The following is a 144,179-nucleotide window of genomic DNA, read 5'->3' on the forward strand; positions in this document are numbered from 1 at the left end:
GTCAGGACAGCTCCCCAGAGCGTGGGAGGGATGAGGACATCTTGCGGGAGACGCCGACGACTGTCGCGGGCGCGCAAGGACAGCGGGAGGGCACGCGGCCGGCGGGTCTGGGCGACAAGGAACTCCCAGCTCCGTTGTCTGCATCTCGGCGAGCCTGAGGCTCCCCAGTCGCCGTCCGCTCCATAGTCCGGAGCTGCAGGAGTCCGCCGAGCAGCCTGGGGTTGGGGTGCGGGACTCCCCTGGCCCTGCGCACAGATAAAGGAGACGCAGTGCGTCCCGGCGCGTCCCGGCGCCTCCCGTGTCCGATTCTCGATTCTTGCAGCTCAGAGCCCGGCCGAGAAGGCGGCGCGCTCCGTGCGGTCTCTGGCCGGTGGTCCCGAGTGGCTGCGGAAGCCCGAACTTGTGTCCGGCGCGAGCGAGGACGCCGAGCTGGACCCGCGTGCCACGCTGCCCGCGCGGCCGCAGAGGCCGAGCCGCAGGCGGGCGCGGAACGAGCGGTCAAGCAGCAGGTAGATGAGCGGGTTGGCGCAGGAGTTGACGAAGGCCAGGCAGGTGGCGATGTCCAGGCCCCAGCGCAGCGCCAGCAGCAGGCCGCAGGGCAGTGGCAGCGCGCCCAGGCGCGCCAGGTGGGAGAGGGCGCGCAGCGCGCCGAAGGGTAGCCAGGAGCCCACGAAGACGCCCTCGATGGCGCAGATGATGCGGAGCGAGCTCCTCCGGGCGCGGCCCAGGTGCGGGAGGCGGCGCAGGCGGCGCGCCACCAGGCAGTAGCAGACGACCGTGATGCTCAGAGGCAGCGCGAAGGTCAGCAGCAGTAGCAGCAGGCCGAGGCCCTGGAAGGTGTCCGACGGCGCGTCCACGCACTGGCTGCCCCAGCCCCCTGGCGCGGGCTGCAGCCCCCGGGAGGCCAACGCGGGCAGGCCAGCCAGCAGCGCCGCAGCCCAGGCGCCGGCGCACGCGGCCTGCGCGCAGCGGGGCGTGCGGGGCGGCCTCGCGTCCAGCCGCTGCCCGACGGCCAGGTAGCGGTCCACGCTCATGCCAGCCAGTAGCAGCGCGCCCGCGCAGCGCGTGGCGGCCAGCGCGAAGCTGCTGAGCTTGCACAGCCCGGCGCCAAAGGGCCAGCGGCCACCGCGCGCGGCCGTCGCCGCCCACAGGGGCAGCGTCAGCCCGAAGCCTAGGTCGGCGGCCGCCAGGTGCAGAACGAAGGTGTCCACCAGACGCCGCGGCCCGCGCTGGCTCGCCAGCAGCCACACCACCGCGGCGTTGCCCAGCAGGCCCACCGCGAAGGCGGCCAGGTAGAGCGCGGGGATGTAGGCTGCACCGTAGGGCAGCGCCGGCGCGGGGCACAACTCCAGCTCGTCCGGGACGCCAGACCCCGAGTAGTACTCGAACGGGTCGGCGCTGGCGCTGGCGCTCCAGGACTCTGTGGGGGCCATGGCGGGGCGGCTGTCCTGCGGGCCGGGGCAACGTCTCTGGGTGGGAGCCGGGCGCTCAGCACAGTCGCTGGGGCTGTGCCCTGCACCTCCCTTCCTGCCACCCCAGAGAGAGACCAATGGGTGTGCAGGAAGGCGAGGAAGGGCGCGGTGGGGGAGAGGGTGCGGCTGGGTGCGGGGAGATTCCTGCAGTGAGTTTGGGAGCCATGCAAGGGGAGCGCAGACCAAACAAAGGGGTCTACCCAGCTGGGCTTGAAGACTGACATGCCCATCCCTTTAGACATTTTCTTACGAAATGGGATCAGGGGCTGAGGCCGGGGCAGCAGAGGGGGCGCTTGCCTTGCATTTGGCCGACTTGGGTTCTATCCCCACCACCCTGTAAGCCCCCAAGCCGGGCCAAGACTCAGCACTGCCGAATGTGCCAAAACAAACCAAAAAATCCTAAATGGGATCATAAGTACATTCATTAACCATCAGCTGGATGCAGGTTTGCAAGAGGTGCCCCCTACACCCACTCCTACGCCCCATCAACCGCGAGTCAGAACTGTCATTGTTTTCTTTTGTGTGTGAGTGTGAGTATGAGAGTGTGTGTGTGTGTGTGTGTGTGTGTGTGTGTGTGTGTGTGTGCAAGGCTAGCGCAGTGCCCTGCCGGCTGCTGTTCTATCACTCTGGCCCAGAACTCTGTGATATGTGGGGGTCCCTCCTGCAGGGCAGGTTTTCAGAGAAACCCATGGGCATGCGGTGGTGCTGAGTGTCTTTGTGACTTTCTGGCCCAGTCAGTCCCTTCTGCAGAATGTGGGGTGCAGCAGTAGCAACTCTGGGTGGTCTAGGCTGGGTGTGAAGTCTGATCAGACCTTCCTTTCCCCTGACTTGAGGGGTTGGTAGTGACCTTTGGCCTTGAGTCCTGACTCAGATCCACCCCTCCTTCCCTCACCACGGGAAAGGAGTGATAGAGTGTGGTGTGTGGGGGGGTGGGGTGGGGGGGACTTCAGGAAATCAGTGTTGAAATTTGGGACAGATTGTCAATTTTTTTAGGGGTTTCCAAATGATGCTCAGGGGGCCGAGGGACGCTTGTGATTCTCAGCTGGCGAGGCTGGCATTTCAGTGCCAGGTTTGGGGATGCGGCGCTGTTCTGGGCCTGATGGTGCTGAGGGTCCACAGCTACACCCCACAGTGCTAGGGACCTCCAGGGTGCACCTGGCACTGCTCACAGGACCATGCAGTGTCAGGGCTTGAACCCGGTTGGCTGCATGTACATGAAGGCCTCCTCCCTGTACTATCAGCTCCGCCCTGCACTGTCAGCTTCATCCTATTCCTCTTGGTTAACCCTGAGCTCCTCATAGTTACTTAGAACATTTCCAGAGCTGCCATCTTGGCCTCCAAGGTTACTGCTCTGTGGGCCTTGCACAAAGCCTGCAGCACACCACACTGGAACCACACCATGCTGTAGGACACGCCCCAGTAGCTTGTGGGGGCTCAGAGGGATGGGTCATTGCTTCCTTTGGGGTCAGTTCCAGGAAGCAGCTGGATGAGCTCAGATGGGAGGTGGTGGGCAAGACCCTCAGGGGCTGGAGCAAGACCCTAAGGGACCCTAAGAGGCTGGACTTCATTATGCGGGGGGCGAGGGGCACACCGACATTTTAGTCGGCCAGCACCAGGCTGGTTTGAAAAGATGCTGGTGGGTGGAGAGGACTCAGGGAGCCCCAGGCCAGGCTGTTGCTCTCATTCGTGTTGGGGACCAGGGCAGGGGACAAGAGGGAACTAAGTGAAGCCTGACTCCCATGGCCTTGGGAAGTCAGAACTAGCCAGGGGGACTATGTTGGGGACTTTGGGGCACTGGGGGTCAGGCACTGGCCTTGGCTTCCCCAGGGCACAGAAGCCATGCGTGCTCCTGACACATGCGTGCGGACAGCAGGGAACCTGCAGGCCAGAAGTCTGAGGGTGGCCAGAGAGCCCCTACTCCCACCCCCAGGCCTTGCATGTGGCAGTCCCTTTCCATTCCCCTTATTGCATGGTCCCTCAAGCACTGCTGGGTGTGTCCCCAAAAACAAAGCAAAGAGAATGAGAGGGGACTAGACAAGTGGCTGGCAGTGAGGGGAAGTAGAAGTAGGTTGTGTATTGTAAATGCAGGCCTCTCAGGTCTCTTGCTTCCTGAGCTGTCTTACTGGACAGGGGCACGGGAACGTTCTCTGCAAGGAACTGGCTTTAGCCATTGTCTGGAATCCAGGAGGCTGCAAAGGCCAGAGTGGAACACGGCTCTGAGCCTCATCTCTGCACCTGTCCCTGTCAGTTCTGGTTTCAGTGCGGCCAGTCGCATGGTGCTGTGCTCGTTCACCCCAGCTTTCTAGCCTCAGGGAGCCCCATGGGCTAGAGAATAACCCACCACAGCTTTCCGGTGATGGTTGGAAGCTGATCATTCCTATTTGGAATGACTTGATAGGTTATTTCCAGGTCTGGGAATGCTCAAAGGATCTTCCATATGGGGTCGGAGCTACAGTACAGTGGGTAGGGCACTTGCTTTTTGGCCCCAAAACAAAATGATTTTCTAGGGCCAGAGTGATAGTATAGTGGGTAGGGCACTTGCCTTGCAACACATCCAACCTAGGTTTGATCCCTGATGGCACCCCATCCTTGAGCACCACCAGGAGTAATCCCTGAGCATAGACAGGTATGGGACTCAGTACAATCCGATAGGTTATTTGGGGAGTCTGAGACACTGTTATCATTCATTCATTTGGGGGGGGCTCCCAAGCTTAGGGAGGCCAGTCACAGCAATAATCAAACAAAAAAACACAGCCCCCAAACAAAAAACAAAGCAAAAATTTTCCATGTGAATAAACTGTGGGGCCAGATCACATGCCTGGATACCTCAGGTCTGATTCTTGGGCCCCTGAGAGTCACCAGAATGGCCCTGATGACTCCTAGTATTGCTGGGAACAGTATTGCTGTGACTGGCCTCCCTAAGCTTGGGAGCCCCCCCCAAATGAATGAATGATAACAGTGTCTCAGACTCCCCAAATAACCTATCAGATTGTACTGAGTCCCACATGTGGAACCCAGAGTGGACACACCAGTCATGGCCAACTGAAAATTTCTGAGGGGGAAACCAAACCTTGTAGACAGTCCTCGTTTCTCTTTCATGCCCCAGGTTGGTGTCTTTTTTTTAATATTATTATTTTTTAAAATTTATTTATTTATTTATTAGTGAAAAACCATGAGGTACAGTTATAGGCTTACAAATTTTGTGCTTGGGTTTCAGTTATACAATGATCAAGTATAATATTTTTTAATTTTATAAAGTAGTTCACGATATTTGATTACATTTAATATTCAAACACTGGCTGGAGCGATAGCACAGCGGGTAGGGCGTTCGCCTTACAAGCGGCCAACATGGCCGACCCGAGTTCGATTCCTCCGCCCCTCTCGGAGAGCCCGGCAAGCTACCGAGAGTATTCGATATGCCAGACACAGTAACAACAAAGTCTCCAATGGAGACGTTACTGGGCCCGCTCGAGCAAATATTCAAACACTAGTCCCACCATTGCACCTTCCAACCACCATATTTCAGTTGTTTTCATCTTGAACCCCAACCCCTGCCCCAAAGCAGAACCAAAAGAATATATTTTGTATTGTTTATGAAAAACCACTGAAAATGCTCCAAAAACATTTCCTTAGAGAAAAAAGTGTGAAGGTTGTTGTATTTCACCCAGGGGTCATTAAGTCCTTCTATAAGAGATCACTGACATGTTGTTAAGGGTTGAGCCTTGTGTGTGAATATATATATATATATATATATATATATATATATATATATAATGTGAATATATATATATTTGAAAAAAATTCCCTCTAAGATTGTTTGCCTCCTACTTTAAACCCCATCAAATGTAGTGCAGTACTCTTAGAGTGTGGGTGATGTGAGGTATGAGTTGTCATTCACAGGTGCCTGCTCCAGAAATCGGGTCATTCGTGGGTGAGGCTCGGCCCGAGCATGTGGAGAGTGGCTGTGAGCATGGCAGTGGTTGAGTTCTGGGGTTTTTCAGCTGCTAGAGCTGGGTCCCCTGGGGTGGGGAGGGGTCTTCACCCGTCCCCCTCTGGGGCGTTCTGAATGAAATAGCCTGGTGTGGGTCCGGCGGCATGGTTATCGCGTGTGTCGTGTTATGCTCCCTTCCGGGAGAGAAGGACATGCAATCTGGTTGGTGGCTGATGACAAGATTATCTGGCGCCAGCCAGAGGTGGTTTATGGGCATGACTGCTGAGTTGCCGGAAGCACGGGGAGACCGGTGGAGGATCCCTCTTCCCAGTTCTTTTGAACCCAGAGGGGCAGTGTCTTTTCTTTTCTGCACCCCTCCCTCCTCTCCCCTAAACTCTTCCTGTCTTTCGTGGGTCAGCCTGACCACGTCCACCCTGTTCTCAGGCCCCAGGTGAGGGAGGTTTCCTCCTGCACAGTGTGATGGAAGATCTGTGGCTGCATAGAGGGAGGATGTCCAAGGAGCACAAGTTTGCTCTGTGGGTGAGGGGGCGTTTTAGTTCTTTCCAGTAGGTACGATATTAGGACTTCAGGGGAAAGTTGAAAATTCTATCTGCCCTTTTCATCATAAAAGCCCAGAATACAGAACAAAAGAGGCAGCATGCGTGCTTGTATGTGTGCATGTGTGCATGTGCACAAGAATGTGTGTGTGTACTTGTCTGTGTGCATGCCTATGTGTGTGTGCCTCTGTGTGTGTGTGGGGGGGGGGGGGATTGGGAGCAAGAATCTGGCTTGAAAAAACACTGAAAATGCTCCAAAAAAGTTTCCTTAGAGGAAAAAGTGTGAAGATTGTTGTATTTCACCCAGGGGTCATTAAGTCCTTCTATAAGAGATCACTGACATGTTGTTAAGGGTTGAGCCTTGTGTGCTTAACTGTTATAATTAGCTGTTATTTTTTTGGGGGGGTTCGATTTCTGGGTCATACCCAGCAGTGCTCAGGGCTTACTCCTGGCTCAACACTCAAGAAATCACTCCTAGTGAAGCTCTGGGGACTATATGGGGTGCCAGGGATCGAACCCAAATTGGAAGCATGCAAGTCAAGTGCCCTCCCCACTTTACTGTCTCTCCAGCCTGGCATCAGCTTTTTGAAAAGCATTTTTCTATTCTTTTCTTTTTTTTGGTTTCTCTACTGTAATGCAGGCTCTCCAGCCCTTTCAGCTGGCTCTGGCCCAGTGGCGGTTTCCCTTTTTCTTTTTCTGTCAGTGCTCAGGGCTTACTCCTGGCTCTGAGCTCAGGGATCACTCCTGGCACTGCTTGGGGACCATCTGGGATACTGGGGATTGAACTCCAGTTGGCCGCATATAAGGCAATTGCCCTACCCACTATACTACCTCTCTAGCCCTAAGTTAGTTTCTACCTTGATGGTTGTGTGACTGGAGATTCTGGTTTCCTGCTGCTGGGGTTTGATCTGCGCTCTCCACCCTCCCTCCCCCGGGCTCTGCGCCCACAGTCCCATGTGCCCCCTCCTACCTCCACAGCTGCTCTTCCCTCCTTTTCTGCAAGCCCAGCTCCTTCTCAGTCCTAATGGTGGTGAGTCAAAGGCTGGAGAGTTGCACTGGACATCTCCAAAGAGCTGGTCCACATCTGAGGTCATCCAGACTCATCGCTCCAGATTACCGGGCCTGGTGTCAGCCGCAGCGTGCGGGAAGCGAGGTCCCTCTGAGTGACAGAGGCAGCTGGGGTTTTGCTGGAGTATCTGATTCGGTGAGGGCAGATTGCCCGGTGACTTCTGGGCTGCCTGTGACCCCATCCTGGTCCCTTGGACAGAGGAAGCCCATCCAAAACCTCTCTCAACCCAGGGCACACCCGTAAGGACCCATAAAATGATGCTGGCCTCTTTGATCAGTCAGTTGATTTGGTGAGGGCAGCCGGGCAGAGCCCAGACCCTGAGGTCTCCACAGAGTTGGGATCTTATATCTACTGTTACCCACTGACCACCAGGATGGGATCTCAGAGATCCTTGAGCCCTAGAAGGGGGGTGCCCTTGTATGTGTGGGGGGCGTGGGGGGGGGGCTCTCAAGCAGCCACTCACTTGATCACTGGCTGGTATACAGGGAGGCCCCACCCCGGAGTGAAGAAGCCAGGAAGCACCTTGCGGACATTTAGAAACTTTCAGGTACTAAATACGGGTCACTCAGAAGGATCAGATGACTCTGGGTGAGTCACTGTGAAAGCCCAGTAGCCTGCAGCTGTGTCCCTGCCTCATGGTTCTGGGAGAAAGGGGGAGGGGTGACTGTCAAGGAAAGTGGACGCCCCGTCTGTCTTTCCTCTGTGGCGGAATTCCCAGTACAAAGGTTCTCTTCAGGGGAAAAGCTAGCCCAGCCCATCAGGATCAGCAAAGACAGGGAAGCCCGTGGCACCCCGAGCCTGGACTCTTCTGGAAAAGGCAGCAATTCGTCTTCACAGTGATGCCCCCACCCACTTGTCTCTTCAGTGATTTCACAGAAGCTGCTCCCGGCCCAGACCTGGCATTGCTCTTTCTGTGTGAGCTGACTCAGACCTGAGCAGGTAACTCAGTTCCTGTGGACTCCAGAGACTCAGACTCGCCGCTCAGTCCCTCTCCAGCAGCAGACAGGGAAGGCCCAGGCCCAGGCTGTCCCGATAGACCTCGTGTCCTGGAACATAAGGTGTGCCAGGGTGCAGGTCACTGTGAGGAGACCAGCTTGGCTGCAGGACTGGGCTGTGTGGAGACAACATTGAGAACAGAACGGAACAAAAAGACTGCAGGCACAGAGAGACAGTACAATGGGTAAGACACATTCCCGACCTGGGCTCCATTCCAGCATGGCCAGGAGTGAGCCCTGAGCACAGAGCCAGGAGTGAGCCCTGAGCACTGTTGGGTGTGGCCTTTTGTGAGAGAAGCTGGTACTCATCAGGCCTGGCGCTCTGCAATCAAACAAAAACTGAGGTAGCCAGTCATTCATTATCGTTTCCTCTAATTGCTACTTTGATGAGTTTTCTTCAAATATGGGACCCGAGTTTGTAGCGTAGGAAGCCTGGGAGGTATTTCCCTGGTTGGTTCTGGCGTGCGCAAGGCCCAGGCCTAGAGTGATCTGGACCCTTGAGAACCGCTCCCCAGCGCTGGCCAAGGGGAGAACGCACGCTGCCTGTGCTTGGGGGAGTTGGTGGCCATGTGCTGGGCAGTCACAGTGGGAGTGAGGGGCTGGAAGGTGGCCCCTGTGGAGCTCAGGCGGGACTGTGCAGTGCCTGTATGCGAGCCCGGCGGCTGTGGACAAAGGGAATGCAGAGAGCTGGTCCCCATATGGGCTCTGCCTGTGCTGGACACAGGGAGGATGACGAGACCTTGAAGGTGTCAAGGAGCAAGGAGCTGGGTTTTGGAGGAAGCTGCTGTTTGGTTTGGGGTTCCAGAGGGGCCAGAGCTGGGCTGGAGGAATGGGTCCGGGTGGGCGGTTCTGTGCCAAGAGTGGGGAGCTGTGGGTGGCTTGCTGGGCAGGTAAGAACAGGAGGGGCAGGGCCAGGACTGCCTGTGCCATGCCCAGGTGTGGGGAGGTTGAGGAACTGGAAGCATCTTGGCATCTCTGCCATGTGACTGGCAGTTTGGATGACCTATTGCCCATGTGCAAGTTGTGTTTGTTGGGGGTCCCAACCAGCAGTGCTTCAGGGCTATCCCAGCATGAAGTTCGGGGGCTCTCCCACATTGCTGGGGGACTAGGTGGTGCTGAGTATCTTACCCTTGAGGCCCTGCAGGTGAAATCCATGCTCCAGCTCTTTGAGGCACCCCTGCGCCCTAGGATAGGTAGTTGTGAACCCAAGGGAGCTGGGCCAGGTAGGTCAGCGAACAATTATTTATATTAATTATTTATTTTGTCATTGTCACTGTCCTCTCATTGTTCATCGATTTGCTTGAGTGGGCACAGTAATGTCTCCATTGTGACAATTGTTACTGTATTTGGCATATCGAATACGTCACGGGGAGCTTGCCAGGCTTTGCCCTGTGGGCGAGATACTCTCGGTAGCTTGCCGGGCTCTCCGAGAGGGGCGGAGGAATCGAACTCAGGTCGGCCATGTTGGCCTCTTGCAAGGCAAATGCCCTACCTGCTGTGCTATCACTCCAGCCCATTATTTATATTAAAATTAAAAGGTAAAGGTAGAGGCCCTCCCGTTGATCGTCGATTTGCTCGAGCGGGCCCAGTAACGTCTCCATTGGAGACTTTGTTGTTACTGTGTCTGGCATATCGAATACTCTCGGTAGCTTGCCAGGCTCTCCGAGAGGGGCAGAGGAATCGAACTCGGGTCGGCCATGTTGGCTGCGTGTAAGGCGAACGCCCTACCACTGTGCTATCGCTCCAGCCCTTATATTTCTGTGGGGCAGCCATTGATTAGCTTTTTGCCCTTGGCAGGTACCATTCAGGGCCTCAAGGCCAGGGATGTGGTTCAGGGGTAGACTACTTGCCTTGTACATGTGAGACCCTGGTTACAGTTCCCAGAACCACCCTAAACCCCCAACGAACAATAATTAAGCCTCATCTTATTATTTGCAAAATGATGGTAAAACTCAACACTTCAGGCTGCAGAGACACTGGCTTTGCATCCAGGAGACCTGGGGTCCATCCCCACCACCCCAAGGGTCCCAAGCACCACCAGAAGCACCTCCGGCATCATTTGGGTATGGCCCCAAGACATCAGCCCTCTTTCCCGAAAGCATATCACAGAACCTTGTAATGACAGAGCAGTGTTAAAGGGGACAGCTCCTGCTTGCTGGGCTGTGGAGTGCTTTAGACGTCCTTTCTCATCTGAACAGGCAGGGCCAGAAGAGCAAGCACGAGGTCTGGTTCAGGGATCACAGCAGCCGCCTGAGCTGTGATGGCGCCTGAGCTGTGTACTTTACTCCAGATGTTCTTTGAAAAAAAAAAATAAAATTTAATGAAAGTTTACAAAGTTATTGATAGTTAAGTCTTTTTTTAAAAAATGTTTTGGTCACACTTAGCAATGTTTAGTGGTTACTCCTGGCTCTGCACTCAGGAATTACTTTTGGTGGTGCTTGGGGAACCATATGGGATGATAGAGATCGAACCCGGATCAGCCGCATGCAAGGCAAGCGCCCTGCCTGCTGTACTATCTCTCTGACCCTGATAGATGAGTCTTCCAACACCGCTAGTGTCCCCATGCTCCCCGTCTGCCCACCTGCCACTCTGACAGGCGCATTTCGAAGTTCAGTGGTTGTAGTTTGGATCTCATGCTTTGTGGTTTGAGCCTGTGCTTTGGATAAAGAGCTACCCCTCTCACACCAGCAGGGCACCCAAGGCTCCTGTTCCACTACCATTTCCCTTTCTCATTTTCTTTCATCTCCCTTGACTAACTTCCCTTCTCCCTGTACTCTAGGGTCCAGGGTGATCTATGGGTTTGGGGCCACTCCTGGAAGTACTCAGAGCTTACTCCTGGCTCTGTGCTCAGGATCACACCTAGTAGAGCTCTGGGGACCATATGGGATGCTGGGGATCGAACCTGGGTCAGCCATGTGCAAGACAAACACCCTACCACTGTAGTATCGCTCCAGCCCTCACCTTGAGGTGGTTCTAACCCCAGCCACTGTGTCTAAAGGCAGGACAGATGCCATCATGAGAGACAGTGGATTAAGGAGTGCTGAATCATCAGGCCTCACAGACCTCAGTGGTTTTGCTCACGAAATCAAGTTAGTGAGTCTGCAAAAACATTTGCTTTTATCCTTTACACTGGGGATACGACGATTTTTTTTTTCCTTTTTGGGTCGCACCCAGTGATGCACAGGGGTTATTCATGGCTTACTCCTGGAGGTGCTCAGGGCACCATATGGGATGCTGGGAATTGAACCCGGGTTGGTTGCATGCAAGGCAAATGCCTTATCTGCTGTACTATCGCTCCACTCCCTTACAAGGTTTTTTTTTTTTTTTTGATAAAACGATTTTTAAGAAAAGTCACTTCCCCCTGATTTTTCAGAATAGCCACAGTTGGCAGAGATGAGTAAAACTAGATTCTAGACCAGGGCCTCTTTTATTTTTTGCTTTTTGGGTCACATCTGGCGATGCACAGGGGGTTACTCCTGGTTCATGTACTCAGGAATTACTCCTGGTGGTGCTTGGGGGACCATATGGAATGCTAGGAATTGAACCCGGTCAGCCATATGCAAGGCAAACACCCTCTCCACTGTGCTATTGCTCCAGCCCCTAGACCAAGGCCTCTTAAACTTCCTTCACTTGCCATGAGTTTTCTCCAGGTACATGAACCAGGGCACACAAACCAAACATTTACTGATAATAAACCATATCTCTATTTAAAAAAGTCTTTGCAACACGCTCCTGGAGGGAGGGGTTTGACCCCCAGTTTGTCAGGGTCTAGGCCTCCTTATGTGAAAAGCAACTGACGTATACCAACCCAGGCCCGTGTCTCCCCTGCCACACATGGTAAAAATGATAAACTTCTCACTTTGAAAACATCTCTATACTTGATGGCAGAACTTCACTTTTATTTTATAGATGGCTTACCAATGGCGGATTCCTAGGGCACAGCACCACTGCTGTTTCCTTACTGGATATAATGTTTTTCATAATATGAAAGATTCTAAAGATTTCTGTTTCTACTCACTGCTGAATGTTTCCCTCTGCTCCAGTTACAAACTGTCAGTTAGCCAGCATGGGCGCCAAGAGGCCATGATTTGGATATACTTTTCGAATAATGCCCTCATCCTAAGGCTACATATTTTTATTTTTGTTTGGGGGCTGTCCTTGGCGCTGGGGCGACCCCTAGTGGTGCTCAGGGGGCTAGACCTTATGTGGTGCCCAGAACTTGAACCAGGATCAAGTGCCTTATTTCCCATATTGTCTCTTTAGTGCTAATATTTTATCTTTGAAAATTCAAGTACTGTCTGTCATGGAGGAAGGGGGAAGGTGGGAAAGGGGGGGTATACCAGGGAGATTGGTGGTGGGATGGGTGTTTGATCATTGTGTGATTGTAACCCAAACATGAAAGCTTGTAACTATCTCATGGCGAGTCAATAAAAAAGAAAAAAAAAAAAAAGAAAAAGAAAATTCAAGTATTAGAAAATGTGGTGTAAATGCAGCACTGTCTCAAGTTTGAGTATCTTATAAATGAATTTAAGGACAGAAAACTACCTAAGCTTAGCAACCACAGGTACTTTTTATTTTATTTCCTAAGGTCCCCAGAGCCCACCAAATCCTAGAGCCAGACCCAAACACTGCTGGGTGTGGCCCCCCAAAAAAAACGGGGGAAAAAAAAAGCAAATGAAAAACCATCCCAAAACTGTGTGTGTGGGGGGTGGGTAGGTGGCTGGCGGAACGAGGTCACACCTGGCTGTGCTCAGGGTTTACTCCTGGCTGTTTATTTCAGGGAACTATATGCAGTGCTATAAATCAAACTGGGGCCAGCCAAGTGCAAGGCAAGAATACTTCCCACTATACTCTCTTTCTCTCTAATCTCAGCTATTTCCCTAGGAACATGTCTATCAAGCTATATCTTGTGGTATATATATATATATACATACATATATATACATATATATATATACATACACATACACACACACACACATATATATATATATAATGTTTGTTCTGGGTCATAAGCGGGGGTGCTCAAGGCTTACTTCTTGCTGTGTGCTCAGGGATCACTCCTGGTGGGTTTGGGGGACCATACGGGGTGCCAGCGATCAAACCTGGGGTGGCTGCGTGAAAAACAAGCACCCTACCCACTATACTATTGTTCCAATCCCGAGCTTTCTCTAGTCAATTAGATTTAGCAAAGTGAAGATCGCAGAGTAACAGCCAACAACTGACTTCTGTAGATAAATGAATGTTACTCATTCAAATCTGAAAGTATAGAGTTAATTCTGGCACAATATCCAAAATAACATGGACAAAATTTATGTAAGATGTCACTATATAGAATGAACTAAGCACAGAAAGTTACTTTAACATGCTCTCCAGTTAAACAATGTCAAATATTAAAAATTATCTCATGGATATTCCATAAATTCAATTTCAGTGTAAATCAGGAGATAGAAAAATCAGATAAGTATTCATTTAAGTTCAAGTAACGTCACAGAGCTGGAGCAACAGTACAGCAGGTAGGCATTTGCCTTACATGCGGCTGACCTGGGTTTGATCCCAGGGATCCCATGTGGTCCCCCAAACACTGCAGGAGTAATTCTTGAGTGTAGAGACAGGAGTAACCCCTCGGCATCTTTGAGTATGACCTCCAAAAAAGAAACCAAAAACAAATAAAAAAAATTGTACAAGTAATATCACAGAACCCCACATTTGATGAAAAAGTAGAAGACACTTGGTACTGAAAGTAGACCAAGGACCATCATGATGGCCTCTCAGTATCTGTATTGCAAACCATAATGCCCCAAAGTAGAGAGAGTAAGAAGGAAGGTGCCTGCCACAGAGGAAGGGAGTGGGGTGGGGTGGAGGTGGTGGGGGGGATACTGGGGACACTGGTGGTGGAGAATGTGCCCTGGTGGAGGCATGGGTGTTTGATCATTGTATGACTGAAACTCGTGAAAGCTTTGTAACTGTATCTCATGGTGATTCAATAAAAAACATTTAAAAAAGAAAAAGAAAACGGAGACACTTGGTGCCATGCTTTTATTCGAACAAAAGGGAGCAAGTACACGGTACCAGGGAATAGCCCATGTGACAATAGGTTACAGCACAGCATTTAGAAAAAGCCTCTGAGCGCGCGCCAGGAAACACCCTACACTGCCCTGCCCGGCAGTGTCCGCCACCCACTGGAACAGCCAACAGAACCTCTCATAGTCATTTAAAAACAAAACCGGAAATCAAGAGGAAGTAAAAGCTTTCCAAAGGTATGTCAAACAGCAGAATTAGACAGGTCGCACCAGTTTACATAAGAAGTGTTTGGCAAATTTTATCGAATAATTACATTTTAACCCGGAAGCACCAAGGCGTTTCCATAAGGTTGGTGAAACTCTCCAGTCTTTATGAAAGAACATAATTTTCATTTGTGTAACTTTAAAAACGTAATTTAAAAAGCTGCACCATAATTTAAAAAAAAACTGCAGACTTACAGAGAAATATATCCATATTCCTTCTGCACTAATAAAGTAAAATATTATACTGAAAGCAATGAACATTTTGTGGCAATATTCACATTCTCCCTTCAGACATATGGACATTCATTCATTGCACATGAATTTAAGAGTGGTCTGGTTTAATTTTGATTCCCATTGTGTTACAACTAATTTTTTGGCAAATTTAATAGTTAAGTATTGTCACAAAGACCGCTTTGATAAGGGATAGTTAATTGTTATTTGTCGTATTCTGATTAGATTCATTTGCTACTTTTAAAAACTAGCTTAATCTAAGCATGTATGTGTTTGATAACCATTTCCTCCTGATAGTAACTGCTGTCTGAAGAATAAAATGTACAATTCCTCATTTCAATATTATATACACAATATGTATGCACTTAAAATAAGAGTTACATATCCTGGTCTTTTACATGCAAACAGCAGATCACAAATAGTTTTGAGCTACACATATATTTTGCACAGATATTGGAAAAAATCTGTAAAACATTTTTTTACAGTTTTAACAAATATACATAAATATAAGAACATAAATTACAGTAAAATATTGACAGCATTTGAGAAAATGTTGATAACCCAGATGCATTGATGCCTAAAGGCCTTATAATAATAGAAAAGTACAGTTCAGGGACATCTCATTCCTACTCTTTTTTAAAAAATGAGTAAATACATCATATGAGATACTAGCTATTTCTCCAAACAGCAGTTGGAGAAACGTGTTTATTTTAAATCTCTACTTCCCATGAAAAAAAAACAAACTATGCATCTCACCTATGATACAATACTGTCTTCCCCCCCTAAGCTTACACAGTTGTCACAACACTGAAACATAACAGGGTCACATAATCATTCAAGTCTTTTCCTGAGAATAAAGTTTTTCCCCAACTAACCCTCTGGCATATACTGTTAATGGAACAAATATCATGTAGAGGAGATCTGAGAGTGTACTTAATCTAAGCTGTTCCACTCAAATGGGATGAAAAAGAAAAACTCAAGAAGTAAAATAATGTGATGCTATTAAAAAAATTAAAATCAAAATGTAGCCCTTTGTACATGTTTATAAATTCTAGATATAATTCTTTTTTCAGTTATAAATATAACATAAAGACCTCTTCCATAGTGGCAGGAAGTCCTAAATTTTCAGACTGAAAGACTACTCTCAAAGTGTCTTTCACTCCTGCCAGCTTGTAAAGTGACTTGCTTTAAAAGGGATACTTTAAAAGGGATACTTGCTAAGACAACAATCTAAGTGGTTCCGAGTTGGTCAGAAGAGTAAAAAACAAAACTGATTTAATCAGCAACTTAAACATTTTCTTGGTTAAGCTCACGTGATTTAAAGCGAATCTACTAGCAGCTCTTTACAACACCTCCTCCTTTTATTTAATGAAGAAATGTTAATACTTGAGTGAACAATAAATACAGAACTGTAAATACTAAGTAGAATAATTCTTGCATATGTCCTAACACCATTATAACATAAGGGTTACTGGAAAACCAAACACTAGTGTTTCTCTGAGCATCATAAGAAAGGTGCAAGTTACCAATGAAGGCACAGTTCCTATTCTTATGATCTCCATGTGTAACAAAAGTCAAAGATATCTTAGAATAAATCCACCCCCTCCCCCGAGAGATAATTAGCAAAATAAACCATCTGAAGATGAGCAAATACATTAAAAATGTTTTTTAAAAAGCAACAAATGGAACACATAATTTGTGATCTAAGCCATATTTAAACTCTAAGTCCAACCAGCGTCCATGAGAATTCAGTGCTTCATTATATCCAATTGGTGAACCCAGTGAAACAAACCTCCATTTGTGAACCGATTCCTTCATCGCTTCAATTTGCCACCTAAGTGAGACTTCTCTACACTCCAAATACTGTGGGCCACATTCCAGTTGTTCCTGGCAACGGAGCTCAATGTCCAGTTTCAATGAGCAAAAGTCTTGTTGGCAATTAGAAACATTCTTAATAGGCAGGAAAGATGAAGTGCAAATTCACTACGAGAGTTCTCAACAAATATCTCCTGACTCCTATGCCTTAGTGGGCAAGAGTTTTTTTGGTGTCACAGGTCTCTTGGTTTGCCACAAATGGCTGTGGATGGTAATGGCATCAACACTGGCAGATAAGGTTTTTGCAGGTATGTGACTAAACTGTTTCCTGTCAGAATTATATTTGTAAAGTCCTTCAATCATTTTTTTAGTGATAGATTTTGGGCCTATGCCAGTCAATTTATTAATTTCTTCAGTTTCTGGGCAGTAAGTATATAAAGATCTGAACTGGCAGCCTGAATCCCGGAACAAGATTAGGAAGTTGTTGGCATCCGATTTCTCCATTTCCTTTAGAAGAAAATAACAACAAAGGATTAAAAAACCTTTATTCATCAAGTTGATACATAATTTCTTAAATGCATGTTCAAATTATATGAAATTAAAAATGTAAATTCTTTAACAGTAAAACATAAGATACACATTATAAAAGAAAATCATATCTTTTTTTTTTTTTTTTTGCTTTTTGGGTCACACCCGGCGATGCTCAGGGGTTAATCCTGGCTCATGCACTCAGGAACTGCTCCTGGCGGTGCTCAGGGGACCGACCATATGGGGTGCTGGGAATCAAACCTGTGTTGGCCATGTTGGCTGCATGCAAGGCAAACGCCCTACCCGCTGTGCTATCGCTCCAGCCCCAAATCATATCTTTTTTTTAAAAAAGGATTCCTATAAAACTTGAATGAGTGACTCTAAGAAAATAATTTATAATTTATATAATCTAAATCAATTGTAGTCTACAATAAGCATAGTCTTCCAGAACTGACCATGAACAACTAAATCTAATAATTAAAACATGGTCATAGATTTTTTATATATACCACTCAAATGTTAGGAGCCAACAGAGAGTATTTTTGTTTTGTTTGGTGCCATACTTGGTGATGTTCAGGGGTACTCCTGTGCTCTGTGCTCAGGAATCATTTCTGGTGGCCTTGGGGGAAAATATAGGGTGCTAGGGATTGAACCTGGGTTGGCTGCATACAAGGCAAATGCCCTCCACACTTTATTATCTTTGGTGCCCAGAGTCTTTCTTTGTGAATAAACAGAAGACTCCTTCAATTTGAGAATGTCCCCAGACTGAACTGTATGCAAACATGCTTACCTCCAGTATTTTTTTCTTCTGACCTTCATTTACTTTTCCAGCCAAACAGCAATGAGCTAAAGCATTTTGTATTATGTGCTTATTAGATTTTGCACTGGGTTCTTTGTAGAGCTTTGGTCCTAAGGTATGAATGGATTAAGATCCAAGTCAGAAACACTGTGCTTATATGATAATGCTTTTATGTTTTCATTACACTAAGAGAAAACTGAAGTCTGGTGCTGTAGACAGACCCTGGTGCTGTGCTCCCGTTAGCTGCTTTACCCACACAGGGTCTATCTTGAGGATATTTCCTAGGCTATCTGGGGTGCCTGGGAGAGCAGAGCTGGAAAGCAGGTGTTACCATCAGCATCAAATGCTCCCCCCCCCCCCCTTTTTGCCACACCCAGTGATGTTCAGGGGCTACTCCTGATTCTATACTCAGGGATCACTCCTGATGCTGGGGGATGACCTGGGATATCGGGGAAAGAACCTGGATCGGCCACATACAAGGCAAATTGCCCTCCTGGCTGTACCATCACTTGGGTTCCTGCTTCCCCGCCCCCCCTCCCCCGCCCCCCTCTTTCTTTCTCGAGTCTGGTAGGGTTGCTGGAAAGTGACCCTGTAGTATAGAATGAATCCTATATTACAGGGACATGAGTTAATGAAGGTTTGTAGGAAAAAAACTATTTCCCTCCTTGGGAGAGAAGTTCTAGGAAGGCCATGAGGCACCTGTCTGGGATGAACCCAGAGCCTGTGCACGTCTGACATGTTCTCTGGCCCTCTGAGCCATCGACCTGGCCCCCACACCCAGCGATGCTCAGGGTTTACTCCTTGCTCTGCACTCAGGAATCACTCCTGGTGAGCTCAGGGAAAACATGGGACGCTGGGGATTGAACTCTGGTCAGCCACCATGCAAAGCAAATTTGTGCTCTACTCTCTGTATTATTACTCCAGCCCCCGTAATTTTTATTTTTAAAAAATAAGAAATAACTTCATCTTTTTCCTTCTTCTATACCTCCAGTGAATTTCTGTCAATAAAACACAAGCAGGGGCCGGAGTGATAGTATAACGGGTAGGTCATCTGCCTTGCATGCAGCCGACTTGGGTTCAATCCCTGGTGTCCCGTATGGTCCCCGAAGCATTGCCAGGTGTGACCCAAAAAGAAAAACAAACAAACAAACACACACAAAAACCCACAAGCAGTGTTTGCCATTTGCTCTGAAACACTGCAACCCATGAAGGGTGGCTTACAGTATAATCTGCCTCTTCTTCCCATGTGCTCAATTCTGTCTTGGAAGGTAAGAACTGTGCCTTACTCTGAGTAATGCACTAAAAAATCACTTTCTGTTTTAGTTTTTGGTCACACCTGTCCAGGCTCAGGACCTACTCCTGTCCTGGAGGTCAGGAATCACTTCCGGCAGGACTTCGGGGGCCATATGGGATGTCAGGGCTTGGATACGGATCAGTCGGGTGTAAGGTAAACACCCTACCCTACCCACTGTACTATTATTCCAGCCCCTGGTTTTATGTTTGCTTCTGGGCCACACTCAGTTGTGCTCAGGACTTACTCCTGGCTCAATGCTCAGGGGTCACTCCTGGTGGTACCAGGGGACAATACAGGAAGCCAGGTATTGCGCCTGGATCAGTCATGTGCATGGCAAGCATCTTACTCGATGTATCTCTGACCCCTGAAAAACCACTCTGGGGGCAAGAAACAGAAAAAAACAGCCCTGGTTTGCACTTATTTCTGTGATAACAATTCTTACCACAGCTGATTTCAAGCTACCAAAGTCTCTGTAGCTTCTATAATTCCTGAAAATCTAATCACCAGCTCGAGTCAGCAGGAAGTGGCCCAGCAGAGCAGTGAGAAGGGTGGTCTAGGACAGTGAGCAGCTGGCCCACGAAATGCCAGACTAATGAACACAGAGAAGCATAGTCGGAAAGAAGCAAATATAGTTCACTTCCAGGCCTTAAGTCTGTTTGGTGGCTTGAGGACACTGTACTAAGAGCCACAACAAGAAGCCAGGGTGGAAAGGAGTTAAGTGTTAATCCCCTTTGGGCCTTCACGGGGCAGCTGCCACTACTCACTGCAGATGCAGCAACCGCCAGAGCTCTTGTTCTCCTGAACCACATGCTCAGAGCTCTCATCTCCTCTTCTGCAGGGGGTTGGATGGGGAGGTGGGGGCCCAACTGGTGGTGCTCAGCTGGTGCTAGGGACCGAAGTTGGGGCTCTTCATGCCAGTCCTGTAACTCAAGTCCTCTGGGCTACCTCACTGGCCTCCTTCACGTCTCTGAAATGTTCTACTGACTTTCTGACTTTCAATTTGCTTTAATCTCACCAATGCCTACCCAAAGACCAGAAGAGAAACTGATAGTGATATCTGAGGCTGGATCCCCTTCGATCCAGTGCATTAATTCTCCTCACCTTTCAGAGTCTTTCACTATTTTAAAAGATGTACACAAATCCCAATAAGAGAGACTTTGCCTATGAAGGGCATTTGTCCATGGACACAGGTATTACTGGAAGCACTTTTCTAAACCTTCAGACTCAAATTGGAATGCAGAAAGGGCTAGTACTTTGAAGAAAGAAGTCAAGGAATGAGAATACTGCTAATTTCAGTTCATCTAAGAAAAGTCATGCCCTACGTAGGTGGGAATGTACCCCTGCAACTGACCCTCCTGTCTGCATTCTGGCTAGCTCCATGTTTAGATCAAGAGGTTTGCCAGTGAAAATGCCGCTAGCTCAGCTTGTATCTGTCCTAATCAGTGTGTTAGACTGAGATGCAAAGACACTAACCCGTATATTCTGTCCCAGAAGCCACTGAAGAGGTTGTTGATGCATTCTCCCAGTCTTTCTCTCCATTTCTACTGCCACAGCGACTTGGAGATAAGAAGCCTTCTACAGACTCTGATCTAAGAAACAAATAGAATATTGTTATCTCCAATAGAGTAAGAACATTTGAAGATCGGAAGGGTAGGTATGTGAGAGCACTAACGTATATCAACCAAGAAACTTGAAAATGAAAGGATAGGGCTGGAGTGATAGTACAGTGGCAGGGTGCTTGCCTTGCACATGGGCTGATAAATAAAAGGATAGTAAACTTCTGTCTTAATCATTTTTACTAAAGTACTGGGATTTACAATACTGTTAATTATGCTTTTCACGCATACATCATCCCAATGTGAACTTTTGTCTTAATTATATTTATCTAAGTGCCTCGTGTGTAGAAGGAATTCTTTTTTTTTTTTTTCGCTTTTTGGGTCACACCCGGCGATGCTCAGGGGTTACTCCTGGCTCATGCACTCAGGAATTGCTCCTGGCGGTGCTCAGGGGACCATATGGGGTGCTGGGAATCAAACCTGTGTCAGTCATGTTGGCTGCATGCAAGGCAAACACCCTACCCGCTGTGCTATCACTTCAGCCCCAGGAATTCTTAAATATTTGAATGAAAGACCGGTTTTCCAGTAAAAACTGGCATATAACACAGTAGAATGGTAAAGAACAACTATCAGAGCTGATAACTATCACTAGAAATATTTTTTTTGGCGGGGGGCAGGTTGGGCCACACCCAGTCCCAGTGATGCTCAGGGCTTACTCCTGGCTCTGCACTCAGCAATTACTCCTGGTTGGGGGACTCTAAGGGGTGCTGGAGGTCAAACCCAGGATGGCTGTGCCCCCTGTCCACTGTAACTATTGCTCTGGTCCCTAGAATATTTTTAATTTTTTTAAGCCAGGGGTATTAAAGAAGTTTAAGGTAATAAAATACTGATTTTCAGTCCTTGAGATGTATTCTAGAGATAAAGAGAGGATACAAAGAGATCTTTCTGGGCTAGGAAGATAGCTCAAAGGGCTGGAGGGCATGCTTTGTGATCCTTGGCACTACCTGGTACCCTGAGCTTTACTGGATGCAACCCTAAGCAATGTGCCAAGAGCAGCCTCAGAGGACACTTGGTATGGCCCCAAAACAAAAACAATCTTTTGTAAGTAATAAGCAAACACTATAATTATTCTAAGGGAGGAAACTCTACTTGGTGGGAAATAAGCTAGAAAAGCTGATACATTTCCTGAGTCAGAAAGAGAGGGACAGACATAGAAGGACTGCACTCATTTGTGGAGTATAAAACAACATAACATGAGGCTGACGCCTAAGGACAGTAGATACACGGGACAGGTAGACTGCTTCATAGCTGAAGCCTGCCTCATGAGCAAAGGGGAGAAGGCAGCTGGAATAGAGAAGGGATCACTAAGAAAAACATGGCTGGAGAAATCGGTCGGGATGGGAGATGTGTGCAGAAAGTAGATAAAGGAGCAAACATGATAACTTCTCAGGGTCTGTATTGCAAACCATAATGCCCAAAAGCAGAGAGAGATTATGGAGAATCATATCTGCCATGGAGGCAGAGGGAGGGTGGGAAAGGGGGATATACTGGGGAGATTGGTGGTGGGGAATGTGCACTGGTGGGGGGATGGGTGTTTGATTGTAACCGAAACATGAAAGCTTATAACTATCTCATGTGATTCAATAAAATTCAATAAAATTCAAAAAAAAAGCTGATACATTTCTTATTTCTATAAGCCTGATTTTATCACATCATTTTAGCAACTGACGTATAGTTACCGCTACTGTATTTATAAGAAGTATTTTATCAATGTCAGTAAATCAAAAATTAGCATTTTAAAGTGAACAGACTTCTTTGTATTTCAATTTCACTTAAGAGATACCCAAACCAAGTCAGCAAAACATGCCAAACATGCATGGTTATGATTCATTCTTTATAAAAATATTTGCAGGGAATGTATTTTCTATGAAAGATATTCCTAGCATGGAATTACCTTGGTGTTCTCTTGCCTGAATGCACACTCTCGTTGTCGCCTGTGTTCAGGGATGCCAAGGAAAGGCTAGAGACTGAAAAAACACGATAAATTCGTGATCCTGAAGAAAAACAAAATTACAAATTGAAAAGGAACAACTAGAAGAGAGTCTGTTCATTAGGTAACACCAGCACATGAAAATAAAATTTCTGTTGTTGTTTCGTTATTATTAACCTAAACAGAATATGTTTGCATGCATATATGCACAATTTGTTTAAAATTAGTAAGAAATAATAAAATCTATTGTTGTTAGGATTTATTCCACAAGGAAAGTGGCAATACCAGATGTATTGGTCACTTAAGAAAACTAAAAATATTGACAAAAAATTTAAATTAAAAAATAAAAAGAATGAAGAATATTTATGATATCTGATTTCTAAATGGAAAATTATTTATCTTGAGCCAATATATATTAATTTCAATGTCCAGAAGATGAAGTTCTTTTCAGGAAGTAAATGTCATTTTTCTTCAATTTTAAGAAAATAGAAGTTCTCTGGAATTCCATGATTTTTGCTGGTCTTCATTTTGAGCCATACCCAATAATGCTCAGGGATTATTCCTGGCTCTGTGCTCAGGGAACTATATGGGGTGCTGGGAACTGAACCTGGGTTGGCGCAAGCAAGATGAGCGCCCTACCCACGGTACTATCACTCCAGCCCATTGACATTTAGTTTTAATGAAAGATGGAATTCTTGCACACAGTATTTGTCTGTTAAACTTACAAGTTTAGAAATGGTAGGCAATAATTCAGGAGTTATTGTGAAGCCACAGTTCCTTTACAGATTAGTATTTAAAGTGGTTTTATTTTGGCATTCATATTTATGCTACTGAATATATGCATGCACATATTTAACTTGCTCATTTTGGTTCTCCAAATAAGGAGCATGCACAGTCCTAAATGATGTATCCAATTCAGCATACCAAAATACAATCAAGTTAGTACAACAAACTAGGCGGCTGGTGTTTATGAACAGACTCTTTGTAAGAAGTTGTGTTACCTGGAGGACCTTTAATAGGTGTTTTGGGGGATTCAATATGATCTCTGTGAATAGATTTGGGGCGCTGTTTCTTGGGCTTTGCTATTTGCGGGCGGGGTTTAATTACGGTATCCATGTCTTCCATTAGTTTTAGTTGTTTGCGCCTCATATACTCTTGCCTAATAAATTCTCTGCGTGCTCTCTCATCTTCTTTCTTCTGACGTTCTTCCTCAGTTTTACGCCTAAGAAACCAAATGTTAAATTTCTTTTTTTTTTAAACTTTTATTAGTGAAACACCATGAGGTACAGTTGTAGACTTACAAATTTTTGTGCTTGGGTTTCAGTTATACAATGATCGAGTACCCATGCCTCCACCAGTGCCCATTTCCCACCAACACGGATCCCAGTAGCCCTCCTCCCCCCATCACCTCCCCACCCCGCCTTTGTGGCAGGGCATTTCCTTTTGCTCTCTCTCTCCTTTTGGGTGCTGTGGTTTGCAAAAGAGGCACTGAGTGGCAATCATGTTCAGTCTATAGTCTACTTTCAGCATGCATCTCCCATCCTGGGAGGATCCTCCCAACACCCTTTACTTGGTGCTCCCTTCTCTATCTATGCTGCCCTTTCCCTTAGCATGTATGGCTGGCCTCCAAGCCATGGAGTGAACCTCCTGGTACTTATCTTGGCTATTCTTGGGTGTTAGTCTCCTATTTTGTTACTTTATATATTTCCCAGATGAATGCAATCTTTCTTTGTCTGTCTCTCTCTTCCTGACTCATTTCACTTAGCATGATACTTTCCATGTAGTATCACTTGTATGTAAATTTCATGACTTCATCTTTTCTAACACTGCATAGTACTCCATTGTGTAGATGTACCAAAGTTTCTTTAACAAGTCATCTGTTCTCCAAATGTTAAATTTCTTATTCTGCATTCCAAAAAAAACAGACATTGGAGAGTATATATATATATATATATATATATTTTTTGCTTTTTGGGTCACACCCAGCGATGCACAGGGGTTATTCCAGGCTCTGCACTAGGAATTACTCCTGACAGTGCTCAGGGGACCATATGGAATGCTGGGAATCGAACCCGGGTCGGTTGCAAGGCAAACCCCTACCCGTTGTGCTCTCTCTCCAGCCCCTTGGAGAGTATAACTGATGCGACTTAGAATCACTGTCTTTCAGCACTTTATGTGGTCCACCTTAAATAAGATCATGTAAGTCAATAATACACAGACACATATCAATTATAAGATACATGTGCGTGTGTGCAAATATTCAAGAAATTATGTTTTTGTAGTGTCAGGAAGCAAGTCCAGGACTCAGACATGCAAGGCAAATGTTCTACACTGACCCACATTCCTGGCTCTCAGTGAACTCGAACTACTCTCACTGAGAAATGACATACAATTTCCTTTACCTTGTCTCTTCTTTCTTATGTTCCATTTCTGCTTCCAGCTGCTGTTTCCGAAGCTGAGTCTCTTTTTCCCTTCTTAATCGTTTCTCCAGCAAAGCAGCCCGTTTCATTGCCATATCATTTTCTGCCTTTTGGTCATCCTAAGAATGAATTTCATTGGAAAAGATGAGTATTCTGGGTGCCATTTTCTCAGCTTGTGTGGCTCTACTTAGTGCTTATTCTTACAACTGAAAATCTGATCTGTTCACTTTAACTCCAGCATTTGCAAGCACATTACAGAAATTAGGAAGCGAAGAGATGCCTAAAATGGCAACTGTTCTTATGACCCTCACGTTATAAATACTCATATAAAAACCAAAACCAAAGGCACAGTCCATGGGTCCGAGGGTTGGAGGTGGAAGGGTCAGGAAGGGCAGGAGCAGGCCTACCCTACTGTCAGAAGGTAAGGTCCCCAGGTTGATTTGGGTCTGGGGACAGGAACTGCATTAGTTTCCTCAGGAAGTGAGGGGCCCTTGAATGCCAAAAAACAATCTTGAGGTCTGGCCAAAGGAGTGGGGTCCATCCCAGGCTAAGGAGATGCTTGTGGCAGATGTGGCGGTGGCCTGGGAGCCTTGGCCTCAAATGGAACCAAGGCATAGTGATTTAGTGGAGTCATTGGAGGCCACTGAGCAACTGCAGATGTATCCACATGGAAAATGGCAATAGTTCGATGATTAACACATCGCGGCATTTACCTTACTCAGATTTTCAAAACTTAGGAAGAATTAGTTAAGAACTATCATAGAAAGGGCAAAAAAAAACATCAAGGTTGGGGGAGCCCTAAAATTTGAGTCCCTCCATTTAAAAAACTGCATGTGAATTGTATTTCTACACAATGTAAACACATATAAAATTACCCTCATACCTGCAACCCCTGGTTACCTCACAAATGAAACTACTGTTATATGGTTCTTTTGTGGGTGGGAAGGGGAGTGTTGGAGCTCAAACCCAAGGCCTCACTGAGATGTGCAAGGCAAATGCTTTACCTCTGAGCTACCCTGGACAGTTTTTAAGTTGAGGCTCTGGCAGTTGCTTGATGGGTTCAGAATTGTCCTAAAAGTTTTCCTTTGAAGTGAAAATAGGCACATTGTACATATCTCTTCTAAAAGGCATTAACCCCTGGCTATCTCCCCAGGTCAAATCTGAAGTATTTTCATAGAGAACAACTTCACTGAAGCTAAGCTCTAACAACAATGATCTCAATCAGCAGAACGAAGACCAGAAGGACATTATTAGAATAGGCAGAAAGCCAGCTAAGAAGCTGTGACTTCAGGGCTGGGGTTATGAAACAGGGGGTAATGAACTTGCCCTGCAAATGGCTAATCCCGGTTAAATCTGTTTTCCTTTCCTTTTTTGTTTTCCTTTCTTTGTCAGGAATAGAGAGGTAGTAAGGAACTTGAATATTAAGACAGTGACCACTGAGCACCACCAAGTGTGGCCTTTGTGATCCCTGGCACCACTGGTCTAATTGGTTGTGTCACTAGAGCGACGCCCACCCCACGCCGCCCCCACCTCCCAATTAAATAGTGATCTGTATCTTTGATTCAAAAAATGCTACCATGGTTAAGACAGAACATGCCACACAAATTTTTATGTTACAAAGGGCCTTAGAGCAATCACTCTGGGCCCTGAGCACCACCAGGAACAAGCCATGGGCACCTCTGGCTGTGTCGCCTTCCCCATGCCCCCTCTCCCAAAAAAGGACAAAACGACCATATAAAAGAAGATGTTCACAACTCAAAATATGTAAGTTGTGAACATCTTAGATGTTCAGATGCTAAAATATACTTATGTGCAATGCCAAAGTCAAGTTGTAAACTCTTTACAAATTAGCAACTGAGTATAAATTTTGAATAATCTTTTTTGGGCGGAGGAATCGAACTCGGGTTGGCCATGTTGGCTGCATGCAAGGAAAACGCCCTACCGCTGTGCTATCGCTCCAGCTATTCCTCCGCCCCTCCGGAAAGTATCTCGCCCGCACGGCAGAGCCTGGCAAGCTCCCCGTGACGTATTCGATATGCCAGGCACAGTAACAACAAAGTCTCCAATGGAGACGTTACTGGGCCCGCTCGAGCAAATTGACGAACAACGGGAGGGCCTTTACCTTAATCTTTTCTGGGGGGTGATGGGGTTCAAGTCTTACATACATGAGCTACATGATATCCCCAACCCCACAGGGTAGGCTTCATTTTCCTTCATAAAAGTGAGAGAGGTAAAGTAGCGTGAACAGCATTTCTGAACGTGCACTATGACTTGATGAAGAGATGACTGTGATGAAGAGATGGCTGATCTAGAAATCAGTGTGTTTGAATGTGACTCTCGAGGCAAATACCAAAAACATCTAGTTTAAGATTTACAGCTGACCAGACTTTTGATGAAAGGAACTGTTAATAATAATTTAAAAAGCTGTCAAGCTACTAAAAACCCAAACCCATATAAGATGCTTAAAACCAAGTAGACAGTTACCTTAAAAAAGAATCCACAGCAGACTTTCTGCTCTTCATCACACTGTTCTTTATCACTTTCGCCATCGTACTTTTCAACAGCCACATCAGCCTTCTCTGGGGGTTTCAAATCAGAGAGGGAAACTTCTATTAGATTAACATTCTTAGGAGCAGTAGGTGGGAAAATAGGTTTTGGAGGTTCTGTGGGTTGATTCAACTGGTCCTCATTCGGTGTCAGGCAGACAGTCTCTGTAACAGGCTGTGACAGGACTTCTGAAACTGTTGACTCCAGAGGTTTGGGTTCCGTCTCCTCTGGGTTTTGTAGGTGCTGTTCCTCAGTCTCTTTGGAGTCCAGCTCCTCTTTTTTCACTTCCTCCTTTGGTTTGGATTCCTTTAGCTGAGGTTCTCCATCATCCCCAAAACACACAAAGGACCTCGTCTGAATAGGAACCTGGCTTGGCGAAAACCTCCTTAACCGAGGAAGACTATCCACAGACCGAGGGGGGGTCAACGTTCGATTCAAAGGTGTGATTTTTAACTCATTTGGCCTTGGAGTCCTTTGATTTTTCACAGAAAAAGATCCGCTTTTCCTGTGAGAAGACTGTGGCGATGGGTGAGTGGGCCGAGGGGAGTCTGAGGAGAAGGAAGCAATGGTTGAGGACGCTCCTGCCTGCCGGGGTGGCTTCGATTCCCGGCTCTGTTTCTGCGGAGAGGGCTGGGGAGGTGAAATCACCCACGACTGTTGCTCTCGCTCTCTCATCTGCATTAACATCTCCTGCTGAAGTGACAAGCGCTGCATTTCTTGCTGCAGAAAATGCAGTGATGAATTTAACTTCTCAATGGACTTGGTATATTCTAAGATCTCTCCTTCATTTAAGGTTTCTTCTGTGGGACTTGCCAAGTTCCACTGCTTCTCAGGATCAACAGGTGTTGTTGGAGACTTGAGCCACTTGGCTTGAGGTACTTCCATGCTTTCCTTTATGTCGGCCAGAGACTTGCTCCTCTGTCCATTCCCTTTCTGTGGTTCCTTTTCTTTTGCCGGATCAGTATACACCTTCTCATCTTCTGCACCAGCTGCTTCCTCTCGAAGAGGGGAAATTCCATCTCCTTTCTTTTTCACCACAGTCAGAAATGCTGTCCTTCCCATTTTCTGCCTCTGTTTGGTAAAAGCAGCTTCCATCTTCTTTTTCTGGGCTTCTATAGCACGCCTCTTTTCTTCGAGTTTCATCCTAAGATGTACCATTTCAGATGCCAACAGCTGGGTAGTGTCGCGTCCTTGAGGAAGACCCGTTTCTTCTGGAATTTGTGCCCAAGCCACCACGTGAGGAATATTAAGTTCAGAGCCCTCTGGTGTTGTTTTTTGAGAACTGCTCCCACTACTTTTCCCATCAGTGTGATTCAGTTTCCGGAATTTCTGTTCAGCAAAGCTGGTCATTTTAACTCCAGAACTAGAGGAAGCACTGCTGCCTGGTTGTGACTTGGTACTAACAGTGCTTGGACAAGGACTCAGTGATCCCCTCGGGTTGCTGGTGCGCATGTCATAATCCTGAAGAAATTTCGATGCATCATCCATGTCCGAATCTAAACTTACAGTATAATCTCTCAAAGAAGAATCTTCATCCATGGTTTCGGGGATATCTTCTGAAGGAACATGGATTCCAGTGTCTACCTCAGTGTTGTCAGTGACGGGACTCAAGGCACCTTTTGTTTCAGTGATGTTATCAAGAGTAGACTGATTTAGCTTGATATTGGAATTTAGGATACTCATTTCCTGACTATGAAGAAAGAAGCCATTAGCAATTTGATCTGGCTGAGGTGTATGAGGAGATTTATCAGTATCATGAATTATCTGTAATGCCTCTTCAATGCTTGGTGTTTCAACCTGATTGCCAAACTCATCGAGAAGTACTCTGTTTTGTAAAGCTCCATTTGGAACCTTGTAACGAATATTCTCATTAGAATTTAGATTATTTCTATTATGGGGCACATAAGACTTGAGGTCACTGTGACAGTCTATATTAAGTTCTTCTTGAATACTTTCTGCTTCCTCTTCTCCATTTACTGGCTTGAAGGACAGATTTTTCCTAATGTGTTTAGATACACGATTATTGTTCACAGTAATTCCTTCATTACTAATAGAACGAGTGATTCCCCGGTTTGGAATGGATCTCTGCACACTACTTTCCTTGTCAAAAGAAATATCAAATGAAACTCCATGCACTGATGACCTAAAAAAAAAAAAATTCTTAAATAACCTCAGAAAGAAAATTATTTTTAATCACTGATAATTAATAATTAGTTGAGAAACCAGAGAGATAGCACAGGGGTCAAGACACTTTGCTTTGCATGTGGCTGATTCCAGTTGTCTCTAGCAATGCACAGTACTCCTGAACGTGCCAAGCACTGCTGGGAGCAACTCTGAGCACTGCCAGCTGTAACTCAAAACTAGATTTCCACCCCCGGATTATCTGAAATTATACATCAATCAAGCTTCAAGTTCGTTTTAAATTTAGCCCCTTTGATCTTTATTGTTTGCCTATGCGCCACCCTTTTATTTATTTATTTTTTCTTTTTGGGTCACACCCGGGGATGCACAGGGGTTACTCCTGGTGGCGCTCAGGAGACCATATGGGATGCTGGGAATTGAACCCAAGTCGGCTGTGTGCAATGCAAACGCCCTACCTGCTCTACTAACACTCCAGCCCCTATGAACAACCCTTTTAAAACTTAAGTACTAATCAACAATCTATTGCAATTTGGCTAACCACAACAACAAAAGAGTAAAAAAGAATATTTCAGTAAATATACTGAAAATAATTTTACTGTTTACCTTTTCTCTTTGGGCCAGGTCCCTATGAAGCCATCAACATATGACATAGATGATGACCTTCTAATTCCTCCTTCAAATAAAAAAAAAAGTCATTGAAATCACATAAATTTTAATTTATAGAATTAAAAAATATATTTGTGGGTTCATTAATGACACTAAAAAAGCATGGAGAATTAGAAATCAATGAAGAAAAACAAGCATAAAGAAATAAGATTAAACTTTTAATATACACATAATACTTTCCAGAAAAAAACACTTGATACCTCTGTTTATTTATATTTATTCTCAACTATTTCCCAGTTCACCTGATAGATGAAATTTCTTTAAAGATATTTTCAAGGGGGGGGAGGGATATTATCCTGGTGGTGGAAAATGGGCACTGGTGGAGGGATGGGTATTTGATCGTGGTATGACCGAGATCCAAGCACAAAAATTTGTAAATCTACAACTGTACCTCATGGTGTTTCACTAATAAAAAAAAAAAAAAACCTATTGACAGGAGATTCACAAATGAATCTCGGAACAAGAGCAGCTCACGGCAGAGATGGCTCCGGACCCCATTTATTTAAAATATCATAATTCCAGGAGTGTGCAGCCACTTTTGTGGCTGTGGAACATCACATACTATATATTTGTTTTGTTTTGTTTTGTTGTCGAATCACTGTGAAAAAGACCCTTACAGACATCTCATACTATTCATAACAATACAAAATAATAATGGTGATGGAAAGGTGTAATGGTGGTTGAGATTGGTGCTGAAATATTGAAGGTAATCAATTACTGTGAAAAACTTTATGAAAATAAAATTTAAATTAAAAAAGTCAACTGACAAATAATCATACTTAAATTTTCAACAATAAAATAATCAATACTTTCCTGAATCTATCTTTTATTCTTCAGAAGAAATTCCGAAAAGCCTTCTTTCTGATTTTAAAATATTATCACGGTGTTGTAGGAAAACTAATGTGTGTTAACTGCATTCTACACTAAGTTGACATGAACTTCTTTCATGATGTTCTCCCTGACCCGTGCATGAATCTTGCTAAATAGTATTTTTAAAGATCTAAAAATGACCATCTCTAACATATAATTAAATGATTTAAAATTGTTTGGTATTGGGAGGATCCTCCCAGGATGGGAGAAGCATGCTGAAAGTAGACTATAGACCAAACATGATTGCCACTCAATGCCTCTCTTGCAAACCACAACACCCAAAAGGAGAGAATAAAAGGGAATGCCCTGCCACAGAGGCAGGGTGGGATGGGGGGGATGAGGGGTGGGAGGGATACTGGGATCCGTGGTGGTGGGAAATGGGCACTGGTGGAGGGATGGGTATTTGATCATTATATAATTGAAACCCAAGCACAAAATTTGTAAGTCTACAACTGTACCTCATGGTGTCTCACTAATAAAAATTAAAAAAAAAAAAAAAGATATTTTCAAATTTATTACCTGAGGCTGAAGAATGTGGTTGGGCACGTGAATGTCGAGAATACAAATGGTGATGAGAGGGCGCATATGTAGCTCCTTCCACACTGAAATGTAAAATATATTTAAAATGTTATATTACAGTTTAGTTCATTATGTAATAATAATAAAAATCCTCTTCCCCCAATAATAATAACAATAATTTTAGGGACCATATCTGGCATTGTTCAGGGCTTATTCCTGGTTCTGTGCTCAGAGGGATCATATGGGGTGTTGGGGATAGAATCTAGGTCGCTGCATGCAAGGCAAGCATCCTATCAGTTGTGGTATCTCTCCAGCCCTCTAGAAGATTCTTAACTCCAGCCCCCTAAAGAACATTTTTATTTTTATTTTTTTTTTTAAAGAACACTTTTAAAATGAACTAATAATATCTATCTCATAGATGGTCAGGAGCCAGAATCATCCTTATATTAAATGGTAGGAATGTTTTTACTTTGCTTTTGATTCAGTTCTTGATATTAACAAGTTAAGTGGGGGTGCTGGAGAGAGTTCAGTAGGTAAGGTATTTGCTTTGCATGCAGCCAACCCGACTTTGATCCCAAACATCCCATTTGGTCCCTCACGTTTCCACTATGAGTGATCCTTGAGCCTAGCGCCAGGTGTAAGCCCTGAGAATCCCTGAATGTGGCCTAAAAACAGATCAGTAACTCAAGTGGGGCTGTGGGCTAGAGAGGTAGAGAGGGCTTTGGAGCTTTCCTTGCATGGTTTGATTCTGGCACTGCATGGTCCCCAGCAAGTACCACCACGAGTGACTCCTAGTACAGAGGTGGGGGCAGCCCAAAAATCAGCAAGAAAAACCTAGAGCACTAGAATTAAAGCACTAGAAGAAAATTCAATATGAAGATAAATATTGCTGTGATCTCTCAACAGAAGTCATCAAACAAAGCAGTAGGGAAATTCCCTCACAGATGACAAGATCTGGTCTGTACAGCAGGGAAATAGTTCAAAATTGCTGAACACATGCTCTGCAAGGCTCCTGAGCATAACCAAGTGTGGCTCCAAACCCCCCCCCCCAAAAAAAATCTGGACCAAGGAAATGAAACAAAGGGCCTTGGCATGCAGAGCCCCATTCCCAGCACCAAATGTCTCCCAGCACCATTCCTGCTTAAAAACTTTTTAAAGTTGTAAAAATTAAAGGCACACAACTAAATTTCATTTTGATTCTATTAGTAAGTAGAATGGAAATAGTCATTCTGGAATCAACCTTGGAGAGAAGTCAGAGCTACATGAACTATCCAACACACTTCTTTGGGCAGCATTCAAGACAGGAAGCGAAGGCGTAATATCTTTCACAGGTTCAGCTATAATGAAAGAGAAAAACCTTAAATTATATGTTTACTATCATATATTTTTGCTTCTTTATAAACAGTTGATAAAGTCAATCAATTAAAGAGACAGAATTTCTCTGGTCAATAATTAGAACTGGTAGAGCTTACTAATGGTTTCATTTACCTTTTTATAAACTCTAGAGGAAGAGTCAATTTACTTTTAACCTTTGACCTAATGTAATCTAACAGATGTTGGAAAGTTTCAGATGCAATCACAGAACACTTTCTGTTCACTGTAAAAAGTTGAATACTGATTATGATGATTACTAATTAAGTCTAAATTTGCTCAATGGTCTTAGAGAAAGATCTCAGCTTCTTTATAGGTATTCCTTATTACATAATGGCACCATATTCAGAATCTACTTTTAACAGCTTGGAGACAAAATGAGACTATTTTCATTTTTTGCATACACTGCGGATGTTAGCTTGAGATGCAATCACCATTCTACTCACTAAAGTGAATTTCCCTCCCCCCCCAACCAATTACATATAATTTCCTTCTTCAGGTTTGCTAATTCTTTCATTTTTAGGGAAATATAATGGTAATAATGGAGAGAAATAAGGGTAGTAATCTTAGAAGTAACAAACTTTGGAGCCACAATGACAGGAAAACGGTGTTGGTGTTTGCCTTGCAATGTGACTGATATGGGTTTGGTTCCTGGCACCCCACATGACCCGAACCTAGGTGGGAATGATCTCTGATACTGGTATGATGGGGCTAAGATTAGGGAAAACTGTACACATAAACATTATTCATGGCTGATTGTGAAGTTGAGTGCTATGAATAACTATGAATAAATTATAGTAGCACTGTCCTCCCATTGAGTGCTATGAATAACTATGAATAAATTATAGGAGCACTGTAGCACTGTCCTCCCGTTGTTAACCAAGTTGCTAGAGTGGGCACCAGTAACGTCTCCATTATAGTACCTCAATAAAAAAATTAAAAAAAAAAAAAAGGTACCAAACTTTGAGTGAAGAAAAGTAGCTAAGAGGTTGGGGTGTGCAGTGGACCATGTTTGGCATCAGGGCAGGACAGCTATGGTCAGCAGAAAAAACTGGTTTCACATGTAATGCTGAAAGGAAACTTCTTTAGATTGAACTTAAATATTTAGGTTTATTTTTTACATATAGAAATAAATGCCTGGTTTTATCACGGAAATCAATGGATCACTGTTTTAGAGATAATGCTGTTCTTAATTTTTAGGATTTTAATAGTAATCCCTACATTTATTGGTTTTATTTGTTTTCAGGCTACACTCAGTGATGCTCAGCGGTTATTCCTGGCTCTGCACTCAAGGGATCATATGGGATGTTGGGGATTGAACCCAGGTAGACTACATGCAAGGCAAGCACCCTGTCTACTATACTACTGTTTCAGCCTACTTTCATTCTTATGTGCAAGTAATAATAAAATTTTTTAAAAAATCTACCAGGTTTACACATACACATCCCTATAATTTTGGGGAGGGAATGGGGGCTGGGACCACACCTGGTAGTATTGCTCGGGGCCTACTCCCAGCTCTGTGCTACACTGCTCCCAGTGGTGCTCTGTGGAGCATGTTGTACCAGTGGTCAAATCAGGGCTGGTCACACACAAGGTAAGTACCTTAACCTTGTGAGTGTCTCTCTGTCCTGACACCCCATAGTTTAGTGTAGCATTGTAGCACTGCACTGTCCTGTTGTTCATCGATTTGCTCAAGTGGGCCCAATAATGTCTCCATTGTGAGACTTTGTTTTTACTGTGTTTGGCATATTGAATACATCACTGGTAGCTTGCCAGGCTTTGCCGAGCGGGCGAGAGACTCTCGGTAGCTTGCCAGGTTCTCCGAGAGGGGCAGAGGAATCGAACTCGGGTCGGCTGGGTGGCAGCATGCAAGGCAAACACCCTACTGCTGTGCTATTGCTCCAGCCCCAATAGTTTAGTGACAAAAAAATTACATGAGGGTTAAAAAAAAAAAAAGGCCAAGACAAAGTGGGCAAAAATTAAAGCTATAAGTTTCATAATAGAAAGCTTGAAATCAGAACCATTTTCTGCATTTACTTTTTCTTTCCCATATCACTTCTCTCAAAAAATTTTGTGAGAAGTGATATGGGAAAATACTCAGAATTTATCAAGGTTAACTGCTAAAACAAGATGTTAGTAGGAAACGTTCTCATTGTGTCTGTTACAGGAACACTGAAAGATCAGAAGACTGATTACCTCCCTGTGGATGAACAACGCGAGGCTGCACAAATGAAGGCTTCACCACCTCAAACCACCAGAAGAGTTCTGCCATGAACACAAGATAATTACTCTGGCAAGAGAATTAAGGAAATTAAAAGAAAAATTAGGCATATAGCTAAATTATATAAGCATTATAATAGATGCTTAAAAATGCTCAAGCCAATAGTAATCCAGGAACTAAATAGCAAGAAGGTTGATGGGCTGTCTTAGTAATTTAGAAATAAAACATTTATATAATTTACCTAATTTGAAAAGTCATTAGTAAGGATAAATCAACAAAGTCACTATCCTTTTACCATTTATTTTTGAAAGCAATAATTTCTTTCTTCTTTCTTCTGTTTTTTTTTGTTTTGTTTTGTTTTTTTGGGTCACACTGGGCAATGCACAGAGGTTACTCCTGGCTCATGCACTCAGGTATTACTCCTGGTGGTGCTCAGGGGTTCATATGGGATGCTGGTTTTCAAACCCGGGTCGGCCGCATGTAAGGCAAACACCCTACCCCCTGTGCTCTAGTCCTGAAAGCAGTAATTTCTTAAATGTTCTACAAAGAAGATTAAGAGGTTCTTTGGGAGCATATTTCCACCACAAGTTTGTATTTTTAAATGCCTACATAAAAGCTATAAACATAAATAATTATTTTATTTATAGAATTTGGTAAATTAAAAAACAAAACAAATCCTCTTATAATAATTTGAAGTAACATCATGCCTTTTAAATTCTGGGTAACTGGCATCTAAGAAAATTTTTATTATCAAACTGATTAATATTTAACAGATGAGTTGCTTCAGAGTGAAATTTGAGCACAGTCAGGAGTAAGGCCTGATCACCACTGGGTTTCGTCCAGAAACAAACAAAAATCTGGGGCCATACAGAGTGCTCTAGGGACTGAAGCCAGGCTGGCCACTTGCAAGGCAAGTGCTCTACCTGCAGTCCTATGGCTCCAGAACCATGATTAACATTGCCTGAGAGAACAGCAGTAGCAGAGACAGAAAGGGCTCAGCAGACCAGAGAGCAGACTGTGCTTGCTGCAGGCCCCATGTTCCAACCCTGCACCACATGGGTTTCCAGATGACCACCAGGAGTGAACCTGGGGCACCAACCTGGAAAAAGACCCTGAGCATTACTGGTGTGCATCCCCCAAAACAAAATAATTAACAGAACAACAGTAACAATGACTTCAAGTAAGGAAGTATGAAATATTCGAAAGCAAGAAACAAATGGCTAAAACATTGGGTTCTTTTTAAAAAGTCTCATTTCCAGATTATTTCAGAGTTTTCTTCTCTTTCTTGGTTTTTGTCTCAAGTTCTAGGACCTGAATGATTTCACACTCCCAGATTATTCTATCCTCCCACTGAAAGCGTTAACTAGTTTTCCCATTGGGTTCATATTGTACTATATGATGTCAGCATTTATCTATGACCCACAAACAGCTTATTACCCTCACTTTGCTAACAGTACAAAGACATCAGTATAAATAATCTAATAGTATTGGGGCCAGAGAGATAGCTCTCCCTAAGCATGCCAGGTGTGGCCCCCCAAATACCCACCCCCAAATCTTAAGAAAAGATCTCAAAAAGAACATTTACAGAATGTTGAATTTAAACATCAAACTTTGGTTTCAAAAACTTTTTTGGCTAAGAAAAATAACAAATGAAATAACAGCTATAGTTAATTTTAAATGCATAGGTCATTTACGTATCTAATCGATTTTCAGCAAACTTAATGCAAAGGAAAAAGAATAATTTACCTTTATGGATGAAGCAGCATACAGCATATCTTCCAGGGTAAAATGGCAACACTGATTCAAATACTCTTGGCAAAATTCTTGAATCAACTGTAGATTATACAGGCTATCAGCCAAGGACATTGTTTCCTTCAAGCAAATATCTTGAAATAGGAAAAAAGCAGGGTAATGAATTTGTGTTAATTTGATAATATCATTTCTTATCTCCCTCCCTCTCCCTCTTTTTTTCTACTCCCCTTCTTTTCTCTCTCTCCCTCTCCTTTTCTCTTTCTACATGTGGCTGTCCTCAGAGCTTATCCATAGTGGGCTCTGGGGACCATAATGGGTGCTGGGGATAGAACCCAGGTCAGCTGTGTACAAGGTGGGCATCCTACCTGCTGTCCAATTCTCCAGCCCTCATAGTCATTTCATAATTAGTGACTTGGTAAAAATACATAATTATATGCCATCTATTTAACATACACACACACACATACACAGAGCAGCCTCTACTTTTCTCAACTCTCTTCCTATAATTTTCTGTAAATATTCTTTTGAAAAGGCTTCATTATGTTAAATGTTATCTTCAAGATTTACCACTTACTTATAGTTCAGAAATATTTAATTGGGGCACTTACCCTCTAATCTGATAACACCAGGACAATAGAAATGAATAAGGGCAGCTAAAGCACAGCCATCTGTACCATCTTTCAACAAATTTTCTACCAATGGAATGCAAGGTAATTGTTTAAGCAGTGTTTGCTCTTTCCGGTAACGAGCCTGCAATATAAAAATGAAAAAACACAACTATTAAACAACATATAAGAAAAAAAGTGTTGTAGATTCTAACGTATCCATTATAAAAGTCAATAAAAATAAGCACCAACATCCTTTTTTTTTTTTAACCTTTTGGGTCACATCTGGCAATGCTCAAGGGTTATTCCTGGCTCTGCACACAGGTATCACTCCTGACGGTGTTCAGGGGACCATATAAGGACATGGGGATTGAACGTGGGTCAGTTGCATGCAAGGTAAATGCTCAATCCACTGTACTACCTCTCTGGCTACCAATATCTTTCTTTAGAAATAATATCTATGATCTATTTCTTTACTAAAATTAAATACATAGCACAGCACTACAGTTTAGACATTAAATACTGTAACATACTGTTAACTTACATAAACCTATTTTATTGAGTTTTTATTAACTATGGATTTGCAGAGGTTCACAGATGTTCAGTATCCCCCATCCCCATGACCTGAGTTCCAATCATACCACTATCAAAAAGACCCATCTCTTCCTCACCCCTTCCTGGTAGTTCCAGAGTAGGAATTAGTTTTGTTGGGTTTTGCCAATTCATTCACTTTAGTTATTCAGTACCTGTCTTCTACTTTCTTATTTCACTAAGTATAATCACCTTAAGCTCCATCCATTTTGTACAAAAACAGTCCAAATATTAAAAAACTTACACAGAGCCAGCAGTAATGAAAGGTTAGCTATTTAGAGGATCTACTAGATCCTCTAAAACCAAGAAAAATACTGAAGAGTTCATAAAAGGGCATACTCAAATACTACATTAAATTTAATTATATTGGTTACTGATAGTTAAGTAGTCTTAAAAAAAATCTTTTAAACTAACCTTTATTGGATAATTAAAATATAATAAAATAAAAAACTTGTGAGAATAAAATAGAAAAATAATTTACTCAAAAAGAATATTCAATATTTGGAGGTAAGGCTAGATTTCATTTGGATTTATATTGGGGCCTACCTGGGAATGCTCAGGGGCCACTCCTGGGTCACTGTCTAGGGACCATGAGATACCAAGTGAAAGAGACATTTACTCTCATATCTCTCTGGCTACTCAAGAATAAAACGAGGGGTCAAGGAGAAAACATAGGAATTAGGGCTACATGTCTTGCATGTGCCCAACTCGGGTTTGATCCCTAATGCCACATGGCCTATCTAAGCAGAGCTGGGTGCGCCCCGAGGTTCCCCGAGTAACACATATATACATATTTACTTATTTATTTTTGAGTAATGCCCGTGAAGGCTCCCCACAAAACAACAAAGTTTGGGTAAAAAAAAACCAGTCCCTCCTCTTGAAGAATTTTGGAAGAATTTGGAAGAATTTGCTCATGAACCAGTGTGATTATATCTCTTTACTAATTTTTTTCTAAGCCCATATTTTTTTAAAAATTAGACATCTATATTTAATGGTATATTCCAAACTATGCCTGTATTTAGAAAAAAATTACTTACATGCACTATATAAAGTCTTTAATTGATTACTGAGTTTTACAGAATCCTTAGAAAGATTCCTCACTTTGCTGTTAGGAGACTGTTTAAAAATCAACCATAAAACAAAACTAAACAAAAAAGAGGAGAGAAGAGGGATGAGGGGAGAGGAGAGCAAAGGTGAGAGAAGGGAGAGATTAAAAAAAAAAAAAACCAAAAAATCAACCAAACAAAAAACCTGAAATCAACCAGTAGCATCTTCTAGCTTTCCCACATTTCATAAGCATAGTTCCAGATCCTTACACCTTTTACAAATTTTGGTTTGGGGGCCACAACTAGTGGTGCTCAGGGGTTACTCCTGGCTCTGTACTTAGGGATTACTCCTGCTGATGCCTAGGGACAATATGGGATGCTGGGGATTGAATTCTGGTTGGCCACATGAAAACCAAGTGCCTTAGCCCACTGTACTACTGTTAGTAGTACTGTTACTACTGTTAGTGTACTGTTAGTACACTGTACTACTGTTCTGGCCCCTTCTTACAGCTTTTAATCCGGCCAATTAAAATAATACTGTCTCTTAGAAATGCTATCAAATCACTGCGTTCAGTCTCAAAGTTACCAGATCTCCAAGACAAGGTTGATTTTTGGCCTACAGTCTAATCTGAACTGAGCTGAGTGCCTAGGGTCTTGAAACAAATGAATTGTGTAACTTTTTCTGATGCAAAAAAAAAAAAAATCCTCAAAAAAAAAAAACAAAACTTCTAAAGATCGCTCCCAAGAAGCACCTCTATACAATGCATGCACATGCACACATGCGCATGCGTGCGCACACACACACACACACACACTCACACAGTTTTACTTGGCTTTAGTTATGAATGTACACAGTTTAGAAAAGATATTTATGATTGGCATGCCAAAATCTTTTCCTGAATATTACAATCTAAAATATGTATCAGATAAACCAACTTTTTGCTTTTTGTCACGTCAATTCTTGGAAAGCTATTATTCAGTTCATTCAAGTTTTGACTTTTCGGGGTTTTTTTTGGCTTACACCTGGCAATGCTCAGGGGTCATTCCTGATTCTGCACTCAAGAATCATTCCTGGTGGAATGCCGGGAACCCAGATCGGCTACATGCAAGGCAAGAGCCATGTTTCCATCTTGATATTGGAACATGTTCTATGTTTTACAAACTAACTGCTCTGAAACATTCCCTATTCTTCCCACAAACCTGGCACTTCCAAAGTGTCTCAGATTTGTATTTTTTGACATTATGATGCATTTCTGATTTATGCTTTCATGGGCATAAAATATTCTAAAGCAAGTCGTCCCTCCACCCAACAGCCCTTGCCACAAGACTTAAACCTAAATTACTAATAACCCTTAAAGTCAAACCAGTATGAATTATCATTTAGGTCTAATACTAGTAAGGACATTGAAAACCTACAGATTTTTTTTTAACCACACAAAAAGCATACTCTATAATTCAAACTAAAAAGGATCTTTTCAAAATTAAGTTATAAAATACAAATAACTTATCCATGTAACTCTTATTTACTTTTACTAAATTTATTAGGACTCCCCTCCATAATTCGCACTTGGTTTTTAATCTGTCTATTTCACGGTACCAGGCATAGAACTCATGGTCTCACACACATGAGGACCAGCTCTACTGCTGAGCTACATTCCTGGTTATCTATATTCACACTTTAATTTTCCCCCTGTTTTCTAGTCTTGTGCAGCAGATTAAGCTCCAGGCTTAATCCTGGCTATGTGTTTGGGGAAACACAGGGGGTGCTGAAAATCAAACCTGGATCAGTTGCATGCAAGGCAAGTGCCCTCACTATCGTACTCTCTCTCCAGCCCCTAGTCTGGGAATATTGACAAGATAAGCAAAAGGTTGTATACCCTTTAAATTATTTTTTGAACTTCTATTCCACACTTTAGTTAGATTTTAATTTTTCCATTTTCCATTTATAATCAAATACCTTAAAATTCAATCTCTATGCATTGTATCAAATGATACAGCAGCAAAGGCATTAACCCCTACAATTACAATTCTGGAAAGCAAATTGAAGTAGCTGGATAAACTTACTGGAACCAGTTTCCAAAACCATTTGGAAGGAGACTTCAGAGAAAGCAGGGAGAAAAAAAAAGGAAAGCAAAATGTAAAAGTAAAGTTATCAGAATTATTTTCAATAAACATGTTACGAAAGCTTCTAATATGGAGCCCCAAACTTATAGTCCACACATCTTTTAGATGTTAATGCTTTAGTGAAAAATATATTTTCTAATGATAAAGACCACCACTTTATCATCCCCCTTTTTTCCCAGTATAAATTTTCATTTTCAGAATACCAAGATATATTGTGTGTTTTCTTTTTCTTTTTTTTTGGGGGGGGGGGGGTGTCACACCCGGCGATGCACAGGGATTACTCCTGGCTCTGCACTCAGGAATTATCACTGGCAGTGCTCAAGGGATCATATGGGATGCTGAGAATTGAAGCCAGGTTGGCCGCCTGCAAGGCAAACATCCTACCTACTGTGCTATTGCTCTAGCCCCCTATACTGTGTGTTTTAGCAGTAAACTTTTTTTATTCAAGTTCTAAAGTCAGGTAAGGAAATTTGTATCACAAAAGAAAATCACAAAAGGGAAGTAGAATGAGTCCAGGGCTGAACTTGCAATTACAATATGCAGCAGTAGGTCAAGTATGGCAAGGCAATATTCTTCTCAAAGTGTAAGTGTAAATTGGCACGCTTACTTATTTCAGTAAGTGTGCTGAAAAAGCAAATACAAACACAGCAGTGAACAAGGTAGTTTTTCAACAAAATACCTTCAATTAATTAGAGAGCAGGGGAGAAACACTAGTTGGTGACACTTTTCATTTAACATTTTTATAGTCTATAGCAAGAAAGCAAGTACTTACATTAAAAGGGTATAAGTGTTATTTTACTCTTTAGTGTGTGTTTCAAAGAATATAATTCTGCTTCTTTTAAAGACATAGGGGATTGGGATGTGGCCTGACAGTAGAGCCAAGTCTCACACGTGAGTCCTGGGTTTGTTTGAACTCTAACATCACACACACACACACACACACACACACGAATACAATTTCTTTTTTATTTCTACTAAGTATTTGTTGCATAGCATTCTGAGATACAGCTATTACTGGAAAGAATTTTAATGAATACAACTATTAAAACTGCCCCAGACTGTGAATATGTGAACAGAGTCTCATAAAGGCAATTTCTTCCTCTCTGTAATATATACCTTTTGACCTACTGGAGCTTCGACTGTGTGATGTTCTTTCAATTTCTGTTCTTGCTCCATTATGTCTTTCAAGTGTTCGTTTACCTTCAAAATTAAAAAAAAAAAATTAAAATCGTGGTAGGTTTCAGTATAAAATAATATGCATCTTCAAGAGCCTTTGTCAGATTCTGTTATCAAGGATCGGTATCACTCAAATGGAAACTTCATTTCACCAACCAGGAAAATTAGTGTACAACAGATAACTTATTTTCTCTCTTAAAAACTTGCTCTCCTGACCTGAAGAGCATTTTTTGTTTTGTTTTGTGGGCCACGATTTGCTCGAGTGGGCCCAGTAACGTCTCCATTGGAGACTTTGTTGTTACTGTGTCTGGCAATCGAATACATCACGGGGAGCTTGCCAGGCTCTGCCGTGAGGGCAAGATACTCTCGGTAGCTTGCCGGGCTCTCCGAGAGGGGCGGAGGAATCGAACGATAACACAGCGATGGGGCGTTTGCCTTGCACGCAGCCAACATGGCCGACCCCAGTTCGATTCCTCCGCCCCTCTCGGAAAGCCCGGCAAGCTACCGAGAGGATCTCGTCCGCACGGCAGAGCCTGGCAGGCCACCCGTGATGTATTCGATATGCCAAACACAGTAACAACAAAATCTCCAATGGAGACGTTACTGGGCCCGCTCGAGCAAATCGATGATCAACGGGAGGGCCTTATTATTATTATTATTATTGTGGGCCACACATGGCTATGCTCAGGGAGAAGGCTCAAGCAATTGGAGCACATGCGTTTGCATGCAGGAGCTCTAGATTTGATCCCCTGCACTACCAGTAGTGGCTCCTGAGAATCACTAGTGCAGTGCCCAGAAATAATATGTAAGTAGAATATGAGAGCTGGGAGATCTATTTTGGAAAGAATGGTTCTATCAGAGAAGGTCTCTAGGGGCTGGAGTGATAGCACAGAGCGTAGGCATTTGCCTTGCACGCGGACGACCTGGGTTCGACAGGAGTAATTCCTGAGTGCAGTCAGGAGTAACCCCTGTGCATCGCCGGGTGTGACCCCCCCCCCAAAAAAGAGAAGGTCTCTAAAGAAGTAATGAGAAGCTGAGACCTAAAGATGAGACACTAACTGAAAAGAGGAAAGAGCATTATTCTCGGAGAATAACAAATACAAATAAAGGCCCTAGAAAAAAACTTGGTGGTTGGAAAAATAAAATAGGGACCTAGGAGCTGGCCTTGCATGTAGCTGACCCTGGTTTGATACTTGGGCATCCAAGATCAATCAAATTCAACAGAATGTTTTGGTACTGGTAAGGACCTGGCTTGATTTTTGCTGAAACCTCCCATGTGGTGGGAGTAAAGGTACTCTCTCAAGACATCTTTTATATAGGTCTGGCTATTCCACACCGAAGAGGTCCCCATCATCATCTGTCACATCACATGACCCTACTTTGGTGTGGAATAGCCAGACCTATATAAACTACTATCACAGAGTAGTTCAACATTTCCACAAATGAAATCTAGGCGAACAAAACACTCGGTCTATAGCATGGCAATGTCTAAACAAGGATTTCACCTTCTCTGGTTTTAAGACACTCGCTTTTAATTCAGTATGTATATATTCCTACCTTATTGATCCAGTACATGACAGCATCTTCAATATCATAGGGTAGATCTGTGGCTTGAAAAAAAGCCGAATACTGTTGCGCACACGCAATTACTTTCTCGACACTGACCATTTCTACTGTGTAAGCCATCATTAGGGTATCTATCATAGCCAAATGAGCACTCTGGAAAAAAAAAAGACACAAAATTATGCTTAGAAATTGCTGTTCTGAATATTCTTGCATTGTTTAAAATTTTTTTTTTTGCTTTTTTTTGGGGGGGGGGCGTCACACCTGGCGATGCACAGGGGTTACTCCTGGCTCTGCACTCAGGAGTTACTCCTGGCAGTGCTCAGGGAACCATATGGGATGCTGGGAATTGAACCTGGGTCGGAGGCGTGCAAGGCAAACGCCCTACCCGCTGTGCTATCTCTCCAGCCCCTAAAATTTACTTTTTAAAACTGAATCACAGTGAGATAGTTACAAAGTTGTTCATGATCGGGTTTCACTCATATAATGTTCCAACACCCATTTCTACACAAGTACGTATTTCCTACTACCAATATCTCCAGTTCCCGCTTGTGCACCGCTGGACCCCCAACCCCCCATGGAAGGCACTTTTCCTCTTCTCTTCCTCTCCCTATCTTCTTCCCTCCCTCCCTCCCTTCTCCCCCTATCTTCCACCCTCCGTCCCTCTTTCCATCCTCTCCCCCCGACCCCCGTCAACCCTTTCCTTTTGGGCATTATGATTTGCAATATACTACTGAGGGGTTCCTCTAGGAGAGCCCGGCAAGCTACCAAGAGTATCTCGCCCACACAGCAAAGCCTGGCAAGCTACCTGTGACATATTCGATATGCCAAACACAGTAACAAAAAAATCTCACAATGGAGACATTACTGGGCCTGCTCGAGCAAATCGATGAACAACGGGAGGACAGTGCTACAGTGCTACTGAGGGGTTATCACGTATATCCCTTTACCTACTTTCAACACTCAGTTTCTATTATTGTCATACTGGTCCCTTCTCTATCCTAACCTTTGACTCCCACACACTTGTGGCAGGCTTCCAACCACTGACCAGTCCTCTTGACCCCTGTTTTCTCTGTCCTTGGATATTAGTCTCATACTATTTTATTTTTTTTTGCTCTTGCATTTTAAAATATTAAATGTATTTTCAAAAAAAAGGTAAAGGTAAAGGCCCTCCCATTGTTCATTGATTTGCTCGAGTGGGTCCAGTAACGTCTCCATTGGAGACTTTGTTGTTACTGTGTCTGGCATATAGAATACTCTCGGTAGCTTGCCGGGCTCTCCGAGAGGGGCGGAGGAATCGAACTCGCGTCGGTCATATTGGCTGCGTGCAAGGCAAACGCCCTACCGCTGTGCTATCGCTCAAAAAGTAAAATACCAAAAGACTCTGGAAGGAGCACCTTAATAAGAATGCATCTGTGTTATACTTTAAAGATGAGCTAGCCTGAGCCAAAGAGATAGTACAGGGGATAAGGTGCTTGCCTTGCACACGACTGATCCCAGTTTGATCCCCAACACTGTAAACGGTCCCCCAAGCACCAAAGTGACCCATGAGCAGCACAGAGCCAGGAGTAAGTCCCAAGCAAATAGTGCTGGATGTGGACTACCCTCACAATAAGGAAAACAAATTAACTTAAAAAAAAAAAGCTACGTTAACCTAATTTATCAAATACTGAATTAGTATGTTTAAGGTATTATATTTTACTCAAAGGAAACTTCTTTTCCCTGTTTTTTTTTTTTATAATGGATTATTCAGCACAATTTACAAAACACAAAATCCTTTTTGATTATGCTCCTTCCTCCTCCTTCAAACACAGAGTGGGAAATTTACTCACTGCATGTACTTCCAAAATGCTCTCATATCTAACCTTAATTTAGTTTTGTTTTGATTCCAAATCACACAATCAATACCTGTCATAACTGAAGATAAAAAATTCATTTTCCTGGCCCCAACTTCTTGATTCCACTGATCCAGGACAGGACTTCATATGGACTTTTATTTCATATGTCCATTATATTTTGTTAATGTAAATTTTAATTTTATTTTGGGTGGGGGTTAGGTTGGGATCCACATCTGGCAGTGCTGGCTCCATGCAAAGCAAGCAACACCCTTTTATATCTCTCTGGACCCTATTTTGGTTTTGTTTTGGGGCTATACCTGGTGGTACTCAGGCCTCATTCTTGACTCTATGCTCAGGGGTCACTCCTATCAGCGCTCAGGAGACCATATGTGGTGCCAGAGAACCTGCATTGGCTGTCTGTCAGGCAAGCACCTTATTTCTGTCCTATCTCTGACTCTGGCCACTGCTGTTTTTTCAGATTTTTTAAAAAGTTATATGGTAGTTACATTTGGAGTATATAAAAGAGTATCCCCTGTGGTAGTATCTACACATCTAGTGTATATTCTTTCCTTTTAGTGGGGGAAGGCACACCCAGAACGCAAGGGCACCACTCTTGGCAGTGCTCCAGGGACCCTGTGGTGCGAGGGATGGAACATAGGCCTCCACAATCAATTCCTCTAAGACATAGCCCCTGGAAGGAATTTTTTGCAAAAGAAGAAAAAAAAATTCAGTACACATCAAATAAGAGATTTTTTTTGATTTACTGTTTTTTTTTTTCTTTTTTTTAAGGCATTACAAACAATTTTTCCAGGTATAATTTCTCCTGTGGAGTTAAAGGGCCCCAAAGCAGCTACATTTTAACATTTGAGCTGGGGATGGAGTTCAGTGGTATTCCCTGGCCCCCTACAACTGAATCCTGCCACCATTCCCCAGCCTTGTTCAATCCCCAGCACATACAATTTCCAGGGCTGGAGAGAGAGGTAGTACAATGGGTAGGGCATCTGCCTTGTGTGCAGCTGACCCAGGTTTGATCCCCGGCACCACCCTGAGCCCTGTCAGAAGTGATCTCTAAGTGCAGAACCAGGAGTAAGTACTGAATACCATTGGGAATGGGCCCCCCAAACCAAAAAAACCCTAACAACTTTATAAATTATGATTAATATGTTCTCCAGATATACTGTAACAAGTTTCCTCCCCTATCAGGAATGTTACCAGTGTCCCAGGTCAACATTAGGTATCACTGTCGGTATTAGTTTCAAAGTCAAAAAACAAAACAAAACAAAACAAAAACAAACAAAGAAAAAAAACGCAACCCAACCGACTCTGATTCAGCAGCTTCCATGTTAGGCAATCATTCCTATTTTCCTTGGAAAATGGCTTCTTTGTTCATATGTATTTTTTTCAGTTAGGATGCTTTTATTTCTTGATTTGTAAAGGCTTCTAAGTTACTTACATTACTGTTATTCAATTAGCAAATACTTTTTCCTAGCTTATCTTTGGATATTTAACTTATAAAAAAAGTGTATTTTATAGGACATAAGATCTAAATATTTACAGAGTAAATATGTGTCGATCTCAATGGTCTTTATGATTTAAAATGTTCTCTCTCTTTCTCTCCCCCTCTCTCGGAGGGGGGATGCGCACACCTGGTGGTACTCAGGGCTTACTCCTGGCTCTGCACTCAGGGATCATTCCTGGGGGGTTTCGGGGGCCCTATGGGGAGCCAAGTATTGGACTGGTAGCATGCAAGACAAGCACCTTAACCCGTGTATTCCTCTCTCTAGTCTGAGCACTGGTATTTAAGGAAAAACTCCAGATGATGCTAAATAATGAGAGCAGCCACTGGAAAAACTGACTTATCTCACGGTGCTACACCTAAGGCCGTGGATGTGGCAGAGTGAGTCAAGAGCACCTGCCTCACATGAAGGAAATCTGGGTTTGATTCCCACCACCCCCCACACCCAATTACCAAAAAACCAACCAACCAACCAACCAAATAAAAACAGAGTCACCTGATGACAACTCAACTTCTTTAGTTAGCCCGCAAGACAACTGAGGGCAAGTATAGCGCCTTGAGCATTTTCCCATGTCCTGCACCTACCATGATAGCTGGCAAGCAGCGGGGGCTGAAGAAAGGAAGAAGGAAAGAAAAAAGAAGCCAACCTACTGATGCTCCCTCTAAAGATGACGGTTTTACATTGGAGATGAGGAACTGGCTTTGACTATAGGACCAGGACATTGAAAACTTAGCAATTTTATTCAATATGAATACAGTTAATAATCACAATACTTAAAGGCAAGCAGATGTTTTGGCAAGTAGATAGACGCTTTGCTTCAGGCATGATGCAATGGTAAAACCAACAGTGACTCTTAGTCTTAGCTTACATGCCAGGTACTGTTACGTGCTTTATTCAAACATTAGCTCTTCCATCTTTGATCTGTTCTGAAATAATGCTGTAGACAGTCTACATTTTCTATAACCCTCCCAATTCTCTGCAGGGCTATTTAAATTTTATATGTAAGTACATAAAGTTCAAATCATGAAACAATTCTCCAAATCTATGTGTTCTACTGGACCATACAAGTGGCAGGTATTAAATAGTTTAGGCAAGACATGTTTTGGGAACTATAAAACATAAGAAAGAAAAACTAGCGCCAATAATTATTTCAAATTCAGATATTTTCGTATTTTTCTTCCTTCAGGAAGTTGTTCCGGACTAGTCCTACTATTTGGAGATGCCAGCTCTTCCTCAGACTTCTACAGGCACCCTGAATCCACTTAGCATGGCCTTTCACTCGATATATCTAGGTGTGTCTGTTCTATTTCACTCTGCCCTAGAAAGTAACGAGCTGATCTTACAATACAATGCTGTATGGACGAAAGCTCTTAGCAACTAGGATTTAATAGCATTAAACAGCATTAACTCTCGGTGGGGAAAGCATTACTCTTCTGAACAAAAATGTGGAAAACATTACAAGAGTCATAAAAACATTCATGTACTTTAAATCAAGACTCTCGTGGCAATTTTATCTACAGATATAATTTGAAAAAAAGCAGTATGAATAGAATTAACCATTATAGTACTATAAATAAAAAGAATGGAAAGAATGTTACAACCATAATGAGAATTTTTTTTCTTTGCTATCTTATACCATTTAACAATAGGGGAAACTGGGCAGAATAAAATATTTAGTGGAGAGCCAGAAAGATAGCATAATGGTTAAGGCACTTACTCTGCATGGGGCTAACCCTGGTTCTATCCTTGTACTACAATAATCTCTGAGCACTGAGATCAACAGAGACAGAGAGACAGAACTAAAAAACACACTAAAATGTGTTCAGGATATATATACAGTGGGTCAGAGAGATAGTACAGGAAGTAGATGAATGCTTTGCATGTGGTCAAGCCCAGGTCAATCCTTGATGTTGCATAGTCACTCAAATACTGCCAGGAGTGACCCCTGAGCAACAAGGCAGGAGTAAGCCCCGAGCACTGGCAGCTGTGCCAATCCTTCTTCCCAGACATATACTCATATATCTTTATTTTACTTTCTTTTTAGGTCACATCTGGTAATACTCTGGGGCTTCTCCTGTCAGTACTTGGATGATCAAACAAGGGTCAGCCACATGCAAAGCAAGTGCCTTATCCTGATACAGGTAATAGGAAGGGAAAAGGAATAGCTAAAAGTAGAACTTAGGGGCTGGAACGATAGTACAGTGGGTAGGGCATTTGCCTTGCAAGCAGCCTACCCAGGTTGATTCCCAGCATCCCATATGGTCCCCCAAGCACCGAGTAATTCCTGAGTGCATGAGCCAGGAGTGACCCCTGTGCATCACCGAGTGTGACCCAAAAAGCAAATAAATAAATAAAAGTAGAACTTAGATAATACCTTATATTGGCAATAAACACTAAGTATAATTAGCAGTACAGTTTCAGAACAAAGTTCATTTCATAAATTCATAAATTCAAAAGCAAAAAGGCGAGGGAGTGGTGAGGGGAGGGAAACTGGGGACATAAATGGTGGGAAATGTACACTGGTGGAGGGATGGGTGTTGGAACATTATATGACTGAAACCCAATCTTGAACAACCCTGTAACTGTGCATCTCACTGTGATTCAATAAAAAATTAAAAAAAAATTTCCACTTTTGCGCTTAGGTCGGGCAGTGCGCTTGCCTTGCAAGCGGCCAACATGGCTGACCCAAGTTCGATTCCTCTGCCCCTCTCGGAGAGCCTGGCAAGCTCCCCGTTATGTATTCAATATGCCAAACACAGTAACAAGTCTCACAATGGAGACGTTACTGGTGCCTGCTCGAGCAAATCGATGAACAATGGGAGGACTGTCACTGTCACTGTCCTCCCGTTGTTCATCGATTTGCTTGAGCGGGCCCAGTGACGTCTCCATTTTTTTGGAGACTTGTTGTTACTGTGTTTGGCATATTGAGTACGTCATGGGGAGATTGCCAGGCTTTGCTGTGTGGGCGAGATACTCTTGGTAGCTTGCTGGGCTCTCGGAGAGGGGCAGAGGAATTGAACTTGGCTCGGCCAGGCTGGCTGCGTGCAAGGCAAATGCCCTGCCACTGTGCTATTGCTCCAGCCCAACGGGAGGACAGTGCTTAGTTATTTTCATATTTACTCACTTTGAAACAAGTAGCATGCACATTTTATTATCTTTCTTAACTCATTAAACAATAAAGTTTCAAGTAAATTTAAAAATATGTTGTAACAGGGGCTGGAGAGAAAGCACAGTGGGTAGGGTGTTTGCCTTGCATACAGCTGACCCAGGTTCGATTCCCAGCATCCCACATGGTCCCCTGAGCACTGCCAGGAGTAACTCCTGAGTGCAGAGCCAGGAGTGACCCCTGAGCATTGCTAGGTGTGACCCAAAAAGAAACAAAAACAAAAACAAAATTAAAAAATAATATGTTGTAACAGTACATACATAATGAACCTAGAGGCTAGGCTATATGGAGCTTTTATGTCACTAAATAAAATATATTTAATATTTAAAGCAATTAAGATCAGAGTAATGGTAGCTAAGTGTATCATGTTTTCAGCATTTGCATTAAATTCATTTACTCTGATTACTATGTAAGATGATGTAAGAGATTACGTTTATAATAATCACTTAATCACTTAACTTCCCGTTGGTCGTCGATTGACTCGAGTGGGCGCCAGTAATGTCTCCATTCGTCCCTGTCACGTGCCAGTGTAGCCCAATGGCATCTGTTCGCTCTGGGAACATGAAGAGCCTCAAACCGATTGTTCATGATCTTGATTAAGAATTCTGACCATCTGGTAGGTGGGCGGCCACGTGGTCTTTTGACATCCCGTAGGATCCAGTCGGTAACAGCTCTAGTCCAGCGGTCGTCTTTAAATCTCATTATGTGACCAGCCCATCTGATTTTTGACACCTTGGCAAACGAGACAGCGTCCCTGATTCTTGATCGTCGACGGATGTCAGAACTCCGGATTCTTTCTCTCTTTTGAGTGAAACGTGATATTCCAAGCACAGCTTTTTCAATTCCTCTTTGGGAGACCCGAATAGCATTCTCATCCTGTTTACAGAGGGCCCAGGTCTCTGAGGCATATGTTAATGCAGGAAGAACAGTGGAATCATAGAGATGTGCCCGGAGCCGGAGGTTCTTCATCCTCTTAGCTATTTCTTCGATGTTCCTGAAGGCATTCCAAGCCGCTCTCTTCCTCCTGCGCAGCTCGGTGCCAGGTCATTTGTCATGTTGACTTCTCGACCTAGGTACACATAGCTGTTGCATTCGGAGATGGTCATTCCGTTGAGAGTGAATGGGGCATCAGGAACGAGGCTGTTTCTCATAAACATTGTCTTCGTAAGATTCAGCTGTAGTCCTACCTTTCCACACTCACGGTCAAAATCGGCCAGCATTTGTGCCACTTGGCTGATGTTTGGTGTTATTAAAACAATGTCATCAGCAAAGCGGAGGTGGTGTAGTTGCCGACCATCTATCTTCACTCCCATTCCTTCCCATTCCAGTCATCGCATGATGTTCTCGAGGGTGGCACTGAAGAGTTTTGGTGAAATGGTATCACCTTGCTGAACCCCTCTCTTGACATCAATGATTACTTCTTTGTAGAATGGTGAGATCCTGGTAGTGAATCCGCAATACAGCTCACGGAGGATCTTGATGTATTGGGCTTGAATGCCCTGACTGGCTAGGGCTTCAATGACCGCTTCCGTCTCAACAGAATCAAAGGCCTTCTTTAAATCAACGAACGTTAAACAGAGCAGCATCTTGAACTCCCGAGAAACCTCAATGAGCTTGGTTATCGTGTGGATATGGTCGATCGTGCTGAATCCTTTTTGGAACCCGGCTTGCTTGCATGGTTGTCCTTCATCTAGTGTTCTGCCAATCCTGTTTAGGATGACTCGAATGAACAACTTGTAGATGACAGACAATAGGCAGATCGGGCGATAGTTGCCAATGTCATGGATGTCTCCCTTCTTAAACAGCAGTACAGTCCTGCTGGTTTTCCATTGGGACGAAACCTTGCATTCAGACAGGTAGCGTGTGAAGAGCCGAGCCAGTGTATTGATGAGTACTGACGGCAGGTTCTTCAGGTGTTCAGATCTGACCTTGTCTGGGCCGGGTGCTGTTCGTTTCTTTACTGACGAAATAGCGTGTCGGATTTCGGAAGGGAGAACGTTGGGAACGACATATCCATCCTGTGGAATTCGGTATGTCGGCAAGTGGACATGGTTATCGAAGAGATTTGAGTAGAAGTCATGGATAATCTTCTCCATTGCCGTTCTGGAGGATGTGATGGATCCATCAGGACGTCGGAGGGCAGTCATCTTGGTCTTGTAGTTGGCGAAGGACAGGCGGGCGTTACGAATACTTTTCCCAGCTTCTGCCGCATCTACCAGCACTTCTGCTCTTCTCTCTTTGAGGTCTTCCTTGATCGCATCTCTGCACTGCTTTGTGAGCTCGGACGTTAGCTTGCGGTTGCTTGAGGCATGCGCCAAACCATGTTGGCGAATAAACTCAAGAGTTTTCGAAGACAGGCGTTTTTTTTTGTGGCTATCTCTCTCTTGGTGTTTCTCGCACAATCATGGAGGTGCTGAACCAGTCGATCGTATTCCTCGTCAATGTTGTCAACAATGGCATCTTTCCATGTTGCCGCAATAGTGCTGAAGAGCTCCCAGTTGGTGGTCGTTCTGGGAGTTCTCTTTTTATACTTTGCAGCCCTTTCTCCCTGCTCTGTGAAGTAGAATTTTGCACGAAGGAGACGGTGGTCCGATCCCGTTCAGAATTTTGGGACAACAGCGACATCGGTCAGGCAAAACCACCGATTGAATATGATGTGGTCTATTTTGTTGTGGAACAGTCCACTGGGAGACTCCCATGTTTAGATTCGGCCTTCTGGAACTGTGAGTTACCATGAATGGTCTTGGTCGACACGATGAACTCAGTCTCTCACCCTGTTCGTTCCATTCTAGGCCATGGGTCCCGATGTGAAGTTCTTCAGCTGATCTTCTCGGTCCTATCTTGGCATTATAATCACCCACAATGATCTTGTAGAAGGTGCGGTCTTCTTTACAGAACTTCTCCAGCTCCATGTAGAACTTCTCGATTTCTCTTTCATCATAATGAGATGTTGGTGCGTAGACAACGAAGATAGAAACTGCCGGCAGTGAGCCACATCTATTCAAATGTAAACGTCTGATTCGGGTTGTTAGGCATTCGAATGAATCAATGGCGTGGAGCCGGGCGTGGAATGCGAGGGCCACGTTTATAATAATAATAATACTTATAAATCCTTGAGGGGCTGGAGCGATAGCACAGCGGTAGGACGTTTGCCTTGCACGCAGCCAGCCTGGCCGAGCCGGGTTCGATTCCTCCACCCCTCGTGGAGAGCCTGGCAACCGAGAGTATCTTGCCCGCACGGCAAAGCATGACAAGCTCCCCGTGACGTATTCGATATGCCAAACACAGTAACAGTAAGTCTCAAAATGGAGATATTACGAGACCCGCTCAAGCAAATCAATGAATAACGGGAGGACAGTGTGACAGTGTGAAATCCTTGAAAAGATTACATAAGCTTAGTTTAATGAGTTATCAGCAAGGAAACAGTGATATGGGGTTCAATCTCCAAAGCCTGAATTTAGAGCCCATCCAATTATACCAAGTGTAGGCTGAGGCTCTATACCAGTGACAGCGGCAATGACTGTACACTGTGGCCACAAGGTGGCAGGACAGACCATGGCATTTAGGAGCAGCACTTGAGACCGGTTATGAAAGATGCAAAGCAGGATAAAGAGCAGGACATTTCAATGACAGAGGAATAATGTGGAATCACAGGAAAGTTACTGACCGTGAAATTCAGTTTCATCCAAAGGTCAATGTTAGGTTTTACATCTGTGTCACAAGGGTTCTTTCTGGAGCCAGAGAGAGTACAGCAGGGAATGTGCTTGCCTTGCATGAGGCACACTGGGGATCCCTCCCAATATGGTTGGTCCTTCAAGCACTGCCAGGAGTGATTCCTGAGTGCAAAGCTTGGAGTAACTCCTAAGCATCACCAGGTGTCGCCCAAAATAAAAACAAGCAAAAACAAAAAATAAAAAAATAAGGAGCTGCACAATGGGCTGAAGGGCTTTGCATGTAGAAAGTCTGGGTCTGATCCCCAAAACCAGATGGTGCCACTGAGCCCCAGTGACTCCTGAGCACTACACCAGGAATAGCCCTTGAGTTTAAAAATAATAGGAGCTGCAAATATACCCACATAATAAATTATTTTCCTATTTAATTCTTAAGTGATTGTTGATGGCTTCCCCTAAGCCATACCTCATAAGGACAGAGTTTTGAATGTTTATTTTTCAGTAACAAATCATAAGATGGTACACTGAAGAGCCTGAGTGTAGTTCTAATTAAGCAATACTTGCCACTCCTTTCACTATAATTAGATACAGAAACCAAGGTGGTTTCAATAGGTCCTGAGAAACCACTTGGTGAGGTTTTGTTTGTTTCCTGGGGCAATACCCAGAGATGCTCAGGGGTCTCTCCTGGTGGCGTGAAGGACCAAATGGAATTCCATGGATCAGCAGTGCATGGCCCTACCAGCATCGCTAGATATCACCCCACAACTATAATGGAAAAATGGAAAACAACTAAAACACAGTGAGACAGTTTTTGTAGGATGTTCAATTGTAGATCAAGCTGTTGTGTTTACATTTAGAAAAGTGTTCAACAATTATCATAATCTCAAGTAATCAGTATCTTAAGAAGTTTGATGCAATACTCTTCAGCAATAAAAATAAAATGGAGCAAACAGTTGACACATAAACGGAGAACAGGCTAGAGGTTGCCTATGTTTAAGGAAGAGAGGTGGAATATATTTGATTACAAGACGAAAAGAGGAGGGATTCTGTGATGGATCTAATCTATACTTTAATTGTGTCCATGAAAACATCCTAGTTGTGATGTCACTGTGGCTTTAACAAGATGTTACCATGGGAGGAACTGGGATCTCTGTGCTCATTTTACAACTGCACGTGAACCTACAGAGTTCACAATAGAAAACATTTTAACAACTGAAATAGAAAGATCTGTAAGGCCTGGGCTGTGGCTCGGAGTAGTGAATCAGGTGCTGAAGAGATGTACAGTGGGTAGGGAGGGCACTTGCCATGCACCCAGCCTACTGGGGTTTGATTCCCTGCATCCCATATGGTCCCCGGAGCCAGGGGCAATTGTAGCACTGTCTTCCTGTTGTGCATCAATTTGCTCGAGCAGGCACCAGGAATGTCTTCATTATGAGACTTGTTACTATTTTTTGGCATATTGACTCCGCCATGGGGAGCTTGCCAGGCTCTGCCGTGTGGGCGGGATACTCTCGGTAGTTTGCTGGGCTCTCCAAGAGGGACGGAGGAATTGAACCCGGGTTGGCCATGTACAAGGCAAACACCCTACCTGCTGTGCTATCGCCCCAGCCAAACACCTGAACAACGCCGGGTGTGACCCAAAAACAACAACAACAAAACCAGAAAAAGTAGTGAAACATGTATCCCATATGTACAAGGATTGATCCTGTGCTGGCTGTGCAAAGGCATGTGCCTTTCCCTCTGTGCTAGCTCTCCAGACCCCAAAAGACATTTTTTGAGAATCTTTTGGAAAATAATTCCAGGAGTAGCAGCCCTAGAACATATCTTTGTCAGAGAACATAGGAAATAAAACAGAAATGTAACAGATTTTCCTGTTTTCAACTTCCAGTGATATTTCAAACTATACAGGAGTAGTGACATGAGGCAGCCTACTCACAGATACTTGCATAGTTTTTATGCATCTCCGACCAGAAGACTGCTATTCTGTGTGCTCACTTAAGAAGCAAACCACCACAATGGGCCGGAGAGATAGTACAGGGGTAAAGCACTTGCATGTGGCCTATTGAACCTCAGCACTACAAATGGTTCCCCAAACACAGACAGGTTACTCCCGAGCAGAGCCAGGAATAGCAGCTCCTGAGCACTGCTGATGTAGCCCAATAACCCTTCCCCACAAAGAAGTGAACAACCATAAATGTATGAATGTATAAGCAGGAGTCCCAGGTTTGACTTCAGCTCAGCATGGTGCCCTGAACGCCAGTGGGAGTGATTCCAACTACCAATGAGTATATGAGCATTTACCTACCCCCAGTAAATGCACGAATGCACACACACATGCATCAAATGACAAAAATCTAAAAGTATTAAAGATTTCTGCATGTCTTCACTCTATGCTTTATATTTAATAAGTGACTCTCACCCCTGAGAAGCGTAAGTTAAGGTCTATGCATTTCTTTAAACTAAGGCTAAGATAATGGCACCCAGAAAGCTCCCTACCTCAGACTGTTTTAGATTCAGGTGCCCCTCTGACAGGCCCCACCTACAGTAGTAGTCCCTTGAAGTGAAAGCCCACTTTCTTATTTGTCTCTTTAGATCTCCAGTGCCCTAAAAGCAAGGATTATGTCCCCTTGGTAAAAATACATGTTTTGCACATGACTAGGAGATACCTATTTGCTGGACTGACAAGTGTGTATGAAACACATTTTCTAACACTGACCCAAAGACCTTAGAAACCAGTCTTAGGATTCAGTGTCAATAGAATTACCTTACCATGCTTGTCCACTGCATCCTTTCTGATGAAACAATAGTTTTTACTAATCAGGACTTTGTTTATAATGTAAATGCCTTAGAACAATTATCATAACAAAAGTCATTGTCACTGTTCAACAATTTGCTCCTTCAACGATTTGATTTGCTTGAGTGGGCCCACTAATGTCTCCATTGGAGACTTTGTTGTTACTGTGTTTGGCATATTGAACACCTCACGGGTAGTTTGCCAGGCTCTGCCATGCGGGCGAGATACTCTCGGTAGCTTGCTGGGCTCTCCGAGAGCGGCAGAGGAATCAAACTCGAGTCAGCCATGTTGGCTGCGTGCAAGGCAAACGCCCCATTGTTGTGCTATCGCTCCAGCCCCATAACAGAAGAGAGCATACTATTACAACCTACATTTTCTTTTTCTATATTAGAGGTTCAAACTTACTTGGCCTATCCCCAACCCCCCACCGCTCGGGGGGAAAAAAAAAGACAAAATCAATCATTAAGCACCCACTTGGAATGGAAGCTGACCTTCTTTTAGCAAACAAACCAAAATACGCTCCCTCAATTGCACCCAAGGTTACTCCCCCTACCCTGGATTCTTCCATTCCCCCAAGGGGGTAGTACTGGCCACTTTGAGAAAGTCTCTTATAGAACCAAGTCATATTTCAGTCTAATATTCACTAACCATGTAGACTATCATGTTTAGAATCTTAGAGATTTTTTTCCCTTTTTTTGGGGGGAGGGGTCACACCCGGTGATGCGCAGGTGTTACTCTTGACTCTGCACTCAGGAGACTGGGGGTCCATACAGGATCCTAGGAATCGAACCTGGGTTGGCTGTGTGCAAGGCAAATGCCCTACCCACTGTGCTATAGCTCCAGCCCTAATTTTAGAGATTTTTAAATAAACACTTTGGGGTCTTTTTGTTAAAAATTTCTAAATTATAGCTCTAAATAGCTAAAAATAGTTAAAACTTTTAAACTTTTAATTCTGAGGTAATTGTAGGTTTGCATATAATTGCAAATGGAAACTAACACTACAAAGGAATACTAATCCATACTAGAATGACAAAAATTTAAAAAAAAACAACTGACAATAACAAAAGTATTATTAAGAGGGCTGGGGAGAGAGCTTGAAGGACTGGATCACATGTCTTTAAATGTGAGACTCTGAGTTTGGTCTCTGGTGTCACAAGTCCCCCTCACTCCCACCCCTCCTTGCAGTGCCAGATGTGTGGCTACTGCCCCCCAAGCACCAAAAACATCACTGGCAGTGGCCTCAGTTCCTGTGCACTGCTGGGGAACATCCTCTCCCACCACATGCCCCACCAAAAGGAAAAAAAAATAGTGTTATTAGGGGCAGGGGCTGGAGCAATGGTACAGTGGGTAAATGCATTTGCCTCGCATGCAGCCAGACTACATTCAACCCCTGGCACCCCATTTAACCCCTTTAGTACTGTCAGGAGTGATCCCTGAGCTCAGAGCCAGGAGAAGTCAGCTCTGAGCACCACTGGATGTGGTCCCAAAATAAAAACACACAAAAAACAAAAAACAAATTAGCATTATAAAAGATGTGTAGCAAGAAGAATTGTCATACATCATCGGTAGCAAATAAAAAGTACAATTACTTTGAGAAACTAATAGCTACATGAAAATTACATACACACACACAGAACATAAATGTGGCCTATCATTCAATTTTAAAGTATTTACCCCAAAATATAAAAATATATGTCCTCACAAAAATGTACGTAAATGATTATGGTTACTGATTAGAGGGCCAGTCCAGAAATATCACTGTCAGTCAATGAATAAGTGAATAAACAGTGCTTTTCATGCAATGGAATGATACTCAGTAAAAAGGAACAAACTAAGGGCTGGAGATAGTACAACAGGTAAAGTGCTTGCCTTGGACAGAGCAGACCCAAAACAAACTATAGACATACATTTTGTGTGTGTGTGTGTGTGTGTGTGTGTATACACTCATATACATGCATAACATAAACATATATGTCTCATATACATATATATTATATATGGGAGTTATACAAACTATATGTACCAATATAGGACAAATTTTAAAAACATGAGCAAAACAATTCAATTCAAGAGTCCATATGTTACACTTTTATATACATGAAACTCCAGAATTGGCAAAACTAACCCAACTGAAAGATTAATCGTTGCCTAGGGTGGGGTGGGGGTGAGAGCTGAGAACCCAGAGGCACAGAGGAATTTTGGAGCACGATGAAAACATTTTGTATCTTAAATGGAGTTGTTTATACATTTGTCAAAATAAACTATTTACTTTAAGTAACTTGTACGTAGTACTGAAATTCTGTCTCAGTAGGTTAATTTTTAAAGAACAGCTCTTCTGGGGGCTTATGCTACCATGGCCACTGGCCCCACCCCAACTTTGCCCTCTCCTCTAGTTCAATGAAAGTCACTACACCATAGGTTCAGCTGTTGGTCCAGTCACAGAGTCTGATGGAAGTCACTCAGACTTTACTGGGCTTCATTTTTGTCATCTGTAAAATGTGGAGACATGATTTCCCATTTGATGCATCAAATGAGATATATCAAAGCACAAAGTTCCAAGTGATACAACAATTTAAAGTTGTTTTAATTAAAGCAAATAGTTTATGGAAATTTTTCTATAGGCTTGTTTATTATCTAATGATAAATCTTCACACTTCAATTTGGAAAAATAATGATATTGTATCAACCTTCTAACAAATTCTAAGGAATTAAGTTAAATAAGATATGCCTGGCTCAAAATTACAGTTAATAAAAAGCTATCTTCAGAAATGTATGCAAAAAGACAATAACCAAGACAATAAAACACAGGCTTTATAAAACCTTTACTAAAATAGATGCTTTTATCCAATGAATCAAGATTTAAGTAAAGAACCCATGTATTTTCCAAATGTCGTAACTATTGATTGGGACCTGAGCAAGATTTATTTTTATAGAGTTTATATATGGCAGCTTGGGCTCGTCTACCACCACTCAACATAATTGCTGCCACCTTATGCCAAAAATGTCAAATGAAAGCTCTGCTCTTTCATTTGCTGACCAATAGGACATTCCGAGTATAGCCTAACCAATCACATATGGTGTAGACTTCAAAGCAGGTTCATGTTTTATAGCTTTCCAGATTTGAAAGTTTCCCAGGCATCTGTGATGCTGAGCCAAAAACTGTCTTCAAACCTCAGAATCTAAAATAAATTACATAAAATACACTGTATTATGCTTTATCATATAAAAATAGACCATCAGTAAAAGCTCCATTTAACACTCAAAAAACTGCTTGAAAGAAAGTTTGTCAGCAAATTTCTTTCAGCTGGGGGTATAAGAAAAGATGCCTGACAGTACTTGTTATACCAGGAAAAAAACAAGCTTAGAGAACCATGCAAGGTTATAACAAAATCAATGCTGTTCCTTAACTTGCCTTACCTATCAGGATTCCTTTCCCAAGTAATATCTATGAGGAAGAGAAAAGGGAAGATCATGCTGTTCCTCCTGTCACTACCCATCCCAGAGTTTTACAAACTATAAAGACGATTTTAAATTGTACAACAGCATGGAAAGTTGCAGAAAATGTGAACAAAGTTATGGCAGTAAATCAAACAGCATAATAAGACATTTTCCTCCGGCCCATGCCATTTCTAGAGGTCACCCATTTCCTTTCAGGAATGCCTGCGGGAAGCAGTGTCCATCCAGATTGACAAGGCACAGTGGCAGAACTAAAGAACCAAAGTTCTTAAGGGCCTTCAACACAGACTCTGCCAAGGGCCTAGACTGCTAGTTACAAGGGGGAAAAAGGATCAAAACTGTAGATGGGTGAGGTACTTAACTAGCTAACTAGCAAGTAACCACGGAATCACGGTCCTCCCGTTGTTCATCGATTTTCTCGAGCGGGCCCAGTAATGTCTCCATCGTGAGACTTGTTACTGTGTTTGGCATATTGAATACGTCACGGGGAGCTTGCCAGGCTCTGCCGTGCGGGCGAGATACTCTCGGTAGCTTGCCGGGCTCTCCGAGAGGGGCAGAGGAATCGAACTCAGGTCGGCCATATTGGCTGCGTGCAAGGCAACTGCCCTACCGCTGTGCTATCGCTCCAGCCCACTGGCAAGTAAATATCTGCTTATTTGAAAGAAGTTTGAACACATGGGAAAGAATGCTTAGAATGGGTGCTAAACATCTACAAAGTAGTCCTTTCCCTAACACCCACTTCCTCCCAATAACGTGGATGTATTCTCAAGGAATTCCTCTACTTGCAATAAAACGGTCAAATTGTCATGATGTTAACTCTTACTATAAAGAAATAAGAACATGGAAAAAAAAAACCCCACCCCTGCCAACTTAAAAAAAAAAAGTCAGCAAGCAACACTAAGTTTTAAAAATAGTTTCAAATGGCCATATAAATCAGGCCAGCCACCTCTATAATATTGGCCCATCATAACATAAACATTCCTTTAAAAACTAATTTGTGAAGAACTATTAACTACTGTGTGGAAGATGCTCAGCCCTGATCCGAGCAGGCTTGGAGATCTCAGCATTGTGATGGCTGGTTCTGGAGGTCTTCGGCTGCTGGAGCTCTGGTTGGGACGGGGAGGGAAACTCAACCCGCTCCCCCTCCCACCCCGCCCCAGAAGGGGCCCTGGTGAGGACAGCCAGGCACTGGGGCAGGAGAGACTCTACCTTCCAGTAGGCAGGGGTCACACCCACCAACTGGCCCCCTGGCACCATGTAATCCCATCAACGGCCAAGATCCAGAGACTATAAAACCCAGCTTCCAGAAGTGCGCAGCCACATTTGCAGCCACATGACATTTTATCTCATTCTTACTTTGGACAAACCAGGCAGGCTACCAAATGTAACCTGCCCACACGGCAGAGTCTGGCAAACTCCCTGTGGCATACCCAATATGCCAAATACCAGTAACAATGATGGGTCTCATTCTCCTAACCCTGAAAGAGCCTTCAATATGCACTTTTTAAAAATCTCAGGGCTAGGAAGAAGGAGATGTTACTGGGGCCTGCTCGAGGCAATTGACGAACAACAGGATGGTCGTTATCATGATTAACTACTGACTTTTACTTAAACCTAAATTCTAATTCAGGTCATTAAAAGTCAATGTTATCCACAGAATATATTTTATTATTTTTGGTCCACACCTGGCTGTGATCAGGGCTTACTCCTGGCTCTCTGCTCAGGGATCAGTCTTAGCAGGGCCATGGGATGATACAGTATTCTGGGAATCAAACCTGGTTGTCCATGTGCAAGACAAGTGCCTTACCCACAGTACTATCTCTTTGGCCCGAATAGTAATACTTTAACAAGAACAAAATTTGAAAGGGACTAAAGCATAAACTCCCAACTACAAAAAAGTCAAAGAGCTAATATACAGTTAATACTATATTGTATGTCTGAATTATAATACCTATAATTATTATATATTATATTCTCTTGTTAAGAGCTAAGAGAGTAAGTCTTGGAGCCACAGCTGTAACCTAATAATAGAGAATTTGCCTTGATGTAGGAGGACTGGGTTTGAATTTTTTTTTTCTTTTTGGGTTACACCCAGTGATGCTCAGGGGTTACTCCTGGCTCTGTACTCAGGAATTACTCCTGGTGGTGCTGGGGGGGACCATATGGGATGCCGGGGATTGAACCGCGTGCAAGGCAAACACCCTACCCGCTGTACTACGGTTCCAGCCCCTGGGTTTGAGTCTTGATACCTATCTTAACCCCCCTCCCCCCCAACAAACAGATCTTAAAAGCTTTAATTAAAAAAAAAATTAACTATATATGGTGATGCTGAGACTTACTATGATTTCACAATATACACAAATATCACATTAGTATTATCTATTTACGGGTTTGTAGGCCACACGTGGTGGTGCTCAGGTCCTACTCCTGGCTCTGAGCTCAGGGGTTGCTCTTGGTGGGCTCAGGATTGAACCTGGGTCAGTGATTGCTAGGCAATCACCCTACCCACTGTACTATCTATCACTCTAGGTCATATATATATATATATATTTGCTATTTGGGTCACACGCAGCGATGCATAGGTGTTACTCCTGGCTTTGCACTCATGAATTACTCCTGGCAGTGCTCAGGGGACCATATGGGATGCTGGGAATCGAACCCGGTCAGCCACGTGCAAGACAAACACCCTACCCACTGTGCTATAGCTCCAGCCCCAGTCCTGTATATTCTTATCTGGATAATTAATCATGCTGATCCCTGCTTCACTGTGCAAGAAATAGAGATTACTAAAGTAATCTAAAGATTACTAAAGTAAACTAAAGTTATCACATATATGCCACCCATTTCTTTTTCTCAAATTATTGTTCTACTGTACTGTTCTTATATTAAAATGCACCAGGATTACTGTAATAGTTTTTAGTAATCCTCTATTCACATTCTCTAAGTGCTCTACAACTCAGTCCTATGGGCTGCAGTTGATAACTCCCAAATTTAAATCTCTACACAGGACTTCAGATTCATATATACAGCTTACTAATTGCTAGACAGCATTTAAAATTTAACACATTGTGTGAGGGCACGAATGGAGGAATGTGGACACTGATGAAGGAATTGGCGTTGAAACATTTTATGTCTGAAACCCCATCATGAATAATTTTGTAGTTTCACAGGGACTAAATAATTAAGAACTTTACCAATCCAGGTCAGGTTTGGGGACTGATGACTTACAAAAACAAGTTCAATCCCTGACACTGTAGGTTTTGGCCCCAGAATCACCATATGGGCCTTGGTAGTCCCAAAACTGAAACCAAGCATTGAACGCTCTGTCTGGTTGGCTGAATGTCTCCTTGAGTGGACCCCTGGCTCCCTGCTTGGGAGATCCCTCCCAAATAAAACAAAAAACATTTAATATGTTCAAAATACAATTCCTCCATTCTAGCTCACCCCACCCTACCCCACCCCCCCTTCCCACTTGTACCTTCTATACTGTCTATATAGAAACCTGAAGGCATTAACAAAACAAAACAAAAAACCCATAGGGAACTACTTAAAATGTTCCAGTGATTTCCTTCTACACTCCAAAGAAAACTCAAACTTCTCATTGTCTGCCAGGCTGTACCTTCTTGGTTACATTACAATCCTCCTCCCTAACCAGGTCTCTTACCACCCCCTTCCTTATCAGCATTGCGGGAACCAATCTCAGCTGCATTCTTCGCTTCTGAAACGCTTCTGAAACACATCAAATTGACTCCTGCATCAAGGCCAGTAAACTTTGCCAGGTTCCTTTTGCCTGGAATTTTCAGACCATCACATGCTGGGTCCTTCTGGTATTTAGGTCTCAGTTCAAATGTCAACTCTTTAGACAGACCTTCCCTGGCCACGTAAGAAAACAGCCAGTCTTTCTAGAGCCTTTCTGGTTTACTTCCTTCACCGTCTTTTCGTGTTATTAATATATACATAGGGGTTTTAGCACTAGCACTATCATCCCATTGTTCATCGATTTGCTTGAGCGGGCCGAGTAACGTCTCCAGTGTGACACTTATTGTTACTGTGTTCAGCATATTGAATATGTCACGGGGAGCTTGCCAGGGGTTGCATAGGGGTTTTAGAAAGTATTTTTATAACCCATTTTGCCACTAAAATATTAGCTCTCTATAAACAAGGACTTGATCTATTTTTTCAATACTGTATCACACTCCCTAGACCTATAATTCCCCCCAAATATTAAAGTGGCTCAACAAACTGGGTACATGCAAAGCATGCAGGAAGCTTGGGTTCTAACCCAGATACCAGAGTCTCCCATGAACCCACCTGGTGCTAATCCCGAGAGTCAGGAGTAGCCCCTGAGCATAGCCAGGTGTGGCCCAAAAGTCAAAACATAAAAACAAGGAAAGTACCTCATATTGCACAAACTATAAGGTAAATAAAACTGTAAAATTTCAAATTCACAAAATCATTCTATAGCCAAGATAAGTACCAGGAGGTTTACTCCATGGCTTGTAGGCCAGTCACACATGCTAGGGGAAAAGGCAGCTCAGAGAGAGAGAAGGGAGCACCAAATAAAGGGTGTTGGGAGGATCTGCCCAGGATGGGAGATGCATGCTGAAAGTAGACTATAGAGTGAACATGACTGCCACTCGATGCGTCTTTTGCAAACCACAGCACCCAAAAGGAGAGCGAGAACAAAAGGGAATGCCCTGCCACAGAGGCGGGGTGGGATGGGGGGTGGGAGGGTTACTGGGATCACTGGTGGTGGAGAATGGGCACTGGTGGAGGGATGGGTACTCGATCATTGTATAACTGAAACCCAAGCACAAAAATTTGTAAGTCTACAACTGTACCTCATGGTGTTTCACTAATAAAATTTTTAAAAAATTCATTCTAATTCATGGTAGGAATTTAATCATCCAGAGTGGTTTACTTTTCTGAACTTTTGTATCTGTTCCTTCTTATCTTGGCCTCACAGATATCCTTATCATTTCAGACCAGTGCTCCAGGGTAAGACTCTCACAATAGCTTGTCACATCATATTGCTTATCATCGGTCTTTTTAATTATCTCTTTGTTTGGGGGGGGGCACATACTCAGTGATGTTCCTGGCTCTGCATTCAGAACTACTCTTAGCAGTATGGGATGCAGGGAATAGAATCCAGGCTGGAAGTGTTCAAGGCAAGAGCCCTACCTGCATGCAAGGCAAGAGCATGTAAGACCTCCCCAGTCCTCTGCTTATTATCAGTTTTTCATACTGATCTTTTTCTCTATCTATTTGACTGCTCACCACACAAACTAAAACTATTAGCTTTTTAACAATACCAGCATCCCTCTATCCTAGCAAGCATACCAAAGTACTTCCTGGAAAGACAGGCCCAATTCTGCAACTGTGGAATACTGTGCATTCAAAAACTTATTTTCAATGACAGAACAGCACAGGCTCAAAGAAATCTAAGAACTGAGGAAAATAATTCTTCCCCCCTTTAATTGTTAAAAAAACAAAATAAAACTCTTTAATTATGGTAGGTAATATATTACATGACAGACGCTCCACAAATAAACTGAACAAATTAACAAGTGGCCTCACTGACTTCTATTTTATTATAAATATATGAAAAAGATTTTGTGAGATCATTTGGTAAAATAAGCACCATTCGGCAAATTATTTCTATAAGAAAGTAAGTTTGGGAACTTTAATTATTTCAATAAAACTTACTTGAATATAATACACATGAACAGAAGATATCAAAGACAATGTGAATTAAAACTAAGGTGTTACACAATACACTACATAGAAATAATGGAATCCAAATTAGGTTTCTAATGACTGGCAAACAGCAAACCAAGATTCAGCAATATGCAAAAAGAAACAATAGCTATAAGAATTTATGATAATTTTTTAAAGACAATCTCTGTTTATAGATTTTCAAGGCACTATTATAAAAGAACGACAAGAAATCACTATGTCTTCAACTATCATTCTACATTTATGTAATCATTTTTCTCTAAAGTTTTTCATTTTAAATTGGGAATTTTTTTTTTTTTAAGTTTCTACAAAATAAGTTACATTCAGTTCCAACAGATGGTGATGCCATGGAAATTCATAAGAGCAGCTGCCAAATAGGATCAGTATGTTGGTGAGGAGAAAAACTGAAGAAAAAGGGGGAAAAAAAGGACAGCAGATATTCCTGAGATAAGTTCTCTGTTCTTAATACTTTCCATGTATCCAGAAAAAATAGTTAACTATTTCACACAATCTTAAAAATGAAAAACACATCCAGAGGCCAAAGAGATAGTGTAGGGGTTAAGACACTTGACTTGCACACTGATTAACCCAAGGTTTGATCCCCAGCATGGCATATGGGCCCCTGAACAGAGTCAGGAGTGGACTACTGAGCAGTCCCAGCTGTAGCCCAATTCCCCCTGCACCACTCCCGGCAAAGAAACACATCCACTCAAAACAAACAAAAAACCCCCCAAAAAACCCCCCCAAAAAACAGATCAATAACAACTTGGCTTCATCCTCTATGAACAGTCATCCAACCCAATTAGTTTCTTCCATGTTACATGAAACATAAACTTCAAGATAGGAACAAAACGCTGAAATTACTTAAAAAAAAAAAATCTGGGCAAATTAAACTACCAAACCTTCAAACCATTAGGCAGATGGGAAGGCAGCACACCACTTATCCTTTCCTCTACCGCTCCATTTCCCACTTCCAACAACTCCTATACCCTGTTCCTATTACTTTCCTATATTCTAGGCAAAGACTGAAATCAAAATTTCACAATATGAGATAAAGTATGCAAAGAGGATGGCATGAGTCCTGCCTTCTCTACCTCATTTTAAACATGATACTCTCAGAGCCTCAGCTTCCTTATAAGCAGAACAGAGCCACCATATTTTTTCTCAAAGGTTGTTCTAAGAATTAAGATAAATGAGTCTGAGATGTAAAGATGTATAAGCACACTTCTTGGCAGAGTAAACTAGATAAAAAGAGCTTCCCAGAAAGCTACCGAGAGTATCTCGCCCACATGGCAGAGCCTGGCAAGCTCACCATGATGTATTTGATATGCCAAACACAGTAACAACAAAGTCTCCAATGGAGACGTTGCTGGGCCCACTCTATCAAATTGATGAACAACGGGAGGACAGTGACAGGACAGCGACCAGTCTAATAAGTAACAAGAATGAATCACAAAGATCTGAGAATAAGCTACAGTAACTTACACAGAGAGTATATCCATTCAGAAAATATTTAATGGTGTTTTAAAATATTTTGATGTAAACAGGAAAAAAATAAAAAGCAAAAAAGATAATGTATTCCACCATCCTATAATACACATGTCCACATATACACAAATCCTCAACTGTTTCATAGTATCTTCATAATGTAACCCTCCCTTTTTAGCTTCACATCATTTATGCTTCCATGTATGTAACTCTAACTTAAAGTATATAATAGTCAACTTGAATCAAACTATTCCTTTAATCTGATCACTTTAATTCTTCATCCCTGTTCTATCCACTACTGATTTGAATATAATACACATGGACAGAAGATATCAAGGACAATGTGAATTAAAAATGAGGTGTATGTAATATAAAACTACCTGCAAATAATAGAATCCAAAATAGATTTCTAATAACAAAAAAACAGAAAAATAATTAGCACTATGCATCAACAATAGCTATAAAAATTTAAGATAATTTCTGACCTTCCCCAGCAGAATATCCACCATATATATATATATATATTCCCAATGCCTATCAGCTACACTTATATTTAGATCACTTATCTCATTCCAATTAGTTCTTTCCCAGTCATCTTCCATCTTATTTGTTAAGCTTACATCATTTAAGATCAGTGGCCATCTAAATGCATAGAAACACCAGAAAAATGAAAGAGATATTGTTGTCTACAGCATAACTTGAGATGTGTACTTTCGCTTTCTCCCCCCCCCCCCCCCATTTATTGAGATAAAATTTATTTATTTTTGCTTTTTGGGTCACACCTGGCGATGCACAGGGGTTACTCCTGGCTTTGCACTCAGGAATGACTCCTGGCGGATCTCAGGGGACCATATGGGATGCTGGGGATTAAACCCGGGTCAGCTGTGTGCGAGGCAAATGCCCTACCTGCTGTGCCATCACTCCAGCCCCCTGAAATAAAATTTAAGAAGGGATGGAGGGAGGGAGAGAAAAGCCAGAAAGATTGAATAGTAGGGAAGGCCTATCTTTGAGAACTGTTTATGAGGTTTCCTAGCCCAAGAAACATGATTTTAAAGAAGGAAACAGCCTAAAGCAAAGAGGTTATTACCTCATTTACTACTAGATTTGGAAAGCAAATTTTTGTCCATAAGTTTCATGACTTCAAAATTTATTAATATATTTCTCTACAAAAATCATACTCTTTTCTACTTCTGAAGACTAGTCTCATAGAAGAGTATGACTTAATGTTAAAAAAAAACCCACTTATCCTTCTAATATTATTCTTGTGGTTAGTTAAGCATCTGAAAACAAAATAATGTGGCACACCAAAGCAATATACAATGAACTTGAACATTTTGGTTTTGTCTTTGAAGTGTATGCTAAGAGAGTTCCTATAAGTATAGGCCTGTTTAGAATTTTTATTTTTTCTTTGGTTTTTGAGCCATACCCTGCTGTGCTGAGGGCTTAGTCCTAGCTCTGTGCTCAGGGATCACTCCTGGTTGTGCTCAGGGGGCCATAGCATACAAGCATCTTACTTGATATACTATCCCTCTAGCTCCAAGCTCAAGAGTTCTTTCTTAACCGTGTTTTCCACAGAATAAATTAATTTATATTAAAAAAACTAAAATATCTGATGTGCAGAAATTTACCAAGAGGAGTTCAAGCTGCAAATAAACAGAAAAATCTCACATTTTCCCAAATAAGAATAAAATCAAGGACTTGGGATGTTGCCCAGCAGTAGGATACCTGAGTTCAACTCCCAGTACCACACTAACAGAATTAATTAAAAAATGAATCAAGGGGGCAGAGAGATAGCTGCATACATGGTTTGCATGTAGGAGACATGGATTTGATTCTTAGCACCACATGGTTCCCTGAGCACCATTAGGAGTGACCCCTAAGACAGACCCAGGAATAGTTTATAAGTACCATCAGATGTGGCCCTTAAAATCAAACCAATAAACAGGAAAAAGGAATAAAATCAAGAATGTACTCTTCATTTTCTTCTAGCTAGTCTCTATGATAGAAAAATAATCCTTAAGATCGAGTAAGAGTTGAGCCATAGATGTTAACTCAATAGTAGAGCACTTATCTTGCATGTGAGTCGCTAGATTCTATTCCTGACACCACAAAAAGAAAAAAAAAAGCAAACAATAAAAATCACTTTAAAGTAGTTGAAAACTGTGTAATTCATTTTTTTGGGAAAACTGTATAATTCATTTTTTTCAGTATTAGATAAGACAAAAAAATCCAAAATAATTTATTAAAATTTTCCTGAATTTGGAAATGGAAGTCACTAAGAAGTTTTTATACTATAGTTGAAGACAATCTAATTTCAAACTTATTTTCTTGTTTTATATTACAATTCACAATCAAAAGTATGCACTTCAGAGGCTAGAGAGATAGTAGAGGTTAAGGCAACTGGTCGTGCATGTAGCTGACACCAGGTTAGTCTCCAGTCTCCAGTACTACACAAGGTTCCTTGAGCATCCCAGGATGACCCCTGGGCACAGAGCCACACCCACCGACCTCCCCCCAAAAATATGCACTTTAAATAAACTAATCTTGCTTACATAAATACTCACCATCTGTATGGGTTTCTTGTGGAGATCTCGTTCAGTTACCAACTTTTCCTGGTCAGTGACATAAAGACCCTTCTGTGCTAGAGCCTGGATTACAGCATCATGGCCTAAGAGGGGTTTTGCTGCATCACTCTTGAGAATGAGACTCCCAGCACGACAGTACAGTTCAGCCGACAGGAGCAAATTAACAACAGGTGGCTTGATGTGCTCTTGGTCATACTGATCAATGTAAAATGGCTCTCGAAGTTCCTCTGGCACATTGTCTATAAAGATGAGGAGTAAAATTCCGGTAAGATTTTAATAAATGAAAACATAATTTACTTAATTATTTACAAGTTCTGATTCCTTCTAAAATTAACAATAACCTTTAAATAAAAAGATGATTTATTAGACTTTGGTAAATAATGTGAAATGAGAGATGAAAATTTACAAGGCTGGAGAGATAGTATGGCAAGTGCAGTGCTTGCCTTGCTTGAGGCTGGTTTAGATCCTCTGAGCCCACCAGAAGTGATCCCTGAGTATAAAGTCAGGAGTAACCCCAGAACACTGCGAACTGTGGCCCAAAAAACAAACAAAAATTTCCCTTTCAGAAGTCACTGTTCTGAGTATATTCTAAAAAGAGACTATAAAGCAAACAAGGGGAAAGTTGAGTTCAGTATTCCCTTGTGCATCTTAGAACACAGGGAATTAACTAGAAGAATCTGAAAAACTCTACTCAGTGAACACCCTCACATTTGACAATCAACAAGAAATACTAGATAATAACTATTTCAGGAAATTGCTAGGCTTCGCCACCAGAGAATATATAAATCATTTGCCCACAGATTTATTCTTAGGTGCAATACAGAAACTACCTAGCTTACTCTGTTTCTCCTGCCTTATAACCTGTCTCTTATTTTCTGTCTAGCCCCTGTTCAGATGAGAGTCATAGGTTTCATTTAGGGAATAGCTAAATTCCTTGCATTAAGAAACCACTGCTATTTCCAGGCAAGACATTAAGTGGGTAGGTTACTTGCCTTGCATGCAGACACGCCCAGTTCAAATTGCACATGGTCCCATCTAACCAAGCACAGACAGGAGTGACCCCTGAGCCCAAAACCAGGAGTAAGTCCTGCGCATCATCAGGTGCTCACCATCCAAAAGAAAGCAAGCAAACAAACAAAAAACCTACTAGTATTTTTCATCTTCCTCATGGAAGAAGACCATACCCCATCCTAATTCAAAAGAGTTCCAATGCACATCCCACCGATCCATTCAAGAGAGACATAGAAATGTAGTACTTTACAAACAGGACATGAAAATAAACCTAAATTGCCTTTGGGAAAAGTTTCCTATCTGCAAGTCACTGCCTTTGAACAATGTCAGGCCTCACTCTCCCAATGCCTGCTTCCAAGTCAACCTTAGGAAACATCTCCACATCTGATGGCAGGAAGATTACTAAAACAAAATGCTTCTCACAGTCTTACAATTCTTTTCATTTGTGTTTATGCCACATCCCAGTGGTGCTCAGTGGGGCTCAGCTAACAAATGGGGTACCAGGGACTGAAACCAGGTTGGCTGTGTGCAAAGCTATTAATCATACTCACTGTACTTATAGTTCCAGCTACTGTCTTACAAATGTTTTGACCTTTTCTACCCTGTATTTCTTCTTCCTCCATACTAGTCAGTACCTAGACTATGTTCTTTTTATTAAATCCAGGATAAGAATAAGGAGGGAGGGGCATCTAAAAAGTTAATAAAGAGCTGTACTCATAAAACCTGACAGCTCTGGCCTTCGGACTTGCTCACCTTCTTTGAAAAGTGAAGTTTTCAGGGGCTGGAGTGATAGCACAGTAAGTAGGGTGTTTGCCTTGCAAGTGGCCCGACCCAGGTTCGATTCCCAGCAACCCATATGGTCCCCCAAGCATGGCCAGGATTAATTCCTGAATGCATGAACCAGGAGTAACCCCTGTGCATTGCTGAGTGTGACCCAAAAAGCGAAAAAAAAAAAAAAAAAGGCGAAGTTTTCAGGGCAGCCATTATCCCTGATTTCAGGACTCTCCGACAAAGGAAGGTTAAGAAGTTAGAAGGTCTTGATATAGTTTCAATGAGATCTCAATACCATTACAGTGGGAGTGGAAAGGTAAAGTGCCAGGTGAATTTAGCCAGTCACTTTAAATCTCCCTCGTCAAAATAGACAATGACACGGCAAGGGGTGGGAAATGGCAGCAAATAAAAGGGAGAAAGTAGGGGGTGGGACTCTCCCTCCCTCTCTCCTTTAAAGGGCAAACCAGACTCCTCTCTGGAAAGAAAGATGGCGGCCTCACGGGAGCCTTGTGGACAGCAGGTTTGAGCCGGGGGCGGGGGGTGGCAGGGGCCTCATGGGAAGGGAGGCGTTCTGGGCCGTCCTTCACGCCCGACTGAGGTCACCAGCTGCCCCCCACGAGCGGCTCTCTGGCACGGCCACGACTCCAGAGCACAGAAACCAATCTCTTAACTATCTAACTTTTAATAGAAATACTTCCAGGGTTAATAAGTAAAACAGCAGAAATCCAAAACCGCGCGGCTGCTATCGCGGCCGTGCGACATCATTTTATTCTTAAACCAAGCTATAGAAAGCAAATCATTTTGCAACGCTGTTTCAGCATATCTGATTGGGGGTGGGGTCGTAAACTCTAAACAATAATTGTGCATCTTCTATCGAAACAATGTATCTAGTCAAAGTAGATAGAGTATTAACTAGAACTCATCTGCCTCACAGGAATTGGGAGGGGTGGGAGGTGGGGTTCTATTGGGGTTCACGGTTAAAAATAAGTATTGGTAAAGGGAAATGTGTTTGATACTTACATGACTGAGACCTAAACCCGAAAGCTCTGTAACTTTTCCCACAGTGATTCAATAAAGAAATAAACTATTAAAAAAAAAAAAAAGAAAAAGAAAGAAAGGGCAAACCAGGCAGTGAGTGCTCAGAGGCACTGCACATTCCTTGGGTCTGCTCTCAGCGGTATTTGGGGGGTGGGGGGGTATACAGTGCTAGAGACTGAATCAAAGGGGCTCCTGTACGCAGAACATGTGCACTAACCCGTTGAGCCATATGCCCAGTCCCCAAGTAGTATTCCTTAAAACAAGAGGCCGTTACCTATTAGCTAAAAAGGAAATGCCAGCAGTTCTACAGGATCAGAGTGACATTTTGAGGGTACTGTCTAGGGACAATGTGGAACTCAATATCGATGGTGGTAGAAGTCAGAGGCCCCAGTGGAAGGTGTGGTTTTGGAATGCTATACGCATAAAAGTCTATTATTAAACATATTATAAATTACAGAGCCTCCAATAAAATCAGAGATAAGATGACAGAGAATTTAGCCAGTCACTTTAAAGGACATGAAGTTGATAGCAGTAGTGAAAGCAGGAAGTAAGGGCAGAAGAATCTGCTAAAGACAAGCCCAAAAGATCCACGAATAGACCAAAGAGAGGAGCTGACAACTAATGAACAAGTCTGGTTACCTCGACAGTGTACAGTAAAGGAGAGAATCCATTCCCCTGAGTGGGGATGTGCATGACTCCATAGTGGAGAGCACCACTGAAGAAAGAAGTTATACATCCCAAGAGGGAATGTGGGAGAACAGGCCTAGAACGGAATATGTGTTACCTGGGAAACGGTGGTATAATTATCATAAAAAGGAAAAACAAAGGAAGCATGAATTCTAGAATCACAAACCCATGTTAAGTCTGACATGATAATATTTCAGCAATAACAACCAAGTTGGAGTGCAGAGATGTGGTTCAAATGTTAAGAGCACAGGTCTAGTACAAGAGAGTCCCTGAATTTGATTCCCAGGTCTATATACCCTGTTCCCTAACCCCCATAACTATCACATGTTACCAAGCATCAAAAACTAAAACGAGTGAGGGCAGAACATCATTGGGAAGAGCCATATTATTTAAAATAAAAACCAAAAACCTCTAAGTGGGAATACCCAAACAGCAGCTGTCCATACAGAACTCTCAAAAAAAAATATTTTTTGGACATATCAATTTGGGAGTTTGGTGACATCTAAAAATATGTTTACTTAATAATGAAAAACACTTACCTCACTTCATACGTTCATTAACCAGCAATGAGACAGCTTTAAACTTAACAGCTCTATGGGCCAGAGCAGCAACAGTATAGCAGGTAGGGTGCCTGCCTTGCATACAGCTAACCTGCGTTAGATCCCTGGCCCCACACATTGTCCCCTCAGCCTCACCAAAAGTGATCCCTGGGCACAGAGCCAGGAGTAAGCCCTGAGCATCACTAAGTGTGGCCCCAAGACCAAAACCAACAATAAAAATACTTAATACCACATATGATCCCCCAAGTACCACCAGGAGGCACTACTGAGCACAGAGCCAGGAATACTTAGCACAGAAAGGGGATGATCAAAAATAACAAGGAAAAAATAAATAAATAAACGAAAAATAAATAACAAGGAATAAAACAAACAAAAGTTTACTGCAAAGGAGACAGTCCAACACAGAGTCAATAGGAGGGAGCCTCCAAGTACTGCCAGGTATGGCCCCAAAACGCAAACACACACACAGGCTCTGCACTCAGGGATCATTCCTGGTAGGCTCAAGAGACCATCTGTGGTGCCAGGGATCAGACCCAGGTCAGATACTTGAAAGGTAAGTGACCTACCCACTGTACTATCTCTCTAGCACCAGTTGACAAAAGAAATTCTTTAAAAGATTTGCCAAGATCTCAAGGATTAAAAATGAAAGAGAAAGACATACAACTTTGACTATTTCCTTCCACTTTATTGAGGTATAACATTAGGCCTAAGATATAAAAGCTTAAAGTTTATTTATTTGTTTTTTGGGACCATACCTGGTGATGTACAGGGGCTTATTCTTGGCTCTACACTCCCTCAAGAGTCATTTCTTGTGGGGCAGGTGAGAGGATGGAACCTGGATCAGCTGTGTGTAAGTAAAGAGCCCTACCAGCTATACTCTCTCTGGAGACTTAATTAAAAAAAAAAAATTCCTAAAGCACAGTGGCAGAGGTTCTGACTTCCTAGTGGAGAGGCTTTGAAATAGTATTACAAGGTTGAACTAACAAAATCACTGTTAAAGCACACCATTTCAATACGAATAGAGAAAAAAGGATTTCTATATGAAAATTTATATTCTAAAACTAAAAAAGTAATCCTGGGGCTGGAGAGATAGCACAGCGGGTAGGGTGTTTGCCTTGCACGCAGCCAACCCGGGTTCGATTCCCTGCATCCCATATGGTCCCCTGAGCATTGCCAGGAGTAACTCCTGAGTGCACAGCCAGGAGTAACCCCTGTGCATCGCCAGGTGTGACCCAAAAAGCAAAAAAAAAAAAAAAAAAAGTAATCCTTTCTGACAGTACGTACAATGTTGACTTATAATGATGATTTTATCAAACTTATATAATGTTTGTGATACAATGCTACTTCATTTTTAAAAAATTTCAAATCCCAAAACAAGGAAAAGGCTAAGAATCCATAGTAAGTCAAAGAATGTTTCAAGAACATGACAAAAACGGGATTTCTCCATCCCCAAAAGAATGCAAAACTGCATACTGAGTATTTTAAAATAAGCCACTATGGAAAAACAAGTCTTTAAGAACTAAATATACATAAGACTTTGGAAATGTCTATCACATTGCCAAGGGTACAAGAATATATTTTAGAAATTTTTTTTTAATTTTTCTTGGCCACATCAAATAGTGCTCAGGGATCACTCTTGGCAGAATTCAGGAGACCATATGGGGTGCCAGGGATAGAACCCAGGTTGGCCTCATGCAAGGCAAGCACCCTACCTGTAGTAATATCACTCTGGTTTCTTTAAGAAAAAGTTTGAAGTTGTAACACATTTTAAAATAAATTAACTGATGGGGTCAGAGTCAGAGTATAGCAGGTAGGGTACTTACTTGCCTTGTACACAGCTGACGTGGGTTTGGTCCCTGGTACCCTGATGGTCCCAGGAGTGATCTCTGAGTACAGAGCCAGGAGTGAGCCCTGAGCATCGCTGGGTGTGGTCCAATCCCCCTCCCCAATCAGCCAAATAAACAAACAAACTGACACACCTTATTAGAAGATAAATAGTAAAACCAAAGAGGCTTTACTCTCTCCCTAGTCTCCAAGCACAGCCAGATGTAGCAAGAGTAGGCACCAGCACTCCTGGGAGTTCAAAAAATAAAAAAGGGGCAAAGAAGATAGCTCAAAGGACCAGTACACATGCTTTTCGTAAGGGAAAAAGGAGATAGCTCAAAGGACCAGTATATATGCTTTTCAAGGTTCAATCTTAGAATTATGAGGACTTCTCTCCCCACCTCACCCCACCCCACCCCACCCCACCCTTTACCCTCAAGCACTTCCATGAGCAAACTCCCAATCAACATTCTGGGAGTAGCCTAAGCAACTCAGGATGTGGTCCCAAAAAACAAACAACCAAAAATAAATTAATATTTAAGGACATGTGAAACACCACTCCTAAAATTGCAAAGGGTAAGAGACAAGTTTTTCTTGTGCACCAGGATATAAGCAAAACCTACCTTAATCATGTTATTATAAATCCTAATTTGATCTAAGTTTTGAAATTAACAATCACCTGAAATGCTTGAGGTACAGGTACAGGGAGTAGAGATAGTATTGCTCAAGGCAATTTTCTATAAAGCTGGCCTGGTTAGCTACTAGTTGCATCCATACATCACTACATGATATGGATTTCAAAAGTAGGGTGGAGGGCTGGAGAAAGAGTGAAGTAGGCAGGGTACTTGCCATGCATGTGGCCAACCCCAAGCACTCTATATGGTCCCTCGAGCCTGCCGAGCCGAGCACAAGTGAGGAGTGAGTCCTTACCACTGCTGGCTATAGTCCCAAAGCCTGAATAAATAAATTAGAAGAGTAAAAATAAATAAGTAGAGTAAAATACATTTCAGAAATTTCACCAAACTCAATCTTGGGAATACTGACTTATTTTCCAAATTTAAATATGTGTGTGTATCACTAAGGAATTATGAGAAAAAATAAATAAATACCTCTCCAGGGGTCAGAGTAATAGTGCATCAGGAAGGGCATTTGCCTTGTACACAGCCAACCCGGGATCAGTTCCCCAGCACCCCAAAAGGTCCCCTGAACTTGCCAGGAGTGATCCCTGAACACAAAACCAGGAGTAAGCCCTGAGTACCAACAGATATGGTCCCCCCAAAAAGAAAGTAAAAATAAAAAAAGAATCTCTCCAGTTGGAAATAGGCCTCGGTGTTGACTCTAAATTAACCAAAGGAGGGATGTGTTGGATGGATCAATGGCTCTTAAAGCATCTACCTTGCAAGAGTGATGTCACAGGTCAATCTCTGATGTTGAGTGTACAAAACACCAGTGAAACCTCTGGCTCAGGTATGCCTGAACACTGCAATTAAAGTGTGCAACCCAAGGTGAGCAACACAACTGAAAAGAATTGACCCTGCTCATAGCAACAACAAATCACTGAAGGGAAGTAGAAAAAAACATGATATTCAAAACAAAATCATGTTATTCAAAAGACATAAAAACAGTCAATGATAGATAGGAAACAAAAAATGACCACAGAATTAAAGAAAGTTATATGACCATTTTTTGCCTTATCAAAATGGCACAAAAAAATTCCACTATTGACAAGAAAGTACTACAATGAGTACATCATTACACATGATCAGAGTACAAAGACCATGATTATCTTATGATCAGGATAAAAGTTTTCATCACCTAACTGTGTCTGTTACACTCACTAAACACTCAATCTTTAAGAAATGAAAAGTGTTTCTTTTGTTTTTGTAGGCAACAGCCTTTTCCAGGAAGGAGCTCCCAGATTCTGCAGTAGTAATTGCCTACTTTGTGCACCTACTTTGTCCGTTTGTCTGTCTGCAGTGGCACTGGACCAAAACCAACCCCAGACACTCAGACAGGTGAGGCATGTGCTCTTATCACTGTCCCAGCCCTTCTTATGTGATCTACACTGAAAAAACTCTTGTCTTCCCCTACGCCAATATAGATCTGCAACAATATTTCCTCTCAAAACTAAATTTCTTATAACTATTCTGCATTCCATCACTTTTAGGCATTTTGGCTAAGATATAATGTAGTATAATTAATCTATATTCCTTACTATTAGAAATTAGCATGATATAAATGGAAAAATTGGGGTTTTGAAAAAAAAAAAAAAGATGGCGGACCAGAGCAATAGCACCACAGGTTGGGTACTTGCCTTTCATGCAGCTAATCCGGGTTCAATCCCTGGCAATCCCCCTCCCCAATCAGCCAAATAAATAAACAAACAAACTGACACATCTTATTAGAAGATAAATAGTAAAACTAAAGAGGCTTTACTCTCTCCCTAGTCTGGCATCCCATATGGTCCCTGGAGTCCCACTAGGAGTGATCCACAGAGCAGGAGTACAACCTGAGCACTGCCAGGTGTGGCCCAAACCACCCCCCACCTTAACCCCACCCCCAGCAAAAAAAAAAAAGGAAAGAAATAGGTGTGAGTCATACCACCCAAAGCAACGTATAAGTTCAATGCAACCTACGTAAATGTCAAAGGCATTTTCCACAGAAATAGAACAATTTGAAAATTTGTTTGGAACCACAAAAGACCCCCAAATACCCAAAGCAATCTTGAGAAAGCGAAACTGGACGTATCATACTACCTCAGAGCTATATCAACCAAGACAGCATAAAACGGACATGTAGATAAGAAACTACAGCCCAGAATGAAACACATACACTCGAACCATCCCAGGCATTAACTAGCTCCTTCGCACTGAGAATCGAGTCCATGCTCGTACTAGGAGTCCTACCAATAATTCCATCATTACTGGGGGGAGAAAGAGTTTACCTTTATAGTAAACAGTATTGTAGGATGGGGGTGGGGGGAAAGGATGCTGGCAGGTCTCAGAGGCCACTCCTGATCTGTGCTCAGAGGTCAATCCAGTGGTCCCTAGTTCTTGGGTTTTTAGAAGAAATAACATGTTGGCAAGGAAGAGGATATATTATTGTATACTGCTGACGGGAATGTAAAATGGTGCCAACATTATAACAATTCCTCAAAAACTAAAATAAAATAGAACTCCGTATGACCTAGCAATTGCAGTTCTGGACAGTTAGCTAACAAAAATGAAAATATTAACTTAAAAAGATGTATTCATGTACCCTCATGTACACTGCGGTACTATTTACCTTTTAACACCTGTAGACCATCCCTGGTTTACAGACTGGAAGTTAAACACTGTAAGCAGACCTCTGGTGTCAACCTTGTTGACCAATACTGATCGGGCAGGCTAGTTGCAAACTACTGATTAACAACATCAGGGGAAAAAATAACCCGTGTCTCTCAACAGATAAATGAATAGAGAAGTTGCAGTAACATGTATGGTGGAACTTTATTCTGCCATAAAAAAATCTTGCTATTTGCAGCCTATGGTCTGTGAGACCATGTCAAGTTCACACCTTTTGGTCTGTACACTATCTGTTCCTTCTGCTCTGAAGTTCCTCCCTTTAGCCTTCAGAGAGGTGGCTCTTTCCTCTCAGGTCTAGTAAAATAATGGATGCACCTTCTGTAACCATCCAGACATCCTATTTTAATTCTCAACATTACTAAATTGCTGTATTTATTTCTGCCTCTTCCCACTATAATGTATCCCCAGTGGAGCAAGGTACATCTTTGCCCTGACACTAGCCATAAAACTGTACCTAGAACACAGCAGGCGCTCACGTATTTACTGAAAGAATACAGAGTACCTAAACAGAGAATTTTGCCTTCAAAGATCTAATTAAAAGTTAGTTGCCTCCTCCCTACACTTATAAAATCATGTGTTAAGTGTTGTACAGCATTCCTGAGCTTAAATTACCTCCTCCCACTGCCCACTGAGACTAACGCACCTCTTCTGAACTCTAGATCCTTTTAAGTCACCAGCCCACTCAATTCTTTGCTTGGATGACACAAAGAAACCTCAAACTCAAAATGGGAGTCAGGTTTCTCAGTGACAAGGGAAATTACAAAAAATAGGAAGGACAAAAAGTAAACTTTGTGGCACAGGATGAAATAATAAGTAGCAGTATAAAAACATGGTTTTATATCTACCTATAAAGAAATATGTAGTAGCACTTTATGTACACATATATGAGTGGTTTCTAACTGCCTGTTAAAACTCAGTAACAATAAGCTTAACCTAGGGTCCCTTAATAACACGGGACATATTGAGAAATGTGCCACTAATGATATCATCATTGTGTAATTACACAAAGCTTGATGGGACAGTTTATTACACACCTAGACTATGTGATATGGCCTATGGGGCCATCATTGCATATGCAATTCTTTACTGTGTAAATGATGCCTGAGTATGTACCTTGGTTCTAAGTGCCTTTCTGACTAAAAAGAACCACGGTGTGTGTGTGTGTGTGTGTGTGTGTGTGTGTGTGTGTGTGTGTGTGTGTGTAAGTAATGCTAGTAAAATGTTTTGTATGTACAAGGCTTGGAATTTGTATGCAGGAGGCCTGGATTTGCTTCCTACCACTGCATGACATCCTGAACACCAGCAGGAAGGAGCCCCTAAATCAGAGCCAGGAATAAACCCTGAGTACTGCTGGGTTTGTTGCTCCCCCACCAAAGGAAAGGAAAAAAAAAAGCCAAGGGAGAGGATGTGGTACCAGAGAGCAAAAGTAGGTGGTAGGAAATGACCTCCAGTTCTGTGTTTCCATCAATTCTTGTCTGGGAATAGGTCTCTGCATTTTTCCTTCACATCATCTACAACTTTTGGAACACTGCCAGCATCTGATTCTGGACCCCATCATCACCATCATCATAGCTCCAGTTAGTCAGACCAAAAGTGTCAGAGAACACTGGCTACATGAGGACACCACATGCCAGAGCAGCAGAACAGAGCAAAAGTGGGGAAGTGGCCCAGTTAGTCTGTGCAGAGAGAACTGCTTAGACCAGGCACAGAGAGCAAAGGGAAGTCTGGCAAGAACAAAGACCACGCTCAGGGAAGAGGCTTACTGGCCTGTGCAGAACACAGCTCAGAGTGCTGAGTCTTTAAAAGTGCCAGTATCACAAAAGTCTGAAACACACTAAACAACTATTCAGTCAGTTAAAAGAGACTAATAAGAAAAGTCAACTAAATAAAGCACTGTAAGCACTGTCCTCCTTTTGTTCATCAATTTGCTTGAGCAGGCACCAGTAATGTCTCACAACAAATTGTGAGACTTGTTACTGCTTTTGGCATATCGAATACGTCACGGGTAGCTTGCCGGGTTCTCCGAGAGGGGCGGAGGAATCGAACCTGGGTCGGCTGTGTGCAAGGCAAACGCCCTACCCGCTGTGCTATAGCTCCAGCCCAATCAACTAAATATGATGCATAATACTGGGATGGATCTAGATTGGTAGTCGGGAAAGCAAGAATGAAGATTGAAAGATTGAAACAACTGACATATTTGAATATAAACTTTGAATTAAATAGTATTTTATCAAAGTTTTAATTTTACCAAAATTAAATTCCTAGTTTTATTTTACTGAAGGATACTTTATCTTAGGAGACAGAGGACAATATTTAGAGGTGGGGGTAAGATGTCTCTAACGCAATCTCAAAATAGAAAATATACATGTGCAGAGACATACACACATACACATAGGAACACAGCTGTGGAAGAGAGAAAAAGTGAGAGACAATGATAAAATAAAACAAAATGTTAGCAGTTGGTAAATCATGATAAAGGCTATTTGGGGAGATCTTTGGTACTATTCTTTTACATCTAAACTCACTGGAAAATTTTACAAAATCTTAAAATAACCTAAAATTATCTTTGCCCCCTGATCATCTTCCAGTGTCCCCTACACCAAGAACTATACCTACATAATAGGACAAATTAAAGACCTAAGAGTTATCATAAATACTTCATTCTACCTCAGCCCAAGGGCTGGAGTGATAGCACAACGGGTAGGGCATTTGCCTTGCACGTTGCCAACCCGGCAGACCCAGGTTCGATTCTTCTGCCCCTCTCGGAGAGCTGGGCAAGCTACCGAGAGTATCTCGCCCACACGGCAAAGCCTGGCAAGCTACCCGTGATGTATTCGATATGCCAGAGTAACACGTGTCACAATGGAGATGTTACTGGACCTACTCGAGCAAATCGATGAACAACGGGAGGACAGTGACAGTGACCTCAGCCCAAATAAAACCCATCACCAAATCTAATTCAACTCCATCCCATTCTCAAATATCTCAATCCACATCTCCTTGGTTATCATTACTTTTCACTTGAATTACAATATTTACTTCAAGTTATTCTCTAGGAGAGCCAAAGTTTGTCTATTTCCCATAAGCAAGTTCATATGCCCCAATGCATCACCAAAATGCTAGAGTTGTTCATGAATTTCAACTTCATTAAAACTGAAGAACTGGGGCTGGAGACAGAATACAGTGGGTAGGGTATTTGCAGTTCAGGTAGCCGACCTGGGTTCAATCCCCAGCAACCCATTAGTCCTCCAAGCACTACCAGGAATAATTCCTGAGCAGAGCCAGAAATAACTCGAGCATCACCGGGTGGGTGACCCAAAAACAAAAGAAACAAAAACCAAAAAAATTAAGAGCTGAAATTCTTCTTCCAATCATCAAGGAAAGGATGATCCCAACCCTGCCCATCTTATGTCCCTGCTAGCCATGTGCCGTTCTTACAAACTACTCCAGCCTAGAGCCTCGGCATTCTGAGCACTGGTCAGAATGTTCTTTCTCCCTAGTCTGCACACTCTTTAGGCTCTTGCATGGCAGCAATCCAACTTCCCCCTTTAAATGAAAGGGGAAAAACTTGAAGCATTTTTCCTGCCTTTTCTGCACTTCAGTGGAACATACTCTTACTTTTCAATCTATTTAATTAAATTACAAAAGATGAGTAAGTTTGTAGCTTGTAAACGGTAAAGCTCAAATTTTAAGACAGTTTAGTCCAGGTATTGTTAAAAAAATGGTTAGAATAAACAGAACTCATAAGATATATTAAATAAAGCTAAGTATTTACTAATATGTTTGTTAAATATACAGAGATGGAAAACAAAATAATATTCATGAGGTTACACTATGTACCCAACACTAAAGACTCATGCTGCTGAGATTAAACAGGCAATGAGTACCAAACACACATGGACACTTAATATTCTTGAGTCCAAGAGGTGGTCACCTCTTGGTGACACCTATTCTGGCCCAATGTCCTAGGAATACAAAAACCAGGGCTTTCATCAGGTTCACAAGCATGCTACTGCTTGACAGGAGTGCTTATCCCATGCCTCTCTGACAGATCAACTTTGTCACTGGCAAATCGAACTGTGGACCTGCAGGTTCGAGTCTAAACTCTGGTCCCTAAGGCCATCCCATCAGTGGGGACAGGTATCATGGCAAAGGGAAACACATAGGAACATTGCACACCAAACAGCAGCTTGTATTTTACTCTAAGTGTAAAAATTTGTACAACCTCTTTCCTCTTGATTCTCATTGTCAAATGAGTTAACCATATGATTTAAGTATTTTTTGTTTGTGAGTCTTTATGTTCCCTGGGCTCTGGGGCAGTTTACATTGTAGTATATTAGAAGGCTACAACTTACCAGTGTAATAAAATAACGCTTATTTGGAAGGGGGGGGGGGGAGAGAAAGGGAGAGAAAAGTGGGAGAGGAAGGGAAAAGAGAGGTCAAACTAAACCCATGTAATTCTCTAGGTCAATCAAATTATAAGGAATACAGGGGACAAATGGAAACCTGTTACACCATGGGGAACTTTGCAGGACAAATACTCTGGTTTCTCCAGTAAACTGCAAGGCAAACAAAATGAATTTTGTGTATTTTTTTAATTTTTTTTGAATTTTGTGTATTTTGAAAGGGATGTTACATATGAATCTTATTTGGATACTGGCTGGAGCAACTAAACGGTAAAACAAAAAAAAAATAGATGGATTAATCAGAGAAACCTTAATATTTCTTAGTGGTATGCTATCAGTAAAGGCAATACTATGGCAGTTTTAAAAGACATTGCCAGGTCAAAGAGATAGTATAGTAAGTAAGGTGTTGGCCTTGCACGTAGCCAATCTTGATCCAAATCCCCACCACCACATAATAGCACCAACAAAGCATGTGGCCAAACCTCCCTCTCCAAATTAAAACATAAAAGGGGACCCCTGAGTTTCATATATGTATGTATATATGTGCTAAGATTTTCTTCAAACAATTAGTGAAGGTAAGGAGCTGTGTGGCAGAGGGTAGTTAACAGATGAATCAAGCCTGGCCACTGTTACTAGGAAGGCTGGGTGAAGAGTTCATAAACATTTACTACTACTCCACACATTCAAGATGTTTCTACAAGAACTGGCTTTGTTTGTTTAAAAGGGGGAAAAAAAAAGCAAACGTTGAATACAAACTTTCAATGATTAGGAAAGACGTTTGAATGTGATACATGAATGTGAAGTCTGGAAAACTATAGCCACTTGCTAACTCACAGGTGAAGGACACAATACAGGGAATCCGGAAAATGGAGTTGATCAAACCATTTCCAAATCTCATTCTATCTCAGAACTTTTCCAGTTATATGAATCAATATAACCTCTTTACTGTCTGAACTGGATTTTCTTCTATCACAAGTGAAACATCCTGATACAATCTCTAACTTTCAACTTCTAATCAATAGGTTCTGCCTCCACATTCCCACTGATACACTGTCATCAATGTCTTTGCTGCTAAATCCAATGAAGTTTTGGTCATGGTCACGGTCCTCCCGTTGTTCATCGATTTGCTCGAGCGGGCCCAGTAACGTCTCCATTGGAGACTTTGTTGTTACTGTGTCTGGCATATCGAATACATCATGGGGAGCTTGCCAGGCTCTGCCGTGCGGGCGAGATACTCTCGGTAGCTTGCCGGGCTCTCCGAGAGGGGCGGAGGAATCGAACTCGGGTCGGCCATGTTGGCTGCGTGCAAGGCAAACGCCCTACCGCTGTGCTATCGCTCCAGCCCTATGAAGTTTTGGAGACCTCTTCAATTGCTCTTTATATTCCTTTATCCTCAAATGTTTCTTTCCTTAGCCTCAGGTCCCATACAGGTCTGATTTTCTCTCTTCCTCTATTTTGCCGGTCCTCTTTCTGTCTTAAGTCCCCTTCTCTCATCATTTTTTCCTCAAAGTGAGTAGCAATTTTAATTTTTATTGTAATTAAAATTATTTTAATTATAAAATAAAATAATTTTAATTTTTATATTCTCTCATCCCTGAGACCTTCTAAGCGCCACGTAAGAATTTTCAAAGACCTAACGTACACATCAGCATTTTTTTTTTCTTTTTGGGTCACACCCGGCGATGCTCAGGGGTTACTCCTGGCTCATGCACTCAGGAATTACTCCTAGCGGTGCTCGGGGACCATATGGGATGCTGGGAATCAAACCCGGGTTGGCCATGTTGGCTGCGTGCAAGGCAAACGCCCTACTCACTGTGCTATTGCTCCAGCCCCAGCATTTTTTAAAAAGGGGGTTGGGAACAAAACCAGTGGTACTGGTTATAACCAGGAGCTGTTCCTAACTTGGTGCTCGGGAATTGCTCTTGCCATTGTTCAGGGCACCATATGCAGTGCCAGGGATCAAACTCACACGTACTACAGACAAAACCTGTGCTGTAGTTCACTGAGCTATCTCTCCAGCATTTTAGATATTCTTCAAACTCAATCCTGTTTCCTCCTACCCTTATCTCCAACACACATTAACTGGTTCTCTCTCATGGCCCCTCTTTTCAGTTAGAAAGAATCAGTCTTGGGGCTGGAGAAATAATACAGGGGTTAAGGAGCATACCTTCTATCCTGTGGATTTCAAATAACCAACACCACATAACAGGCCCTCCATCACTGCCAGGAATCACGCCTGAACAATGTCATTTATGGCCTTACACCCCCACAAAAAGGAATCAAACCTGAGGTTAAGAGAAGTGACTCAGTAATAGAGTGCCTGCCTCAAATGCAAGAGTCTTTCCTTGCGAATGTCTAATCAAACATCATTCATTTTTTAACCAGGGATACCATTCAAATTCTAGCTGCTCTCATCTCTCACCTGAGCCATGCTGACTTTTTGTTTGTAGAAATTTCATAACTCTTAGTTATTGCTTTCAATACATTTTTTGCTGTGCTTCTAAGAGATTTTATTTTACTGTAATAAAATATACATAACAAAACTAAGTGGCTGAGGCCATGGACTAGACCCTCATCACCAGAAAAAGAATTATCATTTTTTTCTCTACGGGAGAGTACAAATGCAGTCCCCCACTATCACAAATTATGCAGTTAGGTTTCCCATATTTGGGGAAATTGCAGGGATCAGCACATGTGGAGTGCAATGAACAAGTCTTACTGGGAAAACCACCTTGTGGTCATGGTACCTCCCCTGCCAGATAAATTAACAGATTACCATTTCAATAATTTCTAGACCCTTTGAAAGACAGACTTCTAATTAAGAGTGAATATAAGAGCTGAAAAATATATGGGAATGGACTTGCCTTGCATGTGGCCAACTGAAGTTCAATCCCTGGTACCCCACATAGTCTCCTGAGTCTTGTTAAATGTATTCCTGGGTACAGAGCCAGGATTGAACCCTGAGCACAGCAAGGTGTGGCCCAAAACCAACCAACCAAACAAAAAACAAGAGGAGGAAAGGGAAGGGAGAAGGAAGAGGAGGAGGAGGAGGAGGAGGAGGAGGAGGAGGAACAGGAACATCTGGCTTTAAAAAAAGTTTGAAGTCAGTAGTTTGGTATACAGGTGGGAAGGAAGGAGACATCACTCAGGCCTATCCTTTAATAGATTTTGAGTTTTCTATCTGTGCATGTCGCACCCATAGAAATATTTGTGTCAAAAATAAAGTCCTAAAAACTTAAAATAAAAAATTTTAGTACCTATATAGAAAAAAAGTGAAACTATTTTTGTAAAAGGACACTATTTGTTTTAAAATTTGTTATAAATGCAAAATTCTACAGGACAGAGAAAAAATTATGCTGCCATCAAAATAAAGGTGGAAAACAGGGCTGAAATAGACAGTCCTGAGAGCAGTAGTGGAATGCCAGTATAAAAAAAATGAAATTATCAGGGCTGGAGAGTATAGGAGTTAAGGGCTTGTCATGAACACAGCCAATCCCTGTTCAATCCTGGCATGGCATATGGTCCCACAAGTACCAACAAGAGTTATATCTGGGGCCAGAATTATAGTAATTGGGGAGGGCATTTGCTTTGCAGGCGGCTACCTGGGTTCGATCCCTGGCATCCCCTACGGTCCCCGAGCACTGCCAAGAATGCAAAACCAGGACTAATCCCTGAGCATTTCCAGGTGACCCAAAGACAAAAAAAAAAAAAAAAAAAAAAAAAAAAAAAAAAAAAAGAACATTGTGTCATTGTGTGACCTAAACACACACACACCATATCTTGATCATTTGATCACTTGACTTCCTGTTAATCGTCGATTTGCTCGAGCGGGCGCCAGTAACGTCTCCACTTGTCCCTGTCGCATGCTAGTGTAGCCCAATGGCGTCTGTTCGCTCTGGGAACATGAAGAGCCTCAAACCGATCGTTCATGATCTTGACGAAGAAGTCTGACCATCTGGTAGGTGGGCGGCCACGCGGTCTTTTGACATCCCGTGGAATCCAGTCAGTTACAGCTCTAGTCCAGCGGTCGTCTTTAAATCTCATTATGTGACCAGCCCATCTGATTTTTGACACCTTGGCAAACGAGACAGCGTCCCTGATTCTTGATCGTCGACGGATGTCGAACTCCAGATTCTTTCTCTCATTTGAGTGAAACGTGATATTCCAAGCATAGCTCTTTCAATTCCTCTTTGGGAGACCCAAATAGCGTTCTCATCCTGTTTGCGTAGGGCCCAGGTCTCTGAGGCATATGTTAATGCAGGAAGAACAGTGGAATCAAAGAGATGTGCCCAGAGCCAGAGGTTCTTCGTCCTCTTAGCTATTTCTTCGATGTTTTTGAAGGCATTCCAAGCCGCTCTCTTCCTCCTGCGTAGCTCGGGTGCCAGGTCATTTGTCATGATGACTTCTCGACGTAGGTACACGTAACTGTTGCATTCGGGGATGTTCATTCAGTTGAGAGCGAATGGGGCGTCAGGAACGAGGCTGTTTCTCATAAACATTGTCTTCGTAAGATTCAGCTGTAGACCGACCTTTCCACACTCACGGTCAAAGTCGGCCAGCATTTGTGCCGCTTGGCTGATGTTTGGTGTTATTAAGACAATGTCATCAGCAAAGCAGAGGTGGTGTAGTTGCCGACCATCTATCTTCACTCCCATTCCTTCCCATTCCAGTCGTTGCATGATGTTCTTGAGGGTGACACACCATATAAGTTAGCTATTTACAAATTTTCTTTTGTGAAGACAAATGACCTATCTTTTGTCCCAAGAGTTTCCATTTGAGAGACAGAAAATGGTATGAAAGAGAGGGCTAGGAATAGGGTGTGTAGCAATTTCAAGATAATTTGTAAAGATCACACACATGCATTCCCAGTAATCTATGTTTGCAAGCTATGGGTTGTGGAGTTGAATGTTTATCTCAAGAAAATAGAAAGTGATAGTTCATAAATTAGGCATGATAAAGTGGAGCTATGAAGGTTCAGAGAAAGCTTTGTTGGCTCTGTCACCCTATTCCTTGCTTGCTTTCTTTTCTCTAGTTTGCAGTGACAAGCATTTTCAGAAAAAAATGCAATCTCAGGTTGGGAAAATAGCTCAAAGGGCTACCGAGCATTCCTAGTTGAATCATGGGCACAAACCACAGCTAGTACCAACTCCTGAGCAAGGTGCCATCCCACTTCCCAGCCCTCAGCAGCCCCCAAAACTAGGTGCAGCCCAAAAATGGAGAGGGGTGGGGGAAAGAATAACCTCTCCCCACTCCTACAACAGCATACAGTAATATCTAAAAGCATCATTCTAAGTATGAAATAGATTGAGTCTAATATTTTGCAATTTGGTATTCTGAAGAACTTAAAGCAGCACAAAATACTTTTTATCATGATTATTCAGGAAGCCAGGAAACTGAAACAGAGTACTTTAAGAAAATGTTCCAGAAGAAAAAGGGCATATATGGGAGGAGAACTGGAAAGATACTGTTGTGCAAGAATCCAGTCTAAAATGTTCTGCTGATACCTGAGATGAGAGGAAGTAGGGAAGGCAGATGGAAAGGGAGGGAAGGGAGAATGGAAGGTTAAAGAGTATCACCATTTTATGTATATTTTATCTGTATACAATACAAAGGTATACTAAAGAATGTTTTAGAAAATTTTACTTTTTAATACAATAATGGGGGGAATTCACAGCATGGAGAAAAAAATATACTGATGAAGAATTAGTGTTTAAAAAGAATGGAAGAACTATGTAAACAGTTTTCAAACATAGTGGAATAGAATTAAATGTGATAATTTTGCAATTTACCAATAGAAATTAGTATTTCTATTGGTAAATCCATAAAGTAGTATATGTGGAAAACTAGAACCAGGGAGAGAGGAGGGAAGGCCCTAAAATGAGATCAATGCCAAATATATTCCATTTCTGTACTAACTAATCAAACAAAAATGCTGAAAAAGTAACTCACATTTGAAAGGTTTTTGTGCTCTACACCTTTGTTTCCAGTGTGAAAATGAAATTATAAAGAACACACAGAAAATTATGACAAAGCAGTGGAATACAAATTTGAATATCATAAAGCTTTTTTTATGATACTAAAGACACATTCTGATCCCACCACCTAAAAGCTAGATGATGAAGGGCATGTTATTTGACACCTCTAAACCTGTTTCCTCATTTTTAAAAAGGGCAAAGTATATATTTCCTAATTTCCAGTGGAAAGTTTGTAAAATCAGAATGTCAATACTTCATTTGTACTTTACCATATCAAAAACCTTACACTGAAGGTCTAGCTTACAAACTATTTTTATAGCAGTAGTTCTCTAAAGCTGGGGTCATTTGTCCAACCATGCACCCCAACATGTGGCAATATCTGAAGACATTTTTGGTTGTCACAACTGGAAGGAGGAGGTGCGGCTGGGAAAAGCCACCGTTATCTTGCAAGTAGAAGCCAGAAATGCTGCTCAACTCCTACAACACACAGGGTAGCCTCACAACAGAAAGTTATCCAGACTGCAATTCTTGCAGTTGGGAAAATTTGCTCAGAGTTTAGAAACTGCTTTTGAGTTTCCCAATTGCAAAAACTGTAGATGAAAAAAAGCTGCAGATGAAATAAAACATCCACTGGATAGAGCTGTTTTCAGAAGTAAAAGAAATAATGCAAGTAAAATGTTCAAAATTATACTTAGCAAAGAAATTATTTTAATAAATTAGAGAGGGGCAGGAGTGATAGTACAGGTGTGAGGTCATTTGCCTTGCAATGCAGCCAACCCTGACTCACTCTCTGGCACCACATCTAGGCACCACCAGGGATCACTCCTGAGCACTACCAGATATGGACCCCAAATAAATCAGAGTACCAATTTACCTTTTAGGCTGGATCTACACTCCTTTACTACAGAAACCTTTCCAGTCCAAGTGATCTTCGCTGTTTCCCTACAACCACCTGGGTTTCACAATTCCACGACAAATCACTTTCTCCATCCACAATGCCTACCCTCACTCACCTGACTTCCTTCAGACCTGCTTCAACTACACCTCACTTCAGACCTCTTCCTTCACAGATCACTGAGGCTGAAAGCGACCCCTTTTTTCCTCCTCCCTTTCTCTCCCTCTTTCATAGGCTACTTATGGTTATATGGTTCTTACAAAGTTGCTGAATTCTATAGTTATAACTATATACTTTCCACATCTCTCTAAAACACAAACTCTTAGAACAGAGGCAAGGCTTTAAAAACGGAGGCATGGGGTCCAGGCATGGAGTTCAGTGGCAAAGAGTCTGCCTTGCACTGTCACTGGGATTCCCGATGTGCACTGCAACCAAGTGTGTGCAGTCTCCGGCCATTACAACACAAGGGGAAGAGAAGCAGGGAGAGTTCAATCAAAACCTGCTGTGCCACTTAGCAGTAAGAACACTCTCCACAAAACTTTCTCCTTCCATGTCTTCTGCATCATTACACTTTCTCAATTCTCTGACCATTTCTGATTGCTTTTATTCTGCCTCCTTTTCCTCAGCACCCACAATCCATTTTAAGTATTCACTAGCCTAGATTCTGTCTCAAACTTCTTTCCCTCTATGATCTCATCTGTCCCAATTCAATTACAATGCTACATACAGAAGATTCCCAAATTGTGACTTATAACTATTGCTCATAATTATTTTTTGTTCGTTGTTGGACGTTTGTTTTTTCAATCATACTTCATACCTACATTTATAGCTGTCTAGTTCATGTGATTTTTTTTAGATAGCTCAACAGATCAAGGTCAAAGTTTCCAATATAAAAACTGACTTTCCATCAATCTGTTTCTTTCTCTCTCTGCCAATGGCCTAACAACTTGTAAATCTCAAAAACTCATCCAGAATTGCAGGACCAGAGTGACGGTATAGCAGAGAGCACTTGCCTTGCATGTGGCCAAGCCAGGTTCGAGCCCCAGTACTCTGAACACCGCCAGAAGTGTCCCCTAAGCACTGCTGTGGGTATACTTCTCCACACCCCAAAATATATACACAACAAAATTGAGAAGAAATATGCGGAGTTGAGCTAGAGAGAGTACAGTGGTTAAAGTCTTGCACATGGCTGAAATGGGATCAGTTCCCAGCACTACATATGATCCCCTTGAGCGGCAATACCACGATGGGTGATGCCTGAGAACTAAGCTAGGAGAAAGCCCTGAGAACAGCTAGGTATGGTCAACCACCCTGTCCCTCTAAAAAGGAAATAAAAGAAAAAGAAAGAGGGTATCTCTACTATGGTTTTTCCCTCCTTTCCTTCCTTTTAGTCCTACCCACAGAATACTATGGCTAACAACATAGCTTTAAGTCAGTTTCCCCAAGTTCAGATCTCAATTACCTAAATCAGGAGCTTTAGAATGAGTTCTTAAACCCTTGGACCCAATTTTACTCATTGGAAAATTTGAATTAGTAACTTCATAATTTTGTCCTGAGGATTAGATTGTGATATTACATATAAAATGCCTCTGATATAGGCTGCTTCCAACAGGACTGATGCTTGCAAAGCTTAACCTCAGCTCCTATTCTTTCCTTCTCCCATCCAATAAGTTTTTTTTGGGAGGGGGGGGTAGGGGGGCACATGCATCAATGCTTAGGGGTTACTCTGACTTCGCATTCAGAAATTACTCTTAGTAGTGCTTAAGGGACCATATGGGATGCCAGGGATCAAAACCCGGTAGGCCATGTGCAAGTGCCTCCCAGCTGTACTATTGTTCCGCCCCGAGCAGCTTTCTTATCCCTATTTCAAGCCAAGATCACTTGCCCAGACTTCTACAGTAACTTCCCCAAATGGCCTTCTTACTGTAAATCTCTTAAACACAAAGTTATCCCCTCATTTGCCACTATCATCTTATGCGTGAAACAAAAATGTTGGCATTTACAGAAATAAATATAAGGTGTATTTATTTATAATATGAAATGATTCTGTTACTAAATTACACAGTACGAAAGGACGAGTGATAAAGTCAAAATGATAAAACTGGCCACTAGCTAGTGGATCTTATATTCCATGTTAAAAGTGCTGAACCTAAGAATTTATTAAGAACTTAAGACTACCTGAGGAAGTTTTACATCTATCAATTTACCCATGTAGGCCAGAGAGAGAATTCAGAGGTTAAGGCACTTGCCTTCTATTTTCCCCAAAAGATTTAAGGTTAAGAATATATAAAGCAGACTCAGTAATACTATTGCTTTGATAGACTAGGCTGTTCAAATACATTACTAGAAACAATTCAACTTCTTCTGCAATTGCTTAAGGAAACTGGAATATATTTCAAAGCCAACTAAACAATCATTCTTTACTTGATCAATACGATATCTGCTTATTACACAAAATAAACTTACAATTCGGGCTAGTTGGAATACTGTTAGTGTAAAGAAAAGAGTAAAACCCAAAGCCTCTAATGTAAGACTTCAAATTAAGTAAAAATTTCATCTGTTCTTTAGGTACTAGGATGATAGTGCTTTACTTATTATGAATTAATAACTTCATTGGGCTGGAGCGATAGCACGAGGGTAGGGCGTTCGCCTTACAAGCGGCCAACATGGCCAACCCGAGTTCGATTCCTCCGCCCCTCTCGGAGAGCCCGGCAAGCTACCGAGAGTATTCGATATGCCAGACACAGTAACAACAAAGTCTCCAATGGAGACGTTACTGGGCCCGTTCGAGCAAATCGACGATCAACGGGAGAGCCTTTACCTTTACCTTTTTAATAACTTCATTGTATGTCCACAATTTCTAGATATTATTTGTGACCTTTTGAACAGTCACCTTTTAACATCTAAAAATTTAGAAAGCGTCTGAATGAAAAAGAGTAAGTTAGCACCAGAATACCTATTATGATTTTTCAAAAGTGATTTCGGGGCCAGAAAGATAGTTTAAGAGGCTGGAGCACACGGTCTGTTTGCAAGAGACCGTGTTTTATCTGCAGCAACAAATGAGTCTCCTGAACAATGCCAGGAATGTCCACCAAGCACCTAGCCAGTTATGACCGAAAAAACAAACAAGGGACTAGAGTGACACCATAATGGCACTTGCCTGGGATGTGGTAGAGCCCAGTTGGATGCCAGTCTGATTTCAGCACTGCATATGGTACACAACAGCACTGCCAGGGGTCACTACTGAGACCACCAGGTGTGGCCCACCTTCCATTCCCCCCAAAAAGTGATCACAGAAGTTGGTCTGTTTTTGAGGATTAACTGAATATTCTTTATATATATATATATACATATATATATAATTTTATTTATTGAATCACCATGAGAACAGTTACAGAGCTTTCGGGTCTAAGTCTCGGTCATACAATGAAACACCAGTACCTTCACCAGTGCCCATTCTCCACCACCAAAACCCCCAGTATACCCCCATCCCACACCCTCCCCCTACCTGTGGGGCAGATGTTTTCCACATTATTCTCTCTCTACTTTGATCACATTCAATATTTCGACACCAGACCCACCATTATTATTTGTGATTTTTACCCCAACACTCAGATCTGCTAAAAAGGCAACAGTAGACAACTTGTGTTCTATTGCTGGTTATGAATAACATATGATGATGCGTGGCTACAGTAGGGCCATGTGATTTTGAAATTCCGAAATTTTAACACTTAAATCTGGAGGGATTTCTGCCAAAAGCCACTGGGTTTCAAGATTTGCTCCTGAGTCTCTGGGATCATGGCTGTTGAGCAGCTTGATCAGGAGCCAGAAAGGCCACTCGTGGCCAATGACTTGGGGTCTCGTTGGGACGGGGAGACCAGGACCGGCTCCTCCATCCTGCGAGGCCCATTAAGTTACGTCACTGCGGGCCCAGATCTGACTGTCCAATGGCCTCTGGAGGATGATGGCCACCGAGCCAAGGGGGAGCAGGCGGAGGGACAACACCCTTTCCCCCCCTGGGGTGGCCCAGCGACAGTAACCTACTGCAGGGTCCAGATGCATTTCTGCCAAAAGCTGCTGGGTTTCGAGATTTGTTTTTGAGTCTCTGGGATCAAGGCCGTTAAGCAGCTTAATCAGGAGCCAGAGAGGCCATTGGTGGGTGATGACTTGGGGGTATCGTTAGGGTGGGGAGGACAGGCCTGGCTCCCCCCACCCACCCCCCGCTCCCCATCCCGTGAGGCCCAACAAGTTTTGTCACTGCGGGCCCAAGCCTGACTGTCCAAGGGCCCCTGGAGGATGACGGCCACCGAGCTGCCAAGGGGGAGCAGGCAGAGGGACAACACCCTTTCCAACTTGGGGTGGCCCAGAGACAGTAACGTACTGTGGGGTCCGGATGCATTTCTGCCAAAAGCCACTAGGTTTTGAGATTTGTTTATGAGTCTCTGGGATCATGGCCATTAAGCAGCTTGATCAGGAGGCCGTTCATGGGTGATGACTTCGGGTCTCGTTGGGACGGGGAGGACAGGCCCTGCATGTCTCATCACTGGGGGTCCAAACCTGACTGTCCAGTGGCCTCTGAAGGATGGTGGCCACTGGGCCGCTGGGGGGAACAGGCCAAAACACGAAACCTATCCCCATCTGGGTTGGCCCAGCACCGGTAACCTACTGCAGAGACTGGATGCCTTTCTGCCAAAAGCCGCTGGGTTTCAAGATTTGTTTCTGAGTCTCTGGGATCATAGCCATTAAACAGTTCAATCAGGAACCAGAGAGGCCATGCCTCCAATTATATAGCTGAGCCGGAGGTGGTTTGTGGGTGTGTTTCCCACATACCTAACTTTTGGTCGTTTACTTTCTTGGTAAACTCTGCCCCAAGTTTTTGGGGTCTGGCCAAAGGAACAGCAGCAATTTTCGGGTATCTGGAAGTCTGAAGGCGCCATGAGGCTGCTGATGTACTCGCCTCACAGGTACAGACTGACCTGCTGGCGGCACCATACCCCCTTAATTGAATATTCTTAATGCATTTAAATAAGTTGTCTATATGCTGCACAACAGTGGTCTGCAACAAATGATATATGCTGAATGATATCTGAAGTGAAAAAGAATCAAGGGGAAAAGGGGCACATGTCTGGCATTCAGAATTCCCTCCAGCTCTATGTTTGATTCCTGGCAGACTTTGGCACACGGGTAGCACCAAGCACTGGACCCAAGCAGCAACAAGTTGATTATCACTGAGAAAGGATCCAGGTGGTCCCCTAAACAGCAGCCTAGGAGAAGCCCCTCCTTCCAAAATTTATACTTAGAAAGATTAAAGAGTAAACAAAATGTTAGTGGTTGCAGTGATAGTACAGTGGGTAAGGCACTTGCCTTACACATGACTGACCCAGGTTCGATACCTGGCAACCCTCCTATTCAGTGTCCCGCACCCCCCCCCCCAACCCCAACAAAAGTAATTCCTGAATGCAGAGCCAGGAGGAACTTCTGAACATCACTGCCCCCAAAGCAAAACAAAGAAAGAATAAATAAAATGTAGAAAGTTAACATTCTTAAGGTGTTAATTCTTGTTACTAAGTGACTCTCTGAAAGGTCTTCTAAAAGTGTTTAAAATTTCATTTTATATATGATCTTTTCATCCATTCCAACTGTTGCCAAGGCAAAAGCAACTAAGTATTCAAACTTTCCTGCCTACTTTTTCAAGGGAAATTAAAAAGATTTAACATCTACTACTTGCATATTCTCCACACTTGCAGATAAAAAGGATTACTGTACAAAGGGTGTGAAATGCAGATGTTGGAGCCACAAAGACCTAAGCTGACTGACAGATGCCACAACCTGCCAGATGTTTAATCTTCTTTTCCCCAAATTTTATTAAACCTCTATGATTTACAAAGTTAATTCATAATTAGGTTTTAGACACACTATGTTCCAGCACCAATTCTACCATCAGAGTCTACTTCAGATGTTTGTTTGGTTTTTTTGCTTTTTTTTGGGTCACACCCAGCGATGCACACACACACAGGGGTTACTCCTGGCTCTGCACTCAGGAAATACCCCTTGCATTGCTCAGGGGACCATATGGGATGCTGGGAATCTAACCCGGGTTGGCCACGTGCAAGACAAACACCCTACCTGATGTGCTATCGCTCCAGCCCCTACTTCAGATGTTTGATTTTTAAGCAAATTCATCTGAGTTGGCTCCCTCAACTGCAAAATAAGAACAATATCTAGAAGGTCCCTTTAAGAAAAAGTGGAGCAGTACATTTTAAAACGTTGGGTATAAAATGCACATGTGACCCATAAGACTCACACCAAAACCCTTATGTAGCTGCAACAGAAGAGTAGTCTAACCTCTCTCAGATGGCTCCCATTTCCCTTAAAATGAGAAGACTCTACCTGTATCACAAGGTGGGTATGAATCCTGAACACACAGCTTGATGCAAAGCATCTAGCAGTGCCTGGCACATGACAGAGTCCACTGATCTAGATTCCTTCACCTTTCTCAAGGCGTGTTCAAAATGTGTCCCTGCGTGGCCCAGAATCTAGTAACACTGCTTGACATATATCCAGAAAGTAGGCCATTTTCTGTGAGTAGCCTTTGTGAATCCAGGACAACATTTTGATATGTGCAGTATCCTCCTGGATTTAGAGGAAAAGAAAATAATTTTGCTACTTCCAACTTCCATTTTCTACACATATCAATACAATTCATCATATAAAATTTTCCCCTTTCCACCTTTTATAAATGCTGATTCCAACGCTAAATGAAAACTAGATTCAGTATGTTGCACAAGTTAAAACCAAGAGACAGCTACCTTTTTCTCACCTGATTTCAGAAATGCCAGAAAAATATATTTTATTTGTGCTTTTTATGGTTTACTCTTTGCTTCCTGTGTTACTAGACACTGGTTCCAGAGAAATCTTTAAAATTGACACTATTTCAAAATCAGTTTTTAATTTTTATTTCTTCCTGATGTCAGTTGTAGAACTGAATCAGTTGTAGACAATTCAAATAACTGTCTAGAGATCCATTTGCTTGTTAAGCTGTAAGCAGAGCTCTGAAAACATTTAGCTGTGCGCTTAACCAATAAAGCTGAATTAAACCATTTACCCACATATTTTTAGTCCTAAATTTGGAAATAAGCCATCTCCCTTCCCCCTCCCCCAAATCACATTTAACACCAAAAGAAAAGTCGGTAAATATTGGGAAACTATTCAACAAATATTTCACATAATCCAAATTTTATTAACTGGGACACCATAATCTTACAGAATTAAAGGTTATCAGCCAAACAACCTTACAGGAGCATCTTCAAAGGATAAGCTCATTTCATCCTTGCACAACATGGGCTCCTAAAGCAACAGCTAAAGAATTAGAACAGGAGGCCCTTTTCCTGTTATTTTACAGAGACAGGGCAAGGGAAGGAGCGTTTAATTGCTTCAGCGCTACACAATTTATGTCAGCGGCCAAAGCCCTCAAAAAAAAAAAAAACTATTAAAAAAAATTCCTAAGTTTTTATTTTTAATTTATGAAGCCAGGCGACACTTCAAGAGGGGAGGACGCCTCACTGATGACACAAGATGAAAATAGCACCCTACTGAGGACCCTCCCTCAACTCATGCTGACCTTTTTTCTTTGCTTTGCTTTTTTTTTTTAGTAACTGATCGGAGCCTGAAATGTGCAGGAGAGGCAGGTACGGGCGTCAAGATAGCCAACCACAAAAAAAAAAAAAAAAAAACCCGAATATTGACTGCACTTCGACGAGGCGCCCTGACAATTCCGGGGCGCTGAACAGCAGCCATCATCGCAAAAGTCAAAAAAAAAAAAATCCATAAAGGACCCTGCCATCCGTGTCTTCCAGTACTCAGGGAAAACGACCCAGATGTAAGCGCGATCACAATGAGGACCGGGGCGATGGATGTGGCACAGTCGGGGGGTGGGCTGGGGGAAACGTCACGTCCCCAAAACCACCCCACGGTGGGAGGGGTGGGGTGGGGAAGACAAAATCGCTCCTTTAAATTAAAAAAAAAAATTTTTTTTTAAAGGCACGGACCGCTGTGGCTCGTCGGGGAGGAAAACTGACCAAATCCCTCCCACCTGACCATTCAAGGGCACCGGGAGCCTGACCCCGCCGCCGCTCGACGCTCGGGCTTCTCCTTTCTTCTCCGTCTCGTCTCCCCCAGCGGGCGCCCCCAACCTGCCCGGGAGGACGCCGGGGAATACACGGACCCCCCCGCCCCGCCGCGCGCACCCCCATCAAAAGCCGGGGTGGGGGTGGGGGGAGACGACAGCGCACGCTTACCTGTCCCGAAGGCTTTGGCCACCAGCCAGGCCAGATTGCAGGCGATTTTGGCCCTGGAGAAGTCGTAGTGGTCGAAGGGCTTGATGGCCGGGACAATGAACGTCTTCCGCATCTCCCGGGGCTCCGCGGCGTCCCCCATGCTTGCCGGCGGCTCCGCGGTCGCTCGGGGCGCGCCCCTTCACATGGTGTGCGTGGGAGCGTGTGTGTGTGTGTGAGAGTGCGTGCGTGTGGGAGAGGAGCGGGTCCGGGGCAGCGCCGGGAGCGGCTCCCGCCGTCGGGGCCGGCCCGAGGCCCGCCCGGCCGCCCGCCCGGCCGCCGCGGCTCAGCGGATCCCGCCGCTGCCCGGCCGCCCCCCGCGCGGGCCGCCGCCGCCGCCGCCGCCGCTGCCCGGCATAGGAATGTGCGGGCCCGCGAGCGCGCGTGAGGCCGCCGCCGCCGCCGCCTCCCCTTTGTCTCCGGGCTCGTCACACGGGCGGCGCGGGGGGGGGGGGGGGGGGAGCGCAGGCTGGGTGGGGGCGGCCGGCCCGGGGCTGGGGAGCCCGCGACGGTCACGTTGGGGAGGCTGTCCCCGCCGGCGGCATGGCCCGCACACCCCCGGCCTCCCCCGCGCGGCGGACCCTCGGAGCTCGGACACCCCGCGCCTCCTCGGGCGGGCGGCGGGGCGCGGGAGGAGCCGGCGGAAAACGTCAAGAAATCACTGCGGCTCGCAGGCCCCTCCTCGGGGCTGCCCTCCCGTCGCCGTCTCCGCCGGCGGCCGGCGCGTCCCGAGCGGCGAGGCCCGGGTGCGGCGTGTGTTTCCCCCCGACCGACACACACACACACACGCCCCGACCGCCTCTGGCCGCCCCGCTCGGTCGCTCCCCCTCGGCCGCCGCCACCGCCGCTGCCGCCGCCGCCGCTGCGGTTTTCCGGCTGCGGCACCGGCTGGAGTGAGCAGATGCGGGCGGGGAGCATGCGCGCTCGCGCCGCTCCGGCCCCGCCGCGCTCGCCGCCCCGCGCGCCGCCCGGCCCACTGCGCACGCGCGGCCTGGCTCCGCGCCCGCAGCCCGGCCGCCGGGGCTTAATCAGCACTTGGGGGTGAGCGGGGCCGCGCCCGGGAGGATGTGCTCGCGCTCCCGGTGCGGGCCCAGGACCCGACCCGGACGGAAGCGAGAGCGGCCTAACCGTCGTTTCATGCCCGGGTTAGGCAGGGAAGATGGATCCTGACTGGGGTGAGAGGGAAAAATGACAAAATAATGAATCCTGTTTAGTGCTCCTATTGCTCGGTGCTCGAAACCTCCTTCAGGGCCCGGGGTTGCTGCCTGGAGAGGACAAAATAAATGGTGGCGGGGGAGCTGAAACTCCTAGCTGAAACTCCAATCTCCTCCGAGCTGAAACTCCAAGCCTGGGTTAATTTCGACCTGAACCAAGAGATGCTTCTTACTTACGATGATCTCCGCCTAAAAGATGCCCTCTAAGGGGGCTCATCCATTTTAATGCCGCTCCATTCCCTCCAAATGAAACAAATCAGACGTGTCCAGCATCTGAAACCGGTTTCCCTGTTTCCCCAGTGGCCATGCCTTCCCAAAGCTCTGTCCTTGCTCGGAGCCGCCTTGTGTGCCCCTGGCTTACTAACTCAGCAGTCTGGTCTCTTCACTTCCTCCAGGACGCCTTTCCTGAACACCCCTGACTCCCAGAACTGTCAGAGCTATCACATGGGTGCCTCCCCTCCTGTCACCCAGGCACCCTGTTATCTCTGCCAGAACACTTTGTCCACTGTAAGGCAATGACAAGTATGTCTTTCCCCCGCTTATGACAGGGTCTGCCTCTGGTGGCGCCTGTAGCCCATAGTAGTCACTCAATGTTCAGGGACAATGGATAGATGTTATAGCTAATACTTAGTGAGTTTTTTTGTTTGTTGTTGTTGGGGGGACATACCTGGCAGTGCTCAGGACCTACTCCTAGACTAGGCTAGGGCTTAGGGAACCATAGAGGGAATGAAACCAGGGCAGCTGCATGCAAGGCAAATGCCCCATTTATGGTACTGTATCTTCTGCCCTTGGGCTGGAGATAGCACAGTGGTAGGGCATTTGCCTTACAAGCGGCCAACATGGCCGACCCGAGTTCGATTCCTCTGCCCCTCTTGGAGAGCCCGGCAAGCTACCGAGAGTATCTCGCCCGCACGGCAGAGCCTGGCAAGCTACCCGTGACATATTAGATATGCCAAACACTGTAACAACAAGTCTCGTGATAGAGACGTTACTGGGCCCACTTGAGCAAATCGATGAACAACGGGAGGACAATGATCTTCGGCCCTTATTGGGTTTATTTAACCAAGCTAACTCAATGTCCTGGGCTAAGAGAAGAATTTAAGTGAGATGAAAGAATAATACAGCTCATTGATAGTTTAACAAATATTAATGTAATATTTCTCATGTGTTAGATCACTTAGGGGATAATAAAATTAACACGGACAATAGTTCACAAAGCAGGCTCCTGTAATCAATACCTTAGCTCTCACCTCAATTCTGTGAAATAGTCATTGTTAGTATAGTTCAGTTCTAGAAGCAGGATTGGAGAATTCCAGAGGTTCGGTTGCCTGGTCAAGGTTGGTCAGAGATATTTATACAGTTTCCCCATCATCATTCTCATCTTTAAGCTAATACAAACTTCTCAAGATCAGAAACCAAGCACTGATTTCATCTTGCTTGCAACTTTGCAGGGCATTTTATGCAAAATGGGTATGACAGTGCTTGTGAATTTGTTTTCACTTGGGGGCCAAATCCAGCAAAACAGCAGGGTTCTATTCCCAGCTCAGTACTCCCAGAGGTGTTCTGGGAACCATGAGGTACTGGGCATTAAACTGGTCCTCAAGCATACAGAGCATGCTTTGAATGCACTCAGCCTCTCGAGCTATCTCTCCAGTCCCAGTGTTTGTGAATTTTATTGAAAACTTTCTTAACCAAAATAAACATGATATGGTGGGAGGTCGGAAGGGGGAGAAGGAAAAAAAGAAAGTTGTCCTTTGGTTGAATAAAGATGCATTTAGTAAAGATGGCATTACTATTGCCCCAATTGGGGAGGAGTAAGGACTAGGGGGAAAATGACCAACACAAAGAGTGGCTTTGCCTTTTAGAGAGCTGTGAAACTTAGGGTCATCATAGGAAGCTATTATTAACAGAGAAACACCCTGAGCACAAAGAAGAAGGATTCCTTTTCAGGGCAACAGACGTGCTAATAGGGTGTTCTTTGTGACTCCTTAGAATGATCCCTTTTAGAAATGGGAAATCATTGCAGAATACCTACCTTTGTCAAACAGATACCGCTCCATTGCCTTAAGAGATCTAACTGTGTTAAAAGCAAAAACAAACCCAGTGGTTCTTAAAGCAGCTTGTCCACCTGCATAGCTATCACAGTAATTTTATTTGTATCTACAGGCAATATTACACTGTCCCCACATAGACAATCCTCCTCTTTATTTCAGAAGTTTCTCTCTTCTGTAAAATTCAGGGTCGGTCAGACATGCTCCCTGGGACTGAATCTCCAAGTCTCTGTCTTGGCTAAATTCATAGGTGAATTTGTTCATTAGCCCGTATTGATTGAGCGCCTGTAAGCTGGGGAGGCAATGGTAAACAGATCTGCTGAGGGAGCAAATTTTTAATGAGTAAACTTAAGAGATCTGAGGGTCTGAGCGGCCCAGCTTGCCTGCGTGGTCATGTTTATATCTTCAAAGGCCAGAAGATCATTATTTATGTAGAAATCTCCCATGTGTTTCCTTAGAAACAAAGAAACTCAATCCTGCAGCCCTACAAAAAGAGCTCATCCATTTTTTTTTAAATAGAAAGCATGTATGCATAGACTTTCAATGGGTAACCCTGATAGTAGTAGAAATTTACCCTTTCCATGTACCAGGCCTGGTTCTACACTGACTTATTTGATCAGCCCGGCAGCCCTGTTATTATCCTCCTACAGTAAATAGGAAGACCAAAGGGCTAAGGACTTAAGTAGTTGGTCAAGGACTTATGTTCTTTGGAACTCAAAGGGCTAGAATAAGTGAACTTTAACTCTATGAGGTGAAGAATAACCCACGGGGGAGGGAGATGAATACTTACCTGATGACACTTAGCTCACCCAGACAAAAGGACAGTAAGGTTTTAATTAGATGAAGTTGAGCTGCATCAACTTCACGTAGGACAGAGGAGTGAGGCTGTGTTTCTGGCTCTCTTGATCCTAGACACAGTTGTGGCTTTCATCAGCCGAGCCAGCAGAGCTTTATGAGGGTGACCTCATCAGTCTTCACAACAATTCCAGGGAGACCTGTGGTCTGAGGCCAGTCCAGGGCGCTGAAAACCCATGGAGTCCTGGGCTCTTCTCAGAGTCTGGCTGGAAGTCATTTTGGGGTGGGGGGAGAGGGGGAGCAGGGATGGGCCACACCCAACGGCGCTCAGGGCTTACTCTTGGCTCTGTGCTCAGAATCACTCCTGGTGGTGCTGGGTGAAGGAGATGGAACCCAGCTCAGTTGCATGCAAGGCAAGCTACTTACTTACCACACTGTCTTGCTGGCTCCCAGAAGTCTGTCTGAACCAGAGAAACTTCATGCTCAGTTCCCAGGGACCACACCCCAGAGCCCAGATCCTTAAGGTATGTCCTTTCTCAGGTCTCCGGATCCTCAGTAGGGGGCAAAATTTCCATCACTTTTAGTATCTTTTAGTATCCTGAATCAGGATGTTGGGATCCAGCAGCGCTGGACCTGGGTTCCAGCATGGTTAGACCAGGTGATTCAGAGGGATAAATATGGCTTCTTTGCTCTCTCATTTTCACTGATGTACAACAAAGGGGTGGGCTTAAACGTCCTCTAAGGTGTTTCCAAGGACAACATTCTACACCTCTGTGTTTGACCAGATTATAACTGGAGGTTAAGGTGAAATCAATCCGCTGCCCAGCATTTAGGATCTAAATTAGGCACTACTTTTGTTTCTCAGAGAACTTTATGATGACATTGCTACATCCTGCCTCGTTGAATCAGAAAATGTAATATGGATACTGACTATGTAAAAGAAAAATGTAAAATGTAATACTCATAATGTGAGTACTGATTTCATTTGACAGAGGAGGCTAGGTAAATGGTGAGAATTCCCCAGGGTTTTAAGGAAGCCTAGAGCTGACAATCAAAATCATGGAATCTTTTTTTGTTTGTTTTTGGGCTACACCTGGCAATATTCAGGAGTTACTCCTGGCTTTGCACTCAGGAATTATTCCTGGCAGTGCTCAGGGTCCCATATGGGTTGCTAGGGATTAAACTTAAATTAAATAGCATAGCGGGTAGGGCGTTCGCCTTACAAGCGGCCAACATGGCCGACCCGAGTTCGATTCCTTCGCCCCTCTCGGAGAGCCCGGCAAGCTACCGAGAGTATTTGATATGCCAGACACAGTAACAACAAAGTCTCCAATGGAGACGTTACTGGGCCCGCTAGAGCAAATCGACAATCAACGGGAGGGCCTTTACCTTTACAGCTATGTGCAAGGCAAGAGCCCTTATAGGAGTACTATTTCTCCTGCCCCCAAACTCATGGTTCTTAATTTCAAGTTCAGTATCTTCCCATTTCCACTTATCTGCTTGGTGGCCCTTCCTGAATTAGTAGTTGTAGTTTAAGCATCTTCCTTGACTTTGAAGATCCTCTTAAAATTGCCTTTAAGGGAGCAGACCCATAGTACAGTCAGGTAAGGCACTTGCCTTGCATGCCATCAACCCGGGTTCCATCCTCTGCATCGCATATGGCCCCCCAGAGTCTGCCGGGAATGACTTGTGAGTGCTGAGCCGGAAGTAAACCCTGAGCACCGCTGGTTGTGGGCCCCAAAGAAAAAACAAAATGATAGATTGCTATTTTGTTTGGTGCCTGGGATTCTAAGCAACAGAACCTCTAGGATCATACTTCAGCAGGAAGGGGGGTGCTGGGATTTGAACACTTGACTTTACCAGCCTTGGAAGGCAAGCTCTTTTCAATTTTCTTTTCTTTTTTGCCATGGAACTATCTCCAAGCCTCCCACAAAAGATTTTTGTATGTTGATTTTGTAGCCTACTTCTTTACTTTTGTTTTGAATGTTTTTCATAGTACAGTCTATTATGTATTTGTATACTAATATGGCAAACTGTCATGTCACTTGCCAATACTGATAATCATGTTCTTTTCCCACTTGGATTCTTTTCATTTCTTTTATAATTCATATTTCTCTGCTTAGTACTGCTAATTCTTTGTGAATAATAGTGAGAGAGTGGTTAGCCTTGTCTTGTTTCAGAATATAGAAGAAAAGTTTTCACTTTTTGAACTTTGAATATGATATTCAGTGGTGGGTTTGTCATATAGCATGTCAAGATATGTTACTTCTATCCCCATTTCATTTTAAAATTGCAAATGGATGTTGAATCTTGTCAAATACTTTCTCTGCATTAATTTATGTGACTTTTATCCTTCTTTTCACTGGTCATCACAGCAATTGATTTGGGTATGTTGAGCTTCCCTGACATCCCTGCAATAAATCCCACTTGGTCACAATGTATGATTCCTTTGATGCATTGCTAAATTTAGTTTTCTAAGATCTTGTTGAAATTTTTTGCACTGATAATCAGAGATATTCCACAGTTTTCTTTCTGCTTTTGGTATCAGAATAATATTGACTTCTTGAAATATACTTGGAAATATGCTTCTTCTTCAAAAATGGCTTATATTACATTCATATTTCTTCCATTTGCTAAGGTGTTTTTTCCTTCACATATTTTTCTTTTTGTGGCCGCATCTGGCAGTGCTTAGTGTTCAGTGTCCAGGGCTTGCTTCTGGCAGCGTTTGGGTATCATGTGGTGTTGGGAATCAAACCCAGTGCTCCTTCGTACAAAGCATGTTCTCTAGCCCCTTGCATTCTTTACAGCCCATTTAAAATTTTGGTAATAATTTCTTGTTTGCTTTTGCTTTTGTTTTGTTTGGTGAGCCAGATAGAACCCTGGAGGATACAGAATCTCATACATGCAAGACAAGTGCTCTACCACTGAGCTTTAATCCCACCCCTGTTTCGATGACAGCACTTTACAGTAAATCAAGTCAAAGTATTCTCAGGGCATTGAAGATTTATTCTTTTCTCCAAACCATTGCTTCAACTGTTTTTTTTTATTAAACTACCCTCCCCTATAATGCCTTCCAACAACACAGCTATAGAAGTCTTTGAATATCTCCCTCACACAAATACCACCTCCTCCATGAAGTTTTCCCTGCTCTGACTTAGTCTAATCTGTTTGTGCCCCTTATAATATGGGTTAGTTAAATTATCACTGTATGTATGTTGCACAAGAAAAAAATACAATCTTTTTGTTTGTTTGTTTTTTGGGGGCCACACCTGGCAATGCTCAGGATTTACTTCTGCTCTTCACGCAGTGCTCTGCGCTCCTGGCAGTGCTTGGGAGACCGAATGGGATACCACCCCTCAAATAAACACCTTTCTACATCAGAACAAGTTCTAAGGCCAGGAAACAGACTGTTATACCTTAATTAGCTTGCATGAGAATCGAATAGGGAGTATTATCGCCTTAATACCATACTAAGGGGTCCCCTGTGATTACAAGATACAAATTTATTTTGTAATTTTATTCAGAGCAAACGTAGCATTTTCTCATGAAACTATTTTTTTTCTCTGAAAGATGAGTTTAATTAGGACATTATTTCCTTCATTTTTTCACTGTTAAAATCTCATTTCTCTTATGGAATAAAGGAGATTATCGATCATGAATAAACTTTTATGTACCCTCGTTTGGTAAAATTTAGTAAGTGGCTAGCACCATATTCACTCCTCTCCAGTTTATTCTTCCTCCCACCATTTATTTGGGAAACTTGACTGCTTTATGTCCTCAGGGCCTCTGCTCAAATCAACCAAAATCAATGAATTAGTTCTGATTAGCTTCTTCAACCAAACTGGCTGCAAACAGCATTCAGAAAAAAAAAAAAAGCAAAAATCTGTTATTTTTGTGTACCACATTTGCTATGGAAACAGCTATTACTGTAGTTTAAAATATGTTGGCATTTTCAAATATGTTGATATTAGAACAAGTCAGACATATGGGCTGAATTTTCCCTTTTTTAGCCACTAAAGTTATAAATCAAAACTTCCTTTAAAACACTACTGGTGGGGGTGTGGGGGAGGTGTCAGAGAAATAGTACTATGGGTAGAGTGCTTGCCTTGTACCCAGTCAATCTGGGTTCAATCCCTGACACCCTAAGCTCTGCCAGGAGTGATCCCTGAGTGCAGAGCCAGGAGTAAGCCCTGAGCACCTCTGGGTGGGGCTCGCAAAACAAATCAAAACAACAGCAAAACACTAGTTAACTTTATGCTTAAAGTTTTGTGAACCTCTTTCTGTGTAGAGTTTGAATTATCAGCAAATATAGTAAATTTTATTCCTTTAAATTGATCTATCAAGAACTGGAGAATCTGGATTTCTTTCTAATATTGGATTCTTTGGGTCAAGAGACAAGGATGATTTTGAATACATGATTTTAATGAGCAGAAACAAAAGATGGTTGCTTCCTTCTTCCTTCCTTAGTTTTCTCATCTGTTCCCCATCTTCCTCCAAATTTTCTACATCAGAGAAATGTAATTTCCTGTTTAGTTCCTGATGTTGTTAATTTAAAGACTCTGGGTTAAACTAGAAGAAGAAAATTACAGCATGATGGTGGGAGTTTGCAAAGGCAAAGTCTGTGGCATCCAAAATGATATTCTTTATAGCACAGAGATAACTCAATGTTATTTTTGCCATGTGAGGCACAGTTATTCAGAATAAAAGCTGACATTGAAAGGAGAGAAAAGCAACTTAGAATAGTATAGAAATTGCTGAGACATGCCTTTGTAGTTTCTTCTTTTTTGTTTGTTTTTTGGGCCACATCCCATGATGCTCAGGGACTACGCCTTGCTCTATGCTCATGAACTTCTAGTGGTGTTCAGGGGACCATATGGAATGCTGGGGATCAATCCTGAATTGGCTACATACAAGGGAAGTGCCCTACCCACTGTGCTATTGCTACAGCCCCAAATCTTCATAATTTCATGTAAGAAAGGTTTCTTTGAAAATAAAAGAAATGGTCCCCCATGTATTGCCTGAGTGCAGAGCCAGGAGTAATCCCTAAACATCGCTGGTGTGACCAAAAAAAAAAAAAAAAGAAAGAAAGAAAGAAAGAAAAGAAATGTGGAATCTGAGTGATAGTACAGTGGGTGAGACATTTGCCTTGCATGTGACCAACCCGGAGTCAATCCCTCGCATCCCATATGATAGTCAGAGCACCACCAGAAGAAATTCCTGAGTACAGAGTCAGAAGTAACCCCTGAGCATTGCTGGGTGTGGCCCCCAAAAAACAAACAGAAAAAGAAAATAAAAGAAATGTTCTTGGGATTTTATTAATCTATTCAAAATCTGCTCAAAACTATTATTGTATTTCAAAACACTTTTGTTACACTATATTAGTAAGTTTTATTCAGGATGACAATCTTGTGGCTGGAGAGATAGTGTAGGGGTTAATGCACTTGCCTTGCACTGATGGACCCTGGTTTGACTCCTGGAATCTCCAGGAGTAATTCCTAAGACAAAGCCAAGAGCATGGTATGGCCTCTCCCGCACTGTCACTGTCACTGTCACTGTCCTCCCGTTGTTCATCGCTTTGCTTGAGCGGGCCCAGTAAGGTCTCCATTGTGACAATTGTTACTGTGTTTGGCATATCGAATATGTCACGGGTAGCTTGCCAGGCTTTGCCATGCGGGCGAGATATTCACAGTAGCTTGCCAGGCTCTCTGAGAGGGGTGGAGGAATTGAACTCGGGTCGGCCATGTTGGTCGCTTGCAAGGCAAATGCCCTACCCGCTGTGCTATTGCTCCAGTCCCTCTCTCCCACAAAAAAGACAAAAAGTAACTCTCCACCATTTACAAATAAAATTAATAGATTTTATTTGTCAGTTTGTAAATAAAGTTGAAATGCTAAGAATTATCTGGCTATATATATATATATGTATATATATATATATGTAACTGATATCTTCCTATTGTTTTGTCTGCCCAAAAATGAATATTCACAGAGGGGTAATTCAAGTAGGTCAAATTCCTGTACATCATTTAATAATTTATTCCACTAGAAGTGAATTTTACTGTTTGCTCTCAAGAGTCACTAATCTTGTCTGGTTAACTTTCTTCTGCAGGGATGGTGGTTTGGGCCACACCCAGCAGTGTTCAGTAGCTCTCTATTTAGGGGCTACTCCTATCAGTGCTTGGGGGACCCTCTGAGCTGCCAGAATTGAACCAACAAGTTAAGTGCCTTACCTCCTGTATTATCGTCCTGACCCTAAAATAAAGCATTTCGGTTTTTGTTTTGTTTATTTTTATTTTGGAGCCATACCCGACTGTGTTCAGGGCTTACTCCTGGCTCTGCACTCTGGGATCATTCTTGGCAGTGCCAGGGGGACCATCTAAGGGATGCTGGGGATCAAACCTGGGTTGGCCCTGTGCAAGGCAAATGCTCTACCCACTGTACTATCACTCCAATCCCAAACACTTTATTTGTTATTGTTTTTTTTTAACTATTTGAGGGTGGTGTTGGGGTCACACCCATTTGGGCTGGGAGGCTATTTCTGGTTTTATGCTCAAGTGACCTCTGACAGTTTTCAGAACCAGGGGTTTGAAACAGGGCTGCGACGACCATAGCCACATGTAAGGCAAAAGCCTTACCTCCTGTACCATGTCTCTGAAACCCTAATAAAGCATTGTATATGCCTCTTATTTGGAAAAGGAAATAGATCTCAATTTTATTCAGGGTTCATCAGCTATAACATTTTGTGTCTTAAGGTACTTTCTTTCCTTCAGGTAATTGTTCATCAGACACTCCTAACTAAATATCTAAATGGATAGTGTATCATTTTGTAAAATAACTCGATGTGACAAAGCAATTAAACCTTAAAATATTTTGTACTGTAGTGGGACCTCATTACAACATTGTTCTACATGAAGCATTTCTTCTTTCTTCTTTGTAGCATGGCTCAAAACCAGGTCCCATACATGCAAGGAAACACTTTCACATTTCTGGTTCAAAATGATCTCTTCTGAAGTCCAACTAGTTACAGTAAAAGTTTGAGCTAATGCTAAAGTCTATAAATTTCATGCCAGGCTAATATCCATCCCTAAATAATGACAACAATACAGCAATAAAAATACATTAAAAAATTTAGAGGACACGAGGTAATGGAAAAATATCCCCTGCTCATGGATCAGGAGAATTAATATTGTCAAAATGGCAATACTTCCCAAACCACTGTACAAATTCAATGTAATCCCTATAAGGATACCCATGACATTCTTCAAAGAAATGGAGCAAACACTCCTGAAATTTATATGGAACAATAAGCCCCCATGAATAGCTAAAGCAATTCTTGGGAAAAAGAAAATGGGAGAAATCAACTTCAAGCTCTACTACAAAGCAGTAGTAATTAAAACAGCATGGTACTGGAACAAAGGCAGAGCTGTAGACCAATGGAACAGAGTTGAATATACTGACATCTCCCCCCAAGCAAATGATCATCTAATCTTCGATAAGGGGGCAAGAAAAGTGAAGTGGAGCAGGGAAAGCCTCTTTAACAAATTATGCTGGCAAAACTGGATGGCTACATGCAAAAAAGTGGGCTCAGATCTCTGCCTAATGCCATGTACAAAAGTAAGATCAAAATGGATTAATGACCTCAACATCAGACCGGAATCCATAAAGTTCATTGAAGACAAAATTGGCAAAACCCCCCATGATATTGAAGCTAATGGTATCTTCAAAGATGTCACGACACTGGCCAAGCAAGTGAAAAGAGATAGACAAATGGGACTATCTTAAACTAAGAAGCTTCTGCACCTCAAAAGAAACAGTGACCAAAATACAAAGACAGTCTACAGAATGGGAAAGGATATTCGCCGAATACACATCTGACAAGGGGTTGATATCCAGGATATGCAAGATACTGGTTGAACTCCACAAGAAGAAAACACCCAACCCCGTCAAAAAATGGGGCGAGGAAATGAACAGAAACTTTCGCAAAGAAGAAATCCGAATGGCTAAAAGGCACATGAGAAAATGCTCTACATCATTAATCATCAGGGAGATGAAGATCAAAACCACAATGAGATATCATTTCACACCACAGAGACTGGCCCACATCCAAAAGAACAAAAGCAACTGGTGCTGGCACGGATGTGGCAAGAAAGGGACCCTCCTTCACTGCTGGTGGGAATGCCAGCTGGTTCAGCCCTTTTGGAAAACAGTATGGACGATTCTCAAAAAATTAGAATTTGGGCTCCCATTTGACCCAGCAATACCACTCCTGGGAATATATCCCAGAGAGGCAAAAAAGTATAGTCGAAGTGACATCTGCACTTGTTTGTTCATTGCAGCACTCTTTACAATAGCCAGAATCTGGAAAAAACCTGAGTGCCTGAGAACAGATGTCTGGTTAAAGAAACTTTGGTACATTTACACAATGGAGTACTATGTAGCAGTTAGAAAAGATGGAGTCATGAAACTTACATACAAGTGGTACTACATGGAAAGTATCATGTTAAGCAAAATGAGTCAGAAAGAGAGGGATAGACACAGAAAGATTGCATTCATCTGGGGAACATAAAGTAACATAATGGAAAAATAACACCCAGGAGTGCCTGAGACTAGTACCAGAAATTTTGCTCCATGACTTGGAGGCCAGCCACATGTGCTAGGGGAAAAGGAAGCTTGGATAGAGAAGGGAGCACCAAATAAAGGGTGTTGGGAGGATCCTCCCAGGATGGGAGAAGCATGCTGAAAGTAGACTCTAGACCAAACAGGATTGCCACTCAATGCCTCTCTTGCAAACCACAGAACCCAAAAGGAGAGAGAGAGAACAAAAGGGAATGCCCTGCCACAGAGCGAGGGTGGGACGGGGGAGATGGGGAGTGGGAGGGATGCTGGGACCTATGGTGGTGGAGGATGGGCGCTGGTGGAGGGATGGGCGCTGGTGGAGGGATGGGTACTTGATCATTGTATAACTGAAATCCAAGCACAAAAATTTGTAAGTCTATAACTGTACCTCATGGTGTTTCACTAATAAAAAAATTAATTAATTAAAAAAAATTTTTAAAAGAGTACCAGTGCCTGCATTTAAAAATCTCCTAATGTGGAGCAAAAATACAGTTTAGAAAATTTTTCTACATTCAGCATAGCACCACTACGTAGGTAAAGTATTAGAATAACAACTGTAATTCAAAAGACTTTATTATGTTGCATGAGGTGTTCCAAGCCACTTGGAGGAAACGCTGAATAAAATCAAGGAACCAGATCGTGGGGCAGGAAGATTGGGTGAGATGACCCCAACGCATTAAGTTCAAGAGTTCTCATGCCCAGGAAACTTACAAAAATGGTTTTGTTGTACTTAAAAAAATAGGCATTAGTTATTGCTTAGAAGAACATTACATGGTTTTTAACCACAAGATGTTTGTTTAAAAGGATCCAGTAAGATCCCAGGCACTTCTCACAGGAAATTCTCTATAAGAAAACAAATTATCACACTTTTTTTTCCCCCAACAGAAGAACTTAGTTCTTTCTAGATTCCAAATGGAACTAAAAGTACATTGTGTAACAAATGTTGACCAAGGGTATGATTGGTGTTTGATGGAGAGTCTCACTGAAAACACCCACGCTCCTAATTGCCCCTTTGCCTAAACTTCTTAAAATAAAAAGTGAGTGAGGGCGACCAGAAAACTCAGGCACTGGGAAAAAATGGTGTTTTCCTTAGTGTGTGTTTTCAGAATTTGTAAGAAAAAAAAAAACAACAACAAAAGACAGATTACACTGACACAAAGTCTGATGAATCAAGTATTCCAACCCAGTTGTAAGGCTTTGCACAGGGAGGTTTAAATGGCAAGTTCTGGGCAGGACCAGCTCTTGCTGGAACACAGTTCCTCGGAAACAAAGAAGCATTCAGGAGATGGTTGAGCTGCTGACAGCTGCAGTCTGTACCCAGCAGACAGTGGCAGAGCAGTCCATGGGGTCTGATCTGGAAAAAAATAGATTAAAATGTGCGTGGCATTTTGGTATGCATTGCACTTCTGATGGACCAAGCGTTGTTTGCCACTTAGAGTTGATCAATAACACGCTTTACAATTTCGTACCATGAAGAAACTTCAAGCTTAGTATAACACATCTGATTTGGTTTTCATCTCATTGTTTTCTTTCTTTTCACATTCTGTCTTGAAGCACCCCTTAACTAGAAAGGGGTTAGCTGTTTAAATATGATCAAATTTTTTAAAAATTCACAATAATCGGGGCTGGAGAGATAGCACAGCGGGTAGGGCGTTTGCCTTGCATACGGCAACCCAGGTTCGGTTCCCAGCATCCCATATGGTTCCCTGAGCACCGCCAGGAGTAACTCCTGAGTGCAGAGCCAGGAGTAACCCCTGTGCATCGCCAGGTGTGACCCAAAAAGCAAAGAAAAAAAAACCCACAATAATCATCATAGAGCTGTGTATAAACCAGCCCCTCCTTTGTGGGTCATAATCTTATTTAGGGTTCTGAACACTGTATGAGGGGACCCCCAGAGAAACAAAAATAAATCAATAATATAAAATTCTTGAAAACAAGGAGGCTTGTCTCATGAGTCTTTTTTTATTTTTTTTTTAATTTTTATTAGTGAGACACCATGAGGTGCAGTTGTAGACTTACATATTTTGTGCTTGGGTTTCAATTATACAACGATCAAATACCCATCCCTCCACCAGTGCCCATTTCCCACCACCATGGATCCCAGTATCCCTCCCACCTCCCATCCCCCCCATCCCACCCTGCCTCTGTGGTAGGGCATTCCCCTCTGTTCTCTCTCTCCTTTTTGGTGTTCTGGTTTGCAAGAGAGGCATTGAGTGGCAATCATGTTTGGTCTATAGTCTACTTTCAGCATGCTTCTCATGAGTCTCTTTTAATTAATTATTTTTCTGGAGCAGGGAGCTCTTCCTCTGTCTGTGCTCAGGGTCACTCCTACAGTGCTCAGGGTCACTCCTGCAAGTGTTTAGGGTCACTCCTGCTGTGCTCAGTTCTTTGAACTATCTCTTTGGCCCCACAAACTTTTTTTAATCCCTCCAACAGTGTACATTTTCTACCACCAATGTCTCCAACATCCTTCCTGCCCCACCCCCCACTCCCCATCCCCCTCCCTGCCTCTGTGGCAGGCACTTCCTCTATCTCTCTGCTTTGGGGCATTATGGTTTGCAATACAGATACTGAGATGCCATTATGTTTGTTCCTTTGTCTACTTTCAGCACACATCTCCCATCCTGAGCGATCCCTCCAACCATCATTGACTTAGTGGTCCCTTCTCTATCCCTTCTCCTGCAGCAACAATGGCAGGCTTCCAATTGTAGAGCAATACTTCTGACCTTTGTCTCTACTGTCCTTGGGTGTTAGTCTCATACTATGCTATTTTGTATTCCACAAATGAGTGCAGTCATTCTGTGTCTGTCCCTCTCTTTCTGACTCATTTCACTTAGTGTGATACTCTTCATGTCCATCCACTTGTAAGCAAATTTCATGACTTCATCTTTTCTAACAGCTGCATAGTGTTCCACTGTGTAGATGTACCATAGTTTCTTTAACCAATAGTCTGTTCTCAGGCACTCAGTTTGTTTCTAGATTCTGGCTATTGTGACTAGTGCTGCAATGAATTTACAAGTACAGATGTCATCTCTACTTTGTCACAAGTCTCTTTTAAAGAAACACTTAAGGGTCAGAGTGATAGTACAGGGGTAGATGTACCTGGGTACAATCCCAGGCACTCCCTATTGTCCCCCCAGCACCACCAGGAGTGATCCCTGAGCATAGAGGCAAGAGTACACCCAGAGCATAGATGGGTATGGCTCAAATACAAGCAAATAAGAAAATGTCTTAAAACACAACAGATTCACTCATTCTGCCACTGTCACTCTGATGGCCCCATTTTTGGAGTTTTTCTATGGGGGGTAAGGCCTGGTCCTTCTGTGTCAACCCATACCACACAGTACCTTCTAGCCACTAAAACTCCAGGGCTCGTTCATGAATGCAGTGTAAGGGAGGAGTCACCACATGTGGATGCTCTGTGTCGACTATATAGGGCAGTCCACAGATATGGAACCCCTCCTCTGTCTCCCCTAGTTAGGTGCAGAACTGGCTGTGGAATACATTGAAGTTTATTGAAGAAGTCACAAGTACCCAAAATATTTGACAAGCTTATTTTAGCTCATATCTGATAGTATTCAGGGTCAGGGGAATGAGATCCATTTTTTTTTTTACTGGATTTGGCATATCAAATATATCACTGATAGCTTGCCAGGCTCTGCCGTGTGGGTGGGATATTCAAGGTAACCTGAAAAATAAATAAACATAAATTTAAAAAGTCATGCGGCCGCAAATGCGACCACACTCTCCCAGGAGCTTGGTGTGATAATCTCTGGATCCTGGCCGTTGTTGGGGTTACACGGCAGTTGGTGGGTGTAACTGTCTAGCTACTGGAAGGTCCAGTCCCAAACCGTGCAGGCTTGGAGATCTCAGCCCTGGGTCCCGCATACCTGGGTTCCTCTGCCAGTTCCTTTATGCATGAGGCTCATCCAAGCGTGTGGAGAGTGATCTCAGCATGACTTTGGCTGGGTCCCGGAGGTCTTCAGCTGTCAGGCCCTGGTGAGGACAGTCAGGCACAGGGTAAGAGACTCTGCCTTGTTCTCTCTCGGGAGCTTGGGGTGATAATCTTTGGCTCTGTTGCGGCAACATGGGAAGATGCTGTCATTGACAATATTGATGAGGAATATGATCGAATGATTCAGCAGCTCCATGATTGTGCAAGGAATGCCAAGAGAGAGATAGCCACAAAAAACCGCCTTTCTTCAAACACTCTTGAACTTATTCGCCAACGTGGCTTGGCACATGCCTCAGGCAACTGCAAGCAAACATCCAAGCTGGCAAAACAGTGCAGAAAAGCCATCAAGGATGACCTCAAAGACAAGAGAGCAGCAGTGCTGGTAGATGCGGCAGAAGCCAGGAAATGCATTCGTAATGCCCACCTGTCCTTCACCAACTACAAGACCAAGATGACTGCTCTCCGACATCCTGATGGATCTATCACATCTTCCAGAAGGGCAATGGAGAAGATTATTCATGACTTCTACTCAGATCTATTTAATAGCCACTCTACTTGCCCACATACCAAATTCCGCAGGATGGATATGTCGTTCTCAATGTTCTCCCTTCTGAAATCCAATACGCCACCTCGTCGGTAAAGAAACAAAGAACACCTGGCCCAGACAAGGTCAGACCTGAACACCTGAAGAACTTATCGTCAGTACTCATCAATACACTGGCCCGGCTCTTCACACGCTACCTGTCTGAATGCAAGGTTCCATCCCAATGGAACACCAGCAGGACTGTACTACTATACAAGAAGGAGACATCCATGACATTGGCAACTATCGCCCAATCTGCCTATTGTCTGTCATCTACAAACTGTTCACTCGAGTCATCCTGAATAGGATTGGCAGAACACTAGATGAAGGACAACCATGCGAGCAAGCCAGGTTCCGAAAAGGATTCAGCATCATCGACCATATCCACACAGTAACCAAGCTCGTTGAGATTTCTCAGGAGTTCAAGATGCCGCTCTGTCTAACGTTCATTGATTTAAAGAAGGCCTTTGATTCTGTTGAGACGGAAGCGGTCATCGAAGCCCTAGCCAATCAGGGTGTACAAACACAATACATCAGGATCCTCCATGAGCTCTATTACGGATTCACTACCAGGATCTCACCATTCTACAAAGAAGTAATCATCCATGTCAAGAGAGGGGTTCGGCAGGGTGACACCATTTCACCAAAACTCTTCAGTGCCACCCTCCAGAAAATCATGCGACGACTGGAATGGGAAGGAATGGGAGTGAAGATAGATGGTCGGCAACTACACCACCTCCACTTTGCTGATGTCATCGTTCTAATAACACCAAACATCAGTCAAGTGGCACAAATGCTAATCAACTTCGACCATGAGTGTGGAAAGGTCGGATTACAACTGAATCTCACAAAGACAATGTTCATGAGAAACAGTCTTGTTCCTGATGTTCCAATCACTTTCAATGAAATCACCATCTCCAAATGCAACAGTTATATATACCTAGGTGGAGAAATCAACATGATGAATGACCTGGCACCTGAGTTACGCAGGAGCATGAGAGCGGCTTGGAATGCCTTCAAGAGTGTTGAAGAAATAACTAAGAGGACAAAGAACCTCCAGCTCCGAGCACATCTCTTTGATTCCACTATTCTTCCTGCATTAACATATGCCTCAGAGACTTGGGCCCTATGAAAACAGGATGAGAACGTTATTCGGGTCTCTCAAAGAGGAATCGAAAGAGCTATGCTTGGAGTATCACGCATCACTCAAATGAGAGATAGAATCCAGAGTTCCAATCTCCATCAACGCTCAAGAATCAGGGACACTGTCTCATTTGCCAAGGCATCAAAAATCAGATGGGCTGGACATGTAATGAGGTTTAGAGATGACTGCTGGACTAGAGCCATTACTGACTGGATTCCATGGGACGTCAAAAGATCGTGTGGACGCCCACCTACAAGATGGTCAGACTTCTTCATCAAGACCCTGAATGATTGGTTTGAGGCTCTGCATGTTCTTAGAACGAGCAGATGCCATTGGGCTACGCTAGCACACAACAGGAGACGTTACTGGCACCCGCTCGAGTAAATTGATGAGTAACAGGGTATCAAGTGATCAAGTGATCTGATAGTATGTCTGCCTTTAAAATGGTTTGTTATTGCATAATGAATTTCTTTTCAATTGACTCCCTTTATTGTCGACTTGGGACATGCATTCTCCTTTTTCTTTTTCTGTTTGGCTTCTGTATTCTGTTCCTTGGTGATATTTCTCCCTTCTCATTCCTGATGTTCTGGCCCCAACCTGTTTCACTGCTTCCTTCATCAGTTCCTCATTTTTACTAATCCTACCTGTCTGCACTCCTTAATCGCCATAAAATAATTTCAGAAAGCACAACTTGAGATTAAATTACTTTGTTTGGTGTGTTACAGTAAGAAGAAAATGCTGTGATTAAATCAGAGTATCATGGGCTATGCATAATTATGTACAAAGTGTTAGAATAATATTTCTGACATCATGCAATAGGTAATTATTGTATTAAGCAACTAATAGAAATATTTGAAAGTATTCATCAGACAGGATTTATTTTACTAAATTCAAATTTTTTGTTTGCTTTGTTTATTTGTTTTTGGTCAGACTTTATGATGCTCAGGAATTACCCCTGGTTCTTCACACAGAATTAGTACTGGCAGTGCCAAGAGACCATATGGGATGCTGGTAATTGAACTCAGCTCGGCGGCCTGCAAGGCAATTACCCTACCCACCATACTCCCTCTCCGATCCCTAAACTTTTTTATTTTATTATTATTATTATTATTATTATTATTTGCTTTCTAGGTCACACCTAGCAATGCTCAGGAGTCACTCCTGGCTCTGCACTCAGGAATTACTCCTGGCGGTGCTTGGGGGACCATATGGGATGCCGGGGACTTTTTTATTTTAAAATATTTGCTGGGGCTAGAGAGATAGTACAGTGGATCGGGAACTTGCCTTGCATACAGGGTTAAGGCACTTACCTGTTCCTAGCACCACATATGGTCCACCAGGCACTACGAGGAGTGACCCATGAATATAAAGTCAGAAATAGTCACTGAGCACTGCTGGGTGAGTCCAAACTCCACCCCCTCCAATTTCAAAAACGGGGCCAGAGAGATCACCTAAAGGGTTGGAGCAAGTATTCTGTCTGCAGGAGCTCTGAATTTGATCCCCAAGACCAAAGGTCCCTAGCAATGCCAGGAGTAGCCCCTAAAGACTTCCAGGTGTGGCCCCAAACAGAGTCATAGCAAATTTAAGAACATACATCAGGAGCTGGAGCAATAGTACAGTGGGTAGCGCGGGGCTGACCTGGATTCAATCCCCAGCATCGCATACGGTCTTCTGAGCACTGCCCACAGTGCTTCCTGAGTCAGAGCCAGGAATGATTGCTGCTTGGGTGTGGCTTAAGAGGAAACAAACAAAAAACCAAAACAAAACAATGCATCAGTACTTTGTTTTATTTACTGTGCTTTCATGGGTAATTACATTATTTTAAAAGGCCAGGAAAAAAACCTGTAGTGTTTACCAAGACATGAGGCAGAGAGGATGAATGGGAAAGGGGCAATACACCAAGGCTTTTAACTGCATCTTTAACATTTTGTTTTTTAAAAGTTAAAAAAATAATCAATTCTGATCATGCTCAGCAGTCAAATTATTATCACATTTTCTATAACTTTTTGTAAGCTTGAAATATTCTATTTATTTTTATTTCTCTTCACGAATTGAATTTCAGTCGTTCAATGTTCCAACACCTATCCCTCCACCACTGTACATTGCCCAGCACCCATGTCCCCAGTTGAAAAGTGCCTGCCACAGAGGCAGATTGGGTGTAGGGAGGGGAGTTAAGACTGGTAGGAGTGAATCTGTGGAATTTTGATGGAATTAAATTGAATTCAGAGATTAATTAGGAAAGAATGTATATTTTTACAATATTGAATCTCCCGTGAACAAGATAAATCCTTACTATATAGTTTTATTTCTTTCAAGTTTCAGGTTTTATCCCTAAAAGTTCCCCAACATGTTTTACTTGCTTTACTTTTAACTGTTGAGGCTTAAATTTTAGTGCAATGATAAATAGAAGTCAAGATAATGGGAATCCTTTGTTTGATCTTGATCTTTTTTTTTCTTTTTGGGTCACACCCAGCAATGCACAGGAGTTACTCCTGGTTCATGCACTCAGGAATTACTCCTGGTGGTGCTCGGGGGACCATATGGGACGCTGGGAATAGAACCTAGGTTGGCTACGTGCAAGGCAAATGCCCTACCCACTGTGCTATTGCTCCAGCCCCTTGATCTTATTTTTAAAACTTTATTATTGCAGTATCATTGATTCACAGCTTTTCAGGTTTCAAGCACTTTTAATGAGCACATACACACATATATAATGTACATATATATTACATTATGTTCACTACCAAAAGTCCAGTTTCCATCTCATCATAAGTTGACAACTTTTGTTGTTCGTTTGGTTTTGGGGCCCACCCAGTGATGCTCAGTGATGCTCAAGGACCATGTGGTATCAAGGATAGAATCCTGGTCTTCTATATACAAAGCATGTCTCCAGCTCACTAAACTATCTTTTGATTTTATTAGAAAACTTTTTTATTATTATTTTAAAGATTAATAATCTTTCATTTTTTATAATTTTTAAAAGTTGAATCACTGTGAGACATAGTTACAAAGTTTTCATGATTGAGTTTCAGTCATACAATGATCCTTTATTATTATTTTTATCATTATTATTATTTGGGCTGGAGCAATAGCACAGTGGGTAGGGCATTTGCCTTGCATGTAGCCAACATGGCTGAGCCGGGTTCAATTCCTCCGCCCCTCTCGGAGAGCCCGGAAAGCTATCGAGAGTATCTTGCCCGCACACAGCAAAACCTGGCAAGCTCCCCATGATGTATTCGATATGCCAAACACAGTAACAACAAGTCTCACAATGGAGAGGTTACTGGGCCCACTTGAGCAAATCAATGAACAATGGGAGGACAGTGACAGTGACAGTGATCATTATTATTTAACTGGGCCAGAATCATATTCGGGATATTTCCCATGGAAGACAAGTTCTCACATCCTTTCTACAACCCTCATTATTTTGTTCTATTATCTCCTACTTATCAGTAAAATTATACATTGTCTCTCTCTCAATCTAATTTATTCCACTTAGCATTATAGCCTTTAGGTCTACCTATGTTGCAAAGGATAAAATTTCATCTTTTTTGTTTTAGTTCAATGAAATTCTATTCTTGACTTTATTTTGCTTTCGGTTTTTGTTTGTTTTGTTTATTGCAGTGCTAGAGATAAAACCTCACACCTGCAAGGCAAATGCTCTACTGCTAAACTATATCCCTGGCCCTGTTCCTGACTTTAAAGTCATACATCTACCAATTTGCAATCAGTCATGATGTTTGCGTAGGATTTGGGTAGATAAGCTTTATCTGATACGGAAGTTAGTTTTTTATCCCAAGAGTTTTTGGTTGGTTTTTATCTTAATCAAGAATGAATATTATCAATTGTCGTGTGTACTATATAAACATATTTTCAAACTTATGATTGTAATTGAAATTTTCTCAGTTTCTTTTAAATTCTTTCCTTGCCTGATAATGAGGAAAGCACTATATTGGCTTCATAATTTGTGTTGGCATAAATTCCTTTTCTAGTAACAGAAACAGATTTAGAAGAATAAGAATCAAGAAGAACAGAGTTATGTCTGTGTGGAAAGTTTGATAGAGCTTCCCTGTGAGGCTGCCTGTGCTTTTGTAAGACTAATCTTTCAAATCAATCTGTTCAAGTTTAAACTTCTGTTTTGCTGGGGGATCTGGGGCAAGCTCAGTGGCACAGCACCTGCTTTGAAAACCCGAGGCTCTGAATTGGATCCTGGTTGCCCTCCACATCTGCTGAGCACATCCGACAGCTCTACTCTTTGGGACCCAAACACTGACTCAAGTGTGCAAACCCAAGCACTCAGCCAGGCATAGTCAATCACTGCAACAAAGTGTGCAACCTTCAGCCAGCACTGCAGCTATAGGTGTGGGAGCACCCCACTAGGAGTGTGAGCCTGGCCAGAAATGCAACTAGCAGGTGCAAAAACACCATACTCAGGAGCATGCCAGCGCCACAATCAAATGAGTAGCCCCACAACCCATCATATATGTGTGGTCCCCAATCACCACCACAGCAGTGCAGTGAAAGAAAGTGGAGGGACCCCTGTTAAGGAAACTAAGGATATGGCTCAAGGAACCCCTATCCCAGGGATTCTATCCCAGAAGCTCATGGCCCCTGAGCACCTCTGGGTGAAGCACTAGTGATGCCAAACTACTACTTGTAGTGATCTCAAAATAAGGGCCATGTAGGCTTTCTATTTCTCCTGAGTCACTTTTGACCAATTTGACTTCTCTAGGAAAATTCCAAGCTTTTAAATGCTTGTCTATAGCATTCTTATATTGTTTCCATTTCTACTTTATCTATAGAAACGTTTCTCTACCTATTCTCAAATTACTACGTTGTGCTTTTCCTCTTGTTTGATGATTAGTCTATTGTACTTTTCTAGGAATTTGTTTCTTTTCTCCATTGGATGAGTACCCTCTTACCCTTTATAGTGCTTTTGTCTTAACTGTGGAGTTCTTATCCAAGAAGAGCTTTTTTCTTTTTACTTTATATATATAGCCACCATATTTTTGTTCTCAACTCGCACTTAATCTCTCTCTCTCTCTCTCTCTCTCTCTTTCTCTCTCTCTCTCTCTCCCTCTCTCTCTCCCTTCCTCTCTCTCATATTGGTTTACTCCTAGCACACTCGAAAGTTTTTTTCTGGCTCTGCACTCATCTAACCTTTGACAAATTCTATGAGTAGAAAGTGGAATAAGGAAAGCCTATTTAGCAAATGGTGCTAGAAAAACTGGTCAATCTTTTAATATGACTCAGACCTTTTCCTCAATCCATCACTAATATTTTTCCCTTCCATCACTAAAATTTTTAATTTGTTTGATATTTAGCCTTGAGCCACAACCTGAGGTGCCTTGGATCTGTGTCCAGAAGTGATCCCTGGTGATGCTCAGAGCCCACATCATGTGGTACTGAGATTTGAACCAGAGTTGAGGCCACCAAAGCTATATGCAAGATAAGTGGTTTACCTGTATTTTTTGTCTGGCTCCTAATTTTTTTGACTTAATGTAAAAAAACACATTATAGTTAATATATTTATAATAGTACTGGCATTTTTGTTGGTGTACCCAACCTGTGTTTTCCTTTTAATTGGGTCAACTTTATTTCCTTTCTATTTTAGGGAGTGAGAGAAGGGCACACCTAGCTGACAGTGACAGCCTTATGTGGTGCTGGTGATCAACCCAGGTCTCCGATACACAAAGCACTGTGCTAAGTTATCTCACATCCCTCCCTCTATTTTATTTTGGGGGGTCAGGCCACATTGGGCAGTGCTCAATAATTACTTCTGGATCTGTGTTCAGGGATAGCTTCTGGAGGTGTTCAGTGAACTATATGCTCGTTTGGGATGGGGAAGGTAATCACCTTAATCCCTGCATCATTTCTGTTTTATCCCCCTACTTTTTGAAGACTTGCATTCTATTTTTTTCCCTTGATTGTGATTTAAATGTCACCCAACGTATATTATATAACAAAGTCTAAGAATAATCAATGCTTTTTACTACCCTCTTGAACACAGAGGCCTTACTATCTACTATTGCACATTTGCATTTTAGCGATTATCAAGATTTCATTTCCACATTGTTTTATTCTTCCAGGTTCATGTTCTTATTATTGCATTGTTTTTACAAAGCAACTTTGTTTTGGCTCAACTAATTTGTTGATCAATGTCCTTGTTCACCATTCTTGCATTGTAAATCTTTCTGAGATTATTTTCTTTTGGACTGAGGACATTTCTTTTACTTTTTGACCATCACCTCCTCCTTTTTTACTACTTTTCTTTTACTACATTTCTTTATGCTTTGACTTTTTGACATCCTCCTCCTCCTCCTCCTCCTTCCTCTCTTTCTTCTCCTCCTCTCCTTTTCTTCTTCCTTATTTTTTTTGTGGGGTCACACCCTGAAATACTCAGGGGTTACTCCTGGCTCTGCATTCAGGACTCACTCCTGGCAGGCTCAGGAGACCATATGGGATACTAGGGATCGAATTCAGGTCAGCCCTACCTGCTTACTGTCAACTCAGGCCCAAAGACATTCTTTTAAAAATTCTTAATAGATTTTTCCCATGAAATTCTTGAACTGATAAATTCTCTCCATTTTTTCCTTTATGTAGGAGTACTGCTATTTATTCAGCCACTGATTAGCTGATTGAATTGTTCATGAACTCCACCTTACTTTTTTTTCATTTTTTATAATTTTATTTATTGAATCACCATGAAAGCAGTTACAAAGATTTTGGGTCTAAGTCTCAGTCATACAATGAAACACCCATACCTTCACCAGTGCCCATTCTCCACCCTTAACAACCCCAGTATACCCCCATCCCTCACCCTCCCCCTACCTGTGGGGCAGATGATTTCAACATTACTCTCTCTCTCTACTTTGATCACATTCAATATTTTGACACCAGAACACCATTATTATTTGAGATTTTATCCCCAACACTCAGATCTGCTGAAAAGGCAACAGTAGACAATTTGTTTTCTATTGCTGGTTATGAATAACATATGATGTCACGTGGCTGCAGTAGTGGCCTCTCGACTTTGAAATTCTGAAATTTTAACACTTAAATCTGGGGGAATTTCTGCCAAAACCTGCTGGGTTCCGAGATTTGCTCCTGAGTCTCTGGGATCATGGCCATTAAGCAGCTTGATCAGGAGCCAGAAAGGCCATTCGTGGGCGATAACTTGGGGTCTCATTGGGGTGGGGAAGACAGGACCGTCTCCACCCCCATCCCGTGAGGCCCAAAATGTCTCGTCACTGTGGGCCCAAACCTGACTGTCCAATGGCCTCTGGAGGATGACGGCCACAGAGCCGCCAGGGGCAAACAGGCAGAGGGACAACACCCTTTCCCCCTGGAGTGGCCTGGCGATAGTAACCTGCTGTGGGGTCCGGATACATTTCTGCCAAAAGCCACTGGGTTTTCCAGATTTGTTTCTGAGTCTCTGGGATCATGGCCGTTAAGCAGCTTGATCAGGAGCCAGAGAGACCATTCTTGGGCGATGACTTGGGGTCTCGTTGGGGTGGGAAAGACAGGACCGGCTCCACCCCCATCCCATGAGTCCCAAAATGTCTCGTCAGTGCGGGCCCAAACCTGACAGTCAGTCCAGTGGCCTCTGGAGGATGGCGGCCACCAGGCCGCCAGGGGGAACAGGCCAAGGCACGAAACCCATTCCCACCTGGGTTGGCCCAGCACCAGTAACCTACTTGCAGGGACTGGACGCCTTTCTGCCAAAAACCGCTGGGTTTCGAGATTTGTTTCTGAGTCTCTGGGATCATGTCCATTAAGCAGTTCAATCAGGAATCAAAGAGGCCTTGCCTCCAATTATATAGCTGAGCCGGAGGTGGTTTGTGGGTGTGTTTCCCACATACATAACTTTTGACTGTTTACTTTCTTGGTAAACTTTGCCCCAAGTTTTTGGGGTCTGGCCAAAGGCACAGCAGCAATTGTGGGGTATCTGGAAGTCTGAAGGCACCATCAGGCTTCTGATGCACTCGCCTCACAGGTACAGATTGACCTGCTGGTGGCACCATACCCCCCTCTCCATTTTTTTGTTTGGAAAAAATTACTTGAATATATAATTTTACTTACACTTTTCTGGAGTCTGGGGGACTTTTTTGTCTCTTGGTGTGTTTGTTTGTTTTTGTACTTATCAGTATGAATATACTGTTCTATTGCAATGTGGCTTTCATTACTGCTGTTGGGAAGTTTGTTGTTGGTATAATTGTCATACCTGTGTGAAATTTAATTTTTCTATTCATTGTGTTAAATATATATACATGCATATATATATTTTTGTCTAAGAGGTGCTGCAATTATACAGCCACGTGTCTCTGCTGGCTTTTACTTAGCTTTCTACTTCTATCTGTGATGCTTGAATCAGAGGATCTCTGCCTTTCACTGTTACACAGTTACAGCACTTAGATCTTTGGGAGGGTTTTGTTCGTTTGTTTTATTTTGTTTTGGGGTCACACTTAGCAATTCTCGGGGCTTATTCTGGCTCTGTATTCACAGATCATTCCTGGTGCTGCTCTAGGGATCAGATGGGGCGCTGGGGGTTGAACCTGGGTTGGCTGCATGCAAAACAAATGCCCTACACACTGCACTATTTCTTCAGCCCCTTCCCCTTAGCTTTATCTCTTACTGATGCAGACAATTTGAGCAGTTTCATTATGTACTTCTCTTATGGTTATCTAGGACAGGTAAGATGTAGAAGATATACAGAAGATATGCAAGATGTAGGGGAGCATCTTTGTATGGTGCATCTTTGTATGTATAACCATGAGAACACTACCTTCCCTTTGGTTGTGGAAGCTTTGATGCTTGGTTCGGAGGTTTATGTCCAAGAGAGGCAGGTTACATATAAAACTACCCTCGACCTTCAGTGGAACAGTGATATTATAAAATCATGGCTTGGATGTACTTGTCTTACTTTCTTAGTGTTTTGGGTGACTTGGGTGGGTCCCCAAAAGATGTATGTCTCCTGGGGTACCCAAAATGATGTCAGTGGGGAAAATAGGAAGCAAGGAGATAATCGCCTCAAGGAAAGAGAGCTACTGCCTGACCCCTGCAGTGTCCTGGGGTTAGACTCTGAGGGAGACCAGGATGTGTAAAGTCTGCCACAAGCCTTTCCATGGCATGGATGCTCCGAAACCACTACATCCACTAGATGATCAGCCAGCTGCACCTGAGTTCCACTTGATCTACACAGCTCAGGAATGAGTCCCTGCCACTTGGATTCTCGGAGAACCCTACTCTCTCTCAGGCTGGGGTGAGGGGTTGTTCTTCGTAAGGAAATGAAAATAAGACCTAAGGTTTCTGGTTCGTTGTGTATTCTCAGAAAAGAATTACAAGAGGAGACATATCAAAGAAAAATAATTTTATTTAGGGAAATATGGCAAGAGAGAGCGAGAGAGATACTTGGGAGAGAGAAGGTGGGCTTCTCCTGAGGTAGGAAAGCCCTGAGAAGCTTTTGAGAAGGGGTTGCTATCTTTGAATAGTCTCTAATAATTGCCTTGGCCTGGAGTTGTCTGCATCCTTAACAGACTACAAAGACAAATGACAGCCAAGATGAAATTCAGAGGTGAACCAGGAATGTGCAACCAATAAAAGCAAATTCTGGGGCTGGAGGGATGGTACAGTGGGTAGGGTGTTTACCTGGAACACGGCTGACCCGGGTTTGATACCCAGCAGCCCCTATGGTCCTCCAAGCACTGCCAAGAGTAATTACTGAGTGCAGAGCCAGAAGTAACCCCTGTGCATTGCCAGGTGTGACCCCCCCAAAAAAAAACTCTTCCCAATGATTTGATATGTGTCAGTGCTATGTTGCCATTTATCTGCTCAGCCGGATCTGCTCACATTTATATGGGGGAGGGGAGACACACATGTGATGCTCAGTAGTGACCTCCAGCAGTACTCTGCAGAACATATGTGCCAGGGATGGAATCAGCGCCAGGGATGGAACCAATGTTGGTGGCATGCAGCAAAAGGCTTACCCCCTGTACTGTCTTTTTTTTTCTTTTTTTTTTTTTGGTCACACCCAGAGATGCTGAGGAGTTCCTTCTGGCTCTGCACTCAGAAACCACTCCTGATGGTCCTAGTGGGACTAGATAAGATGCCAGAGATTTAACTGGCATGAGCTGCATGCAAGGCAAATGCCCTCTCCATAGTATTATTGCTACCCTGCCCCTCTTTCTGCTCACTTTTAATCCCTGCGTTTGTCTTTTAACGTCCAAGCTGAGTCAGGGTCAGGGCCTGAGGACAGAAGGCATTGTGTTTCACATACTCCAAGATAAGTCTTTTTTTAAATTCTTTTTGAATTTGGGTCACACCCATTGATGCTCAGGACTCATTCCTGTCTCAGTGCTCAGGGATCATATCTGGCAGTGTTCAGGGGACTACATGAGGTGCTGGGGAGTGAACTGGGCCAACCAAGTGCTCGGTGAGTGCCTATTACTCCAGCTCCTCAAAACTAGTTTTAAACAACCAAGTAGAAAACAATAGGCTGCCTGATATGTTGGTGGGCTAAGAGAATTCAAATTCAGACAAAGAGAGAAAATCTAAATACTTCAGCTTCTCAGCTTGCTTTCCTGATTCAGTAAGAGAATTGACACGGGAAAATGCACTGAACAATCACATTAGGTTTCTCTCTGCACATTAGGTGTTGCAAGCTAAACTGGGGCTATTTGCTTCTCGGGTTGGTCCTGTGCCCACCTTGCCTTGTGTTGTGATAGGGCACAGGAAATTTCTCATTGATACTAATAGACAAAAATTCACAAACAAAAGATCAGCCACAATTTCAACCTGGAGAGAATGAGGAGCCATGGGCTTAAGAATTTCCTTAGAGGTTAAATCTCTGAAATCAAGTCACAATCATTTCCTGGTTCATCTCCTTGATACTCAAAGTACTGAAATTTCAATGTTTTTAATTGACGAGAGTATAAAAGAGAAAGCCTTTTGTGCAGCCAGCCATCCGTTCAAATCCATTATTTCTCTCTCCCTCAGAAACGATCTTGCAAAGGGCTAATGAGGTATAATCACATTTACAGAGCAACACAGCCCAAACCATCTCATTTGCTTCTGCTCACATGCCCACTGAATATGCAGAGGAAAATGAGTTGTTTTTCCCTTTTTCAAAACAGTGTGGCACAAGCCTTTTCAAACAGGAAGCTTGTCTGTGGCTTTGACTCCCAGTGTGCTGAGCTGCTCAGAGCAGCTCTGCCTCCATGTATGACCTACGACCTTCTGTCCTATTTCCTGGTCCTCCCTCTCTGTTGAAATGTTTGATACATTGAGTTGGGAAATTCCTCCCTTGGCAATACTAGTCCCCTGAGCCCTTTGGAAGTGGTTGTAAAATGTCTTTTCTGTGTTTTCTGTCTTGTGTTGAGATATTTCAGAATTAGATGATCCGGAAGATAACCTGAAGCCAACAGGTACTTGAGAGAGATCTGAGGTGAGTGGGAAGGGACCCCACCAAGGAAGGTGGGCAAGGAAGTGCTGAATCATCAGGGATATGGGCACCAACATCAACTTTGACCTAGAACCAACTCAGAGCTAAGTCTGGGGATATGTCAGACAAAAACCAAATGAAAAACAGTGACTTAAGCTCTGCCCTTGGGAGCTTGTAGGGCATAGATAGGAAGGTGAAGAATAACTTGGAGAGGCAAGGCCAGGAGTACCAGGGCCAGGATTTGCAAATGAAAATGGAATTATGTGATTTAAGGTGGGGCCAAACAGTTTATTTTATGACCAGTGAGCAATACAGAACTCAGAGAAAGGTATGATTCTTTTTTTTTTTTTGGGTCATACCTGGTGATGCACAGGGGTTACTCCTGGTTCAATCACTCAGGAATCACTCATTACTCCTGGTGGTGCCGGGGGGGGGGGGGGGAAATTTATGGGATGATGGGAATTGAACGGGGGTCGGCCACGTGCAAGGCAAATGCTCTACCCGCTGTGCTATTGCTCCAGCCCCAGGTATTCTATTCTTTAGAATAGAATTTCTTCTTTTTTTTTGTTTTTTTTTTCTGGGGTGTGGCAGGTAGAGGGCCAGACCTGGCAGTGCTCTGGGCTCACTCCTGGTTCTGTGCACAGGCTCGATCCTGACGGTGCTCAGGGGACCACATGTGGTACCAGGGATTGAATCAGAGTCTGCTACTCATGCAAGGCAAGTGCTTTCACCCCTGCACTAGACCTCTCTCTAGTCCCCCAGATTTCTCTTTTCCTCTCTTTACTTTGCTTTTCTTTGTTTGTAGGGAACATTAAGGTCTCCTACTAAACCTAAATATACATTTTGAGCTGTCACCAAAATTAGAATTCCTTTCTGGTCCTCAGCTCAGGCTAGCCTAAGGTTTGGGATCCTACAGTGGATGACCCTTACTCTCTGCTTTTCTTGGGGACAGAGACAGTGGTGGAGATGGATCAAGGAAAGAGCAGAGGCGTGTTCTCACATCTGTGGGCGTTTGGTGGGCCTAGCAGGCTTCCTTGGCTGGATGGATCAGAGAGCGTTAGTGAGAGCTTCAAGATCCCACGGGGTGTTCTGACACAGCACTCTCGCCCACCTTTCTCAGGTCCAAATTCATTCTCCTCTCTAGCTGCTTTCTGCTGGGTTCTGAGAAGCCAGCTGATAGTTCTCTTAGATGGTTCTTTCCATGGTGTCCCCTTGGCGTGGAGGAAACATTTCACCCCCTTCCTCTAGAATTGGATGAAAGGTAAAAATGAGACCATAATCTCTCCTCATGTTGACAGCACCAGTCTCCCAAGGGGATTGTTTGATCCCCCTCTTTTGGTCTGGAGATAAGAGGGGAAGCATATTCTAAAACTTCCTGTTCTCATGAATTCTCTTACCACCAAGCATTTTGTAGCATATCCTTTTTTCTTATAAAAGATTGGGAGTGAGGGGAAGTATTGACTATGGAAGCATCATTTGGTTACTTTTTTTTATTAAGTCCTGTAGAAATTGGTTTGTATCTCTCCCAAAGATGGAGCACCCATTCTTTCTAGCCCACATCTTTGAGGTTTTAGCTGAACTTTTTCTATTTTCTTTTGGGGGCCACACTTGTCAGTACTCAGGGGCTCCCACATACAAACCAAGTATCTGAACCCCTGTACTCTGTCTCCAGTCATGTCGCTGGAATTATGAGGCGACAAGATCTCACCCCACACTCTGGGACATACGCAATGAGAGTCTGAGAAAGAGGAAAACAAGGAAATAGGACATGCTAAAATAGTTCTGCCTTACAATTTGCTTAAGCTCTTGGTCTGCACATGAGCCTCAGAGAAGCACTGGAGAAGGTAACCATGGATGGTGCAATGTGGTGTCAGAACAGAATGGAATTGCATTTTTGCCTCATCTTCCAACTGTGCTGAATCAGTCTGCCTTTTCCTGCTTGGTTTCTGGTTGCTCTCTTTTCTATAGGTTGCCACTATTCCTGCCAAATCCAAATTCATCTAATTGTGGGGGTGGGCAGTCTGTTGCCAGGAGTGACTCCTGGCAACGCTCAGGAGTCACTCCTGGTGGTGTTCAAGACCAGTCCAGCATCTCCTGCATGCAAAATCTGAGCTCCAGCCCACTTATTTATCTCTCGGTCGCATTAAATCCATTTTAAATCCATAACACCAGAGACAGGGTCAGAGAGATAATACAGGGATAAACACTTGCCTTGCATGTGGCTGACCTTACACCTTCAGGCCTATGAGTTAAACCATGGGCCAATTGGCTAAGAATCCCTGGACGGGCCTCCTAAGCACCATATGATGCCACATACACACATAATACATACACACATGTATTCATAATACATTAATGCCTGTACATGCTACCCAAGTATGCTTTTACTGTATTCCACACAAGGCAAGCGCTCTAGGAAGGATACGACATACTCTGGAGAGAGAAACTTCATGTTAGGAACCAGAGAGATAGTTCAATGGGTTGAGGGCCTCTGTGTCACTTCCTGTCTCCAGACATCAGGAGGATAACCCCTGAGCATGGCCACATATGGCCTACCAAAACAAACCAAACACTTAGAGCTTGCTTTTCAAAATTTCTTTATTGATTTTTTAAATATTACAACAACCCATGTTTCTAATAACAAATGAAATAATAAGGTATAGACTCATATATAAAATACGAAGCTAATTCTCTTTTCTTCTGCATCTGTTCCAACCACTGCTGCCTCCATGAAGAAACTAATGTTAATATTTTTTGAGCACATCTACAGACACTCAGAGCCATTGGGATTTGTTTATATGTCATCATAGAAATGTCTTGGGGTCCCAATTTTCTGAGACTCAACACTAGGTTCTCATGTCTGTCTCTCTCTCTTTCTCACCTTCCTTCCATCTTTCTTTGTTTCTTTGTTTCTTTCTTTCTCTTTCTATCTCTCTCCCTCCCTCCCTTCCTCCCTCATTTCCTTCCCTTCTCCCTCCCCCCTCCCTCCCTCCCTCCCTCCCTCCCTCCGCCCCTCCCTCTCTCCCTCCCTCCCTCCCTCCTTCCTTCCTTCCTTCCTCCCTCCCTCCCTCCCTCCTTCCTTCCTTCCTTCCTTCTTCCCTCCTTCCCTCCCTCCTTCCTTCTTTCCTTCCTTCCTTCCTTCCTTCCTTCCTTCCTTCCTTCCTTCCTTCCTTCCTTGCTTCCTTCTCTCTTTCTCTTTCTGTGACACCAGGGATTACCCAGGTTATTCTGGCTGTGCTGGGTCAGGGACCTCCAAAGCTGTAGTTTGTTAGCTTGTGATTTTGGGGAACTGTGTGATACCAGAGATCAAACCCAAGTGGGGCCCATGTTCAGCTGTAGTACCTCCCTGATCTGTATCATTTGCTCTTAGACCTTAGTTTCCTTGGACAATAATATCTCATGGAAAGTTGACTGACAGAGTGTTATTGAATTCCTTATGAATGAATATCTCGCCATGTGGAGGCAATGGGATAATCGTTATCTTTAAGTGGAAAGTCTCTTGCTCTCAGTTTTATTTCTTTTTCTTTTTAACTATGAGCAATCTATCAGTTACTGTTGTTATATATAGAACCTGGAGACTTTCGTGGCTAGGATCCAGATCCCCGGTTGGAGTCAAGGGTTGAAGATGTCTGTAGTTTTTATTTAATTTAGTTAATTTATCTAATAATTTGTTTTGGGGGCCACACCTGGCAGTACTCAGGGATCACTTCTGGCTCTGTACCCAGGAATCACTCCTGATATGCTTGGGGGACTGTCTGGGGTAAGGAGGATTGAACCTGGGGTGGCTGTGTGCAAAGCAGAGCAATCCTGGATGTGGCCCCAAACAGCAAGAAAAGTCTTTCCCTTTCTACATTCTCAAATATGATTTCTAAAGAAGAGCATCTGGATTTACTATCTTAGTTGATACGTCTTTAATTCTAAGATGGTGCATAGCAGTTTAGCTGTTCTTGTAAGATTTATTGGTTTATAATTTATATCTTATGACATGGCATCCTTTTCCAGATGGATAGCCAGTCATGCCAGCACAACACGGCAGCAGACTATTCATGGCCTTGAATGGAAACACTACCATTGTCCTAGAAAGTTCACACATGTTCCTGGTTCTATTTCTGGACTTTGATGTGTTCTACTGACCTGATTGTCTGATCCCAGACCAGTGCCTCAGAGATTTGACTGCAATGGCCTTGTGGTTAGACTATGTTATCTCGGGAGACAAGTCCTCTGTCACTATTCTTAGTTTTTATGTGCCTTTTATGTCTTGAGCTTTATTCTTCCAGATGCTCCTTGAAATATCTTAATTCAATGTTATCTCATCCCTATTAAAACAAGCCCCAGCCCTGGTTGAGTTTCTAATTAAAAATATTCAAAGTATATTTCTTGATTTTGAGATTTGCTTCTTTTAAAATGTCTTCCCTTCCAAGAACATGGCGAATGTTTCCATTTGTTCAGATCGCCTTTGAAGTCCTTCAATAAGATTTTCTTTTTATTTTCAAATAGGCCTTGTACACACATGCGCGCGCGCACATACACACACACACACACACACACACACACACAGAACTACATTTCTGCAATATCAAAGGCAGTTTTAACAATAAGTCTTTGAAATTCTGGGAATACTCACAAGCTATTACTTCATTGCAGTATTAATTAAGATAATTATAGATGAATATACAGTTATAAGTAACAATACTGAGAAATCGTGTATGCTTTTTGCAGAGTTTCCTCGATGGAAACTTAAAATATGTAATCAAATAATAAAAACTATTTGTAAACTTGCATCCCTTCACTTTCCCCTAAAATTTCGAACCAACAGACTGGCCTTGGGGCTGGAGAGAGAATTCACGGTTTGAGCCCGTGCTTTGCATGCAGGAGACCAGGGTTGATGAGCAGTACATGATGCTGCTGCAGTGTATTCCTAACTCCCAGCACCACTGGGTTGGCCCCACCAAAGAAAGCAAAGTAAGAAATAAATGGGAAGGTGTGACAACTTCTCCCCGGAAGAAGTCATCCGGTTATACATTTTTGGCTAATTAGGCTCAGACAGAACCTTACAAATGCTTCTCTCCGGATAAGGTCCCCAGATCACTAACTGGATAATCATGGTCAGTGGAGAATCAGGCACAGGACCCTTCTCACTTACAAGTTCCTTCCTCCTCATTATCCTCTTAAACATCACATCCCTGATGGCATGTCTCCATTTTCTCTATGTGCAATGTAAGTCCATTGACTGTTCTCCCCTGTGTATGCCTGTTTCCCCCTCATAAATATGCATGAGTCTCGTAAGCAGCGACTGCATAGACATCAACTGTTCCATTACTCTAAATTAGATCCTGCATGTCTCTTTGAAGCCTGCTCTACGGCCTGTGCTGATTGGATAGGCTTCCCAACAGAAGTTGTTTCTTTGCCAAGATGGCCCTTCCTTTCTATTCAGTCCTTCCTGTGCTTCTGGAATGCCATATACAATATCAGAGCCAGGGTGATGACATGTGCAATCACCTGATTATATGCAGATTTCAGGGTCAGGAGATGATTCAGAGGTTAAGACACTTGCCTTGTATGTGGTCGACTCTGCTTCAATATGGCACCACATATGGTCCCCTAAGCACCTCCATGGGGGCACTCCTGACCTTCACTGAGTGTGCCCCCTCCCCCAGATTTCCCCGATTTAAGTTGTATTTCTCTTTGCTTGTGTGTGTGTGTGTGTGTGTGTCTGTCTGTCTGTCTGTCTGGTTCTATACAGTCATATTACATTGGCAATTTCCTTTCTCCACTTTCATAGTTGATGCTGACTCAATAAAACTGGAGGGAAAAAGATACTGAATTGTTCCATTCCCACAAGCTTCTTCATGGTGCCTTTTGGTAACTGCATCCTCTCTCCCTGGCAACCACAAAACCATTCTCTACTTCTGTAATTTGGTCATTTATTTCAAAAATGCCACAAAATGGAAGGATATGGCACGTAACCTTTGGACCTTAGTCTTTCCTGTCCACACAAATCCCCGATGATCCAGCCCAGCCGCTGCTCGTGCTCAAGTTCTTGATTCTTTATCACTGTGTAGCACTTTCGAATTTTACCACTTACCTGGTGCTGTCATCCCTCTGGAACAGAGCGCAGTGCTGGGTTGTACAGTAACTGCATGTAGAGTATTAGAAGGAACCCGCAAACTATTTTCCAGAGTGACTGGATCATCTTGCATTTCCACAAGCAAAGTCTGGATGATCCAATTTCTTCACATCCTTGCCAGAATTTGATATTGTCACTGAGCTCATATTTTGTACCTTTTAATTTAGGGGCAGAGCACACGTTGCTGTGTCCAGGGGTCACTTCTGGTGGGGCTGAGGGTACCACATGAAGGATCAAATCTGGTTCAGCTGTGTGTGAGACAAGCACCTTACCCACTGTACTATATCTCTGGCCAAGTCACTGAAAAACTTCTTAGTCTGTTTCTTAGTATTTAACAATGTTTTTATATAAAATTACATTAAGTTTCAGGTAAACAGATTACGTTTATACTTTATATATGTATGATACTGTATATGTATGTTAGATCTAGACTGTATACATATGTTTATCATAGAAAATCTCATTTCTAGGGGCTGGAAAGAGTATAATAAGTAGGGCACTTGCCTTGCACATGACCGACCTGGGATCTGAGTTTGATCCCTGTCACTCCACATGATTCTCTGAGCCCTGCTACAATAATCCCTGACCACCACCAGGAGTGGGCCCCCAATTATGAAACAAAGAAATATATAATTTCTATCCCTTATCCTGGGCTGGAGTGATAGCACAGCAGTAGGGCGTTCACCTTACAAGCGGCCAACATGGCCGACCCGAGTTCGATTCCTCCGCCCCTCTCGGAGAGCCCGGCAAGCTACCGAGAGTATTCGATATGCCAAACACAGTAACAACAAAGTCTCCAATGGAGACGTTACTGGGACCGCTCGAGCAAATCGATGATCAACGGGAGGGCCTTGACCTTGACCTTGACCTGCTGTCCTCAGGACCAACCACACTGTTGCAAAATAGCAGGACTTCATCTCTGTGTTAAAACTGAATAGTGTTTCTTTCACATGTATGCATCTCTTTTACTCTGTTCATCTTTCCCTGGTTATTGAGATGGTCAGGCTATTGTGTTGCCACTCATTTTTATTTTCACTACCCAGATAGGTCTGAAGTGAAATCTCACTGCAGTTTTTTGTTGTTGTTGGTTTGGGGGTCACACTCAGAGATGTTCAGGACTTACTCCTGGCTCTGAGCTCAGGGATCACTGAGCAGTGCTTGGGGGATGGAAGCGAGGTCAGCTCCATGCAAGGAAAACACCCTACCCACTATGCTATTGCTCCAGCCCTTCACTGCAGTTTTAATTTGCGTTTCCCAGATAGCTAATGAGGTTAAACATTTTCCCATGGGAATTCCATGAATGGTGTAGATCAATTTGTAGAGAATTGACATCTTTTCCAAATTTAGTATTCCAGTTTATGAACATGATACCACTTTATTTAGCTCTTCTTTGAATTCTTCCACAAGTATTTTACAATTTTCAGTATACCTGTGTACTTGTTAAGTATATACCCATTTCATTTACTCTGGAGTGATTGTAAATGACATTGCGGTTATGTGTGGGGAAGAGCCGATGCCTTCAGGCAGTGTCAGAGGGCCATGCAGTGCATGGGGTCAAATCCAGGACCTCACACACATGAAGCACTTGTTTCACCCCTTGAACCACATTCAGGCCTGGCAATGGGTTTTAAATTTCATTTTTTACTAGTTCATTTTTGAAATGTGGAAATGAGATTGTATGTGTGTGTGCGTGTGTGCGGTTATGCGCGCACACATGTGTGTACATCTATCTTGTATCCTCTGATACTACTGAATTTACTTATTAATTCTCAGAGATTTGTGGGGATTTTGGTAGATTCTTTGGTGTCTGTAAACAATGTTGTTCTCTCAAAACAGTATAGTTTTGGGATTTTATTTTGGTTTCTTTCTTTCTTTCTTTCTTTCTTTCTTTCTTTCTTTTTTTTTGTGCCATAGCTGGAAGTGCTCAGGTCTTATTCCCAGCTCTAGTGCTCAGGCAGACATCACTCCTGGCAAGCTTGGGAGACCATATGGGATGCCAGGAATTGAACTAGGTCATATACATGTAGGGAAAGCATCTTACCTGCTACCCCATGTCTTCAACTCCAAATAAATCGAGTTTCATCTCTTTTTTTAATCTCTACATTTGGGAGATTTTTTCTAGTATATTCTACTACTAGTCTAAGCTTTATCCAGACTTTCAGTATTATGTTTTTTAACAACCATAATAAAAATAGATATCCATGCCTCATTCTCAACCTGATGATGAAGATTTTAGTCTTTTACTATTAAGTTTCTTTCCGCTATAGGATTTTGTAGATGTTCCTTATTTAATTGATTCATTCTTCTCATTCTCTTACATCTCTATGATCTGTGCCTGGAATTTGGGGAGACTTTAAAATTTTAGACTCTGGTCTTTCAACACAAAAACATTTCCTTTTATATTTTCTCCATCTGTTCATCTTCCTCCTAGAATCTCTCCTTCAGGATCCTGCTTCCAAATCTTTTCTGTTTTGTGGTTACTATTATTACCATTTGAATACCTTTGTTTTTGCTCTGACATTGGAGAATTTTTCAGGCTTCAAATTTGAATCTTAGCAATGCTTTCTCCTGTTATGAAAACTGGGACATGGGGGTAGGTGCTCAGGGGCCACTACTCCTGGCTTTGTGCTCGGGGGTCATTACTGGCAGTACCGGGGTATGCTTTGTATGCACTCAGTCTCTTGAACTATGTCTCTGGCCTCATATTATTAAAATTTTATCTTTTGTCTCTTTTTGTTTACTTCTTTTTGCAGTACTGGAGATCAAACCAGGGGTCCCAGGTCTATTGCTGAACTAACCCCCTGACCCTTTATAAAATTTTTAGTCTGAATATTGTGGCATTACCCACCCCAGAAAGCCCCTTTTAGGCTGTCTCCAAATCTCTTTGGTGCTCTTTTTATTTGGGTCACACCTGGAAGGGTGCTCAGGACTCACTCCTGGAAAGTGCCTTACCCACTGTACCTTTGCTCCAACCTCTCCTTGGTGCTCTCATTTACTATTTCTCACTGATCAATCTATCTCTTCCAGAGCTCTGCTTCATAAGAGACTAGTAAGCTCCTTCTGATTGTGGTCTTCTGGGTGTAGTTTAAGTACCAGTGGCCCTGGGAGGGTGGAGAACAAGGATTTGATGATACAGAGGCTCCCAGGTCTTTAGGCAGGAAGGAGACTGTTCCCTGGTCTCTTCAACTGCATACTCTTGGCCTTAATTTAATTCCTTAGAGTCAGGGAGTAAACATATTTACACAGGGTGAATCTGAACTTATTTCCCACACGAGTATTCAAGACACCAACTCCTTGGGGCCTTTTCCAATTTTTCACACACATCAAAACTATCCCACTTACCTCTCATCTCTTGCTTTGCCCTGCCCATAGTGAGGAAATTATTAATGTTTGAGGTGGGTAGGGAGTTTGCCTTGCACGCAGCCAACCCGGTCTACCCGAGTTCAATTCCTCCGCCCCTCTCGTAGAGCCCGGCAAGCTACCGAGAGTAACTTGCCCGCACAGCAAAGTCTGGCAAGGTACCGTGACGTATTCTATATGCCGAACAAAACAAGTCTCACAATGTTACTGGGCCTGCTCAAGCAAACCAATGAACAATGGGAGGACAGTGACAGTGACAAGAGGGTTGGGGTGGGATAGGACCAGTGATGCTCAGGGCTTACTCTTGGCTCTGTACTCAAGGATCATTTCTGTTGGAGTTGGGGGTGGGGGGGGTCTAGTATATGATGCTGGGTTGAATCAGGATTGATCACATACAAGGCAAGTGCCCTGTATTCTGTTCTCTCTCTCTCTCTCTCTCTCTCTCTCTCTCTCTCTCTCTCTCTCTCTCTCTCCCCCCCCTCTCCCCACCCCCAACCCAATGCAGAAATCTGGCTGCCCCCTCTCCATTCCTCTTGCTACTGCAGGGCCCAGCAGACAGAGCTGGAGTGAAGGTGGAGTTGGAAGCGGAGGGCTTGTGGGAGGCATTACATTGCCACCCTCCCCTTGCATAAATTTGGAATTAATTATTCTTTCACGCCCATCCAACTCATCCTTCATGCTAAATGGATAGTGTGTAAATAAAAGTCTTTGTGAGTCATGCAAATATAAAAACATACTGGAACTGAAATATTTCAAGGCACATTTATAGATTCCTTACAAACCAAGCACACGATTTTTGTTAGCACTCTCCAATGTGGATCCTCGTATGTAGGCACCAAGCATGAGCAGTATCTACCCTGGCATGAAAGTTTCCCCAATAACTCCCTGAATGGCTTTAGAATTGAATGGTTATTTGATCCTGATGCAAGCCTCAGCATATTTCTTCTTCTTTCTCTCCTCTGGAAGGCTATAATTTAAGAGCACTAGTTAGGAACAAAATGCTAATCAAAATCAGAAAACCACGTATTAAATCCTCTTCTGAGTGAGACGCCGCACAAAGCTGAGCTCAGCATCCATCTAGGAAGACTTGGAGCACTTTTCCAGCCCCAGCAGCAGCCCTCCACAAAACTCAGATTTCTTTCTGTAGATCTCAGGGGTTTCCCTAGATTGTCCTCTCTCCATCTTTGCTTCCAGTCAATCCCTCTTGTTCAGGTTTTATTCAAGGAGAGATGCTCCTGCTATTTTCAGGAGAGAGGATTGGGAGGTTGGGGAGTAGGGTTGGCACCATTGGCCCAAATGGTGCTTCGGGGCTATTCTTGACTCTGTGCCTGGGGGTGGCGGTGGCTCCTGGCAGTGCTCAGGGGAACATGTAGTGCCAGGGGTCTAACCAGGGCTTTCACCAGGTTTGGCCACATGCAAAGTGAGTGCCTTGACCCCTGGACTCTCTCCATGATGTTCTTGCTATTTTTGGAGCAAACACACAGACTTTATTTTAAGGGTTTCCACTATTCCACATTATTGAGAAACAATAATTGCATAATAAAATATGCAAATGTTAGGAAATTAGAGACACTTAAGCATTAAAAGTCATCTCAGAAATGTATCTGAGCCAGGAGTCCTATCTCAACCCCTTCCTTGCTGTTTATATGGACAGTGGTAAGAGCCGGTCGTCCATGGCCGTTTCTATCACTCTTTTACTCCTCTGGCTAGAGCTCAGGGATGCCCTCCCTTCCTGTGCAATCAGCCTAGCTGTTCCAGTGAACTTATTTGAGTAGAACTTTATGTGTGCCTGAGTAATTGATGCAGATGCCTACTGATATTTGATGTAGATCATTTAGAACTCTAGAGAGGCTGTGTCAATAATCTTCACACAGAATATGTCATCTTAGGTAATTCCTTATAGGTTCCCACTTAAATATTGTTTATAGGTACTTGGGTGAACTTTCAGTGAAATAATGATATCAAGTCTTCTAATAGCATTGTTTTGTTCAACAGCGAATGGATTGGTTTAGTTCTTAATAATTTTAAAATGAAATGGAGTTGGATTAAGGAAGGTTATTTCCAGACTTGCTATGATTTGTCCTTGGTTTTCAGGAATGGTAAACTCCTGTGTAATTGAGAGCTCCAATTCTAACAGGGATTGTGAAAGAGAGAGGTCCACGGCAAATTTAAATTATTGTTAAAGGCAAATATTATTACTAAAGGGAAAATAAGACCACGTTAGGAAAATTAGCAGAGTTGACCAACCTTAATACTTAATAATCAAAATTTGTGGGAACCAAAAAGCTAGTAAGGGGATAAAGCACTTGTCTTGTATGCAACTTACTCTAGTTTAGATTCAAGGTACCACATCAGGTCCCCCAGAACTGCCAGGTGTGATTCCCTGAGCACAGTCAGTAGTAAACCCTGAGCACTGTCAGATGTGACCGCCCTAGCAAAAAAAAAAAAAAAAAACAAATGAAGAAATTTCGGGTGTGTGTGTGTGTGTGTGTGTGTGTCTGTGTGTGTGTGTGTGTGAGTGCAGAAGGTTCCTGAGCATTGTTTCCCCGCTGGCCACTAGTCATGTTCCCCCTCCAAGTGGGACAAACAGAAAAGTCTCTATATATTGCCCAATGTCCCTTGAGGTTCATTTTGAAGCTTGAAAATGAAACCAATGCCCTTCTCAAGGATAACGCATGTGCACTCATTCATCAGACAATGGGAGACTTTCCACTTCTTCAGTGGATGTTTTGCATACAGCACCCTGCAGACACCCTCAGATTCCTGGGTTCATGGTGACAGCATTGCCTTCCTGGGCAAATAGGGGCTATTCCAAATAGACAACATGAAGTATGAATGCTTCTGCTGGCTTTGACATTTTTAGAAACCTAAATACAGGAATCCACAAAATGGTTCTGCAATCTTTTTTGAAGCTGCTTTTTAAAGGGCTTGGAAGGAATTTCACCCGTTCTGTGTTACATTTGGTATTATCTTACTCTGAATTATTTATTCTTTCTAAGTGGTAAGGAGCGTTGAGCTTTATAGGAACCACAGTGGAGGACTATGCGGTTGGTCTGCGAGGGAACATTTAACTTTCTAAAAAAGAATCTATTGAGAAAAGAAAGAAATAGCTTGCAGCCTTTAATTTAAAAAAAAAAAACTGTCTTGTTTTTTAAATTCCCCCACACACCTTTCACTCCCTATTGTTGTTGAGACAGCCAGGAATGTCACACATGCCTGGTTGTGGTACTCATACTTTTTCAACTGTGGTGCTCGCCAACACTTGTGCTCCTTTCGTAGTAGTTCTTGTACACTTGCTCACCAGGGATCACACTCCTCACTGTTATAGTTGTTAGGCTTGCTGGGAGTTGTGTCCCCTTCTGTGGTTCTTGCCCACATGTAGCTGTGGTGCACTCGGAAAATGCTTACAGCACTGGGGTGGTACCCACCAAAGCTGTCAAGATCACACTTGGTGTATGTGGAATGCTGGGTACTTGAACTTATGTCAATAGCTTGCAAACCATGTGCTTTACACTTTTGTGCTAGTCCTCCAGGACCTTAATGACTTTTTGTTTGCTTGTTTGTGTTTTATGGCCACTCCTGGTAGTGCTCACAAGCTATTCCCAGCAGTGTCCGGGGGATGATGTGGTGCTAGTGATCGAATCTGGAACCCCTTCATGTATATCATGTATTCAGACCCTTCATAAATCTCTCCAAAACCTTCCCAGAACCCTACATGGGCTGAGAGGAAGAATGAATTCTCATATGAAATCAGGCTTGTTACTCGAGCTGCATGTTAGTTAGCTAACAAATGCTTCATATGTATGCTTACCTGCTATTTGGGTCTGCAATGGGAGTTCTAGTATGGAGTTTCTCATGATTTGCCTGGCTGCACAGCTTCGATTCTGAGTTATGGCATCAAAGACTACCAGCCTCCTTCTAGAATTTCTAACTATCTTCCCCAGTTTTTATCCAAGACCTTGGCTACCCAGAATAAACACTCCATTTCCCTGTTCCCTTACTGGGACAGGTAGCCATGAGATGTGAATAGAAGTGATGCATGCAAAGTGATCCAGGCCATGTCTTTTCATTGGGAGAGGGCACACCCAGTGGTGTTCAGGGCTTACTCCTGGCTGTATGATCAGGGTACTGTAATGAGTTCCGGGGATCAAACCAGTGACAGCTGTGTGCAAGGCAAGTGCCTTAAACTTTGTACTATCTTTCCAGACCACGTCTTTGTTAGTTGGCGGGGGGAGGGGGCTCCTGGTGGACTCAGGGTTTACTCCTGGCTTTGTGTTCAGGTCACTTCTGGTTAGGCTCTGGGGGCCCATATGGGAGATGGGGGATAGGAATGGAACCTGGGTCAGCTGGAACCAAGCAAGCACCCTGCCCTGTCCACTCATCTTGTCTTTTACATGCCCTACACTCCAGACAAAAGCCACGACTTAGAGCAAGGAGAAAGCATCTTCAAGAGCAGAAGTCAAGCTACAGTGAGAGGTGGGCTTCTTGTCCAACTGCCATGAAATGTTAAGGATTCACCAACCAAATATGGAGCAGGTCCAGAGCGGCTGATGTGGGAGGGATTTAAACAGAATGTCCAAGTATTTATTAGGGCTCTTGGTCAAAGGGATGTATTCCTCTATCTTTAGTTTGGATTTCAAGATTCATGTCAATTTGCAAAGTTACTCTGGGGAATACTGAGCAGGGAAGCCAGGAAGCTGCCTTGTTGCTTCGTAAGCAATCAAATCTGCACAAAATATGGGGCTGGAGAGATAGTGGTTTAAGGTGCTTGATTTGCATGTGGCTGATACAATTTGACCCCTGCCACATCAGAGTCCCCCAAGCGCTTCCAGGAGTGATCCCTGAGTACAAAACTAAGGAGGAGCCACAATCATTTCTGGGTATGGAACCCCACCACCACCACCAAAAACAAACCCCAAAAAACCCTGCATAAAATAGCTTTTTTTGTTTTGAAATATATGATGTTTAAAATTCTCAGTCATTCATATTAATACATACAGGGGCCAGGGGCACTCTAAGGAGAAAGCAGGAAAAAAACCTAAGGTGGTTTTGCCTTGGCCACTTCCAGGGGATCCCTTTGCTTATTATCTGGAACCAGTTGATCCTGTAAACAAGCATGCACACTACATTCACGAAGCACCGATATTTGCTTTCTGATCTTTACCCTTCTTCATGGGGCGGCTGCTCCCCTGAGCACTTCTTTCTCTGTCATTCCCCTTCCCCTCCCTCGCAGTAGTGAAGACCAGAGGTCACAGCAGTTGGTGGTGCTCATACTCTCACTCAGGTTTCTGTGCGTGTTGGTGGAGGAGGGTGGGGGAGCACCATCCCATTCTAGCTGTGGGGGCCTTTTAGTTGCAAGGTTCACATACTTACACTTGCAATCTTGGTGCTTTTTTTTTTTTGCACCATTTTGCTTTTTGACTGAGCTATTTTAGTAAATGTGCCCCTTTCCTTTTCCCTTTTTCTTTTCCATTTTTGGACCATACTAGGTGGTACCCATGGCCTCTCCCAGAGCAGTGCTCTATGGTAACTTTCAGAAATGCTCGGGGGAACCTTACAGTGGTAGGGATTAAGCCCAGGGCCTCATGCATGCTAAGCATGTGTTCCTGAGCTGTGAGATGTCTCCTTGGACTTTTCTAGAAGCCACTGTCTTCAAGTTATAGTT

General features: G+C 43.1%; 2 protein-coding genes and 1 non-coding gene across 4 annotated transcripts; all 3 read right to left on the reverse strand.

Moving 5' to 3' along the window:
* Positions 1–323: 323 nt before the first annotated feature.
* On the reverse strand, positions 324–1,433 carry GPR25 (G protein-coupled receptor 25). Its single transcript, XM_056110532.1, has one exon. The coding sequence runs from the start codon at positions 1,431–1,433 to the stop codon at positions 324–326; it is 1,110 nt and encodes a 369-aa protein (XP_055966507.1).
* A 12,615-nt stretch (positions 1,434–14,048) lies between these two features.
* CAMSAP2 (calmodulin regulated spectrin associated protein family member 2) lies at positions 14,049–99,418 on the reverse strand. 2 transcript variants are annotated; one of them, XM_056110507.1, is made up of 18 exons: positions 99,197–99,418; positions 70,368–70,627; positions 44,132–44,293; positions 42,515–42,598; positions 41,339–41,371; positions 37,641–37,782; positions 37,027–37,166; positions 35,256–35,349; positions 32,929–33,025; positions 31,689–31,771; positions 30,237–30,306; positions 27,429–29,634; positions 24,927–25,063; positions 23,526–23,746; positions 22,489–22,561; positions 20,452–20,567; positions 17,676–17,794; positions 14,049–16,864 (listed from the first exon to the last, which is right to left on the reverse strand). In XM_056110507.1, exons 1-18 carry the CDS (start codon positions 99,333–99,335, stop codon positions 16,559–16,561), a joined length of 4,482 nt encoding a protein of 1,493 aa, XP_055966482.1. In that variant the 5' UTR covers positions 99,336–99,418; the 3' UTR covers positions 14,049–16,558. The 2 variants fall into 2 exon arrangements, with proteins under 2 accessions (XP_055966482.1, XP_055966483.1); XM_056110508.1 differs by lacking the exon at positions 41,339–41,371.
* Positions 86,636–86,796, reverse strand: LOC130020238 (U1 spliceosomal RNA). Its single transcript, XR_008791993.1, has one exon. It is a non-coding gene; the product is annotated as a U1 spliceosomal RNA (small nuclear RNA).
* Positions 99,419–144,179: the final 44,761 nt, after the last annotated feature.

This window comes from Sorex fumeus, unplaced genomic scaffold (genome assembly GCF_029834395.1).
Source record: "Sorex fumeus unplaced genomic scaffold, SorFum_2.1 ptg000010l, whole genome shotgun sequence".
NCBI lineage: Eukaryota > Metazoa > Chordata > Mammalia > Eulipotyphla > Soricidae > Sorex > Sorex fumeus.

Coding starts and splice junctions, on each gene's coding strand:
- GPR25 (XM_056110532.1), bottom strand. CDS start 1,433: ATGGCCCCCACAGAGTCCTGGAGCGCCAGCGCCAGCGCCGACCCGTTC.
- CAMSAP2 (XM_056110507.1), bottom strand. CDS start 99,335: ATGGGGGACGCCGCGGAGCCCCGGGAGATGCGGAAGACGTTCATTGTC. Junction 44,294..70,367: donor ACAAGAAACCCATACAGATG/GTGAGTATTTAT, acceptor TTTTTTTTCCAG/AGTGCTCATTTGGCTATGAT. Junction 42,599..44,131: donor TCATGTACTGGATCAATAAG/GTAGGAATATAT, acceptor TTAATTTTGAAG/GTAAACGAACACTTGAAAGA.